Source organism: Microcebus murinus, chromosome 15 (assembly GCF_040939455.1).
Source record: "Microcebus murinus isolate Inina chromosome 15, M.murinus_Inina_mat1.0, whole genome shotgun sequence".
Taxonomy (NCBI): domain Eukaryota; kingdom Metazoa; phylum Chordata; class Mammalia; order Primates; family Cheirogaleidae; genus Microcebus; species Microcebus murinus.
The window spans coordinates 31864480-32008658 of record NC_134118.1 but is presented as its reverse complement, the minus strand read 5'-3'; the positions used below and the strand labels follow the sequence as shown (position 1 = coordinate 32008658).

The 144179-nt window shown below is 36.9% G+C and overlaps 1 protein-coding gene across 1 annotated transcript; it reads left to right on the top strand.

Annotated features, from left to right (window-relative positions):
• Positions 1–79966: 79966 nt before the first annotated feature.
• On the top strand, positions 79967–141275 carry RXFP1 (relaxin family peptide receptor 1). Its single transcript, XM_012783595.3, has 17 exons — positions 79967–80099; positions 93180–93272; positions 96715–96820; positions 101827–101898; positions 103021–103092; positions 108176–108247; positions 108339–108410; positions 112005–112079; positions 117682–117753; positions 120480–120551; positions 124566–124637; positions 130805–130876; positions 131772–131843; positions 135309–135538; positions 137203–137613; positions 138454–138672; positions 140823–141275. Exons 2-17 carry the CDS (start codon positions 93236–93238, stop codon positions 141122–141124), a joined length of 2028 nt encoding a protein of 675 aa, XP_012639049.2. The 5' UTR covers positions 79967–80099; positions 93180–93235; the 3' UTR covers positions 141125–141275.
• The last annotated feature ends 2904 nt before the right edge of the window (positions 141276–144179 follow it).

Genomic DNA, 144179 nt, shown 5'->3' with positions numbered 1-144179 from the left:
CTTTACTCAGCACTGCAAAACCTCCACTCCACCTTGCTCAGGGCCTCTTAAGCAAACTATCTTAATGTAAGTAGAAGGTAGAAAATGAAGATCTATGAAACCAGTGTATAAAACAGAGATGGCAAGGAGTTACTCTATTTTTAATCAAGTTATTATTAATAGTACAGAAGTTTTAATATATTATAAAGTCATTTTTAGTGAAATGTACTACAAGAATACTAATAACTACACTGCTGTACTTTTTAAATGCCACGATATTTATAAGCAGCACATAGGAGATTTTTATGAAGCATTGGATATATTCTAAGTCAATTATAAAGTACAGAAGTTGGTACCAATCAATTTTCGAAAATAGTTGTTAATGGATCCTTCCCCTTCTCCTTCTAATATACTAGATATCGCCTTCTTTGGCAAACAATAGCAATTATTATTGCAATGATTTTCAACCCCAACTTGCACTGAAATCACCTGCAAATTTTTTTTAAATATTGGTGCTGGACCTTCACCCTCAGATAATCTTATTTTGTGGAACTCATGTGGAGCCTGGGAATATTTCTACATTTTTCCATAGGAGATTCTGAGGCACTGCTAGAGACAGGAACTCCTGTCTTAGTTTCACCCTGAATAGTCTATAACAACTGTGTAAGTTAAAAGCAACAGGAATCCAATTGGTTTGTGTGGATGTCATTTTAGTTCCAGCAATGAATCCCAATGAGGCATTTATACAACTAGTATTGGCACTATTTGAGAATTGGCAGGTTAGCATACACACAGCCCCTTACAAATCTCTCCAGACATGGTTGATGATGAGGACTCAATGAAAAGATCTGATAGCACGCTTTGGATCCACAGAGCCAGTGTAGGTTGATAGCTAGCCTTCTCAAAGTTGTTGACAGAAGTAGCAGCCTCTAAATATTTAAGGAATTTACTGACCAAGGAGGACATAGAACAGTTAAGCCCTCCTCGCTCAGATTATGATTTTTGAAGAGACTATACTTGTCTCTCTTCTAAGAACAATATGAATATTCCCCTCAAGAACTAGTGTGTTTTCTTTTTAAAGATAACACAAAAATATGTAATCTTTTTCTTGTACCCTTTTTCCTTTGAAAACCAGGAAACCTAGAACCAAATCTGTTGCTCAATTTTAGTAACCATGTAGAACATGCTGACCTGCACATTTTATACTTTCTTCCCTGTCTTGCATTATTTTATATTTTCCCTCATTCAGATTTTCATTAAAGTTTTTCTATTTTATTACATGCATCAATTTAATCTTCCATTGTGCCCACTCAACATGGAAAGTGTTTGATGAGATTTGACTCATTTCTGAATACCATTCCAAGATTAGAAAAATATTTTCTTTTAATTCTCAGCCAAAGACAAATAGAAAGGGCATCATAATGAGCCTTACTGAGCTTCTTCAAAACTAAAGTGACCTACAGGTAAATCCTACAATCAGAAGGTATCAGCATCACCTCCAGAGCTAACCTCAGTTGTGGTTCACTCTTAGCCCCAAATTTCTCCAGACTGGAAACCAGTAATGATCACCTTACCTAGTAAGGTGCAGGAAGCTGGAAGACAGAATGACAATTGCCCACATATACACAAGACAAAGCACCCAGATGACATTTGTAATCACAGAAGTACTGATTTATGCTGTCTTTCCTATTTCATTTATTAGAGTGGCAGCCCTTATTTTTGTTAAAAAGTGCAATGTCTTGACTTATCATTGGCTAGGAAAGAACCTGGTATATTTTCTTTGTCTTGTGATGCTGTTCCCAGAGAACTATGATAAGAAAAGGTCAAAGGCTTATTCCTATCCATTATTACAATAACACAGAAAATGTACACAGTAGGAAATTAGTCAGATAAAACCTCCAGAAGCCTAGGACAATTTCATCACTGCCAATCCAAGGCTACATTTTGCAAGGTCAAATCTTCTAGATGAGAAGAATGAAATATTACATAATAATCTATCATATCATCTCGAAGCTTCCTCTTAGCTAGAGGTGGTGTGGTAAATGCAAGCTTTTCCCTCTGCTTTGTGCCTTATCCTCAGGTACTTTCACCTATTTAATGAAAGTGATTGTTGGAGCCCATATCTTTTGATCCCCAATCATGCCCAGTCTCTAGACCAGTGACTACTCATTAGAATCACCTGATGAGCTCTTAAAACTCCTGATGTGAAAGCCACACCCAGACCAATTGGATTAGGATATCTGGAGGAAGGACCTACATGTGTGTCAATTTTAAGCTCCCCAGGTGATTCCATTAAGCAACCCAATTTGACCTCTAACTTCACATAAAATCAATTAACTAAATTATTTTTAAGGTATGTGTAATTAGAATCAAGAATCTCATTACATAAGTAATCCAATCAATCAATGATTAATTTAGAGAGCATTCTTTGCAATGTGTCCTCTTTTTTCTACTATCTTCTTATCCTGAAATTAACAACAGAATCTGAATTAGTGTTTCAATGGTAAACCTAGGCAAGTTCTATAAAACCCTTTATTATTAATTTTATTCAGGATGATTTTTGAGAAGTTTTATATTCTTAGTTTAAATTTAGAGAGGGGTCTCAGAGTCAATTACACCAAAATTTAAAAAGAGAACCACAGATTCAATCTCAAAGACAAAATTTGATCATAAAATATTTAGGGAGTAGGCTTTAAAAACACATGATTTATTCAGAATAAAAATGCAATGAGAAAATTCAAATGGTTCTTGAAAAATAACCTGAAAGAAGCAGCAGTAATTCTGCTTCGCTCAAAAAATGGTATTTTAGGGAGAAATAAAGGCAATGAATATCTAACTTTATTTATGTTCATGGACCAAGTTTCAAACAAGAAATAAATAGGGTTTGTCATTTTCCAAGATCTGATTTATTTATGAATTTATCTGGAAGACAAACAATGTTATAACTATATTAAAAATATCCACAGAATAAACTCTTATTTGTACTGTTTCAGTTTTATTTACATTTTCAAAGGGAAAAGTTGAGGTACTAAGACATTACATAACTCATTTAAGGTCATCCAATAAATTCTATCAGTGAAAGAGGGAGATATATTGTCTAAATTTACTAATTTTTATGTCAGTATCCCAGAATCCCAGTAGTTTGCACAATAATCTCTCTTTCCATGAATGTATCCCAATTTACATAAATTATAGTTGAAGACCCTTGCCAGAGTTTCAAATATCTCTTAAAAGAAGAAAACACTCGTGCCTTTTTTAAAGCTCTGCTCTTTGAGATTTCTGAAACTAATGTTGGGATTTAGTCTTTTGACATCAGTGAATGGAAACATTCATCTCTTGTGGGGAAGAAGACTACCATGTCCAATAAACTGCATAAACTTTTCAAGAACAATTCTTGTTTATGGAAAGATCCACATGTAGTGTTCCAAAGTCTGCCTTTCTGAGCATCTGCTGTGTCTGCCATCAGCCAAGTTGCATAAACCAGCACCTGGTCTTTCCAAAAACTGCCTGTTTTGCATCCATGAGTCACGTTACTGACCTTATCTAGTGGTTGGCAACTCTGATCTCGCCATAAAAACTGTTTTCTGACACAGCAAGGGTGATGAGTGTTGATTAGGAATGGGTTGTGTGTGGAAAATGGACTGCTTATTTTCTTAAGAATATTAGCCTCGAACTGGAATTTCTATAGGAATCTCATGGTGTCCTCTTTATTTATAGCAGAGATACATTTTAAGATTACTGAAAAAGCAAAACCCAATAATGCCATTTAGAAGATAAGCAAAAATGTATAGCTGAAACTCCTGATTGTGGACAATTTAGCTGGTATCTATCACAAAAAGATTGGTATTTGGTGTTTATTTTATGGCATAATTTCCATGTGAGCCTCTACCCAAAACACCTCAGTGCCATGCTTTTCTCTAGTCTGGGAAGTACCACCCAACTTCCAGACATCATCCTTTCTTTTTCCAAAGATGAGGAATTATATCCTTTTAAGACATGTCGATAGCCCCACCACTTGTCGTTAGACTCTCAGACTCTTCCTGGTCTCCACATTCTTTTTCTGTTAAATCCTATTCCTTCATTTTCTGTCTGAATCATACCACTACCCATAGACCCTGCTCCAACTCTTCAGTAGCCTTTCCATGTCACCTTGGGCTATGATGTCACTACCCCTTGACTCTGATGCCAGCTTCATCCTCCGAATTCATGGTACTTGCTTTTCTCATATTGCAGTGTTAACTCACTTTGCTTTTCCCAACTTGTGACCTCCTGCCTCCCTCTCTGTACCTTATCCAACAAGCTCTCCGGGAACTGGTATCATTTTGTCCTGCCCAGTCTTCATTGCAGTCCACCACCCAGGACTGACAGCTGTACCTTCAAACACATGTTAGAGACAAGCTGAGAACTGTGCATGTTTCTCAGATAGGAAGATGATGATCCTTTAAAAGACAATAAATGGTCTTTACTTCACATGCAAACACAAATATCTGTAAGTAGTTAAAGGAGCAACTCACTGAGCGACAACTTTAAAAAAATAAATAAATAAAACCCAGAGAGAAAAACAATGTGTCAAAGACAACAGATGGTCAAATAATACGGCATGTATAAAACATTTGGGTAAAAACGAATGTGCTGAGCGATGTGGGTAGAAAAGGCCAAACAAAATACGCTTGAGATTTTTGTAAACAAAACGATACATGCATTTTTCAGATAATTATTTCATTGAAATAGGGGGACACCAAAACAGTAGCTTTTAAAAAAAAAACAGAGTCATTTGACTCCTTTTGGAAACAACTTTTATAAAAATTAGAATTTGTTTCTCATATTGAATCTTTTAATAAATAATATAAACCCACAGCATTTTCACTGTTGTACTACTCAGTATGTCCTCCTATAATTCGTTTCACATGTGACTCTTGCCCTCTTGTGCAATTACTAAAGAAAATGAAGAGACCTGAAGGCTAACAACAATGTGTCATGTTCTATCTTTGCTGTTCCCATGTGTATGCACACTTACATGTACACACAGAAACTTTTTCTAATATCACCATGGAAATAATAACCAAGGTCATCTGAATTACATCCTTTATGGGGGGGGGTGATTGCATAAGGAAACCTCTGATGTCCCTTTACTCTTCTGTAGAGGGGGTGTCAAAGTAACGATCACTCTCTCAGATGGAACTGGTATTCTTTTTTCTTTTTTCTCTTTTTCTTTTTTTTTTTTTTTTTTTTTTGAGACAGAGTCTCTTTTTGTTGCCCAGGCTAGAGTGAGTGCCGTGGCATCAGCCTAGCTTACAGCAACCTCAAACTCCTGGGCTCAAGCAATCCTCCTGTCTCAGCCTCCCGAGTAGCTGGGACTACAGGCATGCGCCACCATGCCCGGCTAATTTTTTCTATATATATATATTAGTTGGCCAATTAATTTCTTTCTATTTTTAGTAGAGATGGGGTCTCGCTCTTGCTCAAGCTGGTTTTGAACTCCTGACCTTGAGTGATCCGCCCGCCTCGGCCTCCCAAAGTGCTAGGATTACAGGCGTGAGCCACCGTGCCTGGCCGAACTGGTATTATAACCACTGAAAAGAACATAGAACAAGGAGAGTCAACCTAAATCTACAAGCAACATTTATAGGAAACATTCCCAAGAATGTGACGCAGTGCTAAGCAGAGGCTGAAGAGCATTTATCCATTCATCATGAAGAAGGACATCAATGCTGCTCTCTGACAGTGGCTCTCTGACAGCAGCTGAGGCTGCCATTTCCCAAACATAACAACAAAGGGTATCTCTCCTGTCAAGAGCACATGCTGTAAATTTAGATGTTCATGTTCAAATCCCAACACTTATATGCCATTTAAATTCTGTGACTTTGAGTAAGTTGCTTAATTTCTCTAAGCTTTCATTTCCTCTTCTGAGAAATAGGGATAACACTATCTTTCCCATAATTACTGTTAAATGTAAAGCACTTAGGTTCTGTGTTTGGCACGGCCTAAATGCTCAACAAATGGTAACTAAAAGAATAAACATTAATAACATTGATAATCTGATATTTAGATGCATTGCATTTGTTTCTCAGTGGGTTTCCTTTGGTTCTCAAATGACCTGACTGCCCCAGGCAACTGTTGGTCAACCGGAAGCAACCCACTGAACTGAAAGCTCCCACTTCGCTATTGGCACAGGTTGCCAAGCTCTTCACTGTTTGAATGTAATCTGTGGTCAGGAAGTGTGCAGTGGCAAGATAGTCTCCATCCATTAATTATGCAAGTATCAGTCCATGTTTCTTCAATGTTTGATGTGTGTCCAGCCATCTGGTAGATCCTTTAGGATTTATAAGAAGGTCTTGCCTAAGAGACTGTAGGTTGAATTCATGGAACTAACTAAGGCAAATGGCATTATCTGGATTAGAGATGGAGATAGAGGCAGAAAATAAACATAAGTCTCCTCCAGGACAAGAGGCTACAAACCAGAGAGCTATAGAAAGTTAACCATGGAACATGACCTAGTGGAACTGAGAGAAAGGCCTAGAGAGAGGGCAGTGTCCTGGGTTGGGTAGTGTCATATTTCCCTTTATCCCTCTTGTTAAGGAATGTTTTAGTAGCTCTACAAGTTCTACAGAAGAGGAAATAGCTTGAGATGACTTTGGAAGGGAGGAAAACTTTTCCTTTTCCCCTACCCATCTTAGGTACATTGGCTGGGGCCCTGAAAATTAGACTGACAAAAGACAGGTGAACATGAGAAAAATAAATAGTTTATTAATGTAGGTAGACACATCACAGAAAAGAAATCTCAATGATGAGTAACTCAAATAGGTAGTTAGAACTTGGGTTTATATAGCATCTTAGCAACAAATTTGTAGAGAAGTGATAAGACAAAGAAAAAGGGTTTTAGGCTTCCAAAGATGGAAAACTGTGGGAAGATAAATATGTCCGAAAAACAGAGTAACATTTGTTTATGCAGGTCCATCTCAGCACTGACTTTCCATCTTTTTCATGGCCATAAAACTCCCCCAGGAGAGGCAACGTATGATGGTCCTCATTTCTCAGAAGTTTGTGCTTTTAGTTAGGTAAGGGAAACTCCAGAAAGGTTTCTTTTTGCATCTATTGATTCTTATTTGCCTCCACCTCAAAATAATCTTTATGCTAAAGTAATACATTTTGGAGTGGCATATTTTCCCTGCAATTACCTACAGGAGGAAAACCATGTTAATTATCTGTACCAGCACAAGCAATTAGGCTATCGACTCTAAAATTTTCTCCTAGATTACCTACCACCCAGGATTATTAAGTGCACCATAAAAGTAGCCCACTAACATGTATAGTCTGTATGATCCCCCTAGATAGGAGTCAATTGTGTGACTGTAAGAGACAATTTTTTTAATCTAATACTAGAAGCATAACAATTGTAGTAAAAGAACAGAAATGAGAAATAGGAAGCTATTTCCAAAAGTAAGAACCCAAGCCCAGAAAAGGACAGCACCTCCAGGTCATTGGGAATCTACCCTGGAAACTTCCCAAAGTTTAAGGAGCAACAGGTTGCAAGGTCCACTGACCTCGCTGAGACTGTAGATGCACAAAGGATCCTTTCTGCAGCAGTATCATCATGGCATTCACTTTTCCAAGAATCTAACATCATTTTATAAATATTTACCTATGGGAACCAAAATGTAAATATAACATCAGCTACATTTATATCCTAGTGTCTTGTTTCTTAATATTTTGTTATTTTTAATGGCAAGGCAGTCCACACATTATAACTTGTTATTCACCTGTATAGTTAGTGCCTATAAAACATATCTTAGAAACTTAATGACTAAAATCTGACATTCAGTACCTAGAAAGTATTTGTATTTTCCTCTTGGCTTCTACAAGATATTACTGTGTGTTCAAAGCACCTAAAGAGTTGTGGAGAAGGACACCTGAAAACCTTTATTTTATCAAGGTAGACAATAGGAAAATATCAAAAGGATTATTCAGAAAGAATGTCAAAATTATCAAAGTGGAAAACATTAGCATGCACACACAGTCCTTGGGCTCCTGGCTTGACATCAGCTGCTTTGTGGATAAAGAGGTCTGGCTGAGCACGTCAATGACTACTAATATACGTGAGATCTGGAACAGCAGATGATGAGAATTTTTTGCACCACACCCCCAGTTACTCGGCTTGTTAAAGGCTTCCTTTTTCTAATTCCCCTTTAGTTCAGAGGGACAAGAAAAGGAGTTTATTCTTGCCTTGCTCCATTGTATCACTTCTAAACCGTTAATTCATCACCTTCCTCCCAAGTATCTTCATTTGAATTTCAAATTTACTATTCTCTCTGAATCACCAACTAAACTATTTCAAACCTTTAGGATAACTGAACAATTGACTGAAATTTTTCTTGTTCTCCTCAACCCTGAGAATCATTTCTCCCATTTACCCATGCATTTATTTGCTCATTTATCCATTCATCAATCCACCAAGCATGGGCTTCCTATTATCATTGCCATTCTATCTAAGGCTGCCTAGACCCAAGTGGCTTAGATAACAATAATTTGTTGTCTTCTAGTTCTGAAGGCTAAAAAGTCCAAAATCAAGGGGTCAGCAGGGTTAATTCCTTCTGAGGGCTATGAAGAAAAGATCTGTTCTATGTCTCTTTCTTTGGCTTGTATATGACCATCTTCTCCCTATGTCTCTTCATATCATCTTCCTTCTACGTGTGTCTGTGTTCAAATTTCCCTTTTTATAACTAATTCAGGCATTGGATTGGGGCCCACCACCCTACCCCAGTGTAACCTCATCTTAACTCATTACATCTGCAATGACATTTCCAAGTACAGTCACATTCTAAGGTGCAGGGGTTTATGACTTCAATATATAAATTTAAGAGAAGGGGGACAATTTAATTCATAATAGCCAGTTATTATGCTAAACACTGGGGACAATTTAATTCATAATAGCCAGTTATTATGCTAAACACTGAGGAAAAAAGACCCCATCTAACACCCTCTTCAATCTAACCAGAGGCCTTTGCCTCCTACTTGGGTGTAAAAACAAGGCTCATTTTGTGAAGTTGCATCAACTGTAATCTTCTTTACCTCTTTATTATATATATAATCCTTCATGTAGTCTTTGTTCTTCCATCTTTCCTACTAATCAAACTAACCTACTAAGCAAACCAAAACCCAAGTAAGCATGAACAGTCATATTCTAGAAAAACAAAAATGAAGTTTTAACAGTCAGAAACTGCCAACTAACCTCTATCTGGAGGTTTTTAAGACTACTGTGGTACTTTAACCAATCAAATATTTGGCTGGTACTTTAACCAGCCAAATATTGGCTCCACATTCACATTACAAAAACCCTCATCCACAAGCCCCTCCATTGGAGCCTCAAATCACCTGTTATTTGGAGCTGTCCAATTCATGAATTGTTATCTGCTCAAATAAACTCTTCAAAACTTTAATGTGCCTAAGTTTATCTTTTATCATTATATAAAGAGTCATCAAATTATTTGGCTATTATGCAATCACTTAGAAATTTGTGATTCAGTGTATTAAATTCATGAGACAGTTCCTGTTTTAGAATTTAGTGGTAAGTATTTAGGATATGCTTGATTAGGATATTCATTCAAAGGTTAAGAGACTCACTAATATATATTCTGAATTATCAGATATATTTACAAGGGTTTTATCTCTATGCAATTATGTTTTGCCTTGGTAGATAAACCCTTTATTTCTAATTGAAAACTTATCTTCATGAATTAAAATATATAGCTTAATTACTACAAAAGAGTACTGAGAAATCAGAAAGCCCTTGAGAACAACAATTTATACACATTCATAGACCTGGTAAGTAGAAAGCAAAAAAAAAAAAAAATTAGAATGAGAAATGTTTTTGCAAGCAATGAAAGATAAAATTCTATCCATAAGTGAAATTAAGGATAATGGGTATTTTAATAATGAAATGAGACATGTATTAGTCAAGAGCTGCCTTTGGGGACATGATTAAATTAATTTGATATTCACATGCTAGAACAATCAAAATGGGAAAAGAGCTTCCAAAGGAATACTAAGCATGATATTCATTCATTTGTTCACTCAAAAATATGTATTAAGCTGTTGCTATATTCCAGACATTGTGCTAGGCAGTAGGAATACAATATTGTATAAGATAGATATAATTTTAATTAATTTATAGAACAGGATGCAGAAAAAAAATTATACTACAAGGTGAGATACTGTTATGAATAGGAAAAGCTTGGGATGATGTGGAGTACTTAGCAGGAGCATTTAACCTTTTATATATGGTTCTTTTCTCTCTTCCTAAAGGAAACCACCTAAGAGATGAATAGGGATTAATTAATCAGAACAAATAGAGAAGAAAATATGTCCTGGGCAGAGGTATAGAGAGTCAAAGATATGAATTGGAAAGCTACTGGAATAATTTAGATGGTGGTATCAGCTAAAGTGGTGGCGGTGGAGAATAGGAAATGGAATGAATTTAACAAAGATGTATTGGGTAGATTCGCCAGCAATGAACTATTGGTGAGATCGGAAGACTGAGGAAATAAAGAGTCAGAAGTGACTCCCAGCAAGATGGTTGGTTAGAGGCTTATTAGCACGCCCCACCCACTTGGAAATAGCACGTAGAGATTCAACTGTGATCTTTCATTCAAGAAGGAACATGGGAACTCACCAGGAAAGTGAAGGCCACTTCAGATCCTGGGGAAGAGGTGAGCAAGCAGCCCGCGTGGCAGCGTCCGGCAGACAACTGTGAGTGAAGTCCCAGTGCAGGAGAGTGGGAGACAGGGTCCCTCTTAATCCATCTTTCCTCTGGGGAACCATGAAACGCCAGCCACAGGAGAGCACCTTATCCCTCCCCAGCCCTGGAGCCTACTCGGGGAGAGGCCAGGAAACTGTGAGAAGGGAAGGCGCAAGAAGAGCTTCGGGCATTTTCCCAGACCTGGGACCCACAGGACGATGCCATTCTCAATCCCGGCTCTTACCAAACCAGGCAGTCAGTCTTCAGCGACCTAGCAGCGACATCCGTCTCAGGCCAGAGATTGGAGCACTTGGTCTGGAGGGGGGAAGCGTCTCCGAAGCCAGAACTGAGCGGCAAGTGTGTAGTGCTCTCCAGCTGGAGTTGGGCTTTCTCCCTTCACGAGGGGTGGAAATTTGCGGGGGCCATGGTGTTCCGGGTGGCAAGATTTGCAGACAAGGGAGAGCTTTGTGAGCTAAGGCCAACCTGCGTGTGATTTACTGATCGCCTCAGCTCACTCTCATAGTTGGACGGAGAATGCTCCCTGTCCGTGCAAAGAAGTGAGAGGGAGGCAGGTCCCAAACCCACTCGCCTGGACTAAGCTTGAGCTGTCACTCTTCCCGTGCAAGGAATTTGGTGCAGTGGTGGTTTTGCCACTCCTTGCCCAGGCGTATCTCCAGGCTGTTGCAACGGGCGCTTGCACCCACCGTTGGGGCGCCCGAGTTCAGGCTGGGATGGTCTAGCTCCACCCAGCTTCCCTGACTCGGAGACTGAGCGAGGAACCCAAGTCACTGTGCATTCCATGGCCCAGCCCATTTACTGAGACATTGGAGAACAAAGATCAAACATAAACCTCACTGCTACTGCCACAGCTGGCTCTTACCTACAAGCGCCATCTGCTGGCCTGGAGGTTGATCTGTACAACCCAATAAAAAATCTGCTAACATCATACTGAACAGGGAAAAGTTGAAAGCACTTTTGCTAAGAACCAGAACAAGACAAGTATGCCCACTTTCACCACTCTTATTCAACATAGTGCCAGGAGTCCTAGCAGAGCAATCAGGCAAGAGAAAGAAATAAAAGGGATCCAAATTGGAAAAGGGAAAGTCAAAATATCTCTGTTCACTGATGATATGATCTTATACCTAGAAAACCCTTAAGATTCCTCCAGAAGACCCTTAGATTTGATAAATGAATTTAGTAAAGTTTCAGGATACAAAACCGATATAGAAAAACCAGTGGCATTTTCATACATCACTAACAATCAATCTGAGAACCAAATCAAGAAGGCAATCCCAATTACAATAGCTACAAAAGAATACCTAGGAATATATTTAACCAGAAAGGTTAAAGAACTCTACAAGGAAAACTCCAAAACACTGATGAAAGCAACTGTAGATGACACAAATAAGTGGGAAAACATCCGATGCTCATCAATCAGATGAATTAATATTGTTACAATGACCATACTACCCAAAGCAATCTAAGATTCAATGCAATCTCTATCAAAAGACCAATGTCATTTTTCACAGTTAGAAAAAAATAATTCTAAAATTCACATTGAACCAACAAAGAGTCCAAATAGTGAAGCAATTCTAAGTGAAAAGAACAAAGCCAGAGGCATCACATTACCTGGCTTCAAATTTTAATACAAGGTGATAGTAAACAAAATAGTCATACTGGTATAAAAATAAACACATAGATCAGTGGAACAGAATAGAGAACCCAGAAATAAAGCCATATATCTAGAGCCAACTGATCTTTGACAAAGTAAAAAAAAAAAAACCCATACACTGGGAAAAGGACACCCTTTCCAATAAAAGGTGCTGGGGAAATTGGATTGCCATATGCAGAAGAATGAAACTGGACCCCTGTCTCTCCCAGTATACAAAAGTCAACTCAAGATGGATTAAAGACTTAAATGTAAGACCTAAAACCATAAAAATACTAGAAGAAAACCTAAGGAAACTCTTCAGGACATTGATCGTGGCAAAGAATTCATGATTAAGACATCAAAAACACAAGCAACAAAACCAAAAGTAGACAAATGGGACTTAATCAAACTAAAAGGCTACTGCACAGCAAAAGAAATAATCAACGTAGTGTACAGACAACCTGCAGAATGGGTGAAATTTATTTGCAAACTAGATTATCTGATGGGAGACTGATATTCAGAATTTGCAAGGAACTCAAACAGCTAAAAATAATAATAATAATCCCATCAAAAGGGAGGCAAAAGACATAAATAGGCATTTCAAAAGAAGACATACAAATGGCTAACAAGCATATGAAAAAATGCTCAACATCACTAATCATCAGAGAAATGTAAGTTAAAACCACAGTGAGAAATAATCTTATACCAGTCATAATGGCTATACTAAAAATAACAGATATTGGCAAAGATGAAGAGAAAAGGCAATCCCTATACACTGTTGATGGGAATGTAAATTAGTACAACCTCTATGGAAAAATAGTATGGAGATTACTGAAAGAACTAAAAGTATAACTATCATTCAATCCAGCAATCCCACTACTGGGTATCTACCTAAAGGAAAAGAAATCTTTAGAAAGATACCTGCACTCATATGTCTATAGCAGCACTATTCACAATAGCAAAGATATGGAATCAATCTAAGTGTCCATCAATGGAAGATTGGATAAAGAAATTGTGATATATATGGGGGGTTGGATGGAATACTATTCAGCCACAAAAAAGAATGAAATCATGCGTTTTTGCAGCAACATATATGGAACCAGAGGCTATTATCTTAAGCAAAACAACTCAGAATCAGAAAGTCAAATACCATAAGTTCTCACTTGTAAGTGGAAGCTAAATAATGTGTACACATGGACATAGAGTGTGACATAATAAACACTGGAGACTCGGATAAGAGAGAGGTTGGGAAGCCGTGAGGGATGTGAAATCTCTTAATGGGTACCATATACACTATTCGTTGATATTACACTAAAAGCCCAGACTTCATCACTACACAATATATCCATGTAGCAAAACTTCACTTATACCCCCTAAATTTATACAAATATAAAAAAGTGACTCCCAAATCCCTTGCTTGAGCAAATAGATGATGGTTGATGAGGCAAGGACCACACAAGGGGGAGCAGATTCAGGAGGAAAGACGAGGATGCGGCTCTGTACATGCCAACGTGAAGATGCTGGTGAGACTGTGAGAGAGCCTGCCGGGTAGGCAAGTACAGAGCTCAGAGATTGTAGCTGGAGATACTAATTCAGAACTTACTGGCAAGTGGGTAGTAACTGAAACTGGGATAGAGACAGGATTTCCCTGAGACTCTATGAAAATAAGATGAGAAAAAGGCTTAGGAGAGCAGCCGGAGAGTGATCGAGATTTAACACACTCGGAAACATTTGCATTGTAAAGAGGTATAGGCCGGAGTGCAAGTTAGGTAGAAAATTAGTTCTATTTCATACACACAAAATTTGAGGGAGCCTGGGAAATCCAAAGAGAAGCTAGTTTAGATTTAGCTTCCAACAAGCATCCTCCAACTTCAGTAAGAGTCAAGGAATTACAAAGGACAAAATAGAGGAATAATCACAAGTATATATCTTTGCTCTGTATCAAGACCCTTGAAAATTGTATAAAGGATTAAAATAGATATAAACGCACTGTAAACCCTGTAGCAGGAAGATTCAGGGTTCCAGGAAGAAGCAATCTGAAAACAAGACTTATAGATTTGGTATTACTCTTGAGAAGTTGCTAAGAACTTTTGAATATAATAAAAACAGTCCATGCAATAAACTTGAAACATAAATAAAATCTTCAGAAAAAAATAAAAAGATACCCTCAAAAGGCAAAATAATCATAGCACACTGATAGAACAAAAGTAGTTGCATAGTTGTAACAAAGTAAATAGAACTGCTTTTCAAATATCAGAATCAATCACTAGACAAAATCCAAAAGAAGTAATTATGATTGCTAAATAGAATTTGTATCTTATGAACCTTGATAACTTGAAGTAAAAGTAAAATGTGAGACTTTTGGGAATAGGTGAAAGAAAGTCATGTAACAATGTGGGAGATTCAAGATTTATTGCCTATAGTTCATGGAACAAGAATTTAAAATATTTAAATTTATCATGAGGAACAAAAGTAGAATAACAACTATATTAGTCATGGGGGGAAAAAGTTTAATTAAATTATAAAAGTGCATTAAATTTTACCTATCTTAGCAGAAAACCAATAGATCGGGTTTAAAATTTAAAAATCAAATAATAATAATAAGTGCATATACTACACAATAATAAGGTGAAACTACTCAGAAAAACAGCTTAAAAATAGCTTTCTCTGGGGTAGGAGAAGTAGAGAATCAAAAAATATATAACTGAAAACATTTCATTAGATGCCATTAGTTACCCTTTGATTATCAACCAATACACATTTTATTTTTGATAAAACCTAAAAATAATATTTTTTTAAAGTAATGAACTCTGCAGTAGTCTACTCCTAACCTAGTTGTCTAACTTTAATTCTCATTTCCCTCTCTTTTCTGAATCCTAGCTGCAACCAGAATTGACCATCCAACAGAAGCTATTGACACTCTGCTCCCGCAGGTGTGCAATGGGGAAGCACCCTGCGATGCTGGGAGCAAATTAAACGAGCTGGAGTACCAAGTATGTTGCCAATGGATTCGTCTGGTCTTCTTGCTTGTAACTGCACACACGCACACACACACCCCACCACCACCAACAGCAACACCAACACCACCCACTGGAACAACACGGTTCAGAAGAGCTGGTGCCATTTGCTCTTTGACTTAGTTTAGATCCCCAGCTTTTAAGCTCTCTGCTACTTCTCAGCTCCTGTGAGATTGTCCCTGGTATTCAGCTCTGTGTAGCCTTCCAGTTCTCCTTTCTCTATTTTAATCATCCTCTCTTCTGCTAACTTAACAACTACTGCGCTTTCTTGGTCTGCCACCAACCCTCGGATTCTGCTAACTTTACAATATAAGTCACCATGCGACTTGCTGACTTCTCCATCTGCCAGCATTTTATACATTCATTCTTTAAGAGCCACATCAAATGCCAACTCCTTATAATTTTTTCTCTGTGGTCCACAGAACATTGCTTCTTCTCTGTGGTAGCAGAGGTCATCATGCCTTGTATTACAAATTTATCCTTTATACAAATTTATCACAAAATTATTGTTTATGTATATTTTTAGTTTTCTCTCAATTTATAAATTCTTTGAAGGCCAGGTCTATAACTTGATTATTTCTTATCTAACATCATAAATGGAATAATACATGGTTTTAATGCATATAATGTTGCTTAGATGAATATTTAACTATATTTTAATTTTGCTGAGATTCTCCTAGATAATTATGCATTCAGCAATTTCTGTAGGTATTAGGGAAGAGGCTCTTTCATTTTATTCATAAGCATTTACAGTATGTTACATACTTTCTATACTATGACTCTTCCCCCAAAAAATACAGATGGCTTGCAAAATAGCAACATATTTAATGAGGTTAATAACATGGAAACTTAAAATTAAAGTGAAAAAAAATCAAGTATGTGAAACATTTTCTGTGATTGAGCCTTAACTTTGTTGTTGTTGTTTTTGTGGTTTTTTTTGTTTTTTGGCTTTCTAACATCCAGAAATATTCATTAATATCAGTTCATTAATATTAATAGAATATCTAGTGCCTCTAGATATGCTCTAATTTGAAGGTGTTTAGGAACTAGACAGACTTCTCAGGGAACTTTCAGACAGAGTATGGAACATATCAAAAGGTTTCACATATGGGTAATTATGATACCAGAAGCAGAGAATGGGACAGAAAAAAAGCATTTGGTGACATAATAAGTATTTCCCAAATTCGATGGAAGACATAGTCTTACAGATTCAAAAAACTCAAAAAAACCCAACCAGTATGAAGTCAAGATAATTGAATCTAATTATACCATAATCAAAGTGCAGAACCCCAAAAGCAAAGAGAACATCTTTAAAGTAGCCAGGGAAAAAAAAGCATAGTACATACATTTGGACAATGAATCAATTGACTGCTGTCTTGCATTAGAAATTATGGAGGCCAGAAAGTGAGGAAGTCAACATCTCTATAGTGCTGAAAGAAAAAAGAAGAAAACCAACTCAAAACTCTAAATCCTGTAAAAATATCATTGAAGAATTAAGGTGAAATAAATACCAGATAAAAATAAAATAAAAATAAATCCAGATAAAAATAAAACTAAGAGAACTCATCACCAGCAGCTCTGCACTTAAAAAAAAGTTAAGGAAGTTCTTTAGTCCAGGAGAAATAATACCAGATGGAAATTCAAATTTTCAAGAAAGAATGAAGAGCATCAGAAATTGTGAACACCTGAGTCAATATAATAGGCTACTATTTTCTCTTAATTTCTTTAAAATGTATATTACTTTAAAGCAAAAAGTATAATATTCTTTTGTTAGATTTATAGAATTAACAAATGTGGTAACATATGACAATTATAGCATAATAGATGGGAGGGTAGTAAATGGGCCTAAAGAGTTGCAAAGTTTCTCCATTTTTCATGAAGTCATACAATATTAACTCCAAGTAGACTGTGACAAGTTTAGAATGTATATCATCATGCCAAGAGCAACCATTAAAACTAATGCAAAGACATATAACTGAAAATCCCATAGATAAATTAAAATATAGTTCAAAAAATATTCAATTAACCTAAAAGGAAGGAAGGGGAAACAGAGGAACAAAAAACAGAGGGGACAAATAGAAACAAATAATAAAATGGTAGACCTAAATCTAACCACACCAATAATTGCAACAATACAGGCAGAGTGCCATTATAGAATACAGAAAAAAAAAAAGAGGAAAAAAACAGATAACTAAATAGTAAAGAAACAGAAAGGGTCGGTCACTGACATTTATACTTGTTAGTCAGTTTTCTTTCCTGTTACTAAAAATCACTATTATTTATGTAAAATAAACCTTTTATTTTATTCTATAACCTACGATGCTTGATAGTAGTAAATGCAACAGCTGTCGATAAATCACTAAAAGCCAACCAAGTAGGACAATTCCAAAGGTCTTTATTATAAGCCAAAGGCTATGAACTATAATGGCTTAAGGCACTTGAGCTATGAATGTTTACTGAGGAAAAATGAAGTCCAATGTACTAGCCAATTTGAGTAAAAACCACAAAAGTCATTTCAATGATTTTAACATAATTGTCTACACATTCATTTCCAATAAAATATATTTCTCAGGTTGTACAATATTACATTATTGAAAATAAATGTTTCCTTTATTTTCAATATGCATTAAGCCATATTTAATACTAGCTATAAATAAACTATAAGACAAGAAGAAACCTCACATTAGGAAAAGCATTCTATACTTCTGCTTTCAAAGATTCATAACATTTGAATCAGACTGTGAAATATTTAATTCTACCTTCTGAGATGCAGGTGTTAACAAATACATCAATCTGACAGTAAGGCAAAGCATCTGCACATTAGATCATTTAGATAGAAGATGGTCTCTGTAATCAGCATGTGAACTGATACAATTTTTAAGAAGGTTTCTCTTAAATGAATATTGTTGGGGACAGCAGTATTCTCAAAGTGGCTACCACATCCTTATTCCTGTCCTGACTCATAAGATCCAAGAAAAGAGGAAGGAGAATTAACAACTAGCACAGCTTAATGTTGGTACAAGCACAGGAGTAACTACATAATTTGCAGGGCCAAATGCAAAATGAAAATTCAGGACTCTTTTCTCAAAAAACAGGGAAAAGGTGCTATTAAAAGTATGAAAATATAAAGCTTTTTCCTTTCTTCCCCTCTCTCTTTCTCTCTCTCTTAAATTTGCAATTTGCTTTTAATTTGCTTTTAATTTGCAATTTAATGTTATTCTAGGTAAAGAAAAATTAAAATTTTAAATTATTAGCAGGAATTTTGCCATTCATCTTTATATTGTACAATGCCAGTTTTAATTGCAAATATATGAACATTTAACTTGTATGCAAAATCACCACAATTACACAATTTGTATTTCATAGCTGATGCATGAATATGTATTTTGTTCTTAGCAAAACAATGGAAATACTGCACACAACTAATTCAAATGTTCTTACTTCTCTTCTTAATACAGGATATTTTACTAATATTTTCTGTCTTTGGCTTACTGATAAATAAGGAAGGATTAAAAGGACAAGGAACTATGGAAAGCCCCATTTTCCACTTTCCCTCTATGTCATGATTTTCAGTGTACTTGGCTAGCTAGTATAGGGAAGGCACAGGAACAACAAAGAATATTCTAGAGCTCCTGAGTCATTAGTGTTTCTTAGAATGCTACTGCCCACTCTCAAAGCAATTCTGGTTCAACCAGAAGCAAACCTCTAAGGTCTGCTAGTGCCACACTTAGTTACAGACGTGACATGCTTACCTTGTACTCCCTTTGGATCTCCCTGAACTCCCATGCATCACGTCTGCTGGAATTCTGTGTCGCTGGGGCATTGCAAAAGCTATGTGCAAATGGGTGCCAAGGAATGGAAGACACACATATTGCATGGGTTGATCTCCTCTGCTCACACACATGCTCCGTTTTCCCATCAGACTTACAAAATACAATGCAAAGCTTAAATTATTAAGAATTTCAAGAGGGCGACAGCAAAGCATTAAACCAAGTGGGGAGCCCTTCTGAGGATGAAGTCCTAGGTGACTGTAGGTCACACCTCAATGAAGCCAGCTCTGGGCACAGTGGCAATCCTCAGCCACCTATGACCCCTCTGCTGTGTTCTTGTTTTATATTGTACTGTATACAGTACTTACATTACTGAATTTTATTGATATTTATTTGTTTGCCATCCTTCCCTGTCTACCAAACAATATGCTGCTAGAAGGCAGTGCCCTGGTTTTTATTTGAATCTTCAGCAACTAGCAAAGTGCAGGAGGAATGCTAAGTGCTCAGTCAACGTTTGTTGAAGATATAAATGAATGAATGAATGAGTGGATCCATCAATGAACCTATGAATAGCATGAATCTAACGGTTTCCAGCAATGACAGTATCTAGAAAAGTAGGGTAGAAATACATAGGAGGAGAGTATTTGGGTTATCTTTGCTCACCCACCCATGAACCTACTTTTCTTTACAATCTCTAGGGCATGAAAATCAGCTCCTCTTCCATCCCTGTGCACCAGCCACAGTTTCCAAGTGGGTACAAAGCTTACTCACTGCAGTGTTTTATACTCTAGCTACTAATGCTTCATTTAAATACATGTGATTATTTTCAGAATTTTATTTGGTGTTTTTTTTTCAAATTTTAAAAGGTGGTATCATTTTCAAATTTTTCCAGTGCCAAAAGAGATTTTAAAAGATCTGATTTCAGATCCATCTATATGCTACCTACAAGAGTTTCACTTTAGCTTTAAGGACACACCTAGTCTGAAGGTAAAGTGCTGAAAAAAAGATATTCCATGCAAATTGCAATCAAAAGAGAGTAGGGATGGCTATACATCAGACAAAACAGACTTAAAGTCAAAAGGTGTCCAAAAGATAAGAAGGCCCTTATATAATGATAAAAGTGTCAATTCATGAAGAGTGATGTAATAATTATAAATATTTATTCACCCAATATCAGAGCACCCAAATATATAAAGCAAATATTACTAGAACTGAAGGGAGATATAGCTAACAATACAGTAATAGTAGAGGACTTCCATACCTCACTTTCAACAAGGAATAGATCATCCGGTCAGAAAATCAAAAAGAAAACAGAAGACTTAAACAACACTATAGATCAAATGGATCTAAGAGATACATACAAAACATTCCATCCAACAGCAGCAGAATATACAATCTTTTCAAGTACACACAGAGTATATTCTAGGATAGATCATATGTTAGGGCATGAAACAAGTATTAACAAGCTTAATGAAATTAAAGTCCTATCAAGTACCTTTTCTGACCACAACAGTATGAAACTAGAAATCAATACCAGGAGGAAAATTAAGAAATTTACAAATATGTGGAAATTAAACAACATATTTCTGAACAACCAACAGAGCAAAGAAGAAATCAAAAGGAGAATCAAAAAGTATCTTGACAAAAATGAAAATGGAAGCACAGATAACAAAATTTATGGAATGCAGCAAAAGGAGTTCTAAGAGGAAAGTTTATGGCAATAAGCATATGCATTAATAAAAAAGAAAGATCTCAAATAAACAACCTAACTTTGCACCAGAGTGCAAAGATAGCAGGAGGAAGAAAATAAAGAGTAGAATGAATGAAACAGAGACTAGAATATTAATAGAAAAGATCAGCAAAACTAACAGTTGAATTTTGAAAAGATAAAATTGACAAATGCTTAGGTAGACTAAGAAAAAAAGAAAAGACTCAAATAAGTAAATCGTGATCCACTCACCTTTTGAAGACCTGTCTCTCAATACTGCCACATTGGGGATTAAGTTTCAACATGAATTTTGGATAGGACAAACATTCAAATCACAGCACCTACCAAAACTGAATTAAAAAGGAACAGAAAATCCGAATAGATCACAATGAATATAAAGATTGAATCAGTGATTAAAAACCTTTCAACAAAGAAAAGCCCAGGAATAATGGCTTCACTGGTGAGTTCTGCCAAATATATGAAGAAAATTAATACTAATCAATCCTTCTCAAACTCTGCCAAAAAAATTTAAGAGGAGAGAATGCTTTCAAAGTCATTATAAGGCCATAATTACCCTGATACCAAAGTCAGATAAGGACACTACAAGAAGAGACAGTTATATGACAATATCCCTGATAAACATAGATGCAAAAATCCTCAAAAATACACTGTCAAACCAAATTTGACAGCATATTAAAAGGACCATATGGCACAATCAAGTGGTATTTATCTCAGGGATGCCAGGATGCTTCAATATACCCAAATCAATAAATGTGATTCACTATATTAACAGAATAAAGAATAAAAATCATATGAGCATCTCACTAAATGCAGAAAACATACTTGACAAAGTTCAACATTCTTTCACGACAAAAAATAAACAAATTAGATATATAATGAATGTAACTCAAAATAATAAAGGTTATATATGACTATAGCTGACATCATACTCAACAGTGAAAGGGAAAAACTTTTCTTCTAAGATGAGCAACAAGACATGAATACCAACTCTCACTACTTCTATTCAACATAGTACTGAAAGTCCTAGCCAAAGCAATTAGGCAAGAAAAAGAAATAAAAGGCATCCAAATTAGAAAGGAAGATGTAAAATTATCTTTGTTTGCATGTGGCATAATCTTTTATAATGTATAGCAAACTCTAAAGACTCCCTCAAAAATTATTAGAACTACTAAATAAATTCAGTAAAATTGCAGGATACAAAATCAATTTCCAAAAGTTAGTAGCATTTCCATATATTAACAACAAACTATCCAAAACAGAAATTTTTAAAATCCCATTTATAATAGCATCAAAAAGAATTAAATACTTAGAAATAAATTTAACCAAGAAGTTGAAAAGGAAGTACACATTGAAAACTACAAACCATTGATAAAAGATGCTAAAGAAGACAAAAATAAATGGAGAGCATTCTGGTATTTATATCCTAGAAAAATTAATATTGTGAAAATGCCACATTATCCAAAGCAATCTACAGACTCAATGCAACCCTTATCAAACTTCTGATGGCATTTTTTTTATAGAAATAGAAAAAAAATCATCCTAAAATTCATATGGAACCACAAAAGACCCTGAATATGCAAAGAAATCTTGACCAAAAAGAATAGAATTGGAGACATGAGTTTTTCCGATTTCAAATTATATTACAAAACTATAGTAATCAAAATAGTATGACACTAGCATAAAAACAGATATACAGACCAATGGAACAGAATAGAGAGCACAGAAATAAACCCAAACATGTGCTGATTTTCAACAAGATTGTCAAGAATACAAAATGGGGAAAGGATAGTCTCTTAAATAATTGGTGCTGGGAAAACTGGCTATCCATATGCAAAAAATAAAATTAGACCTATATCTTATACCATATACAGAATGATTTAAAGACTTAAACATAAGACCTGAAACTGTAAAACTTCTACAAGAAAACATAAGGGAAAAGCTCTTTGACACTGATGTTGATGATTATTTTGGGGAATATAACACCAAAAGCACAAACAGCAAAAGCAAAAATAAACAAGTGGGACAACATCAAATTAAAAGGCTTCTGCATGCAAAGAAAACAATGAACAAAATGAAAAGACAAGCCACCAAATGGGAGAAAATATTTGTAAACCATGAATCTGAGAGGGAGTTAATATCCAAAATATATTAATATAAGGAACTCAAACAACTCAAAAGCAAGGAAACAAATAACCCAATTTAAAAAGAATGAAAAGGACTTGAATAGACATTTCTCAAAAGAAGACATACAAATGACCAACAAGGATATGAAAAAGTATTCACATCTAATCATCAGGCAAATCAAAGTCACAACGAGATATCACCTCACACTTATTAAGATGGCTATTACTAAAAAAGAAAAGAGAAAAAGATCAGTGTTGAAGAGTATATGGAGAAAAGGAACACTAGCATGCTGTTGGTGGTAATGTAAATTTGTATAGCCATTATGGAAAACAGTATGGAGTTTCCTTAAAAGTTTTTAAATAGGACTACCACATTATCCAACAATCCCACTTCTGGATATTTATCCAAAGGACACGAAATCAGTATGTAGAAGAGATATCTGCACTCCCATGTTAATTATAGCATTAGTCACAATAGCCAAGATATGGAAACAACCTAAATGGCCATCAATGGATGAATGGATAAAGAAAATATGGTATACACATATATAATGGAACATTATTCATCCTTAAAAAAGAAGGAAATCCTGCCATTTGCTACAACATGGATAGACCTGGAGGACATTATACTAAGTGAAATAAACCGAATGCAGAAAGACAAATACTGTATGACATCACTTATATGTGGAATCTAAAATAGGCTAATTCATAGAAGCAGAGAGTAGAATGGTAGTTGACAGGGACTGGGAGAAGGAGAAACAAGCAGGTGATGGTCAAAGGTGACAAAGTTTCAGTTGTGCGAGATGAATAAATTCTGGATATCTAATGTACAGCATGATGACTATAGCTAACAATACTGTATTGTATACCTAAAATTTTCTAAGACGTTAGATCTTAAGTATTCTTACCACAAAATAATGAAAAAAATAATTAATAATTATTATCATAATAAAGGGGTAGGAAGAAACTTTGGGAGGAATAGGATATACCTATGGCCTTGATGTAGTGATGGTTTCATAGGTGTATATTTATCCCCCAACTCATGGAGTTGTACACATTAAATATGTATGACTTTTTACATGTGAATCATACCTCAATAACATGATTTTAAAATATATATTTGTTTTTCAGATTTTAAAAAAAAAGCAGTTAATTCTGATCAGCAGTTTATTTTATTCCTAGAAATATTAATATATAGGGAATATTTTCAAGGCATTAGACATGGGAAATTTTAATTTATATTTCAGAGTGAAATTTCATGCTTTACCACAGATATTTGGTTATTGGAATTAAGTAATTTTTCTTTTAAACCACACCAGCACCTTGGCAGCAAGTATTAGGCAGAGAGAGTCAGGGTCTAGCCAAGCTGCTAAGTGACAGAAGCCCAGAAGCTGCGCTAATCAAAACCACCTTCCCCCACCGGTGGGTTAAGCCACAAATATATATTTTTAAAATTATTTTTTTTATTGTTTTGATGGTGACTGGCTGGGAGGAGAAATATAAGGAATAAGGAGGCAGTGTCCTGGATGTCAGTGCTTACTTTTCCTGGTTGCTCTTACTGAGAGTGATGGGTTGCGCTCACTAGTGGGCTCAGATCCACCAACACATCGACCGGCCAGATCAGAGAGGCCAGTGGGTGTCACCATCAAAACAAGTTTAATGTCTGCACATAAAACGTATAGAAAGAATGAAAGCGTCTCCTTGGCTTCCCCGCACCTCCACCTTTTCCTAAAAAAATGACTAAGCCTGTCTGTTCTCTGTCTCAACTTGATAAGGGGAGGGAGAAAAATGACTTCTTTGCGTTGTTAGAAGTTCTCTTTTTTGAAAAAAAAAAAAAAAAAAAAAAGCCTGCACGGGCTGCTCCAGAAAGCCAGAAAGCTCTGGAGCTCCACGTGGTAACACAGCAGTTACATAGCAAAAAAGCAACGGTAACTCTGAGGACTACCATGGACATGCAGGGCCAGAGGTCTAGTACTGGCCATTGAAGGGGAAGAAGAAAGCCGAATATATGTAGATTAAACCAGGTATAATTTAATTTATATTTATTTTAATTTAGAAAAATAAAGGAATATAATAACACTTCTTGTATTGATCTCACGACCACTTCTTATTTGAGTTCACAGAAAAAAGTCCATCTGTCTATTTAATCTTACCTTTTCAAATTAGACAATTTCAACTTAAATCTCAAGTCATAATTTCTTTTAACTGCAAAATTCTGAAGCCTTTCTAAATAACATAGGGAAGTATTTAAAGTTCAGAACTCAGCAAAGACAAACCTTCTAGACATTCTTAACTATTTTGCTTATATATCATTTGCCTCTAAATAATCTGTTCAGCTGAAAACTACAGCCTATTGAAACAATTGAAATCACTTTCAGTAATTAAGTGGGATATACATTAACTTGTAGATTAAGACCTACATATAGTTTTAATAAAGTAAATTAGTTTATGTAAATTAGTTCAGTAACTATTTTACTGGAAAGCAATATGGCATTCTGCAAAATTCATTAGTCCTATAACCACCATTAAAGTCCTGTACAAGAGACCCTCACAATTATATTTGCTTCACTACACTTAAAATTACAATGTAATCTAACAATAGGCGTTAATTTAGAGTTAAAGATATAACAGGCCTAGATTTGATTCTAACAATAAAACTTGGCTTTGGGTCTTCATAGCAGCATTTTCTAAAATCACAGGGCCTTAAACATTTATTTAAAATGCAACATTTGTTTGTTCCCGCCCAAAATAGGCAATGTAAAAAACACACACATATTTTCGTCTTCTATACATATACATTTTCCTCCATTGCTCCCTGTGTTACTGACTTAAGACAACATTTCACATTCTTAAAATTATTTCAGATTCCTAGGATATGTTTTCCCAAAATAAACAGTTAAAAAGGTAAACTAATCTTTATTTTAGGTCACTGATTGATCTTCTACAACACCTTGATTTTTTTTTTTTTTTTTTAGCATCTGGCACAAGACAGAGTGATAATTTTTAACCACTCTCAAAATACATTTTTCTGGAAATCAAATAAATATACTTTTCCTCTGCAGTCTGCTTGCATTATTACTGTGGTTTGTCTTCTAAAGTGCCAACTCCAAAACCCACCTAAGAGGAACTCTCATTGTTTTTGTCTGCTGCTCAGCGCTGATGGTTATTCTTTATCAACTTGGATTTAACCCCTCGGAGAAGGAGCAGGAGGACCTATGCCTAAGGACAAAAATTCTTCATTATTTTTTCATCTCAAAAATGATACAAGAGGACGGGCGCGGTGGCTCACGCCTATAATCCTAGCTCTTGGGAGGCCGAGGCGGGCGGATTGCTCAAGGTCAGGAGTTCAAAACCAGCCTGAGCAAGAGCGAGACCCCGTCTCTACTATAAAATAGAAAGAAATTAATTGGCCAACTGATATATATATATATATAAAAATATTAGCCGGGCATGGTGGCGCATGCCTGTAGTCCCAGCTACTCGGGAGGCTGAGGCAGAAGGATTGCTCGAGCCCAGGAGTTTGAGGTTGCTGTGAGCTAGGCTGACGCCACGGCACTCACTCTAGCCTGGACAACAAAGCGAGACTCTGTCTCAAAAAAAAAAAATGATACAAGAAAGATCTCCTATCCTTCTAGACCAGTGGTTCTCAAATTTGAGTGTGTATCAGAGTCCTGTAAAGGGTTGCTTAAACTGCATGTCACCACCCTAGGGTTTTTGCTTCAGTCTCTGAGAATTTGTATTTCTGATCAGTTCCCAGGACCACACCATGAGAACCATTGGTCTAGACTGTCTGAGAGGTCCAATAAAAAAACAAAAATTGTAACAAAAATAACATTTTAAGTCTCTATTATAAAGAAAATTAAACCACTGGTACTTTTAACTCTAAGATTTATCTTAGCAGGAGCTCACAATGTCTACTAAAGGAATTTTAGTAAATAAAAATATTATAAATATCCATTTTTAAATGTCAAAAATATGTCTAGCATTATTATACTAAATCTATTTTTGCCTTCATATTTGGAAGTTTAAGTACAGCTGTTTGTTATTTTTTTTATTTTAGCTTGTTGACAATTTTCCAAAGAACATATGTGTTTTTCTTTCTGGAATAACATAAAATTAAAGACACGATATTACCTTTAAAAAGCAACCAAATTAAAATTTACTTTACATATGTTTATAGATTTTCCAAAAATTCCAAAGCAAACTATAACTATATATAAAGTTAATTTTTTCTAAATTCATATGTGAGAGTACAGGTATGGTTTACTACCAACTATCTATACCTCTTGTTAAAACAAAGCCACATTTTTTTAAATTTCCAATTTGCACCATCTATTATATCACAATTTATGTGATAATGTAGTAAATAACATCTGGTTAGTCAAAATATAAGGTAAGTCAAAACTTACATTAGAGTACTTTATACCTACTGTATTAGAGAATAAATAAGATTATTATTGCAATAAACTAGTATCCCACCTTAGTTTACTAAATGTTAAATGTTTACATAATTGTAAATTAATGTCCAAAGGAAATACTTTTCATTCATTACATAAGGATTTGAAACTCCAAATTACTGAACATGTGTGAAAAGAACTTATTTTAATTGCTTTTAGGCCCTATGTTTTTATGTTTATTGAAGCACTTTTAAAAAATAACAACATATGTTTGTTTATTGTCTCTTGCTGTTCAGCTCTCTGAGAACTAGCTCCTCTACTGCACACGGACTAGTGCAGGTAAAGACAGTTTAGATTGTGACAAGGTTACTTTTCAGGACTTTAGATTGCTTTTGTTATTGTATCATTTAATAACCAAGCATGGTCTTAACATCCCTGCTTAGAAACTCATTTTAGTGATGCTAGGAGTAGCAATTCTCCCAGCCTTTCAGAAGGCTGTAAATTACTACTGTGATGTGGACACTTATTCGCAAAGCATTTGAGCAAAATTAACAAAGAAGAGAAAATTGCTGGAGTTAAAGAATATTTGCTGTTTAACCAAGAGAAGGGGAAAAAACGTGAATTCAATAATGGCCATGACTGTGGTCATGATGGATATGCAAGTAAATAGAATTCACCATCAATTGACTAACTTGAGAAAATCCACTTAGATTCATCATTATCTACTGAACTCTGCTCCTCCTAATTTTTTAATGCATTTAATGCAGGCTCCTCTCGTGCAGGACAATTCACTAGATATCCAATATGATACTGATACAATATCCAGTACAATACCAGACAATGTCTAAGGTGTCCAGTCAGCCTGTTAAAACAGCCTCAAAAACAAGAGGTCCAGCACATTATAACAGCCCATTTGACATCCACTTCCAGAGCCCCATTCTACCCCTGCCTGCCCTTCTTTTCACTTCATTAATCAACAATGCCCAATACTCTTCTAAGCTTTTGTTAATTCCCTATTTGATTCTTGGTATTTCCAATTTGAATTCCCCTGACTCTATGTGTTTTTTTTCCAGGACTCAGCCCTTTGTACCATGACTGAGGCTTCTGTGTCTCTGGTACCTCCTCTCCATCTCCCCTTGATTCCAACACACACACACACACACACACACACACACACACATGCGCACACACACACATGCACACACACACACACACACACACACCCTGTAATATTCCACCCAGAAAAATTTTTATACTGTAACCCTATAGCAGATCTGGTAACATATTTGACTTATAAATATGTGACTATCTGATGTGTTTACAGATGGACAAGTTGTGGAGAAAAACCAACTTCATATTTCAGAAGGTGAATAGCAATTGGTAAACACAGCAGGAATGAGGAACTGCCAAAACTGTCTTCATTGGGTTTTCACACCCAGACTCAGTGATGTATTGTGTTTGGTTAGTCTCTGAAGAAATTCCCTGTAACTATTTCATGACACATTAACATGACCAATAGCCACTTATCTGGGAAAAAACTTAGAAATCCCAGGAACTCCAATTTGAACTCCAGTAATTCTAACAGAAGATTAAATGAGAAACAGGAGGCACATTTTTGTTTTCACAACTAGGATTTCTTATTCCAACACATTTTTATTTCAGCAGTACAGCCTGAAGAATGTTATCTTACCAGAAGCAAACCAATATGACAAAAGTGGTCTGTCTTCACATAGCAAAATCATAAACTTAATTGCATAATTTTTTAACATTTGCATTTATGACTATTGTGATAATAACAGTTACCTTTCATGTTCTTCGAAAGCTCCACATATACCAACTCATAAAGCCTGACAGTATTCTCATTCAACTTACATTAGTTAATGATCCATGTATTTGTCATTTGTCTTTCCTTTGCCAATCTTTGCTTTCCTTGGTCCTTAGCCATTGCCCCCACTCCATTGCCCAAAGGGGGCATACTCTCTAATGTCCACCTTAGATGTGGCCAGTTCAGGTAAGTGCAAAGGAAGAAAATTCCAGAGTGCAAAGGGCCTCAATGAAGGGTGAATGGGCAGCCCCTCCCAGGGAGCAGACTCTGGGCTGAATTAAGGAACATTCCTCATCCTCAGGATAAGGAGCCTCGCCTCATCTGCCCAGCAGGATTTCCTAACCTTCCCCTTCTAATGAGAATGTTTATTGTAGTTATTTGTCCACTATTGTGGAACATACATTGGGGCAGATACCTTCACTTTTTACTTCATAGATATTTAGCCAAGAGAACCCACATTTACACATCACATAGGAACTATCTACCATGCATCCCCCAGAGATCCTGAACTGTGATTAGATATAACTTCCGGAATGTCTCCCTTGGAAAAGAGATTAATGTATTATGCCTAGAGGGGATCAGACAGGCAGACTGAAGTTGTCATTCGTGTTCCTCAAAATGTTTCTGGCTCTCCTCCTTCTAGGCACAGGGCTGGATTGTCGTTTCCCTACTACTTGGAAATCAGGCCAGTGAAATGTGAACAGACATGATGTGTATCACATCCAGGTAGAACCTTTAAGAGCCAGTGTGCAATTCGCCATGTTGCCTTTGTCCTGCCTTGTTGATCACGGATGCAGGTGTCAATATGGAATCTCCATCAGCCTGGTGCGGAGAGACTATGGTGATCAGAGCCCCCTACTGACCCGTGATGGCCACAGCGGTCATGTTAAGTCAGAAGTAAGTTTCTGTTGACTGAAGCAGCTGAGATTTTATGGTTGTATTTTATCACAGTATAACCTAGGCTATACTGACTGATAAACCTAAAAGCAGAAGGAAAAAATAAGCAATCTTGTTAAGAGAGGGCTTTTCTGGAAAAGTCACTATAGGTCGGTCAGATAATACTTTTCATAGCATTGCAAAAATCTGACTCTATACCCTAATTAAAAGTTAATGCTACTTAGACGGAGCCAAAGAAATGAGGAAACCCCAACTTCCCAGCCTTTCTCCAAGACGCCCCCCAGGGCAATCTTTGAGTTATAGAGGTAACAAGCCCTCCCCCCCCATCAAGTGCCAATCACTGGAATGTGGAAGACTAGTTCTGCCACATGAACCCACCCATTATTCCCATTGGCTTGAAGCAGAAGCCACAACAGCAGCCTTTAAACTAGAGTAGAGGCTCCAACAGACGCTAATATGGGAGTCTCACAAAAGCAGCACCTACATTCATTGATCACGAACCGAAAACTTTGGTTAATAACAAAGTAACTCTTTGAAGCTATTGAATCCTAGCAGGATTTTAAAGTCTTTGTTCTATCAGACAAAACCTGAGCCTGGGCCAGATCAGTGGTCCCAAATCATGGTCCATGGATGGGGTCTGGAGAACTTTTTACTCATCTGCAATGAAATGAGAAAAATAAAGACAATGTAATCATTTTTAATGAAACTTAATATATTCAGTTTACAGGACTCTTCTGTGTTTGAACATTTTATCTTTCCTAACTTTGTGATATTAAAATGTCCTTAGGGCCAGGCACAGTGGCTCACGCTTGTAACCCTAGCACGTTAGGAGGCCAAGTCTAGAGGATTGATTGAGGCTGGAGTTCAAGACCAGCCTGGGCAACCTAGTGAGACCCCATCTCTATAATAAAAGGCTAAAGCAGGAAGATTACTTGAGCCCAGGATGCAGTGAGCTGTAATCATGCCACTGTACCCCAGCCTGGCAGATAGAGTAAGACCTTGTCTCTTAAAAAAAAAAAAAGTAATTACATTTATCAAATGATAGTAAAAGATAAATTGTAAGGCTTTATTGTTGCTATTAATGTTTTTACTAGACAAAGTTTAGTAATTTATGTTGTCCCCATTGTTTTTATTAAAATTTAACTTAACTATTGTGTTTTTTTTGACCATCAGATCTAAAAACTACTAAAGGACTACACATATTTATGCATATAACACCCTATGATTATTTTTAATACAATGAAATGTAACTTGATGGAATCTTGAAGCCTCTTGCACCATCCTCTAGAGCTGTACTGTACAATGGGGTGTTGTTACACATGTAGCTATGAGCTCTTGAAATGTGGCTGCTCCAACTTGTCCTGCACATGTAAAATATATAATGGATTTCAAAGAATTCAAAAAGAAATAAAATATCTCACTAATAATGTTATATTGACTACATGTTGAAATTGTAATATTTTGGATATACTGGGTTAAATAAAATTTATTATTGAAACTAATTCACCTCTTTCTTTTTACTTTTATAATGTTGTTCTAGAAAATTTTAAATTGCATGTATAGTTCACATTGCACTTCTATTGGACATCCCTATTCTAAAGTCAAAGTGTGTTCATGGTTAACCACGATTAGGACTGCGTTCTTTCTGGTAATGTCTTGTGTTTGTATGCCTTTGTAGCCACACCAAGCCGTAATAGCTGACTTAAAGCTGTCACTCAACAGCCTCAGCTCCCTAAAGTCCCCGTGCTTTCTCATCTTTTATATCACATGGTCATGAGATTAATCTTCTTTGTTGGTCTCCTTTGGATTATATCACTCCACTGCCCAGAAATTGGAGAAAGGGGAAACATTGTGCACTGTTGGTGAGAATGTAAATTAGTACAGTAAGTCCTCACTTAATGTGCCTAATAGATTCTTGGACACTGCAACTTTGAGCAAAATGACTTACTGTATAATGGAACCAGTTTTGTCATAGACTAATTGATATAAACAAGAGTTAAGTTCCTATGGCATACAGTAAGTTGTTTCGCTTAAAATCACGGTTTCCAAGAACCTGTCAATGACATTAAATGAGGACTCACTGTGCAGCTATTATGGAAAACAGTATAGCGGTTCCTCAAAAAATTAAAAATAGAAGTATTATACATATGATCCCACAATCCCATTACTGGGTATATATACAAAAGAAAAGAAATAGTATGTCAAAGAGAAATCTGCACACCCATGTTTATTGCAGCACTATTCACAATAGCCAAGATATGGAATCAGCTTACAAGCCCATCTGCATATGAATGGATGAAGAAAATGTGATATGTCTATATACAATGGAATACTATTCAGTCATAAAACAGATTGAAATCCTGACATTTGCAGCAATGCAGATGAGCCTGGAGGACATTAGGTTAAGGGAAATAAGCCAGACACAGAAAAACAAACACTATACCTTTTAAGTAACTTACCCAAGTTTATATATCCAATTAGTAACAAAACTAGTACTATGATTCCCAATATTCTACTGGTACTACTGGAACGAGCCACCTTTACTCTTCTAATTTATTGTCTTTCAGCATGTAGGAAATATACCTTGTATAAGTCAGGTAGTCTCAAATGAGGCATGTAGAGGCATCAGCTGTGGATAGCACCTAAAGGGGAGAACACTGGATTATTAGGCCAGAGCCAAAAACACCAAATCCCCTGTAGGGTTGATCCCATGGGGTAAAGAACGAGCTAAACTGTAGGCTGTGGCTTAAAGGCAAGGCTCCTGTCATTGCAAGGTGGCTGGAGGGCAGGCAAGAAATCTGAAGCAGCTGAAGCTTAACTACAATGACCGAGTGTGCACAGTTAGGTTGTGAGGAAGGAGGAAGGAAGCTGGCTGCTCAGAGAGCACACGGGTCACCAGACATGACCCAGATCCCACCCACTGGCTAACTCAGCAACACACATCATTTTTCGTTTATACCATCAGTCTTGAACCAGGTAAGCTCAACCTGGATAGAACGAAAGAAATTAATGCTTGAATATATTCAATTACAATAGTTTCAGGGAACTAAGACAAGGTAATAATACTAAGCTCTGCATAGAGTTTGGACTTAACAAATGCCATGAACTCATATTTACTGCTTAAGACTATGGTCGCCAATTCCCCGCCCACAGACCAGTACTTCTCTGTGACCAGTTAGGAACTGGCCATACAGCAGGAGGTGAGTGGTACATGAGCTAGCAAAGCTTCATCTGTGTTTACAGCCACTCCCCATCACTCACATCATTGCCTGAACTCTGCCTCCTGTCGGATCAGTGGCAGCATTAGATTCTCATAGAAGCTGGAACCCTACTGTAAACTGTGCATGCAAGAGATCTAGGTTACATGCTCCTTGTGAGAATCCAATGCCTGGTGATCTGAGGTGGAGCTGAGGTGGTGATGCTAGCACTGGAGAGCGGCTGCAGATACAGATTATCATTAGCAGAGAAGTTTTGCTGCACAAAGACTATAATGAATCAATTGCTTGCAGACTTATATCAAAGCCCTATCAATGAGTGCCAAGTGACAATTAAGCTGCATCTGGTGGCAGGCTTTAAGTAAGAATCTGGCACTTATTTTAGTCCAAAAGTTTCTGTTCATGTCTTTTGCCCATTTATTGATGGGGTTGTTTGATTTTTCCTTGTTGACTTTTTTGAGTTCTATATAGATTCTTGTTACCAGCCCTTTATCGGATGTGTAGAAAGCAAATATTTTCTCCTATTCTGTAGGCTATTCGCTCTAATGATAGTTTCTTTGGCTGTGAAAAAGCTTTTTAATTTGATCAGGTCCCATTTATTTATATTTTTTGCTGCTGTGATTGCTTTGAGGGTTTTCTTCATAAATTATTTGCCTAGGCTGATATCTGAAAGGGTCTTCCCTACATTTTCTTCTAGGATTCTTAAGGTTTCATGCCTTAGGTTTAAGTCTGTTATCCATGTGAATTGATTTTTGTAAGAGGTGAGAGGTGGGGATCCAGTTTTAATCTTCTGCATGTAGTTATCAGTTTTCCTAGCACCATTTACTTAAAAGAGATTCTTTTCTCCAGTGTATATTTTTGTCTGCTTTGTCAAAGATTGGAGAACTATGAGGATGGTTTCATCTCTGGATTCTCAGTCCTGTTCCAAAGGTCTATATCTCTATTCTTCTGCCAATAACATGCTGTTTTAGTTGCTATAGCCTTATAGTACAGCTTGAGTCTGGTAGATTGATACCTCCCAGTTTGTTTTTTTTGCTTAAGATTCCTTTGGCTATACAAGGTCTTCTCTGGTTTCATACAAAGCGTAAAATTATTTTTTCTATATCTGTAAAGAATGATGATGGTACTTTGATAGGGATTGCATTAATTCTGTAGATCACTTTAGGCAGTATGGACATTCTAACAATGTTGATTCTACCAATCCATGAGCAAGGTAGATTTTTCCATCTGTTTACATCTTCTACAATTTCTTTTCTTAGTGTTTCATAGTTCTCCCTGTATATGTCTGTCACCTCTTTTGTTAAATATATTCCTAGATATTTAATTTTCTTTGAGGCTATTGTAAAAGGTATTGAGTTTTCTTTTGAATTTCAGCTTGACTGTTATTGGCATATATGAATGCCTCTGATTTGTGTGTATTGGTTTTGTATCCTGAGACTTTACTGAATTCATTTATCAATTCCAGGAGTCTCTTAGTTGAATCCTTGGGGATTTCTAGATATAATATCATATCATCAGCAAAGAGTGAGAGTTTGATCTCTTCTGCACCCATTTGGACTCCCTTAATTCCCCTCTCTTGTCTAATTGCTCTCACAAGGACTTCTAGCACTATGTTGAATAGAAGTGGAGATAGTGGGCAAACTTGTCTGGTTCCAGTTCTAAGTGGTTTCAATTTTTCCCCATTCAGTCTGATATTGGCTGTGTGTTTATCATATATATAGCCTTGATAATTTTAAGGTATGTCCCATTTATGCCTAATTTGTTAAAAGTTTTTATCATAAAGCTGTACTGACTTTGTCAAATGCTATTTCTGCATCTATTGAGAGAATCATATGGTCTTTGTTCTTGCTTTTACTAATGAGGTGAATTGCATTTATAGATTTATGTATGTTGAACCAGCCTTGCATCCCTGGAATAAAGCCCACCTGGTCATTGTGAATTATTTTTTTGATATGCTGTTGATTTCAATTTGCTAAAAATTGTTTTGGATTTTTGCATCTATATTCATGAGTAATATTGGTCTGTAGTTTTCTTTTTTTGTTGTGTCCTTTCCTGGTTTTGGTATTAAGGTGATATCGGCTTCGTAGAATGAGTTAGGGAGGATATCATCTGTCTCAATGTTCTAGAATAATTTCTATAGTACAGGTATGAGTTCATCTTTGTATGTTTGGTAAAACTTAGAAGTGTAGCCATCTGGTTCAGGACTTTTCCTTTTTTGGAAGGTTTTTAATTGCTGCTCCAATTTCTGTGCTTGATATTGGTTTGTTCAGGAATTCTATTTCCTCCTGGGTAAACTTAGAGAGGTTGTGTGTTTCCAGGAATTTGTCCATTTCCTCCATATTATGTAGTTTTTGAGGTTTTATAGTAATCAAAGATAATGATTTGTATTTCCATGGTGGCTGTTGTGACCTCTCCTTTTTCATTTCAAATTTAGCTTATAAGAGTCCTTTCCCTTCAAGTTTTTGTCAGTCTAGCAAGAGGGCTGTCAATTTTGTTTATCTTTTCAAAAAACCAGCTTTGTTTTGTTGATCTTTTGTATAGTTCTTTTGTTCTCAATTTCATTTAGTTCTGCTTTGATTTTAGTTATTTCTTTTCTTCTGCTATGTTTGGAATTGATTTGCTCTTGCTTTTCCAATTCCTTGAGACTGTTTATTAGTTTGTTGATTTTTGAGCTTTCCATTTGGGGGATGTGAGCATTTAATGCTATTAGTTTTCCTCTCAGGAGTGCTTTTGCTGTATCCCACAGATTTTGATAACTTGTGTCCCTGTTATCATTTAGTTTGAAGAAACTTTTGATATCCCTCTGTATTTCCTCCTTGGCCCAATAGTTATTTGACAATAGATTGTTTAATTTCCATGACTTTGTGAAGAGGCAGGTATTTCTATTAGAATTGAACTCTAATTTTATACCACTATGATCTGAGATGATACATGGTATAATTTCTATTTTTTTGAATTTCTTGAGGTCTAATTTGTGGCCTAGTATGTGATCAATTTTGGAGAAAGTTCCATGAGCTGATGAGAAGAATGTATATTTGGCTTTATTTGGGTGGAATGTTCTGTAGAGGTCTGTCAGATCCTTTTGTTCTAGAGCTCTGTTAAAGGCCATTATTTTTTTGCTTATTTTCTATTTAGAAGATCTGTCCAGTTCATTCAGTGGGGTGTTGAAGTCCCCAGCTACTATGGTGTCATTGTGTATTAAGCTATTTAGATCAGACAGGGTTTGCTTTACGTATCTGGGTGCTCCTGAGTTGGATGCATAAATATTAAGAATTGTTAATTCTTCTTGTTGGATCTTCCTTTTCACCATTATATAGTGGCTGTCTTTGTCCTTTCTTACTTTTGCTATTTTAAGGCTTATCTTATCTGCAAATAGTATAGCTACCCCAGCTTTCTTTTGACTTCCATTTCTCTGGAGGATTGCTGGGGGAGAGGTGCTGCCTGAGGCCTCCCTGCATCTCAGCCCAGGAAGCGACTTCTCTTGTTACTCCGCCCCTCTAAGGGCGGGGCTTGTCTAGGCGCCAAGTACGGGAGGCTGGGCGGTGGGAGAAGCGCTGCCCAAGGCCACCGTGGGTCTCAGCCCAGAAAGTGGCCGCCCTTGCTACTCCGCCCTTCTAAGAGTGGGTCTGTCCCTTCAGCGTGAAACACAAGCAGCCCGTCTGGGGACAGAGGGCTGCCAGGGACCGCTGGGTGACTCAGCCCAGAAAGCGGCTTCTCTCACCTTACTGTGCTCCTTCAAGGGCGGGATTTGACCTGCTGAGTGAAAAGGCAAGTGCCTGGGCTGAGGGGCGGAATTTTCAGAAAGCAGCTCCTCTCATTACTCCCCTCCTACAAAGGTGGGGCCTGCTCTGCCAGGCAAGGGCAGTGGCGCTACCTTGAGTCCATTGCCTGGGCTTGCCCTGCTGGGCTGGAGGAGGGAAAGTGCCCAGATCAGCAATGCGCCACAGCGTTTTTAGGCTATGGACCCCCAAAATGGCGGCTGCCCACTCACAGAGAGCCAGCACTGGAGGCGACTGCTGGGGGGCAGCGGGTGCTGGGTTTGGCAGCCTGTCTCAATGAGCCACCAGCTGCCTCCACTGCTTCCCTGACGCACTGTCTCTTGTCAGTCCAGTAGGAGGGTTCTGTACTCTCTGTCCCACCCTGCGCCAACCAAATCTTCCATGGTTTCCAAGGGCGGAGGCTCCCTTGCGGTGTTCACCTCCCTTGTTCTGGTCTCGGTGACCATCAGAGGTGAGGTGCCTGTCTCTTAACTCCCTCCTGCGGACCCAGGAAGTGTCCACTCAGACCAGTCTCTCCCCAGCCCAGTGTGGACCTAGCACAGAGCACTGGAGAGTTCAAAATGTTTCCTGCTTTTGACTCTTCTCCACACAGCCTGTCCTCCTGTGCCACAAGGCCGCACTGACTCCAGGCGCTTCCCTGCCTGAGTGGATGTGGAGGTCAGTGGAGAAAGAGTCGGCCTCCTGTGGGTCAGGTCACAGTGTCCCAGCCAGCCAACGGGCACAGCCATCCCACACTCTATTTCCTATTGTATATCTCGCACTCTCCAGACTTTGTGGTCAATTCTCCAATTCACCTTTTTTGTTTGTTTTCCAGCTACTTCTCTGCAGATTCACGATGCTGTTCCTGTGGGAGAGAGATGCACTCGTGTGCAGCTGTCTGTGTTCTTCACTTCCTCCTCTGGGAGCAAAGAGCCAGGAGGTCACCACTAGTCCACCATTTTCCTCCTCTATGTGGCCACCCACTATCCAATGAAGCCATGAAACCTTCAAAATTGCATCGCCACATGGAGACCAAGCACTCTACATTAAAAGACAAGCCTTTGCCGGGCGCGGTGGCTCACGCCTGTAATCCTAGCACTCTGGGAGGCTGAGGCGGGCGGATTGCTCGAGGTCAGGAGTTCGAAACCAGCCTGAGCAAGAGCGAGACCCCGTCTCTAAAAAAAAAAAAAAGAAAAAAAAAAAAAAGAAAAGACAAGCCTTTGGAGTTTTTCCAAAGAAAAAAATGTGAACATGAACAGAAGCAATTATTGAAGGCCACCACTTCATCAAATGTGTCTGCACTGAGAGCATCATTCTTAGTGGTTAATCGCGTTAAAAAGCCCTTTATTCTTGGTGAAGAGTTAATCCTGCCATCTGCTAAAGACATTTGCTGTGACCTTTTAGGAGAGGCTGCAATTCAAAAGGTGGCACGTGTTCCTCTTTTGACTAGCACCATAACTAGACAAACTGATGAAATAGCAGAGGATATTGAGGCATAATTGTTAGAGAGGATTAATGGGTCACTGTGGTACAACAGTGACTCATCCAGGTTGACAAGTCTACCAATATTGACAACAAGGCAACAATGCTTGTTTTTGTGGTACTAGAACTCAGGAGGATGTACATGAGGATATGTTAAGCACACTTTTGTTGTCAGCCAACACCACGCCTGCAGAACTACTCGAGTGTTTGAATGATTACATATCATGAAAACTGAATTGGTCATTTTGTGTCAGTATAGGCATAGATGGAGCAGCTGCCATGACCACTGGTTTCACTACTTGAGTCAAGGAGGTCACTTCTGAATGTAAATCTACACACTGTCATCCATAGAGAAATGCTGGCTGGCTGAAAAATGTCACCTGAACTAAACTATATTTTGCAGGATGTGATTAAAATTATCAACCACATTAAAATACATCCCCTTAACTCACATCTGTTCATGCAGCTCTGTGAGGAGATGGATGCAGAGCACACACGTCTTCTCTGATACACAGAAGTGAGATGGCTTTCTAAAGGTGGATCACTAGCCAGAGTTTTTGAGTTACGAGAGCCGCTCCAGGGATTTCTTTTTAGAAAAAACAGTCACCACTGCCCGTACATTTCAGTGACACAGAATGGGTCACAAAACTTGCTTACTTGGTAACATATTCCACCTGCTCAACAAACTCAATCTGTCACTTCAGAGGAGAATGACAACTGTGTTCAAGTATACAGATAAAGTGGCTGCATTCAAAGCCAAACTGGCAATATGGGGGCAATGAATGACCATTGGCATTTTTGACATGTTTGAAATAGTAGCAGAGATTTTGAAAGAGACTGAGCCAGTCCTTCTTTTTCCCAGCTGGTGTATGATCATGTATCTCAGCTTTCAAAAGAATTACTTCCTAACCACAAATGACCCCAGAACTGGGAAGGAAGGGGTCCGTGACCCATTTGTGAATAAGCCAGGTGAGTCAACTTTGTCCGTGCTAGAAGAGGATCAACTGCTTGAGATCACAAATGATGGTGTTCTTAAAAGTATGTTTGAGACAACTTCAAATCTCCATATGTTCTGGATTAAAGTCAAGGCATAATATCCTGAGATTGCCACAAAAGCACTGAAAATCCTACTTCCATTTCCAATATCCTATCTTTGTGAAGCAGTGTTGCAGTGACAGCAACCCAAGCAAGCTATGGAGCAGACTGGACATAAGCAACACACTTTGGGTATCACTGTCTCCTATCATCCCCAGATGAGACCATCTAGTTGAGGAAAACAAGCTCAGGGCTCTCACAGATTCTGCATTATGGTGAGTTGTATGATTATTTCATTATATATTACAACGTAATAAGAATAGAAATAAAGTACACAATAAATATAATGCACTTGAATCATGCCAAAACCATCTCCCTGCCCTTGGGTCCATGGAAAAGTTGTCTTCCATGAAACTGGTTCCTGGTGTGAAAAAGATTGGGGACCACTGGCTTAAGATGATAGATAGATAGACAGATAAATAACTGATAGATAGTGTTGAGCCTGTTGACCCTGCCCTCATCTTCTTCAAATATCAATTCTTAAGAAGATCACTAAATTCTGCAATGTCCTTATTATATCCTTCAATGGAATATATGGCAACACAACAATCCACATGATGCTTGACTTCACATTCTGATGATTGATTTTCTGCTAAAATGACACAATAGTTTCTGGTCACTTTTCATCTAAGATGACATTGTTCACATTTGATATAAAATATATTTTGCTCTGTCCCAGTTGCATAATTTGCTTAATATTATTCCCCAAAAGTCATTTCATTTCAGAATTGTTTAATTAAATGCTAAATCAAGACGACTAAAATTGTCTTTTGGTGTGATTTGGAGGTGATGAGTCCCTCACGAATCTTGCCTGACTGACAGCTGTCAACTAGCAATGGATCCATAAAATGAACAATTTGACAACATGAACATTTTAGCCTTTAAATTGCACTTAATATTCTTAACTTATGGTTGATGCTCTATTACCTGAATATCTCTACATTGTGAAGCTCTGATAGAGATTTTGCCAGCCTCTTACCTTGGGACTTTCCCAAGTCTACAATCAAAAAAAAGAGGCCAGGTGCGGTGGCTCACGCCTGTAATCCTAGCTCTCTGGGAGGCCGAGGCAGGCGGATTGCTCGAGGTCAGGAGTTCGAAACCAGCCTGAGCAAGAGCAAGACCCCGTCTCTACTATAAATAGAAAGAAATTAATTGGCCAACTAATATATATACAAAAAATTAGCTGGGCATGGTGGCGAATGCCTGTAGTCCCAGCTACTTGGGAGGCTGAGGCAGGAGGATTGCTTGAGCCAGGAGTTTGAGGTTGCTGTGAGCTAGGCTGACGCCACGGCACTCACTCTAGCCTGGGCAACAAAGCGAGACTCTGTCTCAAAAAAAAAAAAAAAAAACCACACACACACATAATAAAAATGGCTTTTTCAACGGTTGAAAATGATGGTAGCGAATAGGTTCAGAAGCATGGACAAAAGCCCTCAAGTATAATTATCTAATTTTAAAATATGATGGTGAAGAACATGGTGATTTATTTCAGTCATGGTGGGATGGAAAAGCCACAAGATTATGGTGGATCTATACAGTGTAGGCAGGTTAATAATGCTCTTCTGGCTTGACTCACTAGGTTGGTATGATAAGTAATTTTTAAATAGAATGTTTTGCTATTTTTCAGAGAGCCTCAATAAGGTTTTAAGAAGAGGTTTAAAGATAAGAAAGGGTGTTAACCTCTATTAGCCTGTTTCAGCACCAAATCTAAGGTAGAAAACCCTGACATACTCAGCCAAGTGGAGGCACTGACATCAGAGATTCTATCGGGCCCTTAGAGAAAGGTTATAATTGAACAATGTGGGCAGGAAGAGAAGGTGAGGAACACAAACCATCTGTTTGCTGTTAAAACTTTTTAATACTTTTCACACTGCAGAACAAGAGAATGAGAAAACATGCTTTAATTCAAATTTTAGGTAAAAAAAATTCTTGAACTAGAATTAGTAATCTTGCAAAAAAAAAAAAAACACACCTAAACATTATTCGGGGGAGTCTGTTATTACTATGCAGTGGTTCTCAACCACTGGAGCAATTTTGTTCCCCAAGGGACATTTGCCAATGTCTGGAGACACCTTTCATTGTCACAACTGGAGGTGCTACTGGCACCCAGTGCATAGATGCCAGGCTGTTTAGCATTCCACAATGCAGAGAATAGCTCCTCGCGATAAAACATTGTCCAGCCCAAAGTACAAATAGTTCCTGCTGCAATGAAAGCCTCTGTATCAACAGCTCACTTTATACTGGAACAACTCCCAGAGCAAGTTCTTTAACGCTACTGTCGAGAAGCTTCCTATGAGCCTCTTTCTGATACTGCCCTTGACAAGTCCAAAACACCCTTCCAGGAAATACTATTGCTAAAAAACTAACAAATAAACCAACCATTAGCCACCCACGCAGTATTCTTAAAACATTTCAAGTATTATTAAAAATATTGAACATTTCATGGGACTAAATTCCGTTAGCCATAAACATTTCTCCCAAAAGAACAGTGTCTTCATTAAATAATCTATTGCCAGATGAATAAGGACCCGTGAAGATGCCTGTACCCGAATTTCTCCCTTTGTGGCATTAATTATATTTAAGGGGGGTGATGGGGGAAGCAGTGTTAATATAATCTTCTGCCACTATTTAGAAGTAGGATTCTTATATTGATGTCAATGATACATACATATGTAGTTTGAACAGATTCTACTTGCAGAATCTCTACGCGTAGGGGTCATTAACCTTACGAATTCCTCACAGCAATGGGCTACCCATTTGTTCTAGAAATACATTATCAAGTCCCAAAATAAGAATGACACAGCTTGGTTAAAAGAGCATTCCATATAAATGTTCTTTGCACTTTCATTCTTTATTTCCCGCTCTTGGCCAAATAATAAAAATCAACTTCGTATGTATGGCTACCATTCAGTAATCACCTATTATGCCCTAGGATCTACAGACATTCAGTACACCCTGTGCCAACCATCACAGCTACCTTGCCGCACAGATATTTTCCTCTGGAAAGCCAAGACTCAGCCAAAAGTAAGCACTCGCACAACTCTAAAGTCTCAGGGTTTGAACCTGCGATTCAAACCCAGGACAGCTTTACTTCACAGCCAATGACATGTCACAGTCTCCCCTGTGGCAGAATTCATGAGATCAAAAGACTTTTACAGATTTTATTCCTTTGTGTTTTTCTTTGAACAATATCCTTTTTGTTCAAATTCCAAACTCAGATTTTTAAAAGATTGCTGTACTTACACTTTAATTCCTGCCTTATAGTTAATTCCACAAAGCCATTTTGCCCTATATAGTTCTGCTCTTTTCCTGGTCCTATTTCATAGGAAAAAAATATGTATATATTTTGTTTGTGATGTATCTGAAGCTCAGTTTCTTTCTAGTAGTTTGACTTTGATCGGTTTACAGACTTGTCAGTGCTCATACACACCCTCATTTGTAAACTCATAGGACATAGAAACAAAAGCATTAGAATGGGCAAGAAGAGCCTGTGTGTTCTCTGTCTGAAACTTTTCCTCCCTGCTCAGCTTTGTGTGTGTGTGTGTGTGTGTGTGTGAAGAAGGTTATTAAGATTTTCAGAGGAGAGCGAGGAGGAGAGAGCCTGAGACAGAGAAAGGAAAAAAGAAAAAAAAGAGGGAATGGAAAGAGAGAGAGAAAGGAAATGAGAGAGGAAGGAGGGAGGACTGCTTTGTAGCTGCTAAGATTGCAGACAGAAATAGCACACAACCACCGTGAGCTGTATGCGACTCAGAAACCAAGAACCAATTTTATTCACTTTCATTAATCAGTTGCTCAGAGAGAAGGAAATGACAACCGGTCCTGTCTTCCTCTACATCTTAATTATTGGAAGATATTGTAAGTATGCTCAGTATCTAATTTTGTATACCTTAGATTTTTGTCAAATAATCAGAAGTACAAATGTGTATTACTTATATTTATGCTAAGATAAAATGCATTTACTGATAAAATTGTGATCTCACTTCAGAATTATTCTTCTTAGTACATTTCTGGGTTTCATATTAAAAACTGTAATATCATAGTCAATAGTTAAGCAAGACTAACATGCCATATAACCTATGCTTCATAACAACCAATTTGTTTAATTGATATTATGAGTAATGTTATAATATTTAAAGAGTAGCAGCACTTAAAGACATTGTATTCAAGGAATGCATCCACTGAAATATTCTGGGAAAGTCTTTACATTCATTCCAGTTTCTGTGTAGTTGTAACACTTTGTTGTCCTTATCCTTTGTGATTTGATGTCATAGGTGTGTTTCTGTGCAGAAAGATGCATTCATATAACTCTTTTTATTTAGCAAGGTTGCTCATTATTCCTTGAAAGAAAAACAAGGGACATCACAAAGCAGTGAAAAACACAGACACACAAGAAGTTCTAAAGAAACATTGTTATAAGGACAAATTTTGCTTTCCCTATGTGTGCCATGGTTTATTTTTCAGAAAATCTTTCTAAAATTCAAGGGAAAGAGTCATTGTGCATTAAGCCTCATTTGAATTATATTATGTAGATAAAAATAAAAAATACTTTTGTTTCTTAGGTAATCAACAATGAGACAGTCAAAGTAAGCCAAGAAAAAAAAAAAGCTTCCTGGGTGTCTTTAAAACCTTATGATTCTGAGAATGTGAGCTTTAGCAAATTTAAAACTCACAAACATGTTTATATTCATCTCATTCTTACAAGTTTGCAAAGGTTGTATTTTCTATGAGACATTCTATTGAGGAATGTCTCAGGGTAACTTTAAGTCCTAACTCTCTCAATTCTAATGAGATATAGTATACCAAAGCAATTCTTTCTTCCTTCTCTCTCCTTATCTCTAGCACACCTCACCTAAGGGGTCAAAGGTTGGGAACAGCATCAAAACCAGAGAAACTACTCAGGATCCAGGAGAAATATTCTAGTTCTACCTTCCTCCATCTCTAATCTTGATTACTGACATTCCCATTTTTTTTAACTGGTGGGGAAAAAGGTCAAATTGGAAACCACTACCGAAAAATTAATGTTTCTAATTATACTTCAGTGTTTAAGCTACTAGAGCTTTTGACATTTGCAGCCAACAACCTTATAAATCAATAACATATTTTACCATCCCCTATTCCATTTCAGTGAAATGAAAAGATTGAATAAGCCAAAGGAATACTTCCGAAATAGTATTGAGTACTTCTACACAAAGAATTCAAGTGAATGTAAAAGGTGTTTAGAACCAGTTGAGAAGCAACTTTGGCCAATGTGTTACCAGTTATTTCAGATTAGTAAAAAAAAGTTCCAGGTTTACATGTACTCTTTTGTTGATAAGAAATTATTTTTATGAGCAGAAAATAGCAAATGATGATGATGATGATGATGCCAAAAGCCTCTATCTTTTCAAGCTTAAATTCTCTTTTGATTAAAAAAATCTGGTAGTGCAATGTGAATAGTTGAGAGCTCTGAGTTCTCACCCTTCCTTTCCTTCCCCAGGAGATGAGTGCATAAACATTTGGTGCGGTTTGGCAAGCAAGATTCCCGGCTGCTTGGTGTTAAATGGCTATAGAGAAGGGGGAGTGCTTGGCAGAGACCCCCTGAAATAACACCCACAGCCCTGGTTCAGGCCCAGCCCCACCTAAGTGAGAATTTACTGTGCACATAGCAAAGGAAATCAACAACCACTCACTAATAAGGACAAATTCTTAAACCTCTGTAACTGCCCCAAAGTGTGTGTTTGTTTATTTACTTGCTTGCTTTGCTTTTTTTTTTTCTTTAATCTATTCTCCTGTTACCTGGGAAAGGTAATGTGGTATCATCGAAGACACCTGACCTAAAGTGTCTAAGTGCTTAGCTGCATTATGATGAACTAGTTCTATGATTTTCAACAAACGTCTTATTACCCCCTCTGAGCCTTAGCTTGTAAAATGGCAATCAAATCCTTTATCCTGTCTACCTCCCACAGCCTCCGTGTTTGGTTCTTTATTACAAAAGTTACCTCCTTGAATCTTCACAACAACTCTATTATATGGACACAGTTAAGCACATGAGGAAGGACATTCAGTGCCTTGTCACAAGACCCAAGCTAATAAACGCCAAAATTTAAATGCTTACAAAGTCAATGTTCTTTCCCCGGACCATGATCATTCTCAGCAACGATAACATCTATAAATGGGCTTTGAAAACTGAAAAGCCCTTTATTGACATAAGCAACTCTTAGTCATCCTTTTAACCAAAAATACCTATTGAGTGCCAGGTACTTTAATGAGTACAGTATGGTCCCTGTTCTGAAGGGATAGAGTAGAGAAGACAGCAAGTTAATATAGAATTCAATTAATTGAGAAAAGCATAAAAACTGAGTTACATACAGAGGTGACATTAAGTAAGACTCAGAAAAGATTTCCTTTTAGCCTTGAGAATTTTTCATTCTTTAAAAGTATCTGTCTATGTCTAGTTAATTGCATTGTACTGATGTTAATTTCTTAGTTTTGATAATGTACTATAATGACGTAAGATTTTACTACTGGGGAAGCTGGGTAAAGGGCATATGGCACCTCTCCGTACTATTTTTTTTTTCAAGTTTTTGTGAGTCTATAATTATTCCAAAATCAGAACTTAAAAAAATCCCCAGGATGAATTATATCAAAAGTCTTTATCAGCAAATGCTTTACTTACTACTTAAACAATATCATTAAGCAAAACAGTCGCTTCACTTAATACTTTAGATTGGCAGGCAACAAGTGAAGTAATAGGAAATAGAAGCAGCCCAAAGAGAAACTTGATCTACTTTGGTGTTTTGCCAAGGACTGACCCAGTTGACAAGCCCCTCACTTTTAGACCTCTATGGATACTGACCAGAGTACCTGGTCTTTGCCTTGGATCTTGGCACTGGTATAACTTTTAGCAGTTCTCTTCTCCAATTATGAAGAAGAGGAAAGAAAGAAACAATCCCACAACAGACCATTAGCTTGATTAGCTCATGAAAAAGGAGATCATTGGCATATTTACCCACTTCCAAAAGATGGGAGAATAAACTTACCAAAATGCAGACTATAGAAGTATCTAGTATTCCACCTTAGATTTTTGAAGATTGCTGACAATTGTATATTGTTCTTACTATAAAGTTGGAATCACATTTTTAAGTTTCAAGTAGAAAGAAATTAATAAATCTATGCAAATGCATCCTTATCTGCATGAAGGGAAACAAATTATTACATTTGTGAGCTAAATAGTTTCTCAAGCATAATTTCACACATCAGTAGAAATTTGTTAAACCTGAAGTGCCTGGAGTTGAGTATTCTAGTAAGGTTTATTTATTAATTTTTTTTTGTCTAGAAAACTATGAGCATATAAATCATTTGATTTTAAGCCTTATCTGTATGGGTGTGATTGCTTTTATATTTTCCATTTGTTGAGAGCTTTCCATGGACCAGGAACCATGTAAGTGTTTTACAAACCTTGTCTCATTTTATCCCTATAATAACCCTGTGAGATCTTCTACTTTATAAAATAGGAAACAGAAAATGAGAAATATTTAGTAGCACTCTTGGCATCACCCCCTAGTAAATGTTGCAAAAGAGATTTGAATCCAAGTCTGTCTCCTTGAAAAGCCTCTGCTAGTAAAATATGATTCAGTTCTAATACTTTCTAAAATTATGATATCTTAGAATTAAAAATGGCCTTAACAGATCTCTTGATCTAGACTACTGGCCTTCAGGCAAGTTAGACATTTCTCCATTTTAGAGATTAAGCAATAAAGACCAACCCAAGGTCTCCAGGCTTGTAAATCTAGGGTTTCCACCACCTGGGGGGACAGACTCATCCCAGACCAGTTCAGCAAATTCATCCTCGGAGTTTCTGGATCTCTTCATATGAGCTGGTGCTACCTGCTCTACATACATTCCTCAGTGTGTACAACTCAACAACTCATGAATTAGGATATACATGTCAATAATTCGAATGTATAGAAAGCACTTTTGTTTGTAGCACATGACACTGAGCTACACACATACTAAGTACCAATAAGTATTTACTAAGTTCCTATATTAGCGTAACTCTTCCTCCTCCAGGATATTTTCTCCCCTCATGATCTCACAGCCCAGCGGCTCTATTCCCCATGTTAGGTGTAGTGATCCAATATACGATCCCATCTTCTTCAGTTACACAGCTTCACCCACCACCCTCACCGGAACAGCAAGAAGCCAACACTAAAACCAAAAGCTCTTTCCTTCTTTGGAGATAAGTAGGGGCAAGTTGTGAGCATTTCAAATTTAGGTTTTATTCTCTATCGCCACAAAAATAAATATCAAGTGAAAAAAAGGACAGTATAAAGAAGGATATCCTGTTATATGTGGTAAAAATTGGTATTTTCCTATTAAGTAGCTGTATTTTGTAGGAATTTAGATATTGGATATTTTGTTAAATAGATTCATTTTACAATTATTTCAATATTACCTGAATTCACTGGGGTCTCCTCATTTCTTCAATCTCTTAAAATAATGAATATGTCTCTGAAATAATCAATGCACTCAAAAAATTTCTGAGAGTTAATCTTTTGGAAGGGGTCCCAGGGCTTTGTCACCAGCTGCTCTAGGCCACGTGGAGCCCATGCTATGAAGTCACTGTGCCAGCAACTCTCTCCACCGCTCTTTATGCATCATTCTTCCTCAATTTCCCCTCCCACATTGCTCCAGGAACTCAAGGTCTCACTCTACACTGCAGATGGACACAGCCCTCTCTTCCCTAGCTCCTGTTTCCAAACTCAATTCCAGGTCTACCTTTAGCCAAGGTGCTCAATGAACCAATATGTCCCTCACACAATTAACTACAAAATGGGACAGCAGATAATCAGATATAGTCTTTAATAATAAGATTCACCCTTTGTAAAAGGCAGTTGAGGTTTTAAATAATTTTTTTGTTGTTAGATGATGGAGTGTCCACTTGAACTGAGGCCATACAATTACATGAGTTATTTTATTGATTAAAGCATCTAGTTATGCTGTTGTCTCCTAATAATCTTTTTTCTTGACTCTTATTCATTTAAGGGAAAAATAATATGAAGTATCTTTTTCTGCTTCCGACAGTCTGAGCCTTGGGTAAATTGCTGCCTAGCTAGACAGTTTCCACTTATGTCTCTCAAGTACCTTTTTAATTTCAGTTTTGTAAAATCAGACTTTTTTAAGTTGGAAGGAAACTTAAAGCTTATGAAGTAATACCTTCATTTTTTATGAAACTTAAAGCTTATGAAGCAATACCTTCAATATTTAAGAAATGAAGCAATACCTTCATTTTTTACATAGGAAGAAACTAAGGCCATATAGCTGTTTCTTTTATTTTCAGCTCTCTTATTTTTGATTCTCATCTTAAAAGTTTGCCTCCAAATTTCTTATATAGGACAAAAAGGGCAGGAAATATCAGAAGGGTAAAATATCACCTTAAAATTGAAAGAATCTAGACTGAGACTACTAAAATAAACTTATTATCTACCAAAATCCTAGCCTCACAGGTTAAGACTCTGATAATATGCTAAACCAGTATAATCCCTTTTCACATACCTCCCTGGTAGATAAACATTTTAAATCATTCTCACAACCAAAGAGAGGAAGATTCTCATCCCACCACTCCAACTGCATGTTTGCAGACAGGCCCAGAGGAACTTTAATGGAAGAGGCTTTTAAAATGTTCTGAATACATCAAGATCCAGTAGATGTCCTTACTATTGACATTCCGTTTCCAGCCCATATGCCTATCCCATCCCCGAGACAAGTAAGTCATTTCTAAAGATGCAGCCCTTTTCATCCCATGCCATATGCACATGATGAATGTAGCCCTTGGGGTCACCCCTCTTAGGTGAGAAAGTCTTTCTGTGCTACAGATTGAAAAATGAGACTGAGCATCGCCATACAGGTTTACAGTGAATCTACAGCAGAAAAAAATTTGCCAGCTTTTCAGGAGTAACTTGTAGAGTATCAGAATCTCTCAGACTTTCTATTTTCCAGAAAAACACCTCCTTTTTTCTGGATACCCCAGATAGCCTAGGCACCAAATACCCACATGCTTAACCTCTCCCATAACCTCTTCCTTCCCACCAAAAAAGACCATCTCTTTGGTCTTTCTGCCTAGGCTGGTGGCAGAGAGGAGAGACAGTGGGGGTCCTGTTCAGAGGGAGTAGAGTCTCTCTAAACTTACTCTTTTTATCCCTCTGCCTGCCCTAGCACACATAGTTTCCTGAGATGGAGGAACATGTTTTTCAACTTGGTGCAGCGTGGAAGGACAGTTACAGAGTAAGGCAGTGCATCCCCACTGTTGTGTAAAGCTACCCTAAGGTAGTAACAATTCATGAGTTGGTAGCAAACACATCCCACACTGGTAGTAAACCACCCATTATTGTGACAGTCTGATTTCCTATTTATCACGTGGGGTGAGACTGTCTTTGCATTTTAGTTCCAGGCACCGGGATGAGTGCAATATATAAAAATTAAACAATTGTCCCTGGCTACTTTCCTACTTCCTTCAAGTTTTGACCCTGCCATGTGCTCGGTTTCTACTTTTTTTCTTCCCTCCTACAGATAGTCTGTTTAGCGCAAAGCGGACACTCCAGCAGTGTTTCCTTTCTTGGTCTCCAAGGGGCCCAGATGTTGGTTTCCAACTCTAATCAACCATCGTCTCTTTCTCCTCTAGCACTTAAATTTCTCCTTTTTATCTTAACCACTTTTCTATTCCTTAATGTCACCACACTCCTGACAAAATACCCACAAAGAGAAACTCTCTAGGTACTAAACCTTGCAACCCAAATTCTTATTTCTACTCACCTCATCTCCCTAATACTGCCTCCTTGTGAATTAGGTCTTTCATAGAGAGTAGTTGCCTATTAAACAAATGTAGTATTTGCAAGCTACAGCCACCACCCCTCATTTTGCAGTTACCTGGATTCATGGACATTTTTTGGCTGATTTTTTCAGTGTTGAGTAAATTGATTCTAACCTAATCTTCATAATGTAAGGTAGCTATGACCTTGCTGGTTTCTGTGGTTGCAGCTATTTAAAAAGATAAATCTTACTTTAAAGATTTTAAATTAAAATGTTACAGAATAAAGCATACAAGTGAATTTGAATTGACAAATTTGGGGTGAAATTTATAAATGTGTATGCCTGAATCTAGTAAGAGAAATCAGATAAGCTGCCTTATAACACTTTTTTTGGAAGCTTTTTATCCAGGCTGCATATGGCAAATATAAATTAATGAAAATAAATGCTCTCAGGTACAGCAGGCACTGGCTTCTTTGAGACAGAGCACAATTCACTCTGTCATTACCTTCACTCATAAAACCTCTGATTCTTTTTATCCTATTCTCTCACCCTCCGTTGCTCACCCCAGCCTTTTGATATTTTAATAGGTTTTCCCAAAGCAGGCTAGAAATATCTGATTCATTTTCAATGGTCCAGAAGATTTGCCATTTTTACTTTCCCAGTTGTGGCTGATTTTGCTGGAAATTGCAAAACTGCCTCATGGTTTATAAATGTTTCTACTTTCTCACACATTTCAAACTTAGAAACGATGACATCATCAGGCAAGCTTTCTGTTATCTTCTCTTAACCTCCATTTAACCTCTTTCTTTGTGTTAAGATCAAGAGAGGTGACTAGTTTAGCTAAGTCAAATTTAGATTTTTTTTTTATTTCTGCCCTTTTAATGGCAGTCCTTACCCCTGATCTTGTGAGCTTATAGAACAACAATTGAAGTTCTACAACAAGAGGGAGTGTTTTTGTTTGTCAATATTCAATAACTTTTCTAAACGACCTAGCATTCATCTCCCATGATGACCTGAAATACTGTGGCAAATCATCTGTCCATCAAATCTATTTTAGTAGGAGAAAAAACTGTACAAAGCTTAACGTAGTGCTTCTCGGTGTGGGGCATCGTTTTTCAAAGTTTCCATGCAAGCACATGTAGCAGGTTCAATATTATTCTCACAGTCATTATAGTCATTAACTAGGAAATGCACAAAGAAATAATTGTGTTGCCTTCCATCCAGGACTTTGCAATCTAAGATAGACAGATAGGAATAAACACACACTAGGATTATTAAAATGTGAACAGAAAAGTTAAAGTCAAACAATCTATCATTATTTTATCCTCTCAACATCTTGCCAATGGTATAGTTATAATAAATGCCAGAGTAGATAAATGATGAATGAATGGGTAAGTGAATTAATGAATGAACATGGTACTGATAAAGAGGCATGGAACTCAACAAGGCAATGTGTTATAGAGGAATCAAAAAAAGAATGATGATACACTATGTTAAATAAATAAATTTTATGGACAGAGAGCAAGCCATCAGAGATAAAAAGAAGAATTCTGTGATGTCACCTAGCAGTCTGTGACGTAGAGTCTGGGTGGGCATCAAACTAAGGCATATGTGTGGGTGATGATGCTCGTGTGGCCCTTATAAAACCACCATGACGTCCAGTCCCAGAATGGGCTCACATTTAAAGAAACTCATCTAGAACAAAGGGATGCACCTTTATTCATGCCATGGAAAAGGTTTAAAGAATACTCCATTTTATATGATCTGCACAACTCTTATTAAAGCTCCACGCCCTCCCCTGTTCCCCATCACTCTTGAATCCCCAAGAGACTTTGACTCTTTTTACATGGAAGATTTCACTCTTTTTGACCCAAAGCCATGTGGACTCATTCTGCCCTCAATTACTATTACTCTGCCTTCAATCACTCAGCTCTCAATCCTGACCTACTCCTGACATGCACATTCTCCTGCTGCACAGGGTCCTCTTGGGCACAAAGTTTGTTTTCTACTCTGATTAATTTTTCAGGAAAATTCTTCTCTCAGATTTTGTTCCTTTATTTTCCTCAGAAAGCACAGAGTTGGGGAGGGATTCGGGGAAGAAGGTTAAAAAGGCAATGCCAGCAACTTTGAGGGTGGAGGGAAATGTTATATACTACTACTGCTACACACTCACACACACACACACACACACACACACACACACACACACTTTAATAGCCTTGTGCCATCATTAATATTACAATATTAAGCAAACCAAATCCAACATTCCGTATTTTTAGTCCACAAACCTCAGATGTCCAAAAATGAGATTTCATATTCCCGTGACTAAACTCAGAGTTCATGACTCCTACATAAAATGACAGGACATTTAAGTTTACTAATTCAAAGTCGCTTGGTTTTAAAATCAGGCACTTTTTCTTTAAAATACAATCACTTAAGATATCTTACTTGCTCTACCTTTTTCTCTCTGACCAACAGCAGCATCTGGGCTCCGGAACATCAAAGTAGAGAGGTGAACATCTGCCGTAACCTTGCCAGCTTCTTATGAGGGTTGACGCATTCTGGCAGATGTTGGCATCACAGCTGCCAAAGCATCAGGCATTTCCATGTTCTCCAGCTAATCCACATGCTTCTCACCCAAACGACAAGAGCACTTCATATTGACTGTCTGTTCATAACCAGCCTTTCCAGGAAAGCACAGGAAACCCTTAAAAGTCCTTCCTCACCTGTCAGGAGCCCAGGCAGAATTGGAGCTGACGAAGGCCCTATCTCTAGCTCACCCATTCACCATTGCTATTCGGCCCCTCACACCAAGCAGGGAACGTGGCTTTTCCTGGAGATAGTCCCCTGCCCTCTCCTCCAGACTGCATATTAGCATTTGAGACAAGAATCACATCTGCTTAGGCAATCCCCCAAGTTCTCTTGACAATTTCTACCTCCTCCTTTCCCTTAAAAAGTTTTAGCTTCCCAGAGGGACAGTATGCTACGTTCTCACGTGTAGCTCTCACCAAGTTCAGGAAAACTGCTTTGAGAGTGTCACATACACTTCACCCTCTCTACAGGTTGTGGAAAGACACAGTGCTCTGGGTCCCTCAGTATTGGGCCTTGACATTCAAGGCCAAGATGGTAGGATTTTAAAAATAAATAAAGAAAAAGAAAGAAAAAAATATTCTCTCACTCAAACACTTGACTTTTGCAGTTAGAAAACCATGACTTTTTAGCTTTGTAACTCAAAGCCAAGAATCTGACTATTCTAGAAAGGTTCTTTTGTGTTCTACTTTCCCTGGGCAATGACATGCAGTCAAAATGCCTAGTTTTAGCGGAGGAAGAGTGAAAAAAAAAAAAAAGAATGATCATGAAGGAAGCATATTTGTTTATATCCTAAAATCAGGGAGCATTTATTTGGTAAGCAGGAATTATAATCACAAAGCCACAGTAATTTGAAATAATGGCTATAATGAAATACCTTAGTAAAATAGTAACTCTTTTGAGAATTTGCAAGTCGTGTAATATCAGATTTTTAGCTGTTTCTCAACAGTGTTAAACAGACCCAAGTGAATATGCATATTTACCCTCACTCTCAAGAAACTTCTATAGGAGAACCAGAATTTTCAAAATTGGCCTAATGGCAGGTAAGGTTACTCTCTCTTCATTTGGTAGTTTTTTAAGTTACACAAAAATGTGCTCACCCTATTTTGTTTCTACGTCAAATATCCTGACTCAAAATTCTGTATTCTTTCTGTTTTATTGCCCAAAATTATTTTTTGTATTCATTTAATAACTTACACCTACCTTTTATGTAATTTTTATTTTTAATCTCTTTCCCTACATTTTACTATATGATTTATTCCCTGTTGTTCTAATCAACACTAATCACAATATTTTAGAAGAAAATACAAAAGTTTTGTTCAAGATGTGAAAAATCCCAAATCACTGGGCTTATGTATTAGCTTTCAATACAATGTCTAAAACAATAGAATTTATAATAAATAATTGGAAGGAGTAAAGAATAGTCTGACATGACACACTCATTCTCCTAGAAGCTACTTTATCACAAACATTCTTCTCTAATTAGTCTCCCAGGGACCTACACTACTTTTAAATTTATTCTGAGGAAATCTTTGCAAACTTTTAGTATATATTGTAATATACTTTATTCTATGTACCTAAATACACAAAATGTGCTAGATAAAAGTTACCATATTCTGATCATTAATATGAATTATTTATATTGCTAAAGTTATAGCTCCAGTCAAATTATTGAAGTTCTGGTTAAATGATAAGCACTTGTAAGGGTTGTCTAATTATATACTCTCACATGGACCCTGAAATGTAATATTTGCCAACCCTGAAATGTAGGAATTTTTCAAGATCACAAGCTCATCAGTGCTTAAACCAGGACTTGAATTTTGGTTTATCTGGTTCCCAAGTCTGAGGTTTTCTTTGCTCACCATACACACACCAAAGTCATATTACATAATTATGTATATTATCTCTCATTTTATAGGACAAATATTCCTATTCCTGTTTACAGATGGTGAGCAAACTAACCAAGCAAGTTAAAACTCAATTCAGTTCTACCTTGTCTTGCTTCCCAGGGGAAAACGAGGAGGGCACTGCAAGAGTAGCTACAGCATGTCAAGGTCACAGAGCCAGGAAAGCACATGGCAGGTTGCCTTAGAAAGTGATGGAAAGTTTGGAGTAGTTTAAGAGTAGAACTGAAGCAAATGCTTAGAGATGAAGTTAGGGAGGATCAATGGAACCAGATCGTGAAGGTCCTTGTATGCCACACTCTGGAATTTGGACTGTGGTATATCAATAATTGGAATGGAGGTTTTGCACAGAATGATATGGAGAGGTTTATTTTTTAGGAAGTAACTCTGGCAACTTACCAAAAATGGACTAAAATGTGAGAAACTGAAAGCAATTCTTAAAGGAGGTGTGGCCATTGCACTTGAGTCACTAGACAGGTACAGTCTATGACTAAATCAAATGAGCTGATGGTTTTTACATTGTATTTCTATATCCTTAATATATTTTTAATGTATTTATTTTATTTTATTTTTTGAGACAGAGTCTCACTCTGTTGCCTGGGCTAGAGTTCAGTGATGTCAGCCTAGCTCACAGCAACGTCACACTCCTGGGCTCCAGCAATCCTCTGCCTCAGCCTCCCAATTAGCTGGGACTACAAGCATGCACCACCATGCCCAGCTAATTTTTTCTCTATATATTTTTACTTGGCCAGTTACTTACTTTCTATTTTTAGTAGAGACGGGGGTCTCGCTCTTGCTCAGTCTGGTTTCAATCTTGCTCAGTCTGGTTTTGAGCGATCTGCCCGCCTCAGCCTCCCAGAGTGCTAGGATTACAGGCGTGAGCCACCGTGCCTGAGCTATATCCTTCAAATATTTTTAATATATTTTTATTCCTGCCTCTTACCTATAAAATATACTAAATATGTATGGAATACAATACAAACTTTTTGCATAATACCCTATGGTAGGACTAGCGTTTTTGACATACATCCAATACTTGCCTGTATTTCTCATTCCCAAGAGTCTCTTGCTCTACTCTGTGCCTATAGTTACCACACATTATTGCATTATTTTCTAACTCACTCTTTTCCTTAACTGCATAAAGCATGTAGATCCAGTTTGCAAATAAGGCAATAGATAAAACACAACAGAAAATCTTGTTAACAAATACTCCTGCAATAATGGACAATAGATGGACAAAGTGTTTGCACACAGTCATTTGAATTAAATAGGATGTGCTATCTAGAAGTACAATCTGTACCCTTCAAACAATAATTTACTATGCAACACGAGGCTGTTACTAAGAAAGTATCAGTCAACAAATTTAAGACATTTTATTCAGAAACTATAACCTCACAACAGTAGAAAACAGCACATACACAAATAATTTTAAATGTTGTGTTTATACGGTCAAGGCCTAATATCTATAAGAATATAATTTCACTCTCTCTATTTTAAAATATTTCCATTTGAATCAATAGCACTGCCCATGACAAGTTTTATGCACAGGTGCACATTCATTACTTTATCTCGCTTGGTGTTTCCTTTATGAAGGGCATTGTATTTGAGGAAACAAGCACTTATGGCTGACTATACTAATATAGGGCTCCAGATGCCGTTGGGGGACATTTACAGAAATTGAGTCTTAACTAGCTAAAGCCAAAATCTAGAGAAAAGGGCTACTTTCCATATGCATTAAAGAGAATTTCCCAAACACTACTGTTTTGAAATACTCTTCTAAATGTTTCAGATACATAGGCAAGTATTCATTCTTCCTTTCCTTCAACTAACTTTGTTTTTAGTTTCTACAGTTTGTCTAGCTCCAATACAGCCATCAGAAATCAATAGGGGACAACTCCAGAAAGATCCCTTGCCCGTGGGAATTTACAATCTGGTGGCAATATTCAAATAACAAAAAAATAAACTAGTAAATAAAATATCTCAAACAGTAATATGCTGTGAAGGAGAAGAACAAAAACAGTGGAATAAGATAATAACTAGCAAGGAATATAAAGGGATTTTAGATAAAATTATTCCAAACAGGGAGGGATACTTATACTGTCAGGTTTTAGTCTAAATGTCGGTTCTTAGTGCACTCATGGCTGAAGAATGACCAGACCCGCCAAAGTAAGGCAAGCATAAAAATGAGGTTTATTGAGGAGAAAAGGATAGGATTATAGAACAAGAGCAAGACATAGGTTTGCAGAGCATGACACATATGCCACAGATGACAACCGGAGCCATTGTCACAGCAAAGGGAGAGCAAAAGGAAGGGCTCAAAAGAGGGGCTGGTTATGGTCTGGGTCTTGTTTTGTAGTGCCTGGATTGGGATTTCCCTGTGGCTCAGACGTCACCGTGGAACCACTTTGCTTGGAGTTGCATGACCTGAGTCAGGAGTTGCATGACCTGAGTCTTACTACGCATGCCAAGTGTTCTGGGTCACTTCTGGACTCTATGTTACCTATGCTGCTTGGCCCATGGGCTTGAGAGTCTTCTCCATTCTTTTGCAGTTGGTGCTAAGTTCTGATTGGCAGGTTCATAGGTTATTCCCTCCTCCCCCCCCAAGTGTGGCAGTAGATCAGGGAAGGATCAAGGTGGGGCAGGACCAAGATGGGGGCCTGGAACCCATCCTTGTCCTTCTTCCCAGGCAGGGCAATTGCACCAAGGCAACAGCACCCACTTTCATCCCTAGGAGACCTGCAATCCCTTGCTAACTACCTAACAGTACCGAGTCTTGAATAATGAGGAACAGCTAGGCTTGTAATGAACAATCCAGGCACCCAAGCAGACAAAAGAGTTCACTCAAAGACCTTAAAGTAAGATCAAACTTAACACATCCAGAAAGGAGCATCTTGGTAGCTCAAATTAAGCATAGGAAGAAAAATGGAAAGTACCCAAGGCAGCGAATAGGGGTGGCCCTCTCATGTAAAGTCAAAAGGTAAAGGTAAAAAGTCTAGATTTTTTTCCTAAGAACAATAAGGTGTCAGTGAAAGTTTTGAAGAGTGATTCTTTCTTGATCTGATTTAATTTTGAAAGATGCTCTGGTTGCTGTGTGGAGAACAGGCTGAAAAGAGGCAGGAGTGGAAGCAGGAAGTGTTTATGAGAGACCCTTGCAATCTCCCAGACACGACGATGGCTCGCACTCTGGGGAAAGAAGCAGAGATGAGGCGAAGTTGACACATTTCAGTAGCTGTAGAGAAAAAGACACCAGAACTTGCAGAAGGATCACACGTGGGAGGTGAGGGGCAAAGAGAAAGAGAATCCTTTATCCCTAAAACATGAGAAAATGCAAAATGAATTGTAAAGGTCAGAGTCAGAGAGAAGCTAAAAGAGTTTTGGGGGGTTATTTAAGAAGAGAAAGACTATGTAGAGCAATAGTCATATAGTCTCTGGCTTCCCTGCTTAATAATTCAGATCTAGGGGAATTGTGCTTCCTCTTACCAGGCACAGATGTGCATCCAACCCACTGATTGGTCTAGTGAGCTGAGTACAGACAAGCAGGTCAGCAGGTGGCCACTCAGAGAAAGCCCAGGTAGCAACGGCAATAACAGAGTATGATCAAAGAGGGAGACGAGGCATCCTCCCTCACTGCTTAACCCGCTGACCTGAATTAGCAAGCACCTTCCATCATGGGCTGCACTCTTTTTTATTTTTTTATTTTTTATTTTTTATTTTTTTTGAGACAGAGTCTCACTCTGTTGGCCAGGCTAGAGTGCCGTGGCGTCAGCCTAGCTCACCGCAACCTCAAAGTCGTGGGCTCAAGCAATCCTCCTGCCTCAGCCTCCCGAGTAGCTGAGACTACAGGCATGCACCACCATACCCAGCTAATTTTTTCTTTTTTTGGTGGAGACAGGATCTCGCTCTTACTCAGATTGGTATCCAACTCCTGAGCTCAAGCAATCCACCCGTCTGTGTCTCCCAGAGTGCTAGGATTACCGGCATGAGCCACCCCACCCGGCCATGGGCTGCACTCTTGATCGGAGGTGGCAGTGTGGACAGGAAGACGATGTCAGGTGTCAGCAAGACAAAGCACCCAGGGTGGCTATGTTCATTAAAAGGCAAACAGGAAAGGTTTGGAGGTGAAGGTGCTCTACAAATGATTAAGAAGAGTACTAACTCCCTACTGATAGACATTTATAGGAAAAGAAAAAAAGGTACCGGTTATATCTTCTTGGTATCAGAGAGGATCCTGGCATCAAATTGGACCACGTGTGATGCTGAGCATCTCAGCCAGTGTTTGACCAGGGTGCTTACAATTTCTTAGATGGATGAGTGATTGGACGATACAGATTCCATGAATTATAGTCTTAGTATAATTTAGTTACAAGAGAACTAACCTGGAAGTTGAGATCAATGGCCTTAGAAAAAAGGGAAATTCACATCTAGTGCCGTGACTTCTGTGAAAGGTAGTGATGAGATTTTTCACATCCCGGACTTTCATCTAATCACACCAAACAACCTGTGAAGAGAATTCTAATTCCCATGTTCTAGAAGAGATAACTGAAGCTTAAGAAACCGGTACAAAGCCCACAACGACACAACTGGGAACGTCCAAAAATAACCTCCTGTGCTTCGAACATGCAGTACAGATGTGTGGAGCGCACATTAGAAACTGCTGTTGTCCGAGGTCGCGGTAATTCCAAGAAAAGGCAAAGGCAAGAAAACACACTATTCAGGTTTAAATAAGCCTCTTTGATTTTGCCGAATAATAAGTAGTTGTAAGGAAAAACATTAACAAACTGTTAATGTCATTAGCAAAATAATAGATAGCATGGGACCCCTAGGCAGGAAGCAGTGGCCACTTACCTGCAGCCCAACAGTCACTGCCCTCACCGCCCCTGATGGCTTTCAGAGTCCTGCTTATTGTTATTCTCCCCCAGAAGATAAGATCCCCACTATATATCGTGTCCAGTAAAACCTTGTCTGTCATAACCTCTAGATGCCTTTGAAATAGAAAAATAAAAGACAGAGAGAGAGAGGGAGAGAAATCACAGATTCCAAGTCATAAACACACACATGAAATGGAATGAAATATCTTGGTAAATAATATTTCTGACATTTAAATATCTTTGGGTTTTCTACACAGTTAATTTCAAAAACTGTGTGGGTATATGCCCCAATACCAGACAGAGTGGGGAAGTCAAATATTCTTCAAATAGTGAAACCCAGAAACTTTAATTTTAAATTAAATTAAAATTTAATTAAATTTTAAATTAAAAAATTAAATTAATTTAATTTAATTTTAAATTAAATTAAAAAATTAAAGTAAATTTAAATTTAAATTTTAAAACCCAGAAACTTTACAAACCATTTCAGCTACAACTTAAAAAGATGAACATATTCAAATTTATTTTTTTTAATTTTCATTTTGAAAATTTTCAAGCATGCAAAAATATTACAAACGTAGTACAATGAACATCCATATACCTTTCATCTGGAGTCACCCATTGTAAACATATTCTCCCATATGCTTTATCTCCCTCACCAAACATACGTACGTAGGGTTTTTTCCTGAATGACTTCTGAAGTTTCAGGCATTATTCTCCTTCACTCCTAAATACTTCAGCATATTATCCTGAAAATTCCACGCTCTTAGTCCCCATACAATAACTAAATGCAATAAATTTGACATTGATAAAATGACACTATTTAAACATGCAGAGTTTATCATTACACATCTTTATTGCAAAAAAAAAACTACTTACTATTAAAGTCTACATTCATATTTCATCAATTGTCCCAATTACATCCTCTATAGAAAAAATAACAATGATGCTTTTTCTAATCCAGGCTCCAATCTATGATTAAACATTGCACTCAGAGGCCACAGTTCTATAGTCTCATTTAATCAGGAGACAATGACATTGTGAGATTTGAAGAATGTGGACCAGTTGTTCTATAGAATATTTTTCAAATGAGTTTATCTGATTGAAGCATACTCATATATAACTAAAAGTACACCTTTTGCAAACACAAGACTCAGAAAAATTGTCATAGAAATATACCTAAGAAAAGTGGTAACAAAAATCTTGACGGGGGCAAGAATCTCAGTCAGAGATTCTTGGCCTGGCTAATTTATAATGTGTTGACACGAGTTTATCCAGTAATGGCTGTTCATTTGGAAGAAGGTGCTACTTGACTCAACCTCCAGGCTTAACTTTCCCTTTGGCATAAGGAGTTTAGGGGTCCTGAGATTTTTTTTGTTTTCATTTACAAAATCTACATGTTGTGTTTTGCGGCCCATCTCCTATCAAATTGACTCCATGTATTTGCATAAATTTTTCTTTAAAATTATAACTCACAGGACTTCCTACTTTCACATCTCACTTGTTCTTTTAATTGTTCTCGGCCAATCTTCAAACAGAAACATCGTATTTATCTTGACTAATTTTTAAAGTCTTTTCTAAAGCCTTAACCCTAAACTCCACACCTTGCCTTCACCTTTGGCAATCATTTTCAGAGTTTCTTTACCTAGATACACTGACAGTTCTCTAGCTCCTCTCCAAGGTAGAGAGAGTCTGTAGGGCTATTTTCATGAGTCCCTTCTGCATCAATTAGAAATGCATTCTAGACACAACAAAGAGAGAGACCAAGCAACAACAACTTAAACAAATAAGAATTTATTTTTCTCACATAAACACAATCCATAAGTGCTTGCTGGCATTGGATCAGCTATTCAGCCATGCCATGAGAATCCTTGGTTCTTCCCATCTTTCCCACTCCACCCTACTTCACGCATTGGTTTTTATGTTACACTTGTCTCAGAATGGATGGAAAGATGGCTACCATAGCTCCAGACATTAAGTCCATGTTCAAAGCAGGAAGAAGGGGAAGAGTGACATGAAGCTGAATCTTTTCCCCTTCCATCAGGAAAGCAATAGCTTTTCCAGAAATTCCCCAAGAAGATTTCTACTTCTTAGGTCTCATGGGTCAGAATTAGGTCACATAGCCACACCTAGCTGCCAAGGAAGCAGGGAACACCAGGAACGGGAGAACCATGACTGCTCACGCCAGTCGTCTCATCCATTGGTGAGGAATACACTGTCACCACAAACAAATGGGATTCAGTTATCAGAGGAAAAGTGGGAAATGGAGAATAGCAGTTAACTAACAGTTTCCCTGGGTCCTCCCAATCAGTGTTTATATTTATTCATTCCCTGTTTCTTAATTCCATTCCATATTTCTTTGCCTTTTTTCTTTGTTTATCTTTTCTCCCTAGTACTTCCTCTTGAAAAATAAACTTCCAAATTATTAATATTTTTTATTAACACTCCATCTTCCCACTTAGAATCAAATAATATTATAACAGCTGGTACTGCCTCTTCCTTTGACATAGGAGGAAACCAAAAATCCAGTAACATAAAATGACTTGCCCAGATTTGCCTATCAATTTAGGAGCACACCCAAGAATAAAACATAACTCTAATATCAATAGAGTGGTATCTGCCTCTCAGGATTCTTGGTGCATAGTTTTGCATTCTGCTCTGTTTGGTACCTTTTGCCCCTACCTTGGGCATTTAAATATAAAGTTTCTCATGAGACTTGATTAATTCACTTGTTTATTTCTAGGAACTTCACTAAAGAGGAGAACTAATGGGAGAACCATATTTTTATCTTGTTTGTTTGTTTACTCCTTAAATATAAAGGAAGGAAAAGCTAGGGTAATAAACCAGTGTCCTCACTGGAAATCATTGTTACTAATGAACCATGACTCTGAGTTTATAAACTGTCATTTCCAATATTTCTGTTGAGAAACAATAGGAAAAAGTCTATTTAGATGAATCATGTTTGTCTCCGACCTTGTGGGGAAATATCTGGAAATATCCTAGGCACAAATAAAATACTCTGATAAATCAGCATCTCACCCTTGCACTGAAGGATTTCAAAAGGACAGATCAGCCAGAACAGAAAGGGTCAGAGAAATGGTAAGTTAGAAGGAATAATTGACCTTGACCTTGAAGGGTAAGACCTGGATTGGTGACAAAGAAGATATTCAGGGACACTGTCTTACATCAAAAAAAGGGAGGTGACGTATCAATGATCCTTCAGGGGCTCATAAGCAAGTTGATATGGGGACTAGTGGAGGCTTAGGGGTTAAGAACACATGTTCTGGAATCAGACAGACCTGACTTATGAACCCCATTTCCACCGCTTACTAGTTCTATGAGCCACAAGCCATTTACTCCTCTATGCCTTAACTTCCTGAGATGTAAAATCATGATAATATTAATACTTATTTAATGGAGGTCTTGTGAGGATAAAGTGAAATCAGGCATGGAAAATACTTAGCCTAGCACCTAAAATATATTAATTGCTCAAAAACATGAAAAAAAAACTACTGACCAGAGTGAAAGGTTAATGTGATGGACTATTAAGTTTAAAATGTAAGCTGTGGAGCTAAGTGTCCAGCAACAGATTATGGATAAAGAAAACATAGTGTATATGTACACAGTCCAATACGGCCTTTAAAAAGAAGGAAACCTTGTCATTTGTAATGACATGGATGAACCTAGATGACATTATGCTAAGTAAAATAAGCCAGGCACAGAAAGACAATCACTGCATGATCCCACTTCTATGTGGAATCTAAAACAGTTAAACTCATACAAATAGGATGTAAATGGTAAATACCAGGGACTAGCAGGGAATAGAGTGATATTAATCAAAGGGTATAAGGTTTCAACCAAAGATGAATAAGTTCCCTAGTTCTATTATACAGTATGGTGACCACAGTTAATAATAATGCATAATAATGTATTATATACTTGAAATGTTCTAAGAAAATAGATTTTAAATGTTCTCACCGCACACCCAAAAAAATGATATGTATGTGAGATTATGGATATGTTAGTTGGCTTGATTTATTACTCCACAATGTGTGTGTATATATATATATGTATATATATATATCTCAAAACATCACACTGTACCTCAAAAATATGTACAATATTTATTTGTCAATTAAAAATAAATATAAACAAATTTTTAAAAAATAAAGACACATATACACACTCAAAAACTAAAAAAGTAAGTTGTGGCCAGTTGGGGACACCTTGACAATAAGGCTAAAATGTAATCGAAAGGAAGTTATTAAAAATTTATTACCTAGACATGAGCTAATATAGAATGGAATTACAGTTGAGACGGTAGGGATGGAAATAAGATGTTAAGTGGAAGAGCTATTAAGAAGACACACAAGTGCCATTGATTTAAAATCTTTATTTCTTGGCTGCCGTACCAGGATAATCAATAAAACTCACTGTTATGACACCAGTGAGTAGGAGTAAAATGTGATAGTTGGACAGTCAAGAAAAGAGTTGTGTCATAGTTTGAGACATGCACTAGAAATGTATAAATGCAAAATGCAGTAACTTCAGCTATTCTATGGGTTGGGAAATGTGTGCATTTACTCAATAGTTGCTTACTAAATGCTTATTCAGACAGCATACTGAGCCCTAACTGATGTTTATAGTAACATCTCACCTATCTGAGAATTACTTATCCTAGACCCTCAAAAACTTTGATTCTTGAAAACACAGGCATTAAAAAAAAAGGAGAAAGAAAAAAATCTTTCCTTTTTCAGGCCCTCATTTGGAGCTTATTTGCTTGTTCTTCACACAGAAGTCTAACATGTCCCGGTATCTGCATTTTTAACCACAACAGTTTCAAGTAATTGTGAGTCTAATTGTGAGTGAGGCTACAGAAGCAGACAAATTAAAGTGACAGCTGGTAAAAAATGTGGAGAAAAACTATAAAAAGTCAGCAGAACTCCAAAGACACAGGAGTCTGTGGTCAAATTTATAAAACAAAAATCCCCTTGATGGCCCTAAAGGTATCACTGCACTGTTCAACATGGTAACCCAAATTTATATAGGAAAAGTTAATATGGTGTTCAATAGATTTCCAAAACTAAACACAAAAAATTATATCAGAGACACCAGCATAGAAAAAAAAATTTTTTTTTTGAGACAGACTTTCACTCTGTTTGCCTGGGCTAGAATGCCGCGGCGTCAGCCTAGCTCACAGCAACCTCAAACTTCTGGGCTCAAGCAATCCCTCTGCCTCAGCCTCCCGAGTAGCTGAAACTACAGGCATGCACCACCATGCCCAGCTAATTTTTTCTATATATGTTTAGTTGTCCAGCTAATTTCTTTCTATTTTTTAGTAGAGGTGGGGTCTCACTCTTGCTCAGGCTGGTCTCAAAATCCTGAGCTCAAACGATCCACCCACCTCGGCCTCCCAGAGTGCTAGCATTACAGGCGTGAGCCACCACTCTCAGCCCAGTATAGAAAACTTTTTTGACAAATTTTGTTAAAAAAGGAGACAAGAAATGGGGGCAAAAGTGAAATGAGTAAGAGGGTCAGGAAAAATTTTTGTTTTGTTTTGTTTTGTTTTATGCTGTTTTTAAGAAGGGATACCCATAGCAGGCTTTTAGGCTATTGGGAATGACTCAGGAGGGAGTAAAGATTGATGATGCTTAAGAAAGGAGACTTGGTGGTTCACGGTAGCTCACGTCTGTAATTCTAGCACTCTGGGAGGCCGAGGCAGGCAGATTGCTCGAGGTCAGGAGTTCGAAACCAGCCTGAGCAAGAGTGAGACCCCATCTCTACTATAAATAGAAAGAAATTAATTGGCCAACTAATATATAGAGAAAAAAAAATTAGCCAGGCATGGTGGTGCATGTCTGTAGTCCCAGCTACTCAGGAGGCTGAGGCAGGAGGATCGCTTGAGCCCAGGAGTTGGAGGTTGCTATGAGCTAGTCTGATGCCACGGCACTCACTCTGGCCTGGGCAACACAGTGAGACTCTGTCTCAAGAAAGAAAGAAAGAAAGAAAGAAAGAAAGAAAGAAAGAGAGAGAGAGAGAGAGAGAGAGAGAGAGAGAGAGAGAGAGAGAGAGAGAGGGAGAGAGGGAGAGAGGGAGAGAGGGAGAGAGGGAGAGAGGGAGAGAGGGAGAGAGGGAGGGAGGGAGGGAGGGAGGGAGGGAGGGAGGGAGGGAGGGAGGGAGGGAGGGAGGGAGGGAGGGAGGGAGGAAGGAAGGAAGGAAGGAAGGAAGGAAGGAAGGAAGGAAGGAAGGAAGGAAGGAAGGAAGGAAGGAAGGAAGGAAGGAAGGAAGGAGACTCTCTAGAATGTATGGTGAGTGTTAGGGACCGACCTTCCACAGCCCCACTGGACAGAAAAGCAGAGACATCGAGGATGTAATTACACAAGAGGAGGTTTATTTTCTGGCTAGCCAGGGTCCAAGCCCTAGAGCACCAACGCAGTGGCCACTCTTGCAGGCAAGGACCCCGACTGGGGTTGCAGCGTGCCTTTTATCCCTATGGTGCATACGCTATCCAGTGGCTGATCACCCGTGGATCATGCATTGACCTTTAACATGATTGGTTGGCTGGTAGTCCCACTATACAGGGTTTCAAACAATGCAAAGTTGGCGCAAACAAGCAAGCAAGCAACGGTTTCCATGGCAAGCAAGCAACAGTTTCCAGAAGCTGGATGTTAGTTCCGGCTTCACTGGGGGTGTGGGCCTTGCAGGTATGCAATGTCTTGACCCCTCACAGTGAGGAGGAGAGAGGGGATGGAACTGGAGGCTCAGGTAGAGGACTGACTTTCAACAGGGGCAAAGACAGTTCCTCCATGACAACTGCAAGGAGGCAGAGCGTGGGAGGGCAATCCACGGGAGATGGGTGGGGGGTTTGTGGGCTTCCTCTACTGGTCTCAGTTTTATCAGTGAAGTAGGAAGGTGGCAGAGAAGGTGCTAGAGGCTTGAGGAGAGAAAGAATAATCACCTAGGAGACTGGGAGAGTAAAGGGAAGAAGGAACAAAGGAAAAGAGAGCAGCTTTAGGACCCCCAAAGATTTGGATCCTGGATTTGAAAAGGATCAGCACTTTCTCCTGCCAAGTTGAGCCATACAAGTGCAGCTCCAGAAGAAATAGAGTCAGATGTAACTGAGGTTATGCCTTTGCCACAAATGTGAGTGACACTTTAAGTCTAAAAGGGGTACGTTTTAAATGCTGCAAGTGAATCAAGGCCAGCTTTATAAATCTCAACTAGTCTACTTAGAGATCTACTTATTCACCTAATAAAGATTTATCAAATCAAGGCATTTTGTGTGTACCAAGTATACACATCTCAAAATCTCAAATGTGAAGTCGAAAATGTTCCTTTAAGTGATAGCTTCTTGTAGACATCTGTTTGTGTTATTCATAGATTCATGCAACTAATACAAGTGTCCTGAAAATATTTTTTGGCTGATCCTTTTACTTTGAGCAGAATGTATTTAAATTGTCTGTACAGTTTTCAAAACCTCCAGAGATTATCTGAGTAATCCACTCTTTTGCTTAATAATCTTGTAACAAAGAAATTATTCCTTATAACTAACATGGGTGTTCTTGCTGCCATCGGTGGACATAACAAACTGCAGCTTCTTTTCCCAAGTTACTTGTCAAAACCAGTGATCACCACTTTCCAAGAAATACGATAGCTACGCTGGTCCCTCTGTTTGATAATGTCCATCTACTTTTAAAATCTCTTGAAATCAATTATAAAATCTCCACCAGAAGGTAATTAATTGCCTGTTCCACAGCGAGCTTGTGTTCATAGACTGCTGGTATAGAGACAAAAGAGTGTGAGACCTTTCCTCTCCATCATAATGATTACAGCCAATATTCCTATAACAAAACAAGTCCCACCTTGTTTCAAAATATCTAAAGGAAATTAATATTACAAATCAATTTTTTATCTATAGCTAAGAAACCATATTTTCATTATTTTATATTATCATAAATAGGTTCAGGTTATTTTTTATTATTAAAAAATACTTTTTAAAAAACAAGTTCAAATTTTCCTAAGGATATAAACTGAAAAGTAAAATCCCCCTTTCTCCTGCCATTATTGGTCCAACGTCCCAAAGATGACCACTGCTAATATTATAGTTTCTTGCTAACATGCCATAATTTTATAAACACAAGTATATATAGTCTTTATTTTATACAAAATTAGATCAAATTATTAATATATAGACTGTTCCTCAACAAACTTTCTGTAACTTAATGATTTACCTTGAATTTCTTATTACATCAGTAGATTGTGTGTTTAGTTCATTTTTTCACATGATTAAACTGAATATTTATGTGCTATGAGTATATATAGTTCTATAACTGCACCATATCATTTATTTAATAATCCTCTATGAATAACTATATTTTTGAATATTTTATTTCTGGGTCTCTGAAATAGTTATTGGTAGTCATTATTGAAGATAGAAATCAAAAATATGTAGAGTGAATGTAGGGAAAGTTTGCCTTTGTGTGTGGTTTCCTTTTTGCTTTGTTTTATTTTTTAATTTTACTTCCTAACCAGGCATTTTAGCAAACTACCCATATGCTTTTGAGACTGGGGACAATTATGCAAGAACATAAGAATATCACATTTTTTCACAGATTGTAAAAAGGATTTCAAATGCTAGAACTAAGTCAGAGTGCAAGGAAACTCTTATCTCAGTGGTTGTCATAGCTGTACAGAAACACTATAAACATTTTAATTAGAGATGACAGATATTTTAATCTGCTTCATTATTGTAACTATGTTACTATCTATATGTATCCCATCACATCATGTTGTAAACCTCAGATATTACACAATGAAATTTATTTTTAAATATATTTTATAAATAAAACAAATGTGATTCTTGGGGGTAAATATTTTGATTAAATGTACAAATTACACTCACTTACTTTGTTTTAAATTTAAGTAAACAAAACTACTTTTAATGCAAAGACTCCATTGATTTCAAAGCAACAAAGTTAAACTTTTCCATATTAACATTTAATGTTGTTATAGAATGAGGGTTGTAATTTTACTGAGTTGCTATTTTCATGAGTGCCTTAGACATGAATTGTAAATGCGTATGCATTTCTGTCAAGGTCTGTAAGAGAGTAAAAAGCTAATATTATTCCATTAATCACTAGGAATTTAGCTTCCAAGAAATGTTTATTGAAATCCTTAAGGTTTTAGTTCTGAAACAGGAATTCAAGATTTGAATATAATTCAAGTCAAACCATATTTCCCCCAAAAAAATGATTGCCAGTCATACCACAGTCACCTTACTTTACGAAAGGGTGCAGTTTCCTCAAAACCACATTATAAAAACATTTTAGTGTACTTGCTCTCAGGCTTTAGTTTTTGAATAACATTGGGACCCAAATAATGTCAATGAGAAAGCCACAATAGCTCTACATGGCTATGTCATTTTTTCTTCTCTGTGCACCACAGTTTATTCATATAGATCCCATAAAATATGTACAATGCACATACACATTTTTATAGGGGCTTATTGTCTGACAGACAAAAAAAAAAAGCCAGGCCAGGCACAGTGGCTCACACCTGTAATCTTAGCATTTTAGGAGGCTGAGGCAGGAGGATCACTGAGGTCAGGCATTCAAGACCAGCCTGAGCAAGAGCAAGACCCTGTCTCTACTAAAAACAGAAAAAAGCAATTAGCCAGGTGACTAAAAAAAAATAGAAAAAATTAGCTGGGTGTGGTGGTGCATGCCTATAGTTCCAGCTACTTGAGAGGCTGAGGCAGGAGGATTGCTTGAGCCCAGGAGTTGGAGGTTGCTGTGAGCTAGGCTGATGCCACTGCACTCTACGTGGGTGGCAGAGTGACTCTGTCTCAAAAAAAAAAAGAAAGAAAAAACCATTGATATTCACTGTACTTGTGTCTCACTTGACAATCAGCATAGATGACTGTTCCTATGTTTTTCCATCTACTTAATTTCAAAGAGTTTCCAGGAGACAGAAAAGAAGATTTGAGTGCTTCATCAAAAATGTTTCTTATTTTTGACAAAGGTTCCAAGAACACACAATGGGGAGAAGACAGTCTCTTCAATAAATATTGCTGGGGAAATTAGGTAACCGCATGTAGAGGAATAAGACTAGACTCTTCCCTCTCACCATATACAAAAACCAACTCAAAATGGATTAAAAACTTAAATGTAAAACAAATAACTACTAGGAATAAAACACAGGGGAAATATTTCAACACACCAGGCTGGGCCAGGATTTTTTAAATAGGACCCTAAAACAAAAGCATAAGCAATAAAAACAAAAGTAGGCAAATGGGATTATACCAAACTAAAAAGCTTTTATACAGCAAAGGTAACTATTAACAGAGTGAAGAGACAACCTATAGAACAGGAGAAAATATTTGCAAAGTATACATCTGACAAGGGGTTGATATCCAAAATGTATAAGAAATTTAACAGCAAAAAAAAAAAAAAAAAAGCCCAATTTAAAAGTGGACAAAAAATCTTAACAGACATTTCTCAAAAGAAGACATACAAATAGCTAACAAGTATAGGAAAAAATGCCCAACGTCACATATCATCAGAGAAATGCAAATAAAACCACAATGAGATACCACCTCACTCCAATTAAAAATGGCTGTTATCAAAAAGACAAAAGAAAAACAAGTATCGGCAAGGATGTGGAAAAAAGAGAACACTTACACACTTTTGGTAGGAATGTAAATTAGTACAGCCATTACGGAAAACAGTATGGCAGGTCTCCAAAAAATTAATAATAGGACTATCATATGATCCAGCAATCTCACTATTGGGTATATATACAAAGCAAATGAAATCAGTATTTAGAAGAGATATCCGTACTCCCATCTTTATTGTAGTACTATTTGCAATAACCAAAATAAAGAACCAACCTAACGGTGTCCAACAGATGAGTGGATAAAGAAAATCTGGTATATATACACAACAAAATACTATTCTCAGCCATAAAAAAGAATGAAATCTTGTCATTTGCTACAACATGGATCAACCTAGAGGACATCATGTTAAGTGAAATAAGCCAGACGCAGTAAAGACTTCTTTCCCAAAGAGTAAAGACAAGCTCTATTCCCCTGTTCCATGAAAGTTTACGTAATTTTGGCAAAAAGTAAAACAATGTAAAACTTTCCTCTGGCTTTTCCTCTTTCAATTACATGGATGTAGCTAACCCAAGTGGCTGTAGGTTACGAAGCTGACAGGGCTGCCTGAGACCATCCTGTTACACTGAGAACATCACACAAAGTGCTGTCTGCATGTCAATTCTGGCAATCTCCCCACACCCTAAGCATTTTTTCTTCCTCTGGGGCATCCAGTAGACTGGGTGCCAGGGGAAGATTTGATATTCAGTGATGTTTTTATTTCCATTGATCCAATCAGCCCAACAGGGAATGCTAAATCCCACCAACTCTGAAGGAAAGTGTAGGCACTTCATACCCAAGGCTCAGTGAGCATGGCCCCTGCTGCTGCCGTCCTGCTGTCCCTACAAGCCCATCAGTCTTCCACGTGTTCCTTCAATCATCCCTTCAAATAAATTGTGAACTTGGGATTTTTCATATCTAGAAAGAGACGCTGTGTGCAGAAAACACACTTTGGAGTCTCTTGAGGTGTCATTTAGGAATGCATTTTCTTGCAACAAGCAAAATATCTGACCTTGCATAGCCTAAACAAATAGGAGTTTATTTTTCTCATCTAAGGAAGAGTCTGAGTAGCCTGATAATTTCAAGGCTGGCATTTCTTGGATATCTCTGCTGTTTTCTTGGTCTTGCCAGCATGCTTGCTGCCCCATAGCTGCAAGATTGTTGCTGCAGTTCCACATATCACATCACGTTAAAGGCAGGAAGAAGGCGGAAGGCATGGCAACAGCCCATCCATCTCTTGTAGCAGGAAATCAAACACTGGCAAGACTTCCTCAGAGGGCAGCTACCCATGTCTCACCGGCCAGAGCTATGCCCCTTAGCCACCTAGAAGCAAGGGACATGCAAAAGAAAGTATTTAGCTCTCCAATCTCTATAAGGGAAGGGCAGCAAGATAGAAGGGTTTGGAGAATTGCTATTGTTGAATCAGCAAGTCAACCGTATCTACCATACTTGGGTTTAATATTAATATTAATTTATTATAATAACAAATGGGAAAAAACCGAGTTTCCCTTAAGCATTTAACTTCAATTACAAAACTATTTCTACTTGCCAATCTTATAAAATAAGACCAATAACCTTTGCTTTTTACTTTATGAATGTTTAACTTAAGTTGAAAAAAACTGAATTTTTAACAATAGTCCCATTCAAAACTAAGTTAGTTAAATATACTGAACTATTGTAAACAGTACCTTAAATGTAATGATTAATTTTATCTTACATACAGGATGAATATCCCTAATCTGAAAATTTGAAATCTGAAATACTCTAAATTCTGAAACTTTTTGAGAGCTGACATGATGCCACAAGTGGAAAATTCCACACCTTACCTCATGTGAAGAGTTCCAGTCAAAATGCCGTCGAATTTTGTTTCAGGCACAAAATTATTTTTAAAATATCATATAAAATTACCTTCAGCCTCTGTGGATAAAGTGTATCTGAAGTATAAATGAATTTTCTTTTTAGACTTGGGTTCTATCCCCAAGATATCTCATTATATATAATCAAATATTCCAAAATCTGAAAAAATCCAAAGCACTTCTGGTCCCAAGCATTTTGGATAAAAGATATTCGACCTGTACTCTCAAAGTTTGCTTAAAAACTTTAGAAAATCCAATATAATTCATTTTAAATATAGTGAATGCCAAGTTCTCTTAAATATTCCAGTGCTGCTTAGAAACAGTGAAATTCTCTTGTAACATAAAATCTCAAGTTTAAACTAAATTACCTTTTCTAAATTGAAATTCTTAGGTTAAGCTGTTATTCTGCCTAACTTTCTTAAACATTAAAAATACTCTAAGCTCCTAATAAGTATAGATTATTCCTACATTAAAATACAATACCAACACTACACATTTTATTAATTTTATTATCTCTATATTTAATTCTATAATTTATCATGGTTGAAAATACACATATTGATTAAGGTGAGAATTTTACCACAACAGGGGTTTCATCTCAGACAAGACAAGGTTACTTTTGAGCCAATAATTTTTTTACCAGGTCAAAATATCTCGAGTTTCCTATATCCGGATTGATTCTACCTGAAGTTTTTTTAAAAGAAACTCCAAGAGCAAACCCTTCAGTGGCAACTGATGGCAAAGTTCACATCCCCTGTGTTCAAGTTAGACTTGTGTCAAGAGGAAAAACTTTTTTCTCTGCCCTCAGGTTTAGTGACTGGGGGTCTGCACATTAAACCAACAAAAAGCTGAACAACAGGAGAAAAAGTTGATTCGTATGCATACCGGGAGCTAACAAAAGAAGTAGCTAGCTTGCTAAATGGACTAAGTTAGGGCTAAGGTAACTAACTGAAAAGGAAAGGGAAAGGAAAAGAGGTCTTCTTTGGAAAGAACAAATGAGTTTCTTTAGGAAAAACACAAGGGTATTTAGGAAGAAAAACAGGAGATAAGAAAACCTGTGATAATGTTTGTTTATGCAGGTGCAAGTGATCTAGCCATCCTTTAAGGCCATGAATTTCCCCCAGGGAAGGGATTTATGATAGGTTTACTCTTGCTCTCTCTCTCTCCTGGCAGTGGACACACCAAAAAGAGAAAAATTGTGGCAGCCTTGTTTCCCAGAAATTTCAGATTTAGTAAGATAAGGGAAGCTCTGAGAAGGCTTCTTTCTACATCTGTTGATTCTCAAATGTTTTCAGCTTAACCTAACATGCCTATCAACTCTGGGATTCCAAGTAGGTCCTCACATCTGTTAAAGGATAATTTAAGAAGAAGGAGGAGGAGGAGGAAAAGGAGAGAAAACCATGACACTCATACAAATGTAAAATCAAAATGTCTAAAAGACTTTCTTAACCTCATTTACTAATGAAAGAACCAGTGAGATGTAACAAACAAGTCAAAGGAAAGTTCAAAACACACACATACAGGGATGCTGAAATAAATTTGCTTAATGCATACAAAAATGACCAATATTTATAGGTCAATTATCAATGTATTAATATCTCACAATCTGCATTTCCATGTATTATAATAATTTGCATTACTGTAAGTTTTCTATAACTTACAGAGGTGTAAAATGTAGTTGTGGGCCACATAAGGACATTTTAGCCAGCAACAGACTGCATGTAGGACAGTGGTCCTATAAGATTATAATGGAGCTAAAAAAATTCCTATTCTCTAGTAACATCATAGCCATCATAACATTGTAGCGCAGTTACTTTTTAAAATAAATTTTATGTAGCCTAATTGCACAGTGTTTATAAAGTCTATATTAATGTACAGTAATGTCTAGGACTTCGCATTCACTCACCACTCACTCACTGACTCACTCAGAGCAATTTCCAGTCCTGCAAGCTCCATTCATAGTATAAGTACCCCATATAGGTGTACTATTTTTATTTTATATATTGTATTTTTACTGTACGTAACTTTTCTACACTTGCTTTTAGCCAAAAGGCTGAGAAGCCATATGTACATAAGTTTTCTATGTACAGATACACCAATACTTATCATTGTGTGGCCATTGCCTACAGTAAGTATTCAATTACATGCTGTACAGATTTGTAGCCTAGGATCAATAGGCTATACGATACACTTGATCTTAGCCAAATGGCTGAGAAGCGATGTATACTATAGAGCTTAGGTGTGTAGTAGGTGGTCCCATCCCAGTTTACGTAAGTGCACTCTATGAGGTTTGTACAGTGAAAAAATCACCTGCGTCTACCGCACAGGAGACATACTAAGGACACATGCAAAAAGCAACACAGAAACTTTATGGGCTTAGATTATTCTTACTCTTTCATCTTGTAATTCTTGGTTACATAAGAAATTTTCAGCTCCCAATGTATAATGTGTAGTATACAATTACTTAGTATTCTACACTAGGCCTTAGAACTCTCTCTCCCAGGGGCTGTTGATCGTTGCATACTGACTGGTCAGTAACAATGATGCATTTTCTCACCAGAGCACACTCTGTCTCAACCTTACTTATCAATTTTCCCAACCAAAAGCAGTTACTAAATTAAGATTCAACACTTATAGGCTGAGGTCTGATAGAAATTTTGTTATTGGTCTACCCAATATACAGCCTTGAGGGGTCATAACTATGCCAATTCATACACAAAACTATTCAAAAGTTAGCATTCCGACCACACCTAAAGGATCTTATCCAATGCAACCAGAAGATCCATCACATCCCAATAATAACACCTTTTCATATTTAAACCTATATCCTAACAGTTTCACATGTAGAGATCTTTTGGAAAAGTTTTCTGGAGCATTTTTTTAATAGTTATATATAATCTATTTTGCCTTATAAGGAGATCTGAGCTCCTAGGAGTGGCTATACAAAATATTTGGATGAAGGCTCAATTACTGTGCATGAGAAATAAATTAAAGATATAGGAGTTGAGGACAGATCCAAACCCCAACAATAGCAGCAGCCAGGAGGCTGGAAGCTCAGTGATAGAAAAGCTGAATCCCCGTTAGCATCCAAGCCAGAGAGACTTTATGAGAAATGTCAGTCTAAAGAGGAGAGTTTAAACAATTTGCATTGAAATATAAACTCTCCCTCCTCTCAGCCTTTTAAAATTGTCAACCGCTGAAATATTTAGGTTGGTTCAGGACAAAAACAGAGAGCACTTGGGGCAGCTAGATAGTATTACACAACTGGAGCGTGTTTACTTACCCTTCCATGAACTATATTTCTACAACTCTTTGAGCATACATTTCCAGAGGGACTTAATATCATTTTTCTGTGTATTAGTGCTATTACACTATGATTTATTGCTGTTCTTAAGGGTATAGTTCCATAATAAAAAGAAAAAGGTTTTTTCTTCTTCTTTAGATTTTGCTTTTGACTTCTCCAAAATTTCCTATAAACACCACATTCTATCCCCTTGCCCTCCTACTTCTCTTCCTGAACAATTGAGTTCTGAAGCCATTTGTTGGATCAGAAGAAGGTATTCATCAGTGCTGGGGGTGATAAGGGAGGCACAGCAGTCTGGAGAGGAATTTCAGAGCTCCACTGGGTTGAGAAGGGTAAGCACAGAGGCAACAGGTGCCTGGTCCCAGACAGGGTGAGGAGACTGCTCAAGCAGGGAGCTGCTCGTTGTGGGGGTAAGATCTGAGTAAGGTGAGGAGAGCATCCATGCAGAGAAGAGTATTTGTCAAGATAATAAATACATTAAAGATAATAGAATACAAGCATCTCACCATCAGCAAAGAGAGTAACATATATGTAAAGGGAGAAAACTAAACTGAATCCTGTAGTGCTGGATAGAAATTGGAGATCAATTCATAGTTTTCAGTATCTGGAGACATACAGAGAAAAAAATATAGATGTAAATGTGTGAATGTATAACTATACATATATTTCCTGTCCACTTAGGAGCCTGGTAACAGTGATACCCCAATATCCATTAGCAGAACTTGAGTCCACATCTTGGCTTCTAAAAACCATTCCACCCTTAGAGGAAAAACCTCCTTAGAGGAATGGATGGTTCCAGGGCTATGGCCAGAAAAGTAAATATGATCCTAAAAAACCTTTTAGTGCCAGAAAGCAAAGAAGTGCTCAAAGCATGGTGGGTAAATATCCAAAGGACACTAAAGCTAGGTCAAAGAGGTTTCTACTGATCCAATGTGGGACAACCTGAGCATCTTAATAAATAATTATAGTTAACAGATTGTGACTCCTTGAATAAAATAGGAAGACATGAGTCTACCTGATATAAATAAATGAATAAAATGAAATTTTGATAAGAAAAGGGATTTTTGCATAATTTCAAAGTTACCCCTCTAAAAAATGTATACTAATTACAAAGGTTAATTCCACACTTGAGAAACTTGGGAGATGTCACCTTAATCAAGTGTCACCTTAATCAAGATGTCACCTTACTAAAGTGATGGTCATCAGTAATGGGACAAATCAAAACCTTGCACTACCTGACAGGTTGAAATGAGCGTCACTTATGTGAATTTCTTGCCAAACATGCACAACCTGAATGTAATTATGATGAAACATCAGACAATCCAAGTTCAGGAACACTGTATAAAATACTCGACTTGTCATTTTTAAAAGTGTCAAGGTTATGAAGACCTTGACGATACTGAGAAATGGTTCCAGATAAAAGGAAGGAAGGATATAAGGAAATGTGACGATGAAATGCAAAGAGTGAGTCCAAACTAGACCCCTTTACTATAAAGGACATTTGGGGAGCAACATGTAAACTTGAATGGGTTTTGAGGTTTAAATGGTACTAATGGAATCAATGTTAATTTCCTAATTTTAATGGTTCTGATTGTGTAGGAAAATGTTCTTGATTATAGGAAATACACATTAAAGTACTTAGAGGTGATAGATCATCAGGTCAGCAACTTACTCTCAAATGGTTCAGAGTAGAAAAATGTTCTTTATACTATACTTGCAACTTCTCTGTCAGTTTCAGATTATCTCAAAATAAAAAAGCTACCTTAAAAATATTACTCAAAAATATATAAGATTCCTAGGATAGCTGTTGAATCATAGTGTTATGAAAATGTAGAACTAATTTTGTGATGCAATCATTGAAGAGCTATAACTGCCACTAAATAAAATTTAAAAGACAGTACATAAAAGCATAATATTCATAAAAGAAGTTGCTTAGAGAAGAAAATTCAAAACAGCAGCACAAAAACACAGGCTTGTATGTCTAGTTAAAACATCTTCAAACAGTATCTGTGGCTGGAGGCTGACAATTCATCAAAGAATTTTTCTTAAAATGTTGGTTTTTAAAGTGTTCTTAAACATTAATAAAGATACAAAAAGTCAGTCTCAACATAGATCAATTTATTTATATTTACACTTGAGGTCTGTGAAATATGTGATGTTCTGCCACTGATGGCCTTTGGCATACAAATCCTTTGTTTTGACATTGCGTTAATCAATTGGTTGAAAAAGATTGATTAAGTTTAAAATAATTTCACAAGAGAGAATACTATTTACAGCACAGCTCATTATTACATAGATTTGACTATGTCCTTGCTCAAATTATATGCTCTGAAACAACGATGTGCAAAGCCAGACATACACGGATTGCTTCTCTATGAGAATGTCAATTGCCCTGTTATTGAAAAGTTTCACTATGTTTCACAAAAGAAGTAGTCACTGGGACTTTGTTTACAATGAGTTTTCTTCCTCGTAAAGGAGATAAGATTAAAGTACTTAAAACAACTTGAGAACCAATATGTGATCAAATGGAATTAATTGCTTGTTGGTGTAAATTTGGGTTCTGGTAGGGAGACATTAAAGTCTTCTCTTTAAGATTTCAAAGTTCTTATGGTCCTCTTCATTCTATTAGATATTTGTAAGGATATAAATATATCAAGCCAGATAATATCCCAAAACTTTAACTTTTAAATTAGTTTTGGACATTCAGAACACATTCTCTCCTAGAAACATAACTGCAAATAGTAACTAATTTTCCTTCAAAAAAATAAAATAAAAGAGCATTTGTCTACCAGAAGTAGAGTCTCACCTTGTTGCAATCCAATAGAATCTGAGTCAGGAACTCCAACAAACTGGAGCCAAAGTTTCGAGAGGAAGTGATGATGATGGTTCAGGAATTGGGGAAGGGATGAGAAACCAGAACGTGACGCCTGGAATGAGAAAGGGGTTTCAAGAAAGCTGAGGGGTGGTGCGTGACCCTGCTGTTCAGTGGAGCAGGAAAGCTCATGTGGTCAAGCTCTTGGGTAAAGGATGGAAATGAGGGTGAATGAGCCATGTTTCTTCCTGCACCTGCTGCACCCCCAGAGCGTCTCAGCAATGGCACTGCCAAGTTCCCAGCTGCTCAAGCCGGTTCAGCGAATTCTGTCTACTCTGCCTCTAAACCACATGTCAAATGTGTCCACTTTTCTCTCCTTCACTGCCACCACCCTAGCTAAGTACCATCACCTGTTACCCAGAGCACTGTGGAGTCCCCTAGTAGGCAGCCCTACCTCCACTCCTGCCACCCGCCCCGGTTTCCCACTCACTAACACCCCACCCCAGCAGCCAGAATGATGTTACCAAAGCAGACAGTTTTCCCAAGTGGTCCCTTGGCTTAAAATCCTTCATTGGTTTCTCTTTGCATTTTGAATAAAATCGAAACTGCTTGCCTTTGCCCAAGGATACCTCTCTACCCCATCAACTTCAGCTCATGCCACTCATCCCTGCCCACTGGGCTCCATCACAACGACCTTTCAGAGTTCCCTGATCCTCAGCCCAAAGCCTCTTCCTCACCACTTTAACCACCATTACTTCCCCACTCCCATCATGGGTTTCCTTTTCTTCCTCCCAAGCTCAGCTTAAATGGCACCCTTTTGCAGGGGCCCCCACTAACTACCCCTTGTACAGAGCCCCAGCACCTGTTTTCTTCCTTTTTGCAGCTCTAACGTCTAATTGTCTGCTGACTTGTTCAATGTATCTTCCCCACTAGACAGAGATCCAAACTCCACCCAGGCAGGAACTCTGTTGCATTCAATGCTGCATGCACAAAATCTTGCACAGGGCTTCACGCTGAGGAACTGTCGGGTATATAAATAAGTACATGGCACATGCTTTCCTGTTCTCCTCTATGTCTTCTCCTTCCTCTAATACCAGACCAGCCTTGATTCCAAGCCTATAGTGAGAATACAATAGATTCCTATTTTTAAAATTATTGGCTGAAGTGTTTTTGTAGAAGAGGAGGATGGGGCTGACCTATAATGTATGGGCAGACATTTCATTTTTTCAAAGGGAGGAAGAGGACATTCCAAGTGTCCTCTTGGAAACAGCATGAACAAAGGCAAAGAGAGGAGAATTTTGGCATCTTCTGGAAACATGGAAAAGAGTATTCTATTGAGGTGAAAGTTCTTGGAAAACAGTTGGCATCAGGACAGTAAGATGGCAACCATATGGATGGTTGTACAAACCAGGATGAGAAAGCAAAATGTTCATAAAACATCAGAGGGAAACCACTTTTTGCAATGCTTTTGTATTAACCTCCTTCAAGTGTTGTGCCCTCTCCTCTCTTTTCATCACAGTTTCTCAGGGGAGTGGACAGGATGTCACGTGCCCTCTGGGCTATTTCCCCTGCGGGAACATCACCAAGTGCCTGCCCCAGCTGCTTCACTGCAACGGTGTGGACGACTGCGGCAACCAGGCTGATGAGGACAACTGCGGTGAGTGAAGCACCTGCGCCCATGGCACGGGAAATGGGCAAAGAGGACTGAAAGTGAAGTTAGTGAGACTCTCTTAACAAAAAGAAAAGTGGGTAAAGAGAAAACTAAACTGAAGCAAAAAATATATGTTGCCTGAGGACATCTTACACTTACTTCATTAGCTTAACATATGCATTCTTTTCTATGTAATAGTATCACAACCAATATTTCAGAAAAGTAGTGATTGTGCATACAGTAAGTGTTTTAACCCAACAAACTTGCCCAGTGAAGGTCTTAGAGGCAGAAGGGTATCAAAAATTGAGAATATGGGCTCTGGAGCCAGATCGTCCAAGTTTGAACCTAGGTGAAACAATAACCAAATATGTAAACTTGAGACTATTCCTCAGTAAGAACTGTGTCTCAGTTTCCTCATTTCATAAAAGAGCTTGATAATTGTGCCTACACCAGGAGAATTTGGGAAGTAAGTGCAAAGGATTAGAAGAGGGCTGGGCAGATGGCAGGTGCTATCTAAGTGTTAGACACTATTTCTCTTTCTTGTCTTTTGTTTACTACACTTGGAAAGGAAAAGTGAGACCTCCTAAAAAAAGAAAAAGAAAATATGTAAGTGCATCTTACCTTTTAACCAACAACCATACCTATGACCTTATAAAGCCTATAAGTAAGGCTTTCGGCCAATTAGAATATCTGGGGAAAATAGCCTTCAATTTGGATTTTGTTCAAATTTCTGAAGTCTTAAAAATACAAATTTATAAAAGCACTTCAATTGCCTAGATCTGTCTCACTTGAAAAAGAAGGTCTGGTTAATAAGGTAAAATAATAAGATTTCTCACTCATAGAGAAATAAGCTATTATTTTTGGAGGACAACAACATTAATATTCAAAGTGCTACATAAATCATATACACTAAAGAGGCCTTGCCATTATCACTCCCTCAACTATTACAGGCTTGTTAGAGCACCACTTTGAAGAAATTAAATTTCTGTTAAAATAAAATAAGAAAGAGACCAGGCTTAAAATTCCCCCATCCTGGAAAAACCAACTAGGCCACGCAAGCAAAACTTAATATAGAGTATTTCTTGAATGTAAGTAAAACTTAGGTTACTTCTTTGTAAATGCCCCTGATCACCACAAACAAAACAAATCATCTCCCTAAAATGATATAAAATAATCACTTTTAACCAATCCCCTGCCATGTGGAAACCCCATGGTAATAACCAGTCATTGTGAAGGTTGAACACACCTTACCTTTTCACATGGTAAGTCATCCTACAAGACAGGCCTCTGAGCTTCTCTCCACCTGGGTTGAAGTCTTCCTAATAGTCAGCTGTACTCTCTCTCGTATGACTTACTTTTAAATTCTCCTAACTTGGTCTGATTTTATTTGTGACACTTCTCAGTTTGGAGCACTGTCTCTAGGTGGTGGCAGTCACTCAAGCATGCCCACACTACGTAAGCTGGTGAGCTTAAGCTACAGTTACTTTTGATTTGGATGGCTATACATAGGTGTTTTCTTTTTCAGAAAAATAGCAATATTGTTAAGACAACTGAATATTACACAAATTTTTTTTCTATTTTTTTTTATTTCAGCATAATATGGGGGTACAAATGTTAAAGTTACATACATTGCTATTGCCTTCCCTCCCCCCTCGAGTCAGAGCTTCAAGCGTGTCCATCCCCCCAACAATGCACAATGCACTTATAATGTATATATATAAACCCATCCCCTCCCCCCCACCTGCCCGACACCCGATACCTCTAACCTTTGCTAGGTAAAGGCAAAGTTATAAAATCTAACCAAAATGTTATAAAAAAACAACAACAACAATTTTTTTAAATTAGATGAAACTGTTTCATCTGCCAACCACTTCCCCCTCAAACTGTTGGCAGTTCAGATGGCGAGTCCTAGGCAGGGCGACAGGAGAGCATCCCACCAACTGAAATGGTAACAGGAAGCAGGAGAGGAGCCTAGTAGGTGCAGCAAAGTCACCACCAAAAGTAGGATCTCAGTGAAAGAAAGTTTGGAAATGCTAGCTTTAATGCTAGGTTTAAAGAGGGCAAGTAGCAAAAGTAGTGATCCTTGCAGTAATAATCTTTAAAATCATGCAAATTTCTCAGGATTCGCCAGTAAGCAAATGCAGATGGAGGCAATAAGGCATTTCAGTTTAGAGAACAGTTTCAGGAGACTTGGGCTTAAATTCTAGCTATAAAGAGAGGCAAAAATGGCTGTTTTCTATAAAAAGGGAATAATAAGAATATCTGAATCCATGGGTTGTTAACAGAATTCAATTTAATAATGTATCTAAGATGCTTAGCAGAGTATAGGGGCTGTGGACTGAATGCTCGTGCCCCTCCCCCACCAAAATTCATATGTTGAAACCCTACCCCCTAAAGTAACAGTACTGGGAGGTGAGATTTAGGAGGTAATTAGGAATAGATGAAGTCATAAGGGTGGAGCCCTCAGAAATAGGATTAGTGCTCTTATAAGAGTCCCTAGGGAGCTGATTTCCTTTCTTTGCATTGTGAGGACACAGTGAGAAGATTGCTGTCAAACCAGAAAGTTGACCCTCACCAAACACTGAATCTATCGGCACCTTGATATTGTACTTTCTAGCTTCCAGAACTGTGAGAAATAAGTGTGGTTTTATCCTGCACTCTCCAACCCTGGGGCCACAGAACCAGGAGGTGAGTGGCAGGCACGCCAGCGAAGCTTCATCTGTGTTTATAGCCGCTCCCATCCCTTGCATCACTGCATAAGCTCCAACTCCTGTCAGATCTGTCAGATCAGTGGCAGCATTAGATTTTCATAGGAGCAGGAACCCGACTGTAAACTGCGCATGCAAGGGATCTAGGTTATGCTCCTTAGGAGAATCTGATACCTGATGATCTGAGATGGAGCTGAGGGGGTGATACTAGCGGTGGGGAGCAGCTGCAAATACAGATTATCGTTAGCAAAGAGGTTTGACTGCACAATAAATATAATGAGCTTGAATCCTCCCCAAACCATCCCCCTGCACCCTGGTCCATGGAAAAATTGTCTTCAATGAAACTGGTCCCTGGTGCCCAAAAGATTGAGGACTGCTGGTTTAAGCCACCCACTCTATGACACTTTGTTATAGCAGCCTGACATGACTAAGACAACAAGACTTAAAATTAGCCATTAATAGATGTTAGGTTGTGTATTATTTTGCTGTAGCTACTAATATATTACAAACTTAGTGGCCTAAAAAGTAACCATTTATTTATCTCACAATTCTTGGGTTATATCACCATTTGGTTTATATCACCATTTGGTTTATATCACCATTTATATCACCATAATTTGGGGTGGGCTGTGCTGAGATCAGCCAGGCAATGCTTATAGTCTCAGTTGGACTTTCTCATGCATCTGCAGCCATCTGTGGATCAACTATGTCATGATGTCTGGGCCCTTGACTGAGTCCTTTATTCACCACTGTCAACATTTGAAAACCCCTATGTCTAGTTTTAGAAAAATGGGAAAAATTGTAATTCACCCTTATGAAGATATTTCTGTGTAACAAATAACTATTTCAATCTGTTACTGATTTTTTTATGCCAGAATCACATAGCTGTCTTGAAATTCACCTAGACCAGTGGATCTCCAAAAGTAGTCCTGAGGCCAAATCCATCAGCATCACTCAAAAAGCTGTTAGAAATACAAATTCTCAGACCCCATCCCAGACCTACTGAGTCAGAGTTCTGCTGGTAGCTCAGCAATCTGTTTTTCAATAAGCACTTCATGTCATTCTGATAAACACTAAGTTTTGAGAACCATTGACCTAACCCCAATGAGCAGAAAATCAGCAATGCATGCATGCAAAATGGTAGCAACAGCAGAAATAAATTAGAATCAAGTTTTCAATATGGTATACAAGCATTCTAATTTGCTAACAAACTCCACTATTATCAATTATCTAAAATTCTCTAGTTTCTATAGGAAAGCTGACACTCTATTAGTAGCAGTCATCTAGAAATAGAAAAAATTTTTACTGTGTTCAAAACCTCACAGATGACTTGTTGCTGCCCATGCATGAGTAGGCTGGAATTTTCCAGGAAGGATGACAGAATTTTATCACCATTTTTAGAGTCCAGGTGATTAAAAATTATGAGATGTAGTTATTTCTGTTTGTCTCCCATTGCTTTATTTCCTTTGCCAGCTGTAGTTTTTTTCCTTCATTTTAGAGTATCTGGATAATTTATGCTCCCAAGGCTGTTCATTTTTAAGACATTCATATTTAAATTCTGTTTAATGCCGATTAAATTAAGTCAGTAAGTTGTTTCATTTTGGCCTCGTGCATATCTGAATAAACAGCATGAAATATATTTGTAATCATGTAAAATGTAATGTCTTAATACAAATTCAAGAAAATACCACAGTTAAAAAATAACTTTTAGCGTGATCACTTACAACTTAAGTTATTGTCAAATAAAATATCTTTTTTAATGGAAAGGGGAACTTTTTCCTCAATCAAAACTTTTAAGGTATGTCCTACAACATAACTCCAAAAACCTCTCTCTTATTCTCTTAAGCTATTTAAAAACTGACACCAAGAATGGTTATTAAAAAGGGAAAATAATTCAAATGGAAATAGTGGAAATAAATTTGAGGGAGTCACGGAAAAAAATAAAACATTAAGTGAATTAAACTGACTCCCCATATGTTGAACTATAATATGAACTAATAATGTTCAGAAAAAAACTGCTGCTTTTGTGTTATCACAGCACTTTAAACAAGTACTCTTGAGTATTCGGTCCTAGTCTTCCTAGAAAACCCCAAAATAATTTCTCTATAACTGAACAATTTACGAAATATAAAAAATAAAATATCTCAGTACAAAGAGCATTGAGATATCAAACCACTGGACATTTTTCATGGACACAATGCAAGCAAAATCAATAGATTTAAAATGTTTTTCAGTTGAATTCACAGGAATTCCTTTCTTTCTAAAATACTTAGGCAATATAGAACTTAAATACTTATACAGACATACATATGTCAAAATTGATTGCATCATTTTTATAATAATTTTGATTTTGAGTCATAAACTTCAATATACAAATGTACAGATTTTTGTGTGTTATGCCACTTGATGTAATTTCCATATAATTTTAGTATGTTTTTTGCCATGTGCCACTAATCAGTTTTCATCTCTACTCATACCTGTCACAGACACATTCAAACAGAGTAGAAGAGTAGAGGTCCAAAAAAAAGTTTAAAGTCATCAGAGCAGTGTTTGGTGTGGTAATAACAAACCAAAAAAACTTGCAGTTTTTCAGCTAGAACTCTCAGATACTTGGGAGAATACATCTAGGTAAATACCAATAGAAACTGATTTTTAAAAGTTGCGGGTTCTCACTTAGAAATCATCTATGTCCAATTTCCACTAAGTGCAAACTCAGTAATAAAAATGAAATGTTAAGGTAGCATCAAAATTCTCAGATGCTACTGAATTAATTCACTACATTTAGATTTTTATTTTAAAAGAAACTCTTTGCATTTCCAGATTAGAATTGTTACTATTCCTCTTTCTCTTACAAACAGAGGGCTGTACAAACAAGGCTTACCCAACCTCATCCTGGAGACAGATTGAATTGTTCTATTGGGAAGACCTGAGTTCTGATGCCCCTCCTCTGTCTTCTCGTACATGAGCACTTTAGCAGCCTTATCTGCAGAAAAGGGATAAATATGTTTGCCAGTCTGTTTCCATATTACCATTTCTTTTTTTTTTTTTTTTTTTTTTTTTTTTTTTTTTTTCACATTTTACAGATGGATATATTACCATTTCTATAACCCACTGGGGAAGTGAAAAACCTGTTCTAGTACATTTTGGGGTGGGGTAGTGGGTTAGTAGCTGCCAAAAATTCATGTTCACCCAGAATCTCAGAATGTGGCCCTATTTGGAAATAAGGTCTTTGCAAACATAATGAAGGTAAGGGTTAATATCACACTGGATTAGGGTGGACCCTAAATCCAATGACAGCATCCTTGCAAGAAACAGAAAATGACATGCAGAAGTGCTGGAGGGAAGAAGGCCACGTGAAGACAAAGGCAGAGAGTGGACTTCTCCTGCCACAAGCCCAGGATCACCAGGAGCCACCAGAAGCTGAAACAGGCAAGGAAAGCTCCTGCCCTCAAGCTGTCAAAGAGAGACAGTGGTGCCAAAAAAGTTGGGGACTTCTGCTGACAGAGCTCTTTACATGTCCCTAGGTTACCTCAAGAAAAATCAGAGAATCAAATTTCATCAGGATAATTACTGAAGTATAAAAAAACTATTCAGCTCACTACCCCCATACATCCTTAAAATATTAAGGATACAGGATTTAAAATATAGAAACACATATACCAAAAGCCATTTTCTTAAAAATGCTAACTTCCCAACTTTGCAGTTTTGGCAACATTTCCCACATTCTATAATATATTCCTGCCTTCTGGCAGAAGGAAGTAATCGGTAGGATGAAGAAAATGCTTCAGGAAGGCAGGAAGGCAGAAAGGAAGGTAAAAGCTAATTACTAAAAAGCTTGTTTGTTTGAAGATGTTGCTATTTTAAAAGAGATCTCTCCACAAGATATATGCTCTAACTTAGGGAAGTATCAACAAGTTTGTCCTATTTCTTCCTGCTAGTCTAAAATTCTCCACTTCTATCCTGACATCATCTTCCTTTCTCCTCCTTTCCCTCTTCCCCCCTCTCACTGTGACACACACACACAGAGAGAGAGAGAGAGAGAGAGAGAGAGAGAGAGAGAGAGAGAAAGAGAGAGAGAGAGAGAGAGAGAGAGAGAAGGTACAATGAAGTATAGAAAATGAGAGAGCAAGAATAGGATTGAGAAAGATAAGCATAAACTGCATCTGCATCATCTGCATTTGTTGAACTAAAATGTTGCAATGAAGGCCAGGTATAACTCCTTAAAATAGAAGATTGAAAGAGAGCAATAGTGAGAACAAAGGATTAAAGAAAGTGCACAAAGCCCACAGTTTTAAGCACAGCACTATCTATTAATGGTAAAGATGCAGCAAATTGAAATAGTGCATTTGTAAAAGCTTGGTTAAATATAGAGTCTGCTAGAGACGCAGAGTCAAAGAAAATCAGCATCTCTGGCTGTCACCTAACCTCCTCATCTCATGAATTTCATAGCAGCAATGAAACACTACCCACAAGACAGGTCTGTGTTCTTGAATTCTGTCGCCTCACCTCATTTCCATTGCCGTGTCTGGAATTCTGTCGCCTCACCTCATTTCCATGGCAGTGCCTGAGATACAGGTGGATGTGTCAGTGACAGGAACAGGAACATGAATGTGAGATGCTCCATCTGCTCCCACAAAGAAAAACAAGGCCCTGGCAGCCTACAGGGTCAACTCCCCCACTTCTCACTTGTTCTTTACAGATACATGAAAATCTTGTTCATATGAGTAATCAATGCCTCAACCTACCCAGAGCCAAATGACTTATCTACTCCCATGTTTAGTTTGGGACACTACTATAAATGTTTAACAATTCATAAAACTACTATGAAAATTTTTTTGTTTGGTAAAATTTTTTAGTAATAGCTTAATGATTTGCAATACTTTTGTTGAGTTCATGAATGAAAGTAATGATGAACTTAAATTCCAGTTAATAACTATATTCCGGTTGTTATTTAAATGAATTTTTGTCTAATTCACATATTTCTAAGAGCCTCAATAACAGAAATGAAACAGAAAACAGAAAAATAGATAACAAATAGCAATAGCTAAATATTTAAAGCCGATGTCACATAAAAGTTGGAATTCTATAGGTGGAATATAAACTGATTAAATAATTTCTTTGGCCTGGAAAAAGAAATACAAAAATAATTTTATTATTTTAATTCTTTAGCTGTTTTTGATAAGTCTCTTTCTTAGTCAAATCACTTAAACTTCTCAGGATCAATTTTTCCATCTAAAAGTGGAGATGATAACAATGATCAAATAGAGTTATCATGAGTATAAAATACAGTACCTAGTTCAACATAGAGTTCTCTCAGTGCTAATGCTAATATTCAACTTCTCTGTTAAAATGGGGGAATTAAAATTTCTCACAGAATTCTTCTTATCTTACATCTAAAGATATGAACCAAATTTATGAAAGTAAAAACTTGCCAAAGAGTCAGCAAATTCAGCAAAACCAGGAAGGGGGACAACTCAATGCCATAAACTTCAAAACCTGACAGTCAAGGAAACAAATAGATGTTTCTAGAGCCCAGGAGAGCAGAACATTACATAAGGCCCCTGACCCCATGCCCAGATGGGGGAGATTCAGGAAAATGCTGAAAAGTATCACTTCATTCCTTTAGTGGAACTATGAAAAACTAACCTATACTGAAACTCATGAGTTCAGAAAAAAATGCATAGCTTTGTCCTCCCTCATAAGATTCCACTTGAGTTCCCCAAATTAACTAAATGTTCAATCATACTTCAATCAACTGTTGATCCAATAATTCAATCAGTCTCTGTATCTATCAGGGTTTAACAGGGAAAAAAAAAAACCCAGAAACTACTCTAGACAGGCTAAACAAATTAGATTCGTAGAAAATTCTCAGAAGGGATGGAAGAGTGGGAGTGAGCAAGGCCCCCAGCAGTGCTGTTGGATCCAAGAGCAGACCACCATGGTGACAACCGAGAACTGAGACAGCTGCTGCCACTATGGTCCTGCTGCCCTGCCCCAAACACAACTGCATCCGACACCCATAAAGCTGGTAATACCTGAAATGCCCTGCCACTGCCACAGTGCTCCTATGCCTCTCACACAGCAGCAGGAAAATGACCTTGTTCCTCTCTTCTACCAGCCAAAGTACATGGGAGAGCATCCCAAATCCTGGCTGTAAAGATGTGACATGTTGTTTTAAGCTTCTCAGTCTCTGTTCCACAGGAACACACCAACGAAGGGGGAGTCGGATAGAGATTGAGTCAATCTACAGTGTACTCCACTACAGTCCATTGCGGTTGTGTGATACTACAGCATGTCCCTCACAATCTGTTCCTTTGGCAACTTAACATCCATATGCATTGGCCTCTCAATCTCATTAGTCTAAGCCAAAATTGAGTTCAGATTTCAGTCAACAATCTAGCAAACTACAGCTTGAGCTAGCACCCTGGATCCAGCAACTCCAGCAGGTATGATACCCATATTAATTAGCTTTGCTCAATCTGAAATTATATTTCTGCCTCGTGGTCTTGCACTCTTAGAAGCCATTTTCACACAAATTGCTTGTGGTTTTGCTTACATAAAAGAGCAAAATCTTTTGTGTCTCAATCTTCTCTTTCAAAGTCCAGTTTGCACTTACCTGCTGAGGTGTGCTGGAACCCGATTCCAGTTAGGACAGGTTGAGAAGCAAAGAAGTATGGTCATGAAAGGGACTGAGGAGAGTTGGCAACTTATTTACCTCATGTAAAGTATCCAACGTGTCTTCAAACTACACTAACCTCATCAGACAGGAAGAGTCTGCTTCTGCTGGCAAGGGAGGTTCAGTGGGATGGGGATTTAGGGTCCTGGAACTCAACTGAGCACACATATGATTCACAGGGTCCCTCTCTTTCCAAATCAGTGTTTTAACATTCACTGAAAAGATGTGACAAATTGTGAATTTGACTTGTATTATAACTTCACAACCCAATGGATCAAATTCTGTATGATTCTAGGCTACATCAATCCTGACCTAAGACCACAAGAGATAAAATATTACCTTAATATAGTCATGGAAGCTCCCTGGTTCTCTGAGTTTTTATTAATAAGAGCTGATAACGTAACCTGAGCTTGCCTTTTTCTTTCTTTATTCTCTCCAGAGTCATCCCACTTCACAGTCCTTGAAATTTCTCATTTTCATTCTAGTGATTTGTCATAGCAACCACTTTGCCAGAGTCTAGCCTTCTAATAGGCATATCACTCTAGAAAGCCATAGTGATGATTTAAGTGACTTTTTGTGTCACTGTATGCCATAAATTACAAGAGTCCTATTCTCTAATGGTAACAAGATTGTCCTTATCTTCAAAACCAACCAGGTCACATAACCAATGTTTCCATCCTTGAGAGCATGTTATCTGCAACCCCTTCTGGAAAGAGGAAACAGAAACCACTCTAGATATTTGGGGGAGAATACTTAAGAACAAAAGAGATTTCATACATCAAAGAATGTGTTTATAGAATCATTTTAAAGGCTATAGAAGTAGGCGTCAGAGGTGAGGAATATACCACCATAGTTGCGAGCCCAAGATCAAGAGGCATTTGCTGCTGCTACCACTGCTACTGCTGATCATCTCTTTGTATCCATCACGCTGGAACCCAGAGGCTGGCTGCAATAACCACCCCAACTTCCTCTAGATACCTGTGAGGCTGGTGTTTACAAACTTCAAGTCTCACCTGAGTGTATCCAATTGGTAGAAGCTTATCTATAACAAGTACCTTAGCTGCTTGGGGTCTGCAAAACATAGACTTAAGTTACCAACTTCTGTAGAACAAGAAAGCATTCTAAACTGAAGATAGAATAGAGGAGGAGCAAACACTCAGAAATCCACCACAGTCTCAGAAAGTTATATTCTCTATTTGGCTATATATGCTCAGTCTTTCAAATTTCTTTTTCCGTATACTATATCTCTACCTAAGGTATCATCCAGTGCAGGATGTTCAAGGTCAAGCAGGCAACTTGAACTGGTTCCTGGGTGTTCAATGGCTGATATTTGCTGGTTTCTAGGGTGTTGTGCCTTGCCCACTGACTTACTGATGGCCTGGAATCCCGTGCTGAACTCTGCAGCTGGTAAACTTGAGGCACATCCCTTATCTCTCTCTGAATCAAGATATTAATATCATTATGCTACTTAGCCAGTTTTGTTTATTTTGAAAACTTCTGTAATAAAGAAGTTTTAAAACTAACAAGGAATGCTAAATAAAGAAGAGTGTTATAAATACAATGTTTAAATAATCTATCTTCTTGCGGATTTTTCACTTTTAGTGGGACTTGTAAAAAGATGTCTAATTTACAAGTATAGGTAACATTTATGTAAAAATAACTTTCCTTTCCCAAACATAATCTTCACGGAGGATTTAATAAACTGTGGAAAAACAAGAGAATAGCCTCGAGAAGGGGGGAAATCATGTAAGTTATACTTGGGTCTGAGTGTAGTCCAATAAACTTAACCTTTGTGTTTGGGACAGTTTGATTGATTGTGTGGATCATTCACAAATCCAGAGAACTTATGGAATAATAAGCATATACAGGAAAAGATAATGAGTTCTACATTGGCAATGTTGAGTTTGAGGTGCCCATGGCAAATCGAGCACATATTCACCAGTAGAAAAAGTGAGGGCTGAAGATATAACCTGAAAGTCCACTGATTAGGGTTGAAACCATGGGTATGATGAAGTCAGTTTTACCAAATCCACACAACTAAACAAGGTTGTACTATCTGAACTCAAGTCTCAAATACAAGCTACACATAGATGGTGCAAACCCGGCTCACCACGTACTGTTTACCAATTTGTCCGAGTCCAGAGGGAGACAGAACACACTCACACGCAACAAGTCACATGAACCATGTTTATTACCTATAGATGGGCAGCAAGAGACAAAAGAAGCCTAGGATCCATTGTAAGCTGGTGCCCCAAGACTCGAAAAACCTGCCCAGGGCAGATGGATTCTTGACTTCGTTGCACCCCACTTGCACTGTAGCTGAGAGACCCTAAAAGACAGCCGCCCTGGGTTATATACCTCAGGGGCAAGGTGACTCACTGGGGAATCTTTGAAGGACATCCTGCTTCCAGAGGAAGTTCCTCCTCAAAGGGAGAGACAGGAATAAGGCCTGAGTGGTTTAAGGTAGTTCTTCCCTATCTCAGAATGTTGCATTCCCAGAATATTTACTGTTGTCCTTGAGAACTGCAGCAAGAAATGGTGGAGAACTGAGTCTATTCAAGGCCATCCTGAAAACTGTCCTACATATGGCATTTTATAAAAGCAGAATGCTAAATTTAATAACTTACAGAAATAGGGCAAACTTTCCTAATTTCTCCCTCTGTGTATATGCTTGGGCATCCTTAAGGAGCCCCTGCAGCATTTGAGAAAAGAGTTAGAATCGCTATAGAAGATCACATTCAAGGGAATGAGAGTGATACTATCTGCAGAGATCTCAGAGAAGCTGCTCCTGCATCCCTACTCGCTAGTCCCTTCTGCCATGTGACTGGTTTCATCGTCAATTATGTTTCAAAATAACTACAAGACCATAAGGAATTTTGTCAGAAAAATTTTCTTTTTTCACCCCAAATGGAGACTATTATTATTTTTTCTGTTTTGTTCAAAAGTGATATGAGTTTAATATAAAAATCAGAAAATACAGATGAGAAAATATATAAGCACCCAGAGAATAATCATGTTAAATACTATAGCGCCTTTATTTAAAAAGAAAAAAAAAAAAGAAATGGGATCATGTTGGTCATGTTTTTCTTTTTTAAATTTAATCATCATGACCATTTATCCATGTTTATACATCTTTAGCATCAGTTTTAATGATTGAAGAAGATTTAGGGAAACATAATTAAAATGCTAAAACTGTGTGCTGTATGTAGGCATGTCTAAAATGCTGTTTCTTAAAGCGTGGTTCAAATACTGCTTGCTGCAGAAATATCTACAGTGCTTGTTTAAAATATGGTATACTTTAACTAAAAGAGTGGAATTGGAATGTTCCTAACACCAAAAAAATGATAAATGCTTGAGATGATGGATATCCCAATTATGCTGATTTGATTAGAATCCATTGCATGCCTGTATCAAAACATCATATATCTCTACAAATATATACAACTATTATGTACTCATAATAATTAAAAATGAAAATTTTCTTTTAAACGAAGACCAGGGGGCCCATCCCAGACTTGAGAAATCGGAATCTCCAATGTGGGGGCCCAGAAATTCACATTTATAGCAACTTCCCAAATAATGCTTATTTCACTAAGTTTGAGACCCACTGACTTATTTTAAAGAAAGGACGTATTTTCTTCCCCAACATACCAGACTATTTCAGTTTTCTTGAACTTTTTTGCTCTCTTATTTTTATTTTAGGAGACAACAATGGATGGTCTCTACAACTTGACAAATATTTTGCCAGTTACTACAAAATGACCTCCCCCTTTGAGGCAGAAACATCTGAGTGCTGTAAGTAACCAGAGTGGTTGTCCCTTTTCCATGAGTTCATAGTAAAACACTGTGCTTTCAAAGGTTGGATCCAACTTTAAAAAAGAAAAAAAGGTAATTATAGTTTTCCAGTTGTAAACTCTACTGTAGTCTTAATTTGAGAATTTTACTTCAAAATGACTCAGGAATCTTAACTGTAAAAGTAATAAATCATGTCAGGTATTGTTGTGAACAAAATTAATGTGAGCCAGTCAGGGTTGCTGTTTTATGTTTGTTCCCTTTTCACAATCACTGATAACTCTGCTGTAAAGGATTTTAATGTTTGCAAGTGAAAAATCTTCTGGAGTCTAAGCTGTATTCTATAGCTACAAAAGCCTCATCAATTATAACCTGCCATGTTTAATGATATACTGAAAACTTACAAAATCACTGCAGGGGAAGGGTATAAACGTATACAGGGTATAAACGTAAAGATTAACTCTATAATATTTTATATGAGGAAGATATATGAAAATAACTCCTTTTAAATAAATTTTTTCTATCCTAATAAATTAGGCAAATGTAAATCTTTGTTTTGGAGCTATAATTTTGACCTTACCTTTTTAAACCCTTGGTCAAAAAGCAAGGGGTGGGGGAAGGAATCCTTTACATACTTTTTCCTGTATGTTCTACCACAAATTATAAAGCCTAGCTTTTTTTAAAATGTTTAATATTTTTTATTTTCACTACTCAAATGAAATTAAAGAAAAAGCAACTAACAATCCCCAATTTAAGGGGATATACATCTCACAGGTTGCTTAGCAATCTATCTCAGCATCTTCCCTGCCTCCCAGAGGATGGAGCTCAAATAATTTGATTATTGAAAAAGCTAAAAGCTTCTGGGAAAGGCAATAGTTAATAGGTATAATTTAACTGCTTATATAATAAAAAAATGAATTAAGCCATGTTATCTCAAAACATAGTTTTTTCTTTTATTGTATATTATTTTCTTTTCATTTCCTGAATTGTAAATGAATCTTATGTCTCACCTTATTCCTGAAAGGATTTTTAGCAACTTTCAATTAAAATATAGCTACTAACAGACTTAAATCATTAATGTGATATAAAAGACAAAAAATAAGTAGTAGAAAGGGGAATGACAAGGATATAAATTACATAAGAAAATCCTCTTTGTGAAAAGTTCAGTACTACATCCAAAGCTTCATTCTCAATTTTGTAGCCATTAGGTCAAAGAGGGAAAATAATGGGTTACATAACTTTCATAGTCTAGTTTGTAAAGCAAAAACAAACAAACGGGAGGAAAAAAAGATTAAGACAGCAAGGGAAATAAATTTTGCCTGATCCTGCACTCTGGAAGAAATTTGTCACAAGTATAATTGCGTAAAAGAAATGGAGCAATGCAATAAATGATGTATAAAAAAATACAGAAGTAATTTTTTCATCTGTACTTAGCAAAGAACAAATATATAATTTTTAATTAGAGTACTTTAAAAACAATCTGGGGGGTCACAACTAAATATCTTTCTCAAACTTGAAAGCAGTATAAAAATAGAATCACAAGTGTATAAAATTTGAAGGTGAAACTTAAGGTTCCTAGTGTGCCACTTTATTTAAATCAGATTATTATAGAGATTTATTGGAAATTAAACTAAGAATGGCTTACAAAGATTTTTGACTAGACAAAAGAATGTGAGGAGTTCACATTTGTAAAGTCACATCTCAGCAATATTATGGAATATGTAATATCTGTGATTAACCAATGCATTAATAAAGTTTGGCTACACATCCTATTCTACAAGGCAACAGTTAGAAAAAGCTGTTCCTCTGGGACATCTGGACACAGTCTGCATCGACTTTGCCTGACCCCTGTAGACATTTGAGTCTGTAACCCCTGCTATATAGTTTAGGGCTCCAAAAGTGAATGAGGAGGGGAAACATTCCTCATGGCTCTCAGTCATGATCCATTCCTCATCAGGGAAGGAATCAGACTACATTTAGTGTACTGAATGGTAATCTCATTATACTGTTTAGCTATATGGATACATCATTGCAAGTCTCTAATAGACTTTAGATATATCGAATCACATCCTTAAGACTATCCCTGCAGCCCCACGACGTGGCCAGAGGCATACATCTCATTATCCCTCTCTTTCCAACATCAGTGAAAATAGAATGCTGGTGCAGAAAAATGTTCATTCTCATAAATGAAGTTAGACATCCTTCACCCATACATAAGCCAGAGGAAGATTATTTTAAAATATCCTGGCCAGGTGCAGTGGCTCACACCTGTAATCCCAGCACTTTGGGAGGCCAAGTGGTTGGCTTGCAGCCAGGAGTTTGAGACCAGCTGGGCAACACAGCAAGATCTGCATCTGTACACAAAAATTTAAAAAATTAGCCGGGCATGGTGGTATGTGCCAGTAGTCCAAGCTACTAGGGAGGCTAAGTCAGGAGGATCACTTGAGCCCAGGAGTTCGAGGCTACAATGAGTTATGATCATGTCACTGCACTCAATCCTAGGCAACAGAGTGAGACCCTGTCTCAAAAAAAAAAAAAAATCCTTTGAAGAACTGAATTTTCCTAAAAAAAATTCTATCAACACCACCACCTGTGTTTAGTTCTCCTCTTTCTTGCTAGTTAAAAATGACTTAGAACAAACACATTTGTATCCCCTTAATATTTTGAAATTAAAAAAGACTTAGTCCTCCTTTAAAGGTTCTGATTATGCTAAATAAATACTTAATTTTTAAGGAGCAATTCTAATATAAGCATTAAATACTATCACTCACTATCATCTCACCCTTGGTGACGTAAGAGCAGATGTTTTCATTCATTTTGTAACAAATGGAGAAGTTTGCAATTTTTTTTTTTTTTTTTTTTTTTTTTTTTGAGACAGAGTCTCACTTTGTTGCCCAGGCTAGAGTGAGTGCCATGGCGTCAGCCTAGCTCACAGCAACCTCAATCTCCTGGGCTCAAGCAATCCTGCTGCCTCAGCCTCCCGAGTAGCTGGGACTACAGGCATGCGCCACCATGCCCGGCTAATTTTTTTCTATATATATTAGTTGGCCAATTAATTTCATAGTAGAGACAGGGGTCTCGGTCTTGCTCAGGTTGGTTTTGAACTCCTGAGCTCAAACAATCCACCCGCATCGGCCTCCCAGAGAGCTAGGATTACAGGCGTGAGCCACCACGCCGCAGGGCCAAGTTTGCTATTTTAAAAAGAAAATGCATGGGCTGGCAAATGTGTATATTTCCAAATGTTAATGGTCTAGCTTCATTTTAAGAGGAAATTAAAAATAAACTTTGGAACCTTAATTTAAAGTGTTGTCCAACTTGCTTAAGTAAGACATGATATGCTTTTGTGCTAAATAATTTTCTCATAGCTTTTCATTTCTTTCTTTTCATTACCCTCCTTTCCTGGTCCCTCACTGTCATCATGCCTTGCTACCTCCGCTTTACTCAGTGGTTGGTTCTGTGCCCGTGCAATGTTTTTGCCGAGGTCTAGAGCTTGACTGTGATGAAACCAATTTACGAGCTGTTCCATCAGTTTCTTCAAATGTGACTATGATGTAAGTAGAAAAGAATGGCTTCATCCTGACAGCTAGAAAGCACCTATAAAATTGTATTGTAATTAAGATTATGTCATTATTAATAATATATTTTTATTCAAAGATGATGTCATTGTTCCCAGGTCACTTATAGTGAGTACTGATGTTTGTTTTGCATTTACTAAATACTCCACTCTACTTTAAGTTATTACCTATATTAACTTATTTAATCCCTCATAACAATCCTATGAGGTATGTGGTATCACCATATTCTTTTCTAAACAAAGTATTTTTTTCTATTTCATCAATTGTACACGCTACTAAAGAAAAAAGATTGCTAATTAAACAGTTACATAGAGCTTTCCTGTTACATAGAACTTTTACTTGACATTTATTGAAAGAGCTCTTTTAGAATTTATTGGACATAAGTTTTAGTACTCTCTTATGTATAAATTTAAAAAGAAAACAAGTAAGATAAATTGGATAAACTATTCTCAGAACTTCACGTTTAAAATCTAACTCTTCTGAATCACACTTTTGCTCAAAGATGTTGATTTTTTTCCTAATTCAAACTTTGTGTATAAAAGAAAATTACCCGCATAATAAGTGGTTTGTTGATTTCTAGTACTTGTGGTTATTGGTTTCTAGTACTCATTTGAATTGAACCAAACTTCAGCAACACAAACACACATTTGGCTGAAACTTTTAAAAAGAAATCAGGGGAAGACGGATATTTTAATCCAATATTTTTTTCTGAGTTGTTTTTTTTTTCATCCAGATGTCTTAGTGCCTTGTGACTCTAACTTTTGGGTATATGAAGACAAAATAGGAGCAATTCTTGAATTTACAAATGTGGCAAGGTTTACCTTTTTCAAACCAGACCACATAACACAGCAACTCAAATGCTCGACATGGAAGGGAGGGAAGAGCCACAGCTCAGAGTTCCTGTAGATAGTGGTACCATCAAATGCACAGAATCTTGAGTGCGTACCCAGTTTATGGCAGCCTAGGAATATGAACTGAGAACATTGGCAGGGTTTTCCAAAGGAGGTTACATTTCCACCTGAACTAGGGAAAAGAAGCTCTTCAGCATTCTATCCTCTTCTTGCCTCAGTGTGGCTTTTTTTCATAGCAATTAGTCCTACTAGAAAACAATAATACTCCCCCACAAAGAAGCTAAGGTCCTGTGGAGCATTTCTCTTATTTAAATTCTAGCTGAAAATGCTAGGTATAAGAATGTATGATGATTTCGTTCTATTAATATTTTCAAAGAAAAAAATCATTATTGCCCCCTGCCACTGCCTGTATCAAATTACGACAAAATCCAAATTAAAGACTACCCTGATGCTCCCAGTCCCGTCTTTCATTTTCCCACAAGTAAGATTTAAAACCATTCTTCAACAATTCAATCAACCCCTGTAAAATCAAGGAGCAGAAAGAGAAAGGTGGAGGAACAGTATGGAGTAAGGCAATGACTAACTAGAGAGGGAAGCCCACCCAAAGGGAGAATAATTTAATTGGATTAATTCCAATTTAATTTTTAAAAATTGCTCTGGTCTAATACACACATAAAGAGATGTGTGTGCAGGCCTGTGGCCCACCAGTTTTCAAACCCTGGCATAAAGAAAAAACTGGACCAGGTCCTCGTGAACAGTTGGCTATAAGAAGGCAAGGAAGGAGGAGTAAAGGATGACTCCAAGGTTTCCCTCCAAAGTCATAGAGTGAGCTAAGAGTTGGAGGCAGGAAATGAGGAAGACTAAGACTTTAATGTTAGATTTTTTTTTTTCAATTTGAGATTAACAGGTCACTCAATGGAAATTTCCAACAAGTATTTAAAGTTGTAGGAATAGAATCTCAGGAATTTATGGCAACAATATTTTATTTTATTTTTTGTTTAGAAATACATTCTCTTGTGTTTGGGGTTGAGCCACTTGATTCTGGTTGACCATTCCTGGCTCAGCCTCATACCTTGTCCCAGTCTGTTTGTCCAATTCTACAGGGAGAAAGAACTCTAAGCTTTATAGCAGATACATTAAAAAGTAAATACCAATTTCATTACTAAATTCTTTCCAGATTTTGAGTTGGAACTATTATAGAGAACTGTCAGAAATGGACTAAATCATATATAAGTGTCAAAGAAGCCAATAATCCAAGAAATATTTATCGAAGTTGGGATTTTTTGAAAAACATTTTACATAAATGCTAATGAACAGAAGAGGCACAGACATATATGATTATACATTGTTCCAGCTTGCTAAATATTAACTTTGACTATTTGAGAGTTGACTCTGAGATCCTAGAATTTAATCATGAAAACTACATGATCCAATCATAAGAGCTTTCTTTAAAAACAAAACAGGCCGGGCGCGGTGGCTCAAGCCTGTAATCCTAGCACTCTGGGAGGCCGAGGCGGGCAGATTGCTCGAGGTCAGGAGTTCGAAACCAGCCTGAGCAAGAGCAAGACCCCCGTCTCTACTATAAATAGAAAGAAATTAATTGGCCAACTAATATATATATATAAAATTAGCCGGGCGTGGTGGCACATGCCTGTAGTCCCAGCTACTCTGGAGGCTGAGGCAGAAGGATTGCTTGAGCCCAGGAGTTTGAGGTTGCTGTGAGCTAGGCTGACACCATGGCACTCACTCTAGCCTGTGCAACAAAGCGAGACTCTGTCTCAAAAAAAAACAAAACAGAACAAAGAACTAGAGCCGCCTTTGACAATAATGATAAAACTAGGCAGTTTCTCTCTCACACACACTCTTTGACTCTGTGAAGAATCAAACTTGGAATATCAGATTTTAAAACATAAGGATTTATTATATTAAAAAGTAATTTGGTTTGTTCTACTCCATGAGAATAACATCTACCTCTTTCACTATCCATAGGAGATTATGAAAATATAGAGAATGTTATTTGTGAAAATATTTCATGTCATTTATAAACCCTAGTCGATTTTAATAAGAAACCAACTTTCTAAGAAACATTATTTAGGAGTCCTTAAATGAGCTTCCCTTCCCTCTGTAGTAACCCTCCCCACTCAAATGCAATTAACCTCTTCCTATTGAGGTCTCAAAGAACCTCACCTGTGCCTCTTTTAAGTCTATTAAACATTCTTCCTTGTACTATCGTGATTAGAGCCCTAGTCTCCACCTGAAAAAGGAAAATGCCACAAGCTCTTTGGGGTCCTAGACCATGCATGGTTTTCCTCTATATCCTTCAAAGTTCCTAACAGAGCATGTTTTTGAAATGAATTTATAAGTAAATAAATACAATAAAAATAAAACAAGCTGATTGCCTCTTTAGCCCTGCGCTGCAAGACTGAACTTATTATCCAAAGAAAAGTCTCTATTTATAGATAAAGTATGCTATTTGTTATCCAAATAGAGTATAAGCTTCTTAAGGGCAGGGACGTTGTCTGTTCTTCCAAAGTGCAAATGCAAGCGTTCAACACATTTGTTAAGAAAATGAATGAATGAACACATTTTTTAAAGAATACACTAAGTTTTCATCTATATCCATAAGGCAAACCCAAATATTTTGCTATTTATCTTTACGTGATACAAACATTCATTTGAACAGGATATAAAGCAGAATTTGGAATCTAAGCCAAATGAGAATTATTAGTAGAAAAGGGATTCTCAATTAGCTAATAATATAGGGAGGGAAAGAGTGTTTGGCAACAGCCAACAACTTAGACTGGTTTCAAAATAGGGTTACTAGTTAATCAGCCTTTGGTATTCATCCATTTAGAAAATCACTAAGTGGCTGGAATGTATAGTATAGAAGAGTGTTTCTTAACCTCTTCTCTTTTCATTATTGCCTTCCTTCCTCCAGAAGCCATTTTGGACACGTTTTCCTATTTTTCCCCTCCTGTGAAATTTTAATACTACCAATATACTGTATATTTTCTTGTGTATATCTGTGCTTTATACATTTAAAAAGTAAGATTTTTTTTTTTTACTTTCTAAGAACCAGTTCTCATTCCCATTGAGCATGCATGGTCTTACAGATTCTAGAACAATGTTTCTCAAATTAGATTCCAAAAATGTGTTCCAGAGAGTCTGAGAAGCTATTTTCTTCAAGGATTCATTACCAAGTTTAAGCAACACTAGTCCAAAATCTAAATATTGTTAGTGCTTATTATATGACACTGTCTTAAGCTGAGTTAGCCTCCAGACAATGCAGTCTGTTGCTATTTGAATAATACCTATCTGTTCCATCATACTATATAATGATAGTAGTTATATTAGCATCTTATTGTTAGAGATTATCTAATCCAAATCCCTGGCTTTCCCAGTAAAGAGAGTAACTCGGAATGGTTATGTGCGGTTCATGCAAGGGACCCCAGATACATTGGTTTTGGTTTTTTGCTTGTTTGATTTATTATTTTTTTCTACTGCATTACATTACTTTTCTTAAAAAGCTAAAGGCTTAGGACTTTTCCAATAAAACCACAATTTTGTAGATCTGGTTAAACTGCTTATTAAATTATGATACAGGTGAAAATCATTCTATATGACTTGGAAATTGAAAAGGGATCACTTATTCAATAAAAATGATTCAACTGTATGTACCAATTGACAGTTTTCTTCATAACTAATTTTAAGGTGGTAGAATATGAGCAATGAAATATTGAGGAATATAAAACTATTTAAGTTCTTGAGTATGTTTTAAGAAGAAAACACTATTCTTATTGTCAGTCAAAACTAAGATATCTTCTAATGTTTGTTAAATAAAAATAGAAAAAAAAGTAACTAAAAATCAATTTTTCCCAGTTTTATTATTTGCAAAATTTTTGTCAGAATTATAATGCTGTAACCTAAATTTAAGAAAAATTACTATCTTTAATAACACAAAATCAACAGTTAGACCTAGTTCAGATGATGCTAAATATGAGAGTGACGTCATGATGTAAAATGTTTCCTGAAAATAGTGTTAAATAGTTTGTAATTATCTATATTGTTGTAGTTGAAAAGTAACGTGAAAAACAAAACAACTTTAAGAACCAAAATTTACATTTATTTCAGGTCTCTTCGGAGGAACTTACTAAGAAAGCTTCCTCCTGATGGCTTCAAGAATTACCATGATCTTCAGAAGCTGTAAGAAAAAAAAATTAATTCTGGTATTAAAATAAACTAGCATTTGAGGGCCATATCTGTTTCTTCACACTTCTGTGAAGATCAACACTATACCACTGCTTGTGTCTCTCTTTAGGGAATTACTTTGCTGTTAACTGGAGACTTCCAGGTAACATTTATTCTGAATAGTCCTAGAAGCCATTCTAGAAAAATCTCAGATACCTAATTAGCAAAGAAACAGGAGCATGTGTGCTGGGAATCCTATCATACTCCCCAGTCTTTTGCCAGATCTGCCCTCCAGATTAGATAGTCAAGAATTGTCTTCCAAATGTTTTCAAATTCAGTTTCTCCCTAAGATAGCAAATCATTGTGGTTTGAAACCTCTGAGCATGTTGTTTTGGGGACTTGATCCCATTTTCACATCTGCCTTGTAGGTTGAGTTTTATTTTGGCCTTGAGTGGTATCTGACATGCTGGCTTCCCTTCAGTTTAGGGTCACGTATGTACTCTTAAAAATCCACAATGACCCAGGTGATGTTTACTTGTTATTTAGGTCAACTTTGTGACTAAATTATATTATCATGATTAATTAACTAAATTATATTATCATGATTATATGTAGAATTCCATACATGGAATATGGTTTGAAGCATTAAAGACATAATGTAGACATAATGTAGCCAGGACCATGTTGAGCACTTACAAATTTGGATAATTATAGCAGGAAGTGTTCAAAGTTCTTACTTCTAGGCCAATCTAATTAGTGAGTGCTTTACTATGCATTAAAATTTTATTCCTAGTAAATTTTGGCTATTATCTGTTCACCTTTATAATAGAAGTTCTAAATAAAAACCAGACTAATCATGCATGAATTTAATGGCAAAATAAAGTGATATTATATCCGGCTTCACTAAACTATTATGTAAGATTCACTTTTTTCAATGTTTAATTTTTTTTAAATTGTCATAAAATGTACACAACATAAAATTTTCCATCTTAACCATGTTTAACTGTACATTCGGAGGCATTAAGTACATTTACATTATTGTGCTTCCGTCACCACCATCCATCCACAGATCTCTTTTCATTTTGCAGACCTGAAACTGTTTCATTGTGCTTTCCTTCTTAATAATCATTTTCACAGGTGCCTGCAAAACAATAAAATTAGATCAATATCCATCTATGCTTTCAGAGGACTGTACAGCCTTACTAAACTGTAAGTACTGGTGCCAGTTAATTTGCCCATTCCATGGTGGCCTGATAGCCTGACCCATTCCAATCCAGACCAGCCCTCCTGCCCCAACAGTGCCAGGGAGATGTGTAGTGGTAGTGCTGAAGGAACAGTATAGTATCATGGCTAAGAGCATGGGATTTGGGGTCAGATAGGCTTCAGTCTGAGTCCTGATGGCATTCCTTACTACTGCCGTCCCCAACCGCAGGCCACAGAATTACTGGTCGGTGTCCCGTTAGGGAGCTGACCACACAGCAGGAGGTGAGCGGCAGGCAAGGAGCAAAGAGTCACCTATATTTACAGCTGCTCCCTATCACTGACATCACCACCTGAGCTCCACCTCCTGTGAGATCAGCCTTAGCATTAGTTGCAGGAAAACAAGCTTAGGGCTCCCACTGACTGCATTATGAGGAGTTGTATAATTATTTCATTATATGTTATAATAATAATAGAAATAAAGTGCACAATAAATGTAATGTGCTTGAATCGTCCCCAAACCATTCTCCCTCCCCCCACCCCACTGCCTCTGTCTGTGGAAAAATTGTCTTCCATAAAACTGGTCCCTGATGCCAAAAAGTTTAGGGACTGCTGACTTATAAGGTGTGTAATCTTGAGTGATTTATTTTCCTCTCTAGACATTCATTTCCTCTACTATAAAACACAAATTATAATAGTACCTACCTCAGTGTTATTGCAAGGAGCAAATGAGAAAATCCATGGGAAGCAGTAGGTACACTGTGCCTGGCATAATAAGGACTTCTGTTCATTAGCTGTAGTAACATAGAAGTGATTGAAGGAATTCAAAGTAAGAAAGCCTGATGATAGTATTTGTGAAGAAGGAAAGAAACCCAAAAGTTTCCCCAGTTATCATCATTCTTTTTTCATTAATTCCATTTTTATGAATATATAAAGCACTGTAAGATTAAAATATAAAGCTTTTAATTATGGTAAAATATACATAATATAAAATTTATTATAACTGTACAGTTCAGTGGCATTAAGTACATTCACATTGTTGAAAATGGTTCTGTGGATGGATGATGGTGATGGTAGCACAACAATGTGAATGTCCTTAATGCTTGTGAATGGACACTTAGAAATGGCTAAGATGGTAAATTTTATGTTATGTGTATTTTATAATAATATTTTTTTTTAGACAGAGTCTCACTCTGTTGCCTGGGCTAGAGTGCCGTGACATCAGCCTAGCTCACAGCAATCTGAAACTCCTGGGCTCAAGGAATCCTTCTGAGTAGCTAGGACTACAGGCATGTGCCACCATGCCCAGCTAATTTTTCCTATATATTTATAGTTGCCCAGCTAATTTCTTTCTATTTTTGGTAGAGATGGGGGTCTCACTCTTGCTCAGGCTGGTCTAGAACTCCTGAGCTCAAACGATCTGCCCGCCTCGGCCTCCCAGAGTGCTAGGATTACAGGCGTGAGCCACTGCGCCCGGCCTATAATAATTTTTAAAACTGAACAATTGAAAAAAGGCTAAACCATCCTCACTATCCACCTGCAGAACTTTTTCATCTTCCCCAACTGAGACTCCGTACCTGCTAAACAATACCTCCACACTGTCCAATACCTCCACATGTCCCCCTCCACACTTCCTCTCCCCCAGCCCGTAGCAACCACGATTTTACTTTCTGCATCTATGAATTGACTCCTCTGAGTGCCTCATATAAGTACAATCGTAAAATATGTGTCCTTCTGTATCCAGCTTATTTTACTTAGCATGTTGTCTTCAATGTTCATCCATGTTGTAGCGTGTGTCAGAATTTCCTCCTTTTTAAAGCTGAATAAAATTTCATTGTATGTATATACCACATTTTGTTTATCCATTTATCTGTTGATAACCATTTGGGTTGTTTCACCTTTTGTCTATTGTAAATAATGCTGCTGTGAACATGGGAGTGCAAATACCTTTTTGAGTCTCTGCTTCAGTCCTTTCAGGTGTGTACCCAGAAGTGGAGTTTCTGGGCCATATGGTAATTGTACTCTTGATGTTTTGAGGAACTGCCACTCTGTTTCCACAGCAGCTGTGCCGTTCTACTCTCCCACCAGCAAAATGCAAGGGCTCCAATTTCTCCACATCCTCACCCATACTTGCTATTTTCTGGTTTGGGTTTTTTTTGGTTGGTTGGTTGGTTAGGTGGTTTGACAATAACTATCCTAATAGGTACGAAGTGGTATTTTATTGTGCTTAAAAGCAAAGCCTTTTAAAATAGGCTTTCTCAAAGTTGCACTTCATTGAGATCTACCAAACAGCCTTCTAGGAGAAGTAACTGAAAGGAAATATAACAAAAAAATCACATAAATAAATAACTCCCTGTATCTCCATTTTGACCCCTTGTTTTCTATCCTACCCCATTCTCAACCCTAACCCAGGAAATCCCTTCCAGCCAGATTTTTAGCTTATGAAATCGAGTTTGGGATCAAGTCAAGAAGAGCACCTAGTAATTTATTAACAAAATGGAAGAAGGTCCCAGGAGATTCAAAGCCTTAACAGTAGCCATTTCAGCCATGTCCTCTTCCCTTCTACCCATTCCTGCTCTTGGTGTCTTAGCAAAGCCCCAAAGTCAATGCTGGACTCATTCTCACCAGGCTCCTATCTTTCCATGAATCTTTCCAAAACTCACTAAACAGCATCTGCTCAGTTTAATGTTCAGTGTATGTGGAGGGCACTCTTGAAAGGTAGCACAGACTGGAGAGTAAATTTAAAGGTGTCTCCATCTCTTTTCACTGTTTTTTTAATAGCCCCAGAATATTGTTTGAGTGTTAAAGATGCCACATACTTCTAGTTTTTTCATAAGTAACCATAAGATACATGTTCTTTGCTCATCCGTAGTATTCATTAACCCTTATGTAGTATGAGTACTTCAGCTAGACACCAGGAGAGCGCAGAAAGATAAACCAGCCATGCTGCCTTTAAGTGGCTTATACCGTAGTGTCTCAGGCTGAGCACTGAGCTGTCCCTGGGCAGAGGCATGCACTTGCTCTCTAGAAGCTTGTGATCTAAGACGGGCAAACGATACCAATGTATATATAACAATTAGAAAATCATGAAAGAGTACATAAGTCCTACACCTATGCTGCTCAGACCAAAACTGCTGTTATGGTTCACTGAAAGTATGATCATTTCTGATCCAGAGCAGTGAAGGGTGGCTCTGAGAAATGGGCTAAACAAATGGGCACAGGATGGCAGGGTGGATCAAATGCCTTGTACCTGGGGCAGGGGTGCATTGGTTTATAAGAGAACCCCCTGAGGTTTTTCATGATAGGTGTTAAAGCTATTTCTTATCGTGCCTGTGCCCACCTGAGCTCTAGGTTTGCAAAAGAGGGAAGGAAGTGGTTCTATCATGGCATGTCCTCCCTCACTACCCTAAAGCAAAAGTCACACCTACTTCGAAAGGACAGATGCCTGGCAGGAAAAATTTTATAGGATGACAGCTCCAAGATATGTAAGAGTGGAGAAAAGGAAAAAAAAAAATAGTGTGAACCATGTATTAGTGGAAGTGAAATTTGAAGTAATACTTGCATATGAATCATAGGCAGAGGAAAAAGAGGGAATAAATTGGAGTGTTCAACAGCTATTTTATGACTGAGCAAAAAAATGTTTTAATTAAAAAAGGAAATTGGAGTGGGAGGCATGAGCAGAGATACTGTTATAATAAATAATGTATACTGAGTGCTTATGGCATGCATTGCCCCAAATGTTACAACAACCCTAGGAAGTAGGGATTGATATCGCTGTTTTAGAGTTGGGGAAGCTGAGGCTCACAGGAATTAATTGCTTGCTCAGGGCCACACTGTTAATAAATAGAAGAATCATGAATCAAGCTGGCAGCAGATTTAGTGCAATGAACTGCTACACTAAAGACACTGAGATGGGAATGAACATGGCAAGAGGAGATCAACACAGAAAAATAGAGAGCCAGTTAACTCTGCAGAAGAGCAAAAGTAAAGTTGGGTAGGTAGGATGGGGTCAAACTCTTTAGCAAGGCATGCAATGCCCTTTTTTCCAGAACAGGCCTCTGCCTCCCAGGTTCATCTCCTGTCTCTCCTCATAGCCCTCCATGACAAGGTCCCACTGAATTACCTGGTGGTCTCTCACCTTGTTACTCTCTCTTGTACCTCTTGCTTTTAGACAAGCTATTCCCTCTGCCCTAGAATAGCTCTTGCCCATTCTTTGCTTTGTGAATTCCATGACTTCATCCAAGACTCTTCTCAAGTACGTCTCCTTTAGTAAAGCCTTCCTGTCTCCCATTCCTCCATGCTCTGCCGTGCCCATCCCTAGCAGTCAGGTGCTTTCTCCTCTGCGATGGCAGAGCAATCACACACTTCCCTCTGCCTCCCCTATGTTGCATGATAACCTATTCACATACTGTCTCTCCCCTCCAGACTCAGCCTCTCAAAAAAAAAAAGTATTAAAAACTTAGCACAGGGCCGGGCGCTGTGGCTCACGCCTGTAATCCTAGCTCTTGGGAGGCCGAGGCGGGCGGATTGCTCAAGGTCAGGAGTTCAAAACCAGCCTGAGCAAGAGTGAGACCCCGTCTCTACTATAAATAGAAAGAAATTAATTGGCCAACTGATATATATATATAAAAAATTAGCCGGGCATGGTGGCGCATGCCTGTAGTCCCAGCTACTCGGGAGGCTGAGGCAAAAGGATCACTCAAGCCCAGGAGTTTGAGGTTGCTGTGAGCCAGGCTGACGCCACGGCACTCACTCTAGCCTGGGCAACAAAGTGAGACTCTGTCTCAAAAAAAAAAAAAAAAAAAACTTAGCACAGTGCCATAGAGTAGGTACTCACAACAATTTGATAATAAACGAATAGATGAATGAATAAATAGGTTAATTAACTAATTAATTATGGGGAAATTAAAAGCTAGAGATGTTAAGGTAAGTGATAGCAACTCTTAAAGAGATTCAAAGGCAGGGAAGTGGCATGATGAAAATGCTATATAAGAAAATTTAAGATGGATAATTATTGTTTTTACTTTATTGTATTATTATAATAAAACATCAAAAAAGTACAAATTTATTGTAGTCATTTATCCTTTTCCAGATATCTCAGTCATAACAGAATAACCTTCCTGAAGCCGGGTGTTTTTGAAGATCTTCACAGACTAGAATGGCTGTATGTTTAATTTATGTGACATTTTATAGTATAAATTTTTAGGTTCTAAAGATATATAAATGAATTAATTTTTTTTTCTTCTGGCTGGCAGGATAATTGAAGATAATCACCTCAGTCGAATTTCCCCACTAACATTTTATGGACTAAATTCTCTTATTCTCTTGTAAGTACTAAACTAAAGCAAATATTTCAATTGACAAAAAAGGCATAAATATAAATCAATGCTTAAACTTAATAACATTACATTTGGAATGTCAAAAACCCCAAAAAGGTCTTTTCAACTAAAAACCATCTCTTAACCATATTCTATAAGGCTATTTATAGTTCTAACAATTTTATAAGATTTTCTGTCTTCTAGAATATCAGCCTATCAAATTGAATATGGGTCTCACTATCATATTTTATTGAAATGTTCTTAAGTGCATCATTACTATACAGGCATACCTCAGAAATATTCCAGGTTTGGTTCCAGACCACCATAATAAGCCAAATATCACAATAAGGCAAGTCACGCAAAAATTTTGGGTTTCCTGGTACATATGAAAGTTACATTTATATTATTTTGTAGTCTATTAAGTGTGCAACAGCATTATGTCTAAAAAATATACAGACTTTAATTTAAAATTACATTATTGCTAAAAAGTACTAACAATCATCTGAGTTTTCACTGAATTGTAATATTTTTTCTGGTGGAGAGTCTTGCCTCTGTGTTGATGGCTGCTGAGTGATCCGGGTGGCAGTTGCTGAAGGCTGGAGTGGCTGTGGCAATTGTTTAAAATAAGACAATAATGAAATTTGCTGCATTCATTGACTCTTCCTTTCATGAAAGATTTCTCTTAGTGTGTGATGCTGTTTGATACCATTTTACCCAAAATAGAACTCTTTTCAAAATTGGAGTCAATCCTCTCGAACTCTGCTGCTGCTTTATCAACAAAGTTTATGTAATACTTCAAATCCTTTGTTGTCATTTCAACAATGTTTATAGAGTCTTCACCAGGAGTAGATTTTATCTCAAAAAACCACTTTTTTTTGCTCATCCATAAGAAGCAATTCCTCATCCATTCAAGTCTTACCCTGAGATTACAGCAATGCAGTCATGTCTTCAGTCTCCACTCTAATTCTAGTTCTTTTGCTATTTCTACCACATCTGCAGTTACTTCTTTTACTGAAGTCTTGAACCCGCCAAAGTCATCCATGAGGGTTGAAATCAACTTCTTCCAAACTCCTGTTGATATTAACATTTTGACCTTCTCTCATGAATCACAAATATTCTGAATGGCCTTTAGAATGGTGAATCCTTTCCACAAGGTTTTCAATTTACTTGGTCCAGATCTACCAGAGGAATCACGATCTATGGCAGCTAAAGCCTTAAAAATGTATGTCTTAGATAACAAGACCTGAAATTCAAAATTACTTCTTGATCTGTGGGCTGCAAAATGGATGTTGTGTTAGCAGGCATGAAAACAGCATTAATCTCTTTGTACAGCTCCATCAGAGCTCTTGGGTGACCAGATGCATTGTCAATGAGCAGTAATATTTTGAAAGGAATCTCTTTTTCTGAGCAGTAGCTCTCAACAGTGGGCTTAAAATATTCAATAAGCCATGCTGTAAACAGATGTGCTGTCATCCAGGCTTTGTAGTTCCACTTATACAGCACAGGCAGAGCAGATTTAACATAATTTTTAAGGGCTCTAGAATTTTCAGAATGGCAAATGAGCACTGGCTTCAACTTAAAGTCACCAGTTGCATTACCCCTCACAAGAGAGTCAGCCTGTCCCTATGATGTTTGGAAGCCGGGCATTGACTTCTCAGCGATGAAAGTTCCGGATGGCATCTTCTTCCAACAGAAGACCGTTTTATCTAAACTGAAAATCTGTTGTTTAGTGTAATCACCTTCCTTAATGATCTTAGCTAGATCTTCTGTATAACTTGCTGCAGCTTCTATATTAGCACTTCCTGCTTCACCTTGCACTTTTGTGTTATAGAAACGGCTTCTTTCCTTAAACCTCATGAACCAACCTCAGTTAGCGTCCAGTTTTTCTTCTACAGCTTCCTCACCTCTTTCAGCCTTTATAGAACTGAAGAGAGTTAGGGCCTTGCTTTGGATTAGGCTTTGGGAATGTTATGGCTGTTTTGATTTTCTATCCAGACCACTCAAACTTTCTTCATATCAGCAATAAGGTTGTTTCATTATCTTATCATTCATATGTTCATTGGACTAGCACTTTTAATTTCCTTCAAGAAATTTTCCTTTGTATTCACAGCTTAGCTAACTGGTGCAAGAGGCCTAGCTTTCAGCCTAACCCAGCTTTTGACATGCCTTCTTAATTTTATTTTTCTTCCTTTTATTTCTTCATATTATGGGGGTACAAATATTGTTAGGGTTACAAATATTGCCCCTGCCCTCCCTCCCCCCAACGTGCCAGAGATTCTAACTTGTCCAATCCCCTGGTGGTGCACACCACACACATTATGTAAGTGAACACCCTTCTCCTCCTCCCCCTTCTCCCCTGCCCACCACCGGATAAAAAGGTTTTTTCATTTGTTTGTTTTTTGACATTTTGGTTACATTGTATATCTTTGCCTCTCCCTAAGAAGGGTTAGAGGGGAAGTTATGCCCTTCCCCTCCACAATGCTCACCACACCCCTAAGATTGGGTGTCTCCTCCCACCCCTCCCCCCCCCAATCCGTGGTGAGCATTGCCACCATTTGAGCACCATCGTTTTAATCAGTCAGTACCAATTTGATGGCGAGTAGATGTGGGGCCCATTTTCCATGTCTTGTGTCGCCTCACCTTGGATAATGGGCTCGAGCTTAAACCAGGATAGCATAAACGGTGCTAGCTCACTGTCATTTCTTGGAATTGAGTAATATTCCATTGTGAGCATATACCACATTTTAATTATCCACTCATGAATTAACGGGCACTTGGATTGTTTCCATGACAGTGACATGCCTTCTTCATTAAGCTTAATCATTTCTAGCTTTTGATTTAAAGTGAGAAATATGTAAGTCTATCTTTCACTTGAACATTTAGAGGCCATTGTAGCATTATTAACTGGCTAATTGAATATTGTTCTGTCTCAGGGACTAGGGAGGCACAAGGAGAGGGAGAGCGACAGGACAGCCAGTTGGTTGAGCAGTCAGAACATACACCACATTTATCAATTAAGTTTATCATCTTTCATGAGTACAGTTTGTGGTGCCCCAAAACAATTATAATAGTAACATCAAAGATTACAGCTCACCATAACAGATATAACAACAATAATGATAAAGTTTGAAATATTGTGAGAATTACCAAAATGTGGCATAGAGACATGAAGTGAGCACATGCAATTGGAGAAATGGTGTCAGTCGATTTGCTTAACACAGGGTTGTCACAAACCTTCAATTTGTAAACACATGATATCTGCAAAAGCACAATAAAGCAAAGCAGGGTAAGATGAGATGTGCCTGTATTCATCTTAATAAAGAAATAAAATTCATTTCGAATCACCTTTTCACTACCCATTGTTGAAGAGCATAGACTTTTTTTTTAGTTACAAACATCGCTGCTTCCTCCATATAATAACTACTATTTGTCAAAATTTTACTGCTATCAAGTACTTTAATATAACAGGACTTACAGAGAAAAAATTGGAGACGGGACAACTAACTTGGTTTTATAAGAATAATGATAATACCATGTTTGATTTAAGATGACAAAAGAATGAGAAAAATGTGACTTTTTTGTTTTGTTTTGGTTTTTTTTCAGAGTCCTGATGAATAATGTCCTCACCCATTTGCCTGATAAACCCCTTTGTCAGCACATGCCAAGACTACATTGGCTGTAAGTTACTGTATATATTTTTTTTATAGAAATCAACTAAATTTTCTGTTTTTGCCTAATTTATTTTGGACATCAAATTTTTTATAGATCTTTTGTAAATGATAGATGGTTAGTATTATATCACATCTCAAATTACTTTAGCATGATTTTTATATTAAACATCCCCATTATTTAAACTAAATTCTCTAAACTCTTACCAAAATAAAACATCTCAAAAAAACTACTTTGGAGCCTTGAAGAAAGACAGAAGGAACATCATGGTGTCTATAAAACATCTCTCCCATTCCCCTGCTGATTTACTCATCTATTCATTTGGTACAGAAAGACTAAGTCATTTTAGTTTCACTCCTAAATTCTGAAAAATGACAATATGATATTTAGTATTTCTTTTTTAAAGGCTAATCACAATAGAATATGTTCCATGGAATTTGTAACATAGTAGCTTTGCTTGTAGCAATAACTATCACTCCACTATTCACATCTCAATTATGCAGTAAATTTGCTTATTTAAAATACAGGTAAAAATAAAATAAATAACCAAAATAACCATTAAAATGTTCAATCAGTAAACTGCACATGCAGTATCATATGAAAACTCCCTCTGTCTCTTATATTAGAGGAAATTCTCAAAAGTCAGTTTGATTTCTAAGCTCACAGCAGATTAGAAGTACCAAATTAAAAGAAGGAGGAAAGGTTAGGATTAGAAACATTGATTGTAGTGAGCAGCGATAACCATCAACTTGACAATAGAGCACAAGTGAAAAATACCATAAAAAAACAAAAATAGTAATTCAAAATATACTAATTTGGAACACCTTTGGGAAAAACAAACATCCTGAAAATAGTTACTAAGTCCAGAAGGCATTTTTGTCTGACAGTTCTGTACTGTACTACACATTGACAACAAGCTAAAGTCCTAAAGGAAAGGGCAAATTAAGTTCAATATCCTTCATTGTAATTGAACTTCGTTCAAATGAATACATTAACAGGTTTTACATGCTCGGTATTCCAAACCTAGTAATGAAGCACGAATGATCAATACTTACATAAGTAAATTAGCAATTAAAAATGTGTGTACTGGGGCCAAATACAATTGGGAGATGTATTATGCATGTATAATAATCACCCTTTGCTTTTAAATAAGGCAGAAAAATGTACACTACTTTAGCTAAAAGTCAAAATGACTAAAATTTATTACTAAAAAGATGGACTTTTTAAATCTTTATTACTAAAGTTTTCATCTGTAAGTTTGAGCTATCCAAACAAACTCATTCCATGGACATTCCTGATAGTGAATATCTAATTTTAATGCTAGTCATAATAATGGTTTGCTTTATAAGTGTTCATCTCTTTTAAAACTAATTATAATCTTTATCTTCCATGAACTTTCATTCAGCAAAGTATGAACTAGAAAACCTGACAAATTTGTTGGCCAAAATAATTTAAACTCTGATTCAGGGAAAAAACACACATAAAATAAAAAGACATATGACATCCCAGGAAATTATGCTTGCAAAATATATGACAGATAATAGATTAAAATCTTTAGTATAGTTCTTTCAAAACAATAAGAAAAATGTAAACACTATAATAAAAGTTGAAAAAATTTAAAAAGAAAGAAATGTAAGTAATAAATAGGCATATGAACAGACATGGCAGTAGCCAAAGGTGAACAAAAGGTCAGGAAAGTAAACTTCTATTTTGAGATAAAACAAAACAAGTTTACTTACTGGCAGAATATTCTGAAATTTAAAAATAAATAAATAAAAGAGTAGGCTGGTCTGATGGTAGTGGGTTATCAGAACTTATTCACATTAGTGTCACTAAAGTTGGTATTCAACCCCCCACTGCTAAATTTGACTGGCTTAAAAAAAAAAAAAAGAGTAAATGTAGGGGGAAAAAAGAGATTCATATAGCAACCAATACAAAAGAAAAAGTAGACATACATAAACAGTAAGAAATAATAATCTACCACCATTCATTCAGTCCATAAAAGAGCAAGTAGAACCAAAAAAGGATGTGGAGAATAAATAACACAATTAATAAATTAATTGATGTATATCAAACTGCCATGCCTCTTCTCAATAACCACACTGATTTATTTGGGACAGCAATGTGCCCAGCTAAAATATTGCATTCCCAGACTTGCCTGCATTTACAAATAGCCATGTATCTACGTGCTGACTAGGGAGCTAGAAGCTAGTGTGGAACTTCTGGAAAATATCCTTAAAGAGAATGAGGCAGACCCTTTCTTTTCCTTTCTCATCCAGAAAACATGAATATGATGGCTTGAGCTTTAGCAACATCTTGTACCATGAAGACAAGGACATGTGAACAGTGAATATGAAAGACCTTGGGTTTCTAACAACGTTATAAAACTACCAGCCCTGGACTGCCCAACTGTAGATTTAAAAATTCTCTGTTTATTTGTGCTATTATAGTTGGGTCTCTGTTATATGTACCTGCACCTAATCCTAATAGATATGAACTTGAAAGCAAAGAATGCCCAAAGAACATTCACCGAAATTGACCATATATTTTAGGACATACACATACACAAACCAAACTCAAGAAAACAGATGGAGGGATTAGCCTAAAGCAGAAGGGTCATCTCTTCCTCTGAGACTAGAAGGAGACCAGGTGCATATACAGGTAAGTTTATAGGTGTTGGGAAGAAGGTCAAAGGCTTTTCCCCTCCTTCACCACCTCAATTTTCTCTGTGAAACAGGAGCCAGAAATGTTTAAAAGGCAGGGGAGGAGAAGATAGAGAGTAAGAAGATTCGCATATCTCAAATGCCACTAAGGGGTAAGATAGGAAGTTGAGAGAGAACAAGCAAGATTATTGTTTTTATTTTTTGTGGGGTTTTTTGTTCTTTAGATGGAAGAAGAAAAGTTTTCATTTTCATCCAGTTAGACCATGTATAAAGGGAAAAAAGAAGTGGTTAGGTTCAGAGGCTCATTAAGTGGGAAAAGTGGCGGTCTAGACATGCAGTAGAAAAACACCCCTTGCCAACTCCCCTTAGAGCTGGGAGCTAGAGAACAAGAAGCTGCATTTATTGTTTGGTTGGTTGGTTGGTTGGGGTTTTTTGCTTCAGCTAATATGTATGCTGAAAACCAGATTCCTAGTGCCAAAGGCTAAAACTGATTTTATTTATTTATTTATTTATTTATTTATACATACATACATACATACATACAGAGTCTCACTCTGTTGCCCAGGCTAGAGTGAGTGCCATGGCATCAGCCTAACTCACAGCAACCTCAAACTCCTGGGCCCAAGCAATCCTACTGCCTCAGCCTCCTGAGTAGCTGGGACTACAGGCATGCGCCACCATGCCCGGCTAATTTTTTCTATATATATTAGTTGGCTAATTAAAGTCCAGACGGGGTCTTGCTCCTGCTCAGGCTGGTTTCGAACTCCTTACCTCGAGCAATCCGCCCACCTCAGCCTCCCACAGTGCTAGGATTACAGGCTTGAGCCACTGCACCCGGCCCAAAGGCTAAAACTAATTTTAGGAAGAAAGTCAAAGCAAATTTATTGTACAACTCCAGGTTGAAATAAACCCAAAAGGAAACTAACACTTTAATCAAATGTTCCTAATTTGTGCCTCAATGTGTGCCTCTTTTTGATTTTTACAAATTCGTAAATTAGTACTGACAAATATTTTTGCCAGCTTAACAAAAAACAAAGTTACATATGTACCTAAACAGGGATATCAACACATTTTAGTAAGAGCATTTTGTGAGGCTTAGGAGAGCATCACCACCTGGTGGTAGATTCATGGAAATGGTTAGCAATAAAACAAGAAATCAGCCAGTCTCTGACATTGACAACGTAAGTTATAAGAGGCCAAAAGCCTTGGCCAAACCTAAAGCAGAAAAAAGGAGTGCTATAAGTGCTTAGTTTCCAACTTAACAGAAAAAAAGAAATATTTCTTTAGAAGAGTGATGTAGAATCAAGATTTAAGATTCTAATACAATATCCCACACAGTACAGAAATCTTGTCTGCAAAATTATTGAGATATGGTATATTGCCTCTGCTAAATACCTGTAGTGATAAGGAGCTTATTCTCTGGACACCATAAATTGCTACAGAGACTTAAATTTAGCTTACATATGAAATTTTTGTGTCTTTCAATCAATAAATCTAATTTTGCAATCTACTGCAACATAGAAAAAGTATTCTACAGCCTGATTTCAAATATATCCCTCTTAATTTGCTCTTCTCTTATAAATATACCCTATATTCTTCTATTGACTTGATTTCTACATCCATTGCAGCCTGGTGTTTCAGACCTTCCAGATGTGTTTTGATTTGTAGACATCTCTTTTTAATGCAGGGCCTGAAATAAAACTGACTATCCCACGTGCCAGCCAGCAGAATACAGGTACCTCTGTAATGTTGCCATGTTTCCCATGTAGATTTTAGTAGTTTTGTCACACTTGTGCTCATATGTTTTAGTCACAGTTATTCCTGAATAGCTGTATATTATAACATGTGGTGACCAGTACTGAGTGTTGGGATAGACTGAGTAGATTTTAGGGCCAGCGTTTACTTTTGAAAGTCTATGCCTAAACCTCAGCCAACATTCTGCCCTGCTCTACAAACTTCCACCATACACCTATTTTTAAGATAAAAGAAGAGCCAGCCTGGTCAATAGCAAGACCTCATCTCTACAAAAAATTAAAAAAATTAGCTGAATGTGGTGGCACACGCCTGTAGTCCCCAGCCACTTGGGAGGCTGAGGCAGGAGGATTACTTGAGCCCGGAAGTTTCAGGTTGCTGTGAGCTAGGCTCTTGCCACTGCACCCTAGCACGGGAGACAGAAGGAGACCCTGTCTCAAAAAAAAAAAAAAGGAATCAATAAAAGAATAACTTCATGATAACCATAAAGAAGACACAATAAAACATAAATTTTTGATAAATTTTGATACTCAGACCAGACTCCTTATGGTAATGTAGCCTCAGACAGCAAGGGAGTTCTAGGAGGATCTACACAAACGTGGCTCCCAGAATTGAGAATGGAGAGCCAAGTGCAGCCTGTTGTCCCCCCACGGTACTGGCCTTTGTGACGATATAAAAAAGCAAACAAGAGTGTTTCCAGGAGTAAAAGATTATTGAGAATTCTTTTCTGGGGAGTGGTCATGCTAGGGAGGTAGAAGCTAAATGTTGTTTCGGCAGTAGCAGCTTCTGTAGCAAAATAGCATCACAGCACTTAGGAAAACGCCATTGATAACTCTGGACAAATATTTAATATGGCTCAATATTAGATATCGGTTAATAAATTGTTTACCTAACAAGCATTTTCAATTTGACTTCTCATTCATTTTGGTTTCTCAGAATAATATATTATACATGCCCATATGAACACATGATACAGATATAACTCAAAACATTTTTATTATTAACATAGGAAAAAACAGTAAATATACATATATATAGTTTCAGCTATATATATAAGTGGCAACAAGTGAGAGTTTATGTGGAATAAACAGTATGTGAAGAAAATATATTTTATTAGAAGGTAAATAATTCTCAGCCAATTTATTTCTGCCTATGATTAAAATTTAGCTTTATCATGTTTTATCTTTGTGTTCCAGGGACTTTGAAGGCAACCATATCCATAATTTAAGAAATTTGACTTTTATTTCCTGCAGTAATTTAACTGTTTTGTAAGTAATATTTCATGCTTTTGAAGTAATATTGTATCTCCTTACAAACAAAATGAATCATTTATGCGGACAGAAACTAACAGAAATATGCATAGTAATTATGAAAAATGTTCACTCTCTACTTGAAGTTTGTTGACACTGAAGTACATGAAGTTCAAACCAAGGGTAATCACAGATTTATGCTTCTATCTGAGCCTCCAAAAACCCAGGGTGACCACAGATTTAAACATACATGAATAATCAAAATGGCATTGTATTATCTGAGATGTGTTTTTGTCAAAGTTAAGTAATACACAGATCCATTTTAATGGAAAAAAAATTATCATAGAACACCAAGAGTATATCCTTGTATTGCAGGGTGAGAAACACTAAATTGAAGTCTTAGACTATAAAAATGTTTACCTTTTGCAAATTGTTACTGCAAAAATTAAGGTTTTCTTTATCATTGTCAAAAAAATTTTAGTTACAATCAAGATTTTAAAAAATACTGCAGAACGCTCACACCCCTGAGGATATAATTATGGACACCAGGATAAACCTTAGAATGTTATTGAGTATAATTTCTTCTTGTGCCTCTCTGCCTTATTTTAAATTCATGTTGCCTTTTTTGTGAAAGTAAAGGATGTTCCAGCTTTCTTCAATATAAAAACCCAAGTCTCCCATTCACAGCTTATTTTTCCAGAACATTTTTCAAACTCTGGGTTGCAACACAGAAGTACTATGTTTCCCCGAAAATAAGACCTACCCATAAAATAAGCCCTAGCATTAAATATAATTCCTACCCCGAAAATAAGACCTAGTGATGGGCGTGGCTAAGCAGAGTATCTGCACAACCCATGCATTTCGTTGCAGAGCGGTGAAGAAGACGAGCAGCCCTTCTCATCTGCCCTATAAGAGCTCTATTGCTCGACATGAAAGATTGGGGCCAATGGTTCTAAAGGAAATAGAGTCGCAAGAGATTCAGAATGGAATTCAGGGTTTGGAGACTTATGATGATGTTCCAGAAGATGACTTAACTATATTTGAATAAATGTAGATTATTGTACCGTACTTAAAAAAATAACACATTCCCTGAAAATAAGCCCTAGGGTGTCTTCTTGAGGAAAAATAAATATAAGACCCTGTCTTATTTTCAGGGAAACAGGGTAAGTAATGGAAGCAATGTAGCACAATCAATTTAGTATTCCTTGACCAGCATTTTTAAATGAGATAGAATTGAATTGAATTGATTATATCAGAGTGCAATGCAGACAATAAGTTTATTGTTTCATGAGTCTTGGCTTGTGAGTGTGTGTGCATCTTATGCCCCAACATAAAATAAATTTTTTACTCTGTGTTTCTATGGGAAAAGTTTGAATACCATTATCCTAGGATACATAGGATTCCTGTGTAAGCAGTGCAATAGCTATCCCTGATTCAACAGTATATTTCCTTCAATTATGCTCCTCATTCCAATTTCCAGTTTGAATTCTCTGCTGAGTGAGTTCAGCAATCTTCAGCTTCAGAGTGCTTTCTATCAGAAATGCAAAATAGTTCGTGCAAATTGCCCAAAGGAAACCAAATTGCACCCGAAGGACACAGACTAAATAGATATCTGAAAAACTTAGAATTTCTTTTCTATTCTACTTGTATTTATTTTTAAGGAAACTTCTTTATGAAGAAATCATTTGTGGATAGCCTCTTGACAGGTGTTGAGCTCTTACAGTCCCAGCATAGTGGGGAAAAGTGGTAATGGTTTGGAGTGCAAGGAGGAAATAAATACTTAAGGATACAACAAGGCCAACTTGAAGGCATGTCACACCATGTTTAAAGACTTGGAAACCGGCCGGGCGCGGTGGCTCACGCCTGTAATCCTACCACTCTGGGAGGCCAAGGTGGGCGGATTGCTCGAAGTCAGGAGTTCGAAACCAGCCTGAGCAAGAGTGAGACCCCATCTCTACTAAAAATAGAAACAAATTAATTGGCCAACTAATATATATAGGAAAAAATGAGCCGGGTATGGTGGTGCATGCCTACAGTCCCAGCTACTCGGGAGGCTGAGGCAGGAGGATCTCTTGAGCCCACCAGTTTGAGGTTGCTGTGAGCTAGGCTGACGTCACGGCACTCACTCTAGCCTGGGCAACAAAGCAAGACTCTGTCTCAAAAAAAAAGAGACTTGAAACCCTTTGAAACTTTTCTGTGAGTTGGTCCTTTATGCTAGCTCATAACACATTGTATCAGTGCAGAAATGAACTGTCAAGAGTTAATCTGATTCAGTATCCCAAACTAGAGAGATTCTTCTGAATTAGTCCAGCTAAGATCACACTTCCTTAGGCAGCTTCACCCAAAATCACATCAACTACCAAATGAGTATCAGTGCTATGATGTGTGGAGTACTTTGTTTGACAGACATGATACACAGAGCGAAGAGATGAGCCTAAAACAATTCCTTCTGCTCTTAGTTGCAAGATACTCCGTCTGTATTCTGAAGAGTTAACGTTTCCGCTATTTCTCTTGCAAAGCTCTTCCTTATTTCACTCAACATTTTGAATTAGACTTTTTTATTATCATCATTAAAAGATTTGAGAAATTGAAGATTAAAATCAAATTGGATAATTTGTCATATTACTTCAAAATATCTTGATGTGAAAATGCACTATCTATTCATTATATTTGTTTTTGCGGGCTGTTAATTCACGTACCAGTTACCTCAAGAAGTTACAATGTGTTTTTCTTTTTACTTTCAGGGTAATGAGGAAAAACAAAATTAATCACTTAAATGAAAATACATTTGCTCCTCTCCAAAAACTAGATGAATTGTAAGTTTGACTGAGCATATATTGTTAAGAATTTTTTCTACTGTTTTATTTCATATTTGGTGTACATATATGGTCGTATACATTTAAGAAATGTCTCCTCTTTCTAAGCATTATTTATTAATATATATGTTTATACCTTGCATCACAAAGGAATTCAGATAGCTGACAAAAAATATACATAAAATAAAAATATAAAATAAATATTTGAAGAAAGTAAAGGAAACAGAGCTGTACAGAAAGAATTAAGTCAGTGTAAAATTAATAATTAAATGCATCCTATACCACTCTGTTCCACTGCTAGAGTGGGACAGCAAATTTGTCTTTAAGGGCCTTGAAGCATTAGGACTCAGAGACCATAAGACTAAAAAATATCACTTTGCTGATTCTGAAAGGGAAGGATAATCTTAGATCCATAAGGAAATTAGACACTGCTGCGGATAATATCCCTACCTGTAATAATGGAAGAGAGATACGTTAAAACAGTTATTTTTATAATGCCCCTTTTTTAATATTAAGGACTTGATTCCAATAAGCATTAAAACAACTTTATGGTGAACCAAAACTTTGTGATCCAAGCACATTGTAGTTGATTGTCAGAACAAAATAGATGGAGAAAGTGCATATTCTTCAGACAATTTTTTATTTTTCAGTATCAATTTTCTGGAAAGAATATGGAGTGTGGACACATCTATATGTTTTGACAATTAGCTGTGCAGAAAATTGATTTCTTAAAACTTTTTCATATAAATTAAATAATATAACTAAAATGTTATAAACATAACACCTGGACACTTTAACTGAACACTGGCAGAAGAAATACATACATATGCCATGAGCACGAACATTTCTCAGAAATAATCCTGCATTCTGCTCCAAAACATCGATGAATAAGCCATTGAAAACCCAACACTTGTACCCCCATAACATGCTGAAATAAAAAAAAAAAAAAACCCAACATTTTTTTTTTTTTTTGTAGTGATTAACCTGAAGCATTTTGTGGTAGACAGTACCAATCATTTACAAAATGTACCGGAAAATCTCAATAGATAATTAGAACCAATCATCTATTGTAAAAATTCCTGTATGGCAATTGAACCACATCATCAGCACATAGAAAATTATTCCCAATGGTAGGGAGAGGTGCAGCTAGGTGATCCAAAGCTATTATTTAGCCATTGGAATACAAGTTAGTCAAGGGATCCATACTGTTTTTTGTTTTATCTCATTTGAAATCACTACCTGAATATCAGAGTATAGTTCTTCCAAATCGTAACTAACCTTCATGGTAGCTGTCAGGTGTGGATTTTATGTTTTAGTAACCAGCAATGAACATGGAACACAATCAGCTTAGCCCATAACCAGTGCTAATCCAGGTTCAGAGAAAAAGGACAGAACGAAAGCTGAAGAAAGGGTCACCAAGGCCAATAATTAGTCCAGCCTAAAGCCTGTCTAATCCCATATTAAACACTTGCCTGAAAAATCAAGTTTACAAGGACAAATGGGATGTTTTCTAAGAGGTGATGAATTTCAATATATGGGTCTGGATCTACACTGTGCTTTAGAAAGCTAGTTGGAATATACTCTGTGCCTCTCCAGGCTCAATCACACTGATAGAGCTAAGGAGGACAAACAGTCAGGACTCACTTGCCACAGAGGACTTTAAGTAATTCTAGTGCCAGGAAATCTTTGCCACATACTTGATTTAATTTGAGCTTTTAAAGTCAACTACTCTAATTGATAAGGTGCTTTCTGAGCTCATTCAGAAATGGATCTTGAGACCAATTATGTTTAGCCCAACTTTCCCAAACTGAAGCGTAATAAATGGCTCTTTCACATGTAACTTAGTATCTAGACCAACACTATATCCCATTACATGATTCATGCTGTAAGAACTATTTGCCAGGCTGGGTGCAGTGGCTCACACCTGTAATCCTAGCACTTTGGGAGGTCGAAGTGGGAGGATTGCTTGAGGGAGGAGTTTGAGAATAATCTGAGCAAGAACAAGACTCCATCTCTACAAAAAAAAAAAAATAGAAAAATTAGCCAGGCATAGTGGCATGGGCCTGTAGTCCCAGCCACTTAGGAGGAGGCTGAGGCAGGAGGATTGCTCAAGCCCAGGAGTTTGAGGTTGCGATGAGCTCTGATGACCCCACTGCACTCTAGTGCAGACAACAGAGTGAGATCCTGTCAGAAAGAAAGAAAGAAAGAAAGAAAGAAAGAAAGAAAGAAAGAAAGAAAGAAAGAAAGAAAGAAAGAAAGAAAGAAACTCTATTCTGAAATTTTCTCTGATAACCAAAACTCACATTCCCACCATAAATTATTGAATATGATATTTAGAGTTTTATTTAAAAATATCCTAGGGGATTACTTTAAATCTGTTTTTCACATTGTGTTATTAATATGATCAATGTTTTACTTGGTTTCTCATACAAAGAACTGGAACTGTGTCCCATTTTACCTAAATATGAAGCATATAGACTCAGTCATTAGCAGTCCTCTGATTGGGCACAGTAAGAGTAGCAAAGCTGAGCTAGGCACTGAGTAGCCCAAGATGAAAATGTGTCCTTCTGGTACTCAAAGAGTTCACTTGCATCAGAAGGGAAGCACATATATACAGTATCAGCTTTAATATAATGTTACACGTGCCCATGTGTGTAATACGTGCTTTCAAAGAAGTGTGCAAGAGGAGTGTATGAGAGAACAGAGGAAAGAACACCTAACCTCCATGGGCATCATAGGTTTCATAGAGAATGACATTTGGGTAGAGTATAGAAGAATGAATATAAGATCACCAGAAGGGCAAGCAGGAAAGGTCATTACAGGTAGAAGGAAGCATCCATGTAAAAGCATGGAGGTTAGAATACTGAAGTGCACTCGGGCCATGGTGAAAAGTACTTTGAGTAGAAAGTGTTAGGGAACATGACTAGAAAGATAGATAGTCAGAGGCAAGATAATTAGATATTTAAAGGCTTCTTGTGTCACACTAAATGGCTTTGATTTCATCATCTAGGCAACATGAGCTATTAAAGGATTTTATGAAAGGGATGAAGTTTTAGAACCATTTTTTCAGTTGTCAAATCAAAACAATCTATCTTCACCCATAAATGTTGAAACAACAAACCTAGTCTCAAGAGTGACTTTACAGCAAAGACATTTGTAATATTTGTCAGATTATGTCAGCTATTTATTTATAGTTTTGAAATCTCAATCTAAAATTATCCTGCCCTTCAAAGTCGAATAATCTAACTTTTGACTTATAAGCAAACCAACATATGTAACAAATACATCTGTTCTCCCACACATCCAGTGAAAACTAATAGTATTTGGAGATGGATAGGGGAAGTGGTTAGGCTTTCTCTTAGTATCTCTTGATCACCTTAGAGAGTTCAAGCCAACTGAAACTTATTATCTTTTATAGAAGAATATGAGAGCCGACACTGTCAAAGGTGCCACGAGGGCTGCTGCTATAAAAACCTTCTCAGAACTAAGCTACAAGGTCATGCCATGTTAGGCAGACCCTGTACACATACATAAGATGACACTCAAAGTATCCGGCCCCAGGAGAATATGACATCCTATGTATATCAGCTGTGAAAGAAACTTGCACTTGAAATAATACATTTCAATTTGACAGTCATAGTAAACCCAAGCAAGAGAAAAAATTAAGTTTCCAAATCATATTCATAGTCTAATACAAAAAAGAGAAAGAGAGAGAAAAGGGAGGGAAGGGAAGAATGGGTAAAACACATATATTATTTAGAATTAGAAAACTGGATCAATTAAAACCAGATCAAATATCATCAAGTATTTGTCTCTAAAGGAATGATAAAATGGGATAAAATATTTTTATATTTTCCCATTGTACTCCTTTTTTTAAACTTTTAGACTTCTGGTAATTAATATAACTCACTAATTACATTGTTGAAAAGTTGTATAATAGTTTCCTAATGAATTTCAGAACAATGAATAAAGTCTTAAGAAAATAATATGACATGTTTGCAATTATTTCCCTAGGGATTTAGGAAGTAATAAGATTGAAAATCTTCCACCGCATGTATTTAAGGATCTGAAGGAGCTGTCACAATTGTAAGACTGGTATTAATTTTGCCACTTCATTTCTTTATTTTATTATTTTTTAAGTTGTGGTAAAATACACATAACATAAAATTAGCCATTTTTAAATATACAGTTGAATGGCATTAACTATATTCACATTGTTACACAACCATCATCACCAGCCACCTCCAGAATTTTTTCATCCTGCAAAACTGAAAGTTTGTAACCATTAAACCCTAACTCCCCATTCACTCTTCCCCTTTACCCCTGGCAACCACCCTTCTACTTTCTGTCTCTATGAATTCAACTACCCTAGGTACCTCATATAAGTGAAATAATAGGATATTTGTCTTTTTGTGACTGATTAATTTCACTTAGCATAATGTCTTCAAGGTTCACCTATGGTGTAGCATAAGTCAGAATTTCCTTACTTCTTAAGGTTGAATAATATTTTATTGTGTGTGTATAATACATTGTATTTATCAATTCATCCATTAATGAACACTTGGGTTGCTCCCATCTCTTGGATATTGTGAATAATGCTGCTATGAACATAGGTGTACATAACTGTTCAAGTCTCTGCATTCTTTTAATTGGGGGGGGTATATAACCTCAGAAAAAGAAATTGCTGGATCGTACAGTACTGTATTTCTATTTTTATTCTATGGTTAATTCTATTTTCCACAGGAGTTATACCATTTTACATTTCCACTAGCAATGCCCATGGGTTCCAATTTCTCCACATCCTCCGACATTTATTATTTTCTGGGTTTTTTAAAATAATAGCCATCCTATGAATGTGAAATAGTATCACATTATGGTTTTGATTTGCGTTTCTCTAATGATTAGTGATGTTGAGTATTATTCCATGTCCTTATTGGTCATTTGGATATCTTCTTGAAGAAAAATCTATTCAAGTCCTCTGTCCATTTTCTAATTGGCTCGTTTGGTTTTATTGTAGTTGTTGAGTTGTAGGGGTTCTTTATATATTCTTGATATTAACCCCTGTTCAGATATATTATTTGTGAATATTTTATCCCATCACATGGGTTGTCTTTCTAGTTGTTCTTTGGTGCACAAAAGTTTTTCATTTTGATTTAGTTCAGTTTTTCTATTTTTTCTTCTGTTACTCATGCTTTTGATGTCATATCAGAAATGGCACCAAATGTCATTGATGTCATGTCATGAAGATTTTCCCCTATTGATTTCTTCTAAGAGTTGCATAGTTCTAGCTTTTAAATTTAGGTGTTTAGTCCATTTTGAGTTAATTTATGTGCATAGTGTAAGGTAAAGATCTAACTTCATTCTTTGGCATGTGGTTGTCCAGTTTTCCCAACACAGTATGTTAAAAGGACTGTTCTTTCCCCATTGAGTGGCCTTGGCACCCTTGTTGAAAATCATTCGACCATACATGTGTGGGTTTATTCCAGCCTCTTTATTCTATTCCATTAGTCTATATGACAGTCTTTATGCCAATACCACACTGTCTGATTACTGTAGCTTTGTAGCAAGTGTTAAAATCAAATAAATAGTATAAGATCTCTGTTTTCAAGATTGTTTTAGCTATTTGGGCTCCATTGAATTTCCATATAAATTTTAGGATGTATTTTATATTTCTGAAAAAAATGTCAATGAGATTTTGATAGAGATTACATTGGATCTGTGGAAAATTTTTGGCAATATTGATGTCTTAACCCTTTGCACTCGGATGTCGAGTTAGCAAAGGGTTAAGACAAGGGTTAGCAAAAATTATAGAGATTAAAATTACTATTTGAATGTATCAATAATTTGAAATATAAAAAATCCAAATAAATAAGTTTGTATGAAAAGAAACTCCAGTTTTTTATTCTACTGCCCGCACTTTGTAAAATCTGGGGTATTTAAAAAATTAAATGCCGAGTAGAATAAAAGAATCAAGAAAAAAGCAAGCGAGTGTGAAGGGTTAACAGTATTAAGTCTTCTGATTCATGAACACAGGATATCTTTCCTTTCATTGGTGTCATCTTTAATTTCTTTCAGCAGCATTCTCCAGTTTATAGGGTACATATCTTCCCCTGCCCCTTGGTTAAGTTTATTGAAATATTTTATTCTTTTTATGCTATTGTAAATGGAATTATTTTCCTAATTTCTTTTTCGGATTGTTCATTGTATATAGAAACACAACTGATTCTTGTGTGTTGCTTTTGTATCCAGCAACTTTGCTGAATTTGTTTATTAGTTCTACCAGGGTTATTTTTGTTGTTGTCAAATCTTTATCGTATTCCACATATAAGACCACATCAACTGTAAACAGAGATAATTTTTCTCTTTCTTTTCCAATTTGGATGCCTTTTATTTCTTTTTTTCACCAATTGCTCTGATTAGGACTTCCAATACTATGTTGAATAGAAGTGGTAAAAGAGGCACCCTTGTCTTGTTTTTGATCTTAGAGGAAATCTTTTGGTCTTTCACTACTGAGTATATTAATTATAGATTTTCATATATGTCCACATATGTCTTTTTTTTTTTTTTTTGAGACAGAGTCTCACTCCATCACCCCAGCTAGATGGTATTAGCATCATCATAGCTCACTACAACCTCACACTCCTGGGCTCAAGTGGTCCTCCTGCCTCAGCCTCCCAAATATTTGGGACTACAGGTGTACATCTCCATACCTGGCTAATTTTTTATATTTTTAGTAAGAGATAAGGTGTCACTCTTACTCAGGTTTAGGTCCTTTTATATGTGAAGTCATTTTCTTCTGTTTCTACTTTATTGAGTCCACTTCATTTCTTTTATACAACTCATTTTTCATTGCCATTCTTCATCTCTTTCCTTCTTTCTTTAACAATGGCTCCCCCAGACCTACAGCTGTACTTACTGACCCGAACACCCACCAACCCCATAACCTTACATGGGTCTAAAGATTACTGTATAATGGTGTTAGTGTTCCCAAAAATAATATACCACACTGAGGAGACAATGTATGAGGGCATAGTAGGGCGAAGAGTCACCAACCTAATTTCTGAAAGAAAAAGAGAGCCCTTCACAGCCATAACCCTGGCTACTCTTTTTGGCTTAGGGACAATAGGAGCAGGAACTAGTATCTCTTCTCTGGCAATGCAGCAAAGAGGGTTTAATACTCTGAGGGCAGCTGTTGATGAAGATATTGCAAGGATAGAAGATTCAATCTCACACCTAGAAAAGTCACTAACCTCCCTATCCGAGGTAGTGCTCCAGAACCAGAGGGGGTTAGATCTAGTATTCCTCCAGTAAGGAGGACTGTGTGCTGCCCTCAAAGAAGAATGTTGTTTCTATGCAGACCATACAGGAGTTGTTAGAGAATCTATAGCTAAGGTCAGGGAAGGGCTTGCCCGCCGCAAACGGGAATATGAACAGCAAGCAGGTTGGTTTGAGTCTTGGTTTAACAGTTCCCCCTGGTTAACAACGCTACTATCCACCCACCCTACTAGGCCCACTCATTATGCTAATCTTAGTCCTTACTTTCGCGCCATGTGTAATTAATAGACTAGTAGCTTTTGTGAAAGAACGGATAAACACTGTCCAGCCACTAGTATTGCAACAACAATATCAGCAGCTACGGTCAAGTGCTATAGAACTAGAGCACCTAAGAGACCTTGAGGACGAGCAAGAGTGCTCGTCTGCTACCTAGAGAAAGGGGGGAATGTAGGGCAGAGGAATTTGTAGGATAGAGGAAGGGCAGAGGAATTCTTCCAATTGTCGGGAATGTACTTGGGTGGGGCAATGAGCTAACCGCAAACCTTTGCTTATGGTCATTGCTTGCTTGCTACACCGCTGTAAGGGGAATTATGGGATGAGGTCATTGAAGCACAGGTGACTGGCCCATCAGGCAATAGAGGGCAACCAACCCGCCAATTATTTCAAAAGGCAATAGTGGGCAACCAATCATTTTAAAGGTCAACGCATGATCCATGCGTAGTCGGCTTGTGCGCAGCTTGTGCACCATGGGGATAAAAGGCATGCCATTGTTCCGGTCAGGGTCCTTGCCTGCGAGAGTGGCCACTGCATTGGTGCTCTGGGGCTTGGACCCTGGCTAGCCAGAAAATAAACCTCCTCTTGTGTGATTGCAAAAAAAAAAAAAAAAAAAAAAAAATGGCTCCCCCAGAAGTTCTCTTCATTCCTCACCAAACTAATGCTCTAATAATGAGTAAATTTTTTGAAAGAGACCTTTTTCAGAGAAGTTTCCTTTAATCAATTATTCTTGTTTCAAAGTGTTGTTTTACAAAGATTCTGAAGTTCTCTCCCTTTAAATTCAGCTTTAAATTCCCTTTAAAGAGATGCATGCCTGTGATCCCAGTGACTTGTGAGGCTGAGACAGTAAGATCCGTTGACCCCAGGAGTTCAAATCATGCCTGGGCAACATAGCAAGACCCCCATCTCTTAAAAAATAAATAAATAAATTCCCTTTAAAGTCTAATTTTCATTTCACATTTCACAAAAGACTAGTACAATATGTCACTCTTCGACATAAGATTCATTGTCAAAAGTATGTAGCATGATTTCATTAATTCAACTTTTGACTTTACTGAATGAGATTATTTTATTTTATTGTATTTTATTTAAACCACTTCTGATCCTAGGCACAATGTGAAATAGGTATGGCTCTTTCTGAGCACCCTTCCACTTCTCTGGTGGGAGTCCTTTAGTAACAGCTCTACCTCCAGACACATGTTGTATTAGCTCTTGCTCTATCATTATCACAATCACAGAGTACTTACCACCATTCAGGCACTGTTCTATGTGTTGTGTCTCACTAATTCACTTAAATACACAATCAACCCTATGACCCAAGTGCTATTATTATACTTTTTATTTGGCAAACAAAAATTTGTATATATTTATTATGTACAACATGATGTTTGAAATATGTATACATTGTGAAATGGCTAAATTGAGCTTAATAGATGCATTACCTCGCATACTTGCCCTTTTTTGTGGTAAGAACATTTAAAATCTACTCTGTTACCAATTTTCAAGAATATAATACATTGTTATTAGCTATAGTCATCATGTTATACAATAGATTTCTTAAACTTATTCCCCCTTTCTAACTGAAATTTTGCACATTTTGACCAATATATCCCAATCCCTCCCTCGCTGCCTGGTAACCACCATTCTACTCTCTGCTTCTGTGAGTCCAACTTTTTTTAGATTCCATATATAAATGAGATCATGTAGGATTTGTCTTTCTGTGCCTGACTTATTTTGCTTAACATAATATCCTCCAGGTTCATCTATGTTGTTGCAAATAACAGAATTTCCTTCTTTTTAAAGGCTGAAGAGTATTTCATTGTGTATATATACATTTTCTTTATCCATTCATCCTTTGATGGACACTTGGTTTGATTCCATACCTTTGCTATTATGAATAATGTTGCAGTGAACAGCAGCAGATATATCTTCAACATACTGCTTTCATTTCCTTTGGATATATACCAAGTAGTGGGAATGCTGAACGATATGATGGTTCTATTTTAATTTTTTGAGGAACCTCCTTACTGTTTTACATAATGGATGTGCTAATTTACATTCCAACCAACAGCGTGCAAACATAACCTTTTCTTCTTATCCTCACCAGCATTTATCTTTCATCTTTTTGATAAAAGCCATCCTAAAAGGTGTGAGGTGATATTTCATTGTGGTTTTAATTTGTACTTCTCTGATGCTTAGTGACGCTGAGCATTTTTTCATATACCTGTTGTCCATTTGTATGTCTTCTCTTGAGAAATGTCTATTCAGGCCCTTTGCCTATTGTTTAACCAGGTTATTTATTTTCTTACTGAGTTGTTTGAGTTTCTTATACATTTTGGATATTAATCCCTTATCAGGTATTTGGTTTGCAAATATTTTCCATCATTCCATACGTTGTCTCTTCACTCTGCTGTTTGTTTCCTTGGCTGTGAAGAGGCTTGTTAGTTTGATATAATCCCATTTGTCTATTTCACTTTTGTTGCCTGTATTTTGGGGGCCATATTCAAAAAATCATTGCCCAAACCCATATCTTGAAGGTTTTCCTCTTTTTTTTTTCTTCTACTGGTTTTATAGTTTTACATTTTAAGCCTTTAATCCACCTTGAGTTGTACTATATGTTTTTTAATGTCTAAAAGTAACCACAAATCTTTCATTACTCAAGCAATTTTCAGAAATGACTTACTGCTGCCTTTTTTTAAAAATAGGAATCTTTCCTATAACCCAATCCAGAAAATTGAAGCAAACCAATTTGATTATCTTGTCAAACTCAAGTCTCTGTAAGTATTCACATATGGCAATAGTTTTATCATTAAATTGTTATTTAAGTACTAATTATGTATATTTTTATAGAATCTTTCAAATCATAAGCTTTATTTCCAGGATATATAGCTATATACTACTAGGAGTTAAGCTCCACAAAAACAAATAAGATGAGTGCTTGATGACCTATAACAGACAGCTATTAGTTTTGTCTTACATATTTATAAGCTAAAAATTAAACAACACTGAATCATTTTGTATTTTTCTATTAGTCACCAGGAGTTTACATAGGATTGTTTGCTTTGGCCCTCTAAATGCATGTGTGCATATTCATTACTCCATTAGCACTGAGAATTTAAGCATTTGTTACAGGCATCTTTACCCCAAGATGAAATATTGTAGATTATATAAATCATTCCCTGCACCATGAAAAACAAAAAAGATAAAAATTCTGTTAGGATCTATGAATTGCCTTAAAAAGAAAAGCTTCAGTTTATTTAAATGTTCCCTCAGTAAAATGACATTTTATTAGAAAAAAATGTATTATTTAAAAATTATTAGAAAAATTTCAAAGACATAAAAACTCTTCTCCTATTATAATATTGTCCAAAGAATAATGCTTGTTAATTTATTCTACAAATATTTATTGAGTATCTAGTATACACAAAGCATTGTGTCATGATCTGTGAGGATCCAAAAAAAGTCAAATAGGGAAGATAATATGTATGTAAATAACCAATCAAAAAGAAGAGGAGTTAGGGAAGTGTCTAGGGTGGGCTGACTATGAATATTTCATTCACATTAACTGTTAACTAAAAAGCATTTCATTAAATTGTCCTTCACAAAAATTCACTTTATTATACTATGTATAACACATATTCTTTTGATTGATTATTAATTTGGTATTTTTAGCAGCCTAGAGGGAATTGAAATTGCAAATATCCAGCAAAGGATGTTTAGACCTCTTATGAATCTCTCTCACATGTAAGTATATGGTTTCTTTTGTTCTTCACCTTGATTTTAATCTTTATGTTTCCACACATATTGTGATAATACATCCATACCCAATGCACCTAATCAATAATCTTTCCTACTAATTTGACTGCTATAGATGTAATGTTTGTGTTTACCCAAAATTCATACATTGAAATCCTAACTCCAGTGTGATGCCATTAGAAGGTTGAGCCTTTGGGAGGTGATTAGGTGATGAGGGCAGAGCCTTCATGAATGAGATTAGAGCCCTATGAAAGAGACTTCAGAAACCTCCCTTATCCTTCTGCCACGTGAAGACATAACAAAAAGATGACCATCTGCATGCCAGGAAGCACGTCTTCCCCAGACACTGCTTATTCTGGCACCTTGATCATGAACTTCCCAGCATCTGAAACTGTGAGAAATAAGAGTTTGTTGTTCAAGCCATTCAGTGCATGGTATTTTTGTTATAACAGCCCAAATAGACTAAGACATGCCTAAACAATAATTAGCTCTTAAAACTTTGATATTGAATGGGGTGATTTTTGGATTTCCATAGTATGGTAGAATGTCAGAGGAGATTTCTTGAATATCAGGAAACATGAGTATGGGAAGAACCCATTCAGTCTTGTTAGACGTTCTCCTCAGCTCTGGGTACTATCCACAGATATAGATGTTTACCCAATGAGCTAGTAATTTGTATACATGTGGTACAGTGCTATTTGATGAAGAAGCAGGAATTTCTAAAATGTAAAATAATTGTAAATAAATAATTGCCGTAGATAAAAGAAGGTAAGAAGAAATTCCCCTCAGTGAAAATTGCCCCCGATGTCAGGGCATAATTGGAGTAATGTACACAGATGAAATGGTAAATGTTGAAAAATCTTTTATACAAATAGTGTATTTGGTTGTACTTTTGAATTCATTTTTTATGTAGAAACATTTTTTACTTGAATACAATCTTATAGCAGATATTAGAATGATCCATTCCATGGTAATTAATTTCCAATCATTTAGAAAGTGTCTTGTCAGTCTATGGACATACCACCCTGAATGCACCTGATCTCTTCTGATCTCGGAAGCTAAGCAGGGTCGGGCCTGGTTAGTACTTGGATGGGAGAAAGTGTCTTGTCAGCCATTGTCAACTGTATAATCTCACTTATATTTTAAGTCTAACACAGCACACTGGTTTTGTTTTCCATAATTCCTCAGAGATAATGCATATAAAAGATTGCTTGCTTGCACACATAAAACAATCTGACTAAACTAAGCAAAACATAATTTATTGGGAGAAAATGATATGGCTCACAAAATCTAAGGAACAGATTTGAAATGGGCAGAAACCATGGCAGCAAGAGTGGTCTTATGCATGCACTGCTGGAGTTATCCACCCAACTCATTCAGTAAGATCCAGAGTTCCAGGAGAGAAAGTCTAATTGGTCTTGCTCAGAGCACTTACCTGCTGTGGACTAAGGGAGCGCCTCCACTGATGGTCCCACCATGACTTCTCACAGAGCGAAGAAGTGATTCCCACAAAGGAAATCAGGACACTATTACCAGAAGGGTAACTGAACACCAGGCAGCCAAACCAGCAAAGAAATATCTCTTATAATTCTGTTGATAAAAGCAAAACTTCAGCCTGAGACACATAAAACAAAGTGAAGTAGCAATCAACACGCTTTCTTTCTTCATGCTCTGCTCTCCTCTTCTTAATAGTTCCCAGAGAAGGTGGATATATAACAGGATGGAAATATCAGCACGTGACCTTGAATTTGGCAGGACAAATTGTAATCATCAAGTTTCTATCTTTTATTAGTGTAACTCTTTATACTATAAAGATCATTCATATTTTTTGCCAGAACATATGGCTTTGGAGGCAAATAGATCTCATTTGAATTTCAATTTTTTCATTTTCTAGAAAATTTCCTGACAAGTAATTTGCCTCCACTGAAGATTCATCTCCTATAGTGATGCTAATATACCTTCCTCATGGAGTTCATTTGAGGATTTATTCCTGCTATCTAGAAAATGCTCAATAAATGGTATTGGTGTTGGTGGTAACATACTAGTAATTATTTATTAATATTATCTGGGTGATATCTTTATCAACAAGAGGGGGCTCTCTGTTGATGAAAGAATGCACTCAGCAAATATTTACTGTACTCTTTATTATGTATCAAAATCTAGTGTGAGGCCAGCAAACATATAAAATAATACTCAACATCTCTAATCATTAGGGAAATGCAAATCAAAACCACAATGAGATATCACCCAACTCCAGTAAGATTTGCCTTTGTCAAAAAATTCCAAAGCAAAAAATGCTGGTGAGGATGTGGAGAGATACAAACACTCTTACACTGCTGGTGGGACTGCAAATTAGTGCAACCTCTGTGGAAAAGAATTTAGAGATACCTCAAAGAGCTACAAGTAGAACTACCATTTGATTCAGCAATACCACTATTAAGCATCTACCCAAAGCATCTACCCAAAGGAGCAAAAGACATTCTGTATTAAAGACATCTGCACCTGAATGTTTATGGCAGCACAATTCACTATAGCAAGGATGTGTAAATAACCCAAGTGTCCGTCAATCCATGAGTGGATTAATAAAATATAGTATATGTATACAATGGACTACTACTCAATTGTAACAAATGATGGTGATCTAGCACCTCTTATATTTTCCTGGATAGAGCTTGAGCCCATTCTCCTAAGTGAGGTATCACAAGAATGGAAGAATAGGCACCACTTGTACTCACCATTAAACTGGTACTGACTGATCAACATTAAGGTACTCACACAGTAGTAATATTCTTTGGGGGTAGGGAGGGCTGGGGGTGGGTAAACTCACAACTACTGGATATGGTGAGCATTGTAGGGGGGAAGGGCACATTTCAAATCATGGTTGGGATGTGGCAAAATCATGTAACCAAAATGTTTTTACCCCCATAATTTCCTGAAATTAAAAAAAAAAAAATCTAGCGTGAGCTGTAGGCATGTTAGCAAGTAGTTACAAATAACAGTGTAACCTCTATAACAGAAAAGTCATAGGAGTACAGAGGAGAAAACATTTAACTCTTCCCCTGAGGGTTAAAAGGCAAGAAAAGTTGCGGCACCAATAGGAGTTATGTAACGTGCATTTACATTTGCTAGATTCTGAAAACCCAGTGAAAGTTTCTCTGGATAAGTTCATTTTGTTGATCACATGCTAACAGCTTATATTCTAATACATGTCTAACACTTGTATGTTCATTATGCCTATTTGTTATTTTCACCCACACATTCTTTTACAGTGAAATCAAGTTAATGAGAATTAAATTGATGTTTAAAGTTTCAGAATTCCTATTGTTTTACATTCCTCTGTGTCTCCTATTAAAACATTTTCTTTCTCCAGAGGTAGTGTAGACAACCAGTATTAATGTATGGTGACACTGAATTGAATTTAAAATCTTATTTTATCTTCTCTTTGTACACCAGATATTTTAAGAAATTTCAGTATTGTGGATATGCACCTCACGTTCGCAGCTGTAAACCAAACACGGATGGAATTTCATCTCTGGAGAATCTCTTGGCAAGCATCATTCAGAGAGTATTTGTGTGGGTTGTATCTGCAGTTACCTGCTTTGGAAACATTTTTGTGATTTGTATGCGACCTTATATCAGGTCTGAAAACAAGCTGCATGCCATGTCAATCATTTCTCTCTGTTGTGAGTATTTCCTGGTTAAAGATGAATTATAGTTTTGAAATAGAAAAAAAAGCAGTGCTATTAGAAAATAAATTCCATGAGTGGTAGAATTATTGGGTTTAACATTTTTCTCCTTTTAATTTGTATGTTGTTTTTATATTTTCTATGATGAAAATAGAATTACTTTAGTGATAATAAAGAAATAATTTTTCGAAACAAGAAAATTTTTTCATGTTACACAGATTAATGAAGCTCTCATTCATTGGTTTGCTTTCATACAGTGGCTCCGAAGGCTTAATATTTTGTTAAAGCAGCTAAAATCTTTTACTGCAAATAAAATTGCAAACGTCTATGGTCACATTTTTACATCCAGACCTGTATTTACTTTTTTGTTTGCATGTCCAGTTCATAGATATTGACTTAATAGCTAGTTGTTTTTCTGGTTTCTAAGATACTGGAATCTTTTCCATTCATAACCTGAAATATGTAAATAAGAAAATACTTTCAGATAGTATTAATTCCTTTTTAAAAAGGAATTGGAAGGTGATTGCAAAGTATTATGTTAAATAGGAACTACAAAAGAGATAAGCAAGAAACCAGTCCTCAGGATGTTTGTAGTCTGGGTCAGGTGGCCTAGAATTTAACCATACTGCCTCAAACAAGTAAATACCAATCTACCCTATGTTCCACTTTTTTACATAAGGTGGCTTATATACTGCCCTCACCCTTGTTCAAAGTCTGTCTAATTGTTTTTTCCACTGCCAGTTGCAAAATAAATAGAACTCAGAATTTGTATTGTTAGTTACAAACTTTCAGGTAAATTCGATTTCCCTGATGAAGTCTAGAATATAACTTCCAGGTTAAAAGAATAGGGTCAACTTTATAATTTATACAGTAGTTTTAGGGACTTGGTGAAGAACACTTGCACACTCAAAAAAATCTCACCTCCTTTCTGATATGTAATGTTAGTTTGTTTAAAAAGCAAATATGCCAAGTAGGGTATTACATTGAGAGCTAATGTTTGGGATGGGATAGCCTAAAAAGAGACAAAGAAAGATATAAAAATAGAAGGAGAGAAGCAGAGAAAACAATTTTGCTTAGACCAGCTCTGGTGAGTCATTTAAGCCTCTCAAAATTGTACTGACTGCAAAGCAGTTCATAATTATTCATATCTTCTAAATTATAGGCTTCAAAATTCATAGTCATTACTCTATCACAGGAACTTCTGAATTACTTTCTCTGAGATTTTGGGTGATGTTCTTAGCTTATTGAGCTGGAAGAATCTCAGTGAAAGCGCTGAACCAAATAATGTGATCCTCATCTAGGTCCCTAATTGAATGCTCAATATAATTGCATTTTATTCATTTATTTAACACTTCTAGGGAATGGGTCTAGAATGGAGAACAAAATAGACAATATCTCTGCACGTATAGACTTGCATTTTAAAGGAAAACGAAGAAATGATTGCATAGTTAACTGTAGAGAGTGCTGTGAGAGCGGTTACCAGAAAGAGTTGATGAATAGGTCCTCATCCATAAATCAATTCTTAAGATAATAAAAATTACCTCTTCCCAAGGTAGAAAAAACTTCTCTATTTTTCCTAATACTAAAAATATTATTGTTTATTGATAATTCGAATATACCTATTTATTTTTCTAAATTGTGAAACTTGCTGACCCCTCTAGGTGCCGACTGCCTAATGGGAATATATTTATTTGTGATTGGAGCATTTGACCTAAAATTTCGTGGAGAATACAATAAGCACGCACAGCTGTGGATGGAGAGTATTCATTGTCAGCTCGTGGGGTCTTTGGCCATTCTGTCCACAGAAGTATCAGTTTTACTTCTAACATTTCTGACATTGGAAAAATACATCTGCATTGTGTATCCTTTTAGATGCTTGAGACCCAGAAAATGCAGAACAATTACAGTTCTGATTCTCATTTGGATTATTGGGTTTATAGTGGCTTTCATTCCACTGAGTAATAAAGAATTTTTCAGAAACTACTATGGCACCAATGGAGTATGTTTCCCTCTTCATTCAGAAGTTACGGAAAGTATTGGAGCCCAGATTTATTCAGTGACGATTTTTCTTGGTAAGAATCTCTGTGTTACAAGTCTCTTCATTCAAATGCTGGAATAACTCACAATATGAAACTCATTATGCCTTCTAATGCTCATAAATTGTTATTTCACATCTTCTAATCAGTTCTTCTCAGTATGGGTGGGTGTGAATTCTATCAGCGTCCCCAACAGGGATTTTTTTCACCAAAATTATACCTTTATCATATAAATTCCAACCCGATACAGCCTAATAAAAAGCACTAACCACTTGTATTTCTTGTATGCACCCTAAAAATACTAAGCCAAATATAAATTGGCCCTTTGGGGCATCGGGAGGAATGGCAGGGGCAATATATGTAACCCTAACAATATTTGTACCCCCATAATATGAAAAAATAAAAAATTTAAAAAAATAAATTGGCTCTTTGCCTTCATAATATAAACATCATGGTATTTATTATCTTTTCAAATTCTTGTGTGTAGCCACACACATCATTGGCTTAAGAGTATACATACAACTGTTCTAAACCAGCAATGTAAAAATATTCTCAAAGCACAGCACAAAGTAATTCCATTTTGGAAAAAAAATCACTAATACTAGAAAGTTTAAAGGCTCGAATATTTATTGAATTGCTGTCATTTAATTTTAATATGCCATTTTAAAATTAAGCATTTCGTCATTATTCATTCAACAAACTTCAACTCAAAAAAATTCATAATTTTTGTGTACCACCTTAGTAATTCTTTATGAACAAAAAAATGCATGCTATGTTTTTTGTATCTTTAATAATAGTACCTAAGGATATGTTTTATTTATATGTTTTGAAAAAAATGTTCATATACACTAATAAGATTCCTTGTGTTCTAAATAGGTATTAACTTGGCAGCATTTATCGTCATAGTTTTTTCCTATGGAAGCATGTTTTACAGTGTTCATCAAAGTGCCATAACAGCAACTGAAATACCAAATCAAGTTAAAAAAGAGATGATACTTGCCAAACGTTTTTTCTTTATTGTATTTACTGATGCATTATGCTGGATACCCATTTTTGTGCTAAAATTTCTTTCACTGCTTCAAGTAGAAATACCAGGTACAATTTTTTTCCTTAAAGAAATAATAAATCTATTTGTGCAGTGTTCTTCTAAGAAAGACAATTAAGACCCTCCCCATTAACCAATTTCAAGAATTATGAATCAAGAATGTATGTACTTTAGGCTCTGCTCATCAATAATGTTTAGTGGGAAGAAACTGTCTCATTTTTTTCCATAAATGCCGAATGACACAATTATTAGTGGAACAAAAGAATAATGAATGACTGAAAAAAATTATCCAGTGTTGACATTCTGATAATCACATGTTTAAGATGACCAGAAAGGAAAACAGGCCAAAACAATTATAATTATTTCATTTTTTAACAATGTAAGAAATGTTTCTTCCTGATACATGCAATTTAGAGAATATCATCCCAGAGTATGAGAGAAAAATAGAAGTAAATAGTTTTGGTATTGAAAAATAATGTGCATTACATTTATTAGGGTGACTATTATTTGGGGGAAAAAAAGAAAATAACAAGTTTTGGTGAAGATTTGGAGGTCCTCACCAAAACTTGTCATTTTCTGCTGGTAGGAATATAAAATGGTATAGCTGCTTTGGAAAACAATATGGCAGTTCCTCAAAAAATTAGACACAGAATTATCATACAATATGACAATCCAGCTTCTGGAAAAGTGCCTAAAAGAATTGAAAGCAGGGTGTCAAGCAGATATTTGCACACTTACGTTATTGACAATGTCCAAAAGGTAGAAGTGACACAAGTGTCCATAGATGGATAAATGCATAAACAAAATGTGGTATATATACACAATGGATTATTATTCACCCTCAGAAAGGAAGGAAATTCTGACAAATGCTACAATATGGGTGAACCTTGAAGATATGATTCTAAGTCAAATAAGCCAGACTTAAAAGGACAAATATTTTCTGATTCCACTTATGTGAGGTTCCTGGAATAGTCAAATTCATAGACAGAATGGAAGATGAAATAGTTCTAGAGATTGTGGTATTGGTTGCACAACAATGTGAATGTGCTTAATCCCACTGAACTATACATTTAAAAATGGATAATATGATAATTTTTGCTATGTATATTTTACCACAATAAAAAATGTGCAAACATCCTGTTAATCATATATGTAGTATAGTATATATTCACATTTTTAAAATTTATATATACATAATTTTAATTTTGGTCTATCCCATGGATGATGGTGATAGTATCTTACATTTTATGAATAACAAAAAGAACAATAGCATCACTTAAATTGTAACAAAAACTTGAGTACTTGGTACTTGCATATATATTAGGGTGATTTTTTTTTTTTTTTTTTTTTGAGGCAGAGTCTCACTTTGTTGCCCAGGCTAGAGTGAGTACCGTGGCATCAGCCTGGCTCACAGCAACCTCAATCTCCGGGGCTCAGCGATCCTACTGCCTCAGCCTCCCGAGTAGCTGGGACTACAGGCATGCGCCACCATGCCCGGCTAATTTTTTTGTATATATATATTTTTAGTTGGTCAATTAATTTCTTTCTATTTTTGGTAGAGACGGGGTCTCGCTCAGGCTGGTTTCGAACTCCTGACCTTGAGCAATCCGCCCGCCTCGGCCTCCCAAAGTGCTAGGATTACAGGCGTGAGCCACCGCGCCCGGCCTTATTAGGGTGATTTTTAAAGTGGGTTTAGCCAAAGATGTTTTTGTGGAAATAAATATCTGATCAAAAGCCCAAAAATGCATACCTATTTTTAAATCAAATAGCAGAAATGAAATTTATTAAAAATAATTCTACATATTCTGAGAAATATTATATGTACTATCTAGTAATTAAAACATTTGAAAAGCTATAATGTAATACTTAACAATATGATTTTTCCTAAAATGCAATCATAAGAATGTGAAATCACTTTATGGAAAATATTTTTACCTAACGGAATACTCTTGTTGACATATTCAAGGAAAACCCATTAGCAAAGAACCCTGTTCTCTTGCAGCACCAGCACTCCCTACAGACTGGCACTCTGGAAAAACATCCTGGAAACACATATCGACTTGGTATTGAATTATGTGACATCAAAGGAGTCAATAATTATGACTCAAAAGGAGGTTGGGATGGAAGAACCAAAGAAAGGAGGTTTCTATACCTTGTAGACATCTATAAACACTAAACCTACTTCATTTTTCTCTTCCAGGTACCATAACCTCTTGGGTAGTGATTTTTATTCTTCCTATCAACAGTGCTTTGAACCCAATTCTGTATACCCTGACCACAAGACCATTCAAAGAAATGATCCACCAGCTTTGGTACAACTACAGACAAAGAAGATCTATCGACAGCAAAGGAAGTCAGAAAACATATGCCCCATCATTCATCTGGGTAGAAATGTGGCCACTGCAGGAGATGTCACCTGAGTTAGTGAAGCCGGCTGTTTTCACAGACCCTTGTGAAATATCACTAATTTCTCAATCCACTAGACTTAATTCCTATTCGTAACTGATTCTGAAACCCATTTCTTCACCGAGTATACTGTGGGGTGCTTCAGGAGGGATTTACTGGTATGAAATGAATACCACAGTATTAATAATTTATAATAATGGCTAAGATAAATTAGCTTACAAGGAAATGGGGAAAAATAAAAGTTAGTAATGCTCATATTAAAGGAAGTAATTATATTGATAATATGTATATATTAGTACATATTTTGCATAGGAAATTAAGAGAAGTCTACTTCAGAGAGATGCATTCATTCTTCTAACATGTGTTTATCGAGTACCCACTCTGCACATAGCACAGTGGTAAATTCCTGGAAGTAGATGGTACAGAACCTTTTTAATCTGTAGATTGTGTTTAACTACAAAAGACTATACAAAGTCCATCTGCAGCTCCTAGTTTAAAGTAGAGCTTTGTCTGTCATGCTTATTAGCAAACATAAGAATCATAGGCACTTTTAAATACAGGTTTAAGGTTTGGAATACTCAGTGAAATAGATTAGCATCACAGAAAATGTCTGATTGCTTGCAAAATATAGATATTCTGTTTTAAGAATCCATCTTATCTCTCTTTAAGTCTCCATACACTTGAGAGCCAATATAAGATTTATAACTATGAAAAAAAATGCTTTGCTATAAACTCAAAAATAATTATTTCTTTGTTACCTCCTGCTCAACTTTCTTTTTGCTTTAAATGAGCATCCTCATTTGGGGTTGGAATAGAAGAGTAGAAGTATGGCAAAGAAGTGAATCAGAATAGCTAGAATGAGGAAAAACATTTCAATGAATGGAACAGAATTGAGAATCAAAAAATAAATTCTCATGTATTCAGTTAGTCATTTTCAACAAGGGTGCCAAGACAACCAAATGAATAAAGAACAGTCTTCAACAAAAGATGCTGGAACAATTGGATATTTACATGTAAAAGAAAAAAGTTGGACTCCTACTTCATGTCATATACAAAAATTAACTCAAAATGAGTTAACAACCCAAGGATAAGAGCTAAAACTATAAAACTCTTAGAAGAAAACATAGGGGTAAATCTTCAAGACTTAGGATTTAGCAATGGATTCTTGGATATGACAACAAAAGCCTGATCAAGAAAAGAGAAAAAATAGGTAAATTAGATTTCAACTAAATTACAAACATTTGTGCATCAAAGGACATTATCAAGAAAGTGAAAAAGACAACCTAGAAAAAGAGAAGAAAATATTTGCAGATCATATATTAGAGAAATGCTTAATACCCAAAATATATTTAAAAAACTCTATAGGCCGGGCGTGGTGGCTCACGCCTGTAATCCTAGCACTTTGAGAGGCCAAGGCGGGCGGATTGCTCAAGGTCGGGAGTTCGAAACCAGCCTGAGCGAGACCCCGTCTCTACCAAAAATAGAAAGAAATTAATTGACCAACTAAAAATATATATACAAAAAATTAGCCGGGCATGGTGGTGCATGCCTGTAGTCCCAGCTACTCGGGAGGCTGAGGCAGTAGGATCGCTGAGCCCCGGAGATTGAGGTTGCTGTGAGCCAGGCTGACGCCACGGCACTCACTCTAGCCTGGGCAACAAAGTGAGACTCTGTCTCAAAAAAAAAAAAAAAAAAAAAACTCTATGACCCAGCAACAACAAAATAATTTTAAAACATGGGCAAAGGACTTCAATTGACATTTCTCCAAAGAAGATAAACAAATAGCCTATAAGGACATGAAAAGGTGCTCAACATCACTAATTATTAGAGAAATGCAAATGAAAACCACAATGAGATAACACTTCATATCTATTAAGAGAGTTATTATAAAAAAAAAAAAAACCCAAATCTGAAAATAACAAGCATTGGAGAGGATGTGTAGAAATTGAAGCCTTAAACCGTGCTTGTGAGATTGTAAAAGGGTGCAGCTGCTGTAAAAAAGTTCAGCAGTTCCTCAAAAGACTAAAAATAGAGGCTGGGCGTGGTGGTTCATGCCTGTAATCCTAACACTCTGGGAGGCCGAGGCAGATGCTCAAGGTCAGGAGTTTGAGACCATCCTGAGCAAAAGCGAGACCCTGTCTCTGCTATAAATAGAAAGAAATTAATTGGCCAACTAATATATATATATTTAAAAATAATTAGCCGGGCATGGTGGCACATGCCTATAGTCCCAGCTACTTGGGAGCCTGAGGCAGAAGGATCACTTGAGCCCAGGAGTTTGAGGTTGCTGTGAGCTTGGGTAACGCCACGGCACTCACTCTAGACTGGGCAACAAAGTGAGACTCTGTCTGAAAATAATTAATTAATTAATTAATTAAATAGAATTACCATATGACCTGGCGATTTCACTCCTAGATACAAACCCAAAAGAATTGAAAACAAGACACTGATACTTGTATGCAAATTTTCATTGCAGCATTATTCACAGTAGCCAAAAGATGGAAACAAGTCAAGTGCCCATCAATTGATGAATGGTTAAACAAGTGTGGCATATACACATACAATGGTATATTATTCAGTATTAAAAGGAATGAAATTCTGATAATGCTAAAACATGAAGAATGTGACATAAGCCAATATAAAAGGACAAATACTATTTGGTTCCACTTACATGAAATATCTAGAATAAGCAAATTCATGGAAACAGAAAGTAAATTAGAGATTATTAAGGGGTGAGGGGTTGAGAGAATGATAGCTACCAAGTGCAGGGTATCCTCCTGGGCTAAAACAAATGTTCTAAAAGTGTTTGTGTTGATGCATAAACAACTCTATGATTATACTAAAAGCCATTGAATTGTACACTTTAGATGGGTGAATTTTATGGTACGTGAAATATCTCAATAAAGCAGTTAAGAGGAAAAAGAAAGAAAGAAAGAAGAGCTGGAATGCACTGACTGAGGAAGGAAAGGTTTGGGTGTATATGTTTCACTCTGAGAAGAAAATAGTTGGCATCAAGAAATGGCTTTACCTTCTGTTGGCACAGCCAGTACATGAGATAGTAACTTTTTAGCTATTCCTTTCTGGTCTATTGGAATTGTTTGCTTTCATAATTTGAAATCTTTAAACAGGAAAAAAATGTTTTCAGGTAGTT

Excerpts from the sequence above, each read along its gene's own strand:
- RXFP1 (XM_012783595.3), top strand. The coding sequence starts at position 93,236 with ATGACCTCCCCCTTTGAGGCAGAAACATCTGAGTGCT. Across the intron at positions 117,754-120,479 it reads TGCAGTAATTTAACTGTTTT|GGTAATGAGGAAAAACAAAA; the intron begins GTAAGTAATATT and ends TTTTACTTTCAG. Across the intron at positions 120,552-124,565 it reads CTCCAAAAACTAGATGAATT|GGATTTAGGAAGTAATAAGA; the intron begins GTAAGTTTGACT and ends TTATTTCCCTAG.